Source organism: Pongo abelii, chromosome 16, assembly GCF_028885655.2.
Source record: "Pongo abelii isolate AG06213 chromosome 16, NHGRI_mPonAbe1-v2.0_pri, whole genome shotgun sequence".
In the NCBI taxonomy this organism is placed as follows: Eukaryota; Metazoa; Chordata; class Mammalia; order Primates; family Hominidae; genus Pongo; species Pongo abelii.
The window spans coordinates 63,099,704-63,243,882 of NC_072001.2; the positions used below are offsets into that span (position 1 = coordinate 63,099,704).

The window sequence follows — 144,179 nt, forward strand, 5'->3', positions numbered from 1 at the left end:
CACCATCTGTTTGGTGCTGTTCTCATGATAGAGTTCTCAGGAAATCTGGTTGTTTAAAAGTGTGTGGCACCTGTCCTCTTGCTCTGTCTTCCTTCTGCTCGGGCCATGCAAGATATGCCTGCTTCCCCTTTGTCTTCTGCTATGACTGTATGTTTCCTGAGGCCTCGCCTGAAGCTGAGCAGGAGCTGGCCTGCAGAGCCATGAGCCAATTAAACCTCTTTTCTTTATAAATTACCCAGTCTTAGGTATTTTTTTTATAGCAGTGTGAGAATTGACTAATACAGAGAGATTCTCAGCCTTGATGCTTACTTTCTTTGTGGAACCCACTTTCTTACTTACAAAGAGGAGATACTGATGCCTAGGTATTCTGTGCTCTTAGCAATGGTAAGACTAAGACATGTCTCTGGACATTTTGGGGAAGCATATCAATCAGAGTTAAACTAGAGAAAAAGAAACACTATGAGAGCTATAGAATAAAGCGTTTATTATGGGGATTCGACCTCATGCAATTGTAGGAGCAACTACAGAAGTCTATTTAAGATTGTGACCACTATGTCTGATGTTGGGTCTGAGGTTGACATACTCAGCTAAGTTGGCAATTGGGAAAGAAGTCTTGGTATGAAGTAGAGGAGAAAAGGGCAAATTGGAACCCAGGAAGATGTACTGGAATCTGTATCTGTCTCTCTGGGCCTCCATCCTTCATAATGTGGGTGACTTGCAGGGAAAGCTAGTATATTCTGCCATGGAGCTGCACACATACCTGGCCCAGGACTTGGAAAAACTGAGAGAGGAAATCTGGTGGGAGCCAGAGGAGCTGTGAGCCCAATTACAACCCACATCCATACCCACAAGGTGAGCTAGCAGATCAGTGACAACTTGTGCAAGTCACTATAGTGCATGGCACCCTAAACCAGCCCTCAAAGACTGAAAATTAATGCTGCCTCACTGCTGTCTTCCAAATTTCAGGCAAGTTTCTCTTGTGGCTCATGCAAACCTGGAGCCCCGTAGGGAAAGGAATCATGGGGAAATGAGTTTCGGTTTAGTTACATTTACACAGTGCAATGCCACTGCAGTAAATATTTTCATAGTTTCTTAGAGAAGTGGAAATGGATTTATTACAAAAAGCTCTATGGTTAAATTTCTGTATTTTGTGTGTGTGTGTGAGAGAGGGAGAGAACATGAATATCTGTGATTCTACTAGTTTGTAAATAGCAGCATCTTGGTCATCTTCCTGATGCCCATGTGTATTGTTAGAAAAACAAAAACAGTTTAACAAGCAGGCACCAAATGATATCCTTTCCGGACAAACCAGAGAAGTAAATAATCTGTCAGAAAAGTTCCTAAATCAAACCTATTCCTGTCTGGATATACCATGCATTATTCTACTCATAGAGAGTTCCACATAACCTAGAAACTGGATTCTAGAGCAAATTGTCAACAGCACATGACACTTGTTCAATAAATGTTAGTTGATTCAATAGAAAAAAGGGCAAAGGCTTAATGCTGCCTTCTAGTTATTAGCACATAACCACATCCAAACCTGGAATTTGTTAATTAATGCAACTTATATTTATTTTAGTTTAATATAAAAATGCTCAATGTGAAAATGCAATGTATGAGTTACTCTATCATATGATAATAAGTTATGGAGAATATTATTAGCAATCAAATGGCTTTAATCATGTAGAGAGATGTGCACAGAAACTAATAAAAGTGTATTTCTAAATCTGCTAGTATGCAATCTCCCCTGGCTTGTCAATATTTTATAATGTCACCTTGAAAACTTTTAAACACATTAAAATTTATTTAATTTTGAAAGGGGCAATACATTTTAAAATTAGGTTAAATTATAGTCACGCACAGCATAACGATCTTTTGATCCATGTTGGATCACATAGACAGTGGTCCCATAAGATTATAACGGAGTTGACAAATTCCTTTTGTCTAGTGATGTAGCCATCATAATGTCATAGCACAACACATTACTCATGGGTTTGTAGTGATACTTGTGTAAACACACCAACTATACTATATATGTCAATTAAACATATAATTGACATATATGTGTCAATTAAACATATAATTGACATATATGTGTCAATTAAACATATAATTGACATATATATGTCAATTAAACATATAATTGACATATATATGTCAATTAAACATATAGCACACACAATTATGTACAATGCATAGTACCTTATAGTGCTAATAAATGACTATGTTACAGGTTTATATATTTACTATAGTTTCTATTGTTACTTTAGAGTGCACTCCTTCTACTTATATATTAAAAAGTTTAACTGTAAAACAGCTCAGGCAGGTCCTTTTGGAGGTGTTCCAGAAGAAGGCATTGCTATAATAGGAGAGGGCAGCTCCATGTGTGTTATTGTCCCTGAAGACCTTCTAGTGTGACAAGATGTAGAGGTGGAAGACAGTGATATTGATGATCCTGAACTTGTGTAGGCCTAATGTGTATGTTTGTGTCTTTGTTTTTACCAAAAAAGTTTACAAAGTAAAAATTAAAACATTTTTAAACATAGTAAAAAAGCTTATAGAACAAGCATATAAAAAAAGAAAATACTTTTATACAGCTATCCAAAGTGTTCGTGTTTTAAGCTAAATATTGTTACAAAAGAGTCAGAAAGTTTAAAACAATTAAGTGGTTTGTTTTGTTTTGCTTTTTAGAGATGGGTCTTGCCATGATGTGCAGGCTGGACTCAAACTCCTGGATTCAAGCAATTCTCCTGTGGACTCAGATGATCCTTCTGCCTCAGCTTCCTGAGTAGCTGGGGTAAAGCTTATAAAGTAAAAACTTTTAGTAAGCTAAAATCAATTTATGATTGTAAATGTACAGTGTTTATAGAGTCTGCAGTAGTGTACAGTAATGTCCTAGGCCTTCACGTTCACCCACTATTCACTCATTGACTCACCCAGAGCAACTTCCCCTCTTGAGACAGAGTCTCTGTTGCCCAGGCTGGAGTGCGATGGCATGATCTCAGCTCATGGCCACCTCTGCCTCCCAGGTTCAAGCAATTCTCCTGCCTCAGCCCCACTAGTAGCTGGGACTGCAGGTGTGCACCACCACGCCTGGCTAATTTTTGAATTTTTGGTAGAGGCAGAGTTTCCCCATATTGGCCAGGATAGTCTTGTGGGTGTGATCCGCCCACCTCGACCTCCCAAAGTGCTGGGATTACAGGCGTGAGCCGCCGTGCCTGGCCACAACTTCCACTCTTGCAAGCTTCATTCATGATAAGTGCCCTATCCAGGTATGCCATTTTTTATCTTTTATACCAGTGGTCCCCAACATTTTTGGCATCAGGGACCGATTTCGTGGAAGACAATTTTTCTACGGATGGGGGTGGGAGATGTTTTCATCAGCCATTAGATTCTCATAAGGAGCGCAACCTAGATCCCTGCATGTGCAGTTCACAACAGGGTTCGTGCTCCTATAAAAATTTAAGCCACTGCTGATCCGATAGGAGATGGAGCTCAGGCGGTAATGCTTGCTTGCCTGCCATTCACCTCCTGTTGTGCAGCCCAGTTCCTAAGAGGTCATCGACCGGTAGTGGCTATAGAGGTAACATGCTATATATAGAGGTTTGTAGCCTAGGAGCAGTAGGCTATAGTGTATAGCCTAGGTGTGTAGCACGCTATGCTATCTGGGTTTGTGTAAGTCACTCTATGATGTTTGCACAACCAAATAACCTAGTGACACATTTCTTAGGAGGTATCTTTGTCATTAAGCGATGCATGACTGTATATAAAAGTATACAGTAAAAATTCCCATGCAATTCCCCATCTGCTCATGTTCTTCCTCTCTTCCCAACATAGATAACCACCGTTATTAGTTTTTCCTACATCCTTCCAGATGCTATCATCCATATATGAACCAGTACAAACACAACCGTCTCACCCCCAACCTTATCAACCTTATTATGCAAATAGTAGAAGAGGTTTATTTTTTTTTTTCATTTAACCCATTTTGGGGTTCTTTCCATATCAGTACGTAAAGAATTTCCCCAGACTTTTCTTTAGCTGCCTAGAATTCCATTGTATGTATATTCAGTGATTTATACATTCAAATTTTATCTTTTAGTTTCAACTCTCTGGAGATGGCTTTTGGCGTCTCCCTCCATACCTTCTGGAAATAACTGCCATCCAACAACTGCTAATTCTTTCTCTGTTCAAAGAGCAACAACATAAATAATGCTGACCCTTGGATTTGAGCAGTTCTGGTGTTCTGCCCATTGTGTAGAGCCAAGAGACACACACACACACTCTCATCAGCAAGCTGCCTGTGCTCCCCTCAGCCAGGCTCTGGCTGTCAGTGAGCGTGACAATGCTCCAAGCTTCCATCTAGAGCTGAGCCTTGAGCCTGTGCAATGGGCCACTGTGTTTAGCTGTAAATGAGTGTGCCAGGCCCACTGCCACAGGCACTCCATTTGCCCCGGAGCCTAAGGGTGGGCCCGCCCCAAGCAGCTCCTCTTCCAAGGTAGAGCTCCCTTCCTGGTCATAATGGACTCCTGAGTCCATAAGCTTGATTGAGTTCTTCTTAATTACATCCATTGATGTTGGAAAACACTCAGACCAAGAAAGAGACCAAAGAGACTGTGGGCACTTGTAGCTGCCAAACAGGCAGGTTTTCATACCATGGCCACTGGAGAGCTGCATAAAGGCCAGATGGTAAGTCACAGCATATGTTCCTGCAGAGGACAGCCTGAAGACACTCTGTGTGTAGACAGCCTGGGGCAGAAACGCCACCTGGGAAGCCCTGGGAACACAAAAGGATCAAAGCGGAGCGCACTGGCGCTGAGTCCTGGAGTCACTCCAGGGGAGTGGGCAGCCCCAGGTGGCTGCCTCCAGAGGGCCTGACTGAGCCTTCCTGGGGCCAGGGCCTTTTTCTCCAGTGCTGGTGCTCTTGCTATTTGAGATATACCCTCTACTCACGGGCACACCTGAACACAAGCATGCACTCACCTTCTGTGTGAAATACACGTCATTTCTGAGGAATTCATCAGGGCCAGAAAGGACTGACACTTTCTGCTTTTAAGTAAGTCAATAAAAGTCACATTTGGTTGTTTAAGGATTCATCCCAGGTCTTTCACATAGATCCTCAGTAACAGTAATTTGGTTTCTAAACCGAAATAAATGTGTGTGTGTGTGTTTGTGTGTGTGTGTGTGTGTGTGTGTAGCTTTTGCAGTTTCACATGCCCATGTAAATGGAGAAGACTCCTACAGTCATTTCTGGTGGTTTGGCCATAAAACCCTCTTGTTTAGAAATGCTCTTGTTTAGCATTCTAAGATGTAGTTGCCTTACTCATACTAATTATTATAACAGCTAACACTTACTGATTACTCACTTGGGGCCTATCACTTTGCTAAGCAGCTAACATCCATTATCTCATGTAATCCCCATCAACAACCCTGTGATGCAGGTCCTATTATTATCCAAGTTTGACAGATGAAGAAGATGAGAATCAGAGAGGCTACATGACTTATCCAATGTCACACAGCACATGCAAAGGGGACCTGAGTTGTCTGTCTCAGGAGCCATTATTTTCATCATAAAAAATTGATTCTGGAGCCGAGTTTTTGTCATAGATTGTTTAACAAACTATGGGGCTTCCTGAATTTGCTGAGTGTCAGGGGAAAGAAAAATTTTTCTTTGGGTTTAGCCATCTATCCATTGTAGAATTCTGCCTTTAAATTATATTCTACCTATGCACATCAGCCTTTCTTCTGCTTCTTTGGTCTAAAATAATGAAAACGTCAGTTAAGCCTTTGAATAGATTCCATTTTAAAGGTATATTTGCACTGTACTCAGGAGTCTTCAGGCTCTCTGAGAAATCTTCCCAGTTTCATGGGGAAGAGTCCTGGTTCCCAGCTCTGTGCTTGGCTTTGGCTAGAGAAACACATTCTTTCCCCTGTATTACAGTGGATTGTCTCTGACTCTCTTTTCCCTGTGAGCTATTGGAGAGCAGGAACCATGCAACATCCATCTTTGCATTTTCTACATCTGGCATACAGCCCTGGCTCAGTAAATAACTGAAAGGTATTGATCATACCAGCGTCAGGGTAGAAATGACATAAATCACCTTGCCTCTTCCCCTGGTTGTTACATATGCACAAGGGGTCTCTAAGAGGCCTGGAGAGCCAAGCCAAGTTCTACCAAATCCCTCTTTCTAGGACTTGTTGCTCTGTGCTTGGGAGGCTGGGTTCCTTTGCCTGGCTTGGAACCACCCAGCTGATATCAGGGGATCCTTAATAGCTTCATCATAAGGAAATTTGGTGCCCCAAAGAATTCCATCAATGGCAAAATATGGAATTTGAGACCACCATGGTCTTTACTTTCCCTATTCTTCCTCTATTCTGGCTACAAGGTGAAGGCAGGGATGCCATTTCTGAATGTAATGAAAGGTTATAATAGCTAGGCTTTGCTGATTTAAAAAATGCCATATTTTCTTTATCTTTCTCACCAAATGAAGATCAGTTATATCCTACCTCCAGGTTAGTTGCTTTTGTACAAATTTTAGGTTAAGTTAGGGCTTAGTGAAAATTTTTCAGGAACTTTTGGAAAAACTCTGAAGTTTGGATTTCAGGCATGTCCAATTATTTTCCAGAGTGAACAAATTTTTTTTTAGATTATCTACAATGTGTCACTCCCAATCACCTTGTCAGAAATCAGAATGATTCAAATGCTAGTTTTATTTTATTTTTAATTTTTGTGGGTACATAGTAGGTATATATATTTATGGGGTACATGAGACGTTTTGATACAGGCATGCAATGTGAAATAAGTATATCAGAACATCATGGAGAATGGGTGTTTATCCCCTCAAGCATTTATCCATTGAGTTGCAAACAATCCAGTCACACTCTTTAAGTTATTTAAAAATGTAAAGTTACATTATTATTGAGTATAGTCACCCTGTTGTGCTGTGATATAGTATGTCTTATTCATTCTTTCTAACTTTTTTGTACCCATTCAAACACTATTTCTACATGTCACCAGGAAAGCCCTAGAGTAGCATATCTACTAACAGGATTTCTAAGAGAAAATAATCTTGGGTGGATGGAATCATCTTATGCTATCTTCCTCTTCCCATTACTCAATGGCTGAGTCTTAACCTGAAAAACTCTCACATTCATGCTTCAAAACCTAACTTAAATGCCACCTCCTCTAAGGAATCTTCCCTGACTCCACCAGACACTATTAGATGATCCCACATCTGTGTCTGTAGAAGACTTTGTGTGTTCACCTTTCACAGCACTTGCTATTAATATATTACATTGTAAGTGCTTTTCTCCCTGAGTGAACTATGAACTCCATAGTTATTTTTATTGTTTCAAAGTTTTAAATGATAAAGGATTACATGCTCGTGATAAAAAAAAAAAAAAAAAAAAAGAGGGAAGAGGAAAAGGAGAAGGATGTAGAATAAGTGCTTTTCTCTCCCAACAAAGACCTTTAATATTTCTCAGAAGCAAACCCTCTCAACAGTTTTTTGTGCATCTTCCTGAATTCATCTATGTAAGTACAAATACAAATACAGAAATGCATTCCTTTTTCTTTAAAAAATAACATAAATAGAACAATTCTCAATCACCGTGATATTCTGGCATGGACGCAGGGCTAAAACTACAATAGGTGATCAACTAACATATATTGTCTTGAACTGGGGCCTCTGCTCTCCCAGCTGAACTACCCAAGGGAGTGAAGTTTCCTGGGATCTAGATAGTACCTCAACTGTTTCCTCTCCCCACAACCCCCAGTCAGATACCAGGGAGATAAAACTCAAGGCAGTCAATTTTCCTACCTAGAAGCAGGAGCTTAGTAAAAAGACAAGAGAAGATGTATACTCATGGCTAAAATATGCACTGGTTTCAATCTTCTTTACTGCTGTATCCATTAAGTGTTCCAGATAATAGAGAACTGATTGTATCCTTGAAAATTGGACTTATGGTAAGGATTATTTGCTGTAAACTCAGGAATATACAGATTGCAAAGTGAAGTATGTTCTTTGCTTAGTTTACATATTAATAAGAACATTGTTAATTCCTTTTATTATTTATATTTTAAAGACTGCAGTGTTGTGCTGGTTGATTCTGTCATTTCAGTTTTTCTTTGTCTTTTTCTTTTCCATCTCAGTATCCCCAGCAGAATCATAACTTTTCACAGAGGCATCTAATTTCTTAACCTCAAAGCAGAAGAGAAACATCTTTCAAATTTTCCTATGATAGTCAAGGAGTGGGGGTTGTGGAATGTATATACTTAGATGAATTAAACTCAGACCTTCTCCGGTTGTACGTGTGAGCCACCCAGACAAAGATGAAGGTTAACATAGTTTAAGGATGAAATATAGACCATCCTGTGCAAAACCACTGTGTTGCAGTTTAATTAAAAGAATTCATTAAAGTGGTGCCCCATCCAGGGTAATTAGTATGCGTAATTTATGCATTGCCTAATACACAAGGGCAGCAGCCTGAATAATAAACTCAAGTTAACCTTAAGTGAAAGAGATTGAATGGTCAGATGTTTATTTAGCTCAGGTTTGCTCACGAGTTAAGGTTAAAGAGGTGAAATTCAGTTACAGTTAATTAATTAATTTCTCAGATTTTCTTCATGAAAATCTTGCTGGCTCAATTGGGTAAAAGTTTTGTCAAAGGCAGACAGCACTATTTTTATTCATCAGCTATTTTCTACCCTGTCCTCCAACAAGTTAGTAACCATGTGAAACAACACATTTAAGGGAACTGCAAAGAGAGAGAAAATACGAACACATCAAACCAACCCAAACAAACCCCAAGATAGGAGCAGATCTGTGATCTGTGCTTGCAGACAAAAAACAAAACCAGGACAGATTTAAGGAGGACATCATTATCAAAATGTTGGGACCGACTAGGATAATGTCCAGGTTTTTTTCAATTGTGAACTACATGTTTGAGAATTCATTTAAGTATTTGAGCTGCGTGAGTTTTTGTTGACAGCAATGGAAAGCGTCCATGCCTGGCGTGTGCATAACATGTCACAAATATGCACCAGTGGTTATGCAAGTTCCCTCTATTCTTTTGGTTAGAAATACTTTATCATGCCCCAATTCTGTGATGTAATTTTCGTGGAATTAAACTTGAAGAGTTCAAAATTATGCAATTAATTGTATTCAGCTTCAATTATAACGACTTATTAATCAAGTCCTTTGGCAAGACACCTGGCACCCCACACAGTAGTTGTGATGGGAAGCAGCTAGGCCTGAGGAACTTATTGGTTCATGTGAGCAAGCTAATTAGGTGAATTGTTGATTGATTGATTGCTTTATTGGTGGCTGCATGTAGGTAAGAGTGCTGAGGTGTAGAAGCTGGGATAAGTCAGGAAAGATCTAACTTAATTTGTACTGGAAAGACTGAAGGCTGTAATAAAATGATCTGATATTTATTGAGCACCAATTATGGGCAAGGCAGTGGGTTAGTCTCTGGGCTTCCATATTAAATTGAAGCATAAGACAGAGGTGTCTGGCCGGGCGCAGTGGCTCATGCCTGTAATCCCAGCACTTTGGGAGGCCAAGGCAGGTGGATCACGAGGTCAGGAGATAGAGACCATCCTGACTAACACAGTGAAACCCCGTCTCTACTAAAAATACAAAAAATTAGCCGGGTGTGGTGGCGGGCACCTGTAGTCCCAGCTACTCCTGAGGCTGAGGCAGGAGAATGGCGTGAACCAGGGAGGCGGAGCTTGAAGTGAGCCGAGATGGCGCCACTGCACTCCAGCCTGGGTGACAGACCGAGACTCCGTCTCAAAAAAAAAAAAAAAAAAAAAAAGACAGAGGTGTCCTTCTCTCACTCTCACCTTGACCTCCCAGGATGCTAAGACATAAGCACAAGCAAATACAAACAGCCACACAGAGTTACATGAGCACTAAGTAATGAACTCTATTTACTGAAGAGCATTTCTACTTTATAGAACTGCCTTTCCTCCATTCCATATCATTCCAGTGGGCTGCCAATCACCCTCATCCATCTGCCCACATGGTGGGCACCTGACCCAGGTTAGGTCAATCAGATCTTCTGTAAATTTGGATCTTGAGTGGAAAGAGACAGACAAGGTGGGGGGAGGCAGTTGGCACTGTCACCCAGTGGCCGCCGCCAAGGAGCTGCTGGGATTCCTGGGGCTGCCATGGTTCCTTCCCAAAAAGTGATTTTCAGCTCTTCTCTTTTGTGATCTTAACAGTGTCTTGGAAAAATCCTATTTGCTGTTTGTCAGCCATAGTTAGTTCCTGAGGCATGAAATCGAAGACTCCCGATAAAGGCAAAGAATGCTCCCAAATCTGAGAGATGAAAGCCCTTCCTTATTAATGTAATAATAGTTGGAGTGGTGTTGAGGAATAGTGTAGAGAAATGGCCAGATGCACTGGATTCTGGTCTGGCTTGCTGAATACTGGCTGTCTACAAAGTACCGCAGCGCATTCAGAATATGCAACCTTGCAGATACGCAACAAATATCCCCATTTTATACATGGAGGAATTGAGGCTCAGGAAAGCTCTAAAACTTACCTGAGGCCGCAATGCTAGCAAGTGGCAAAGCTGAGATTTGAACCTAGGAATTTCTGACCTCAAAGCCTGTGGTTCTCTAACTTGTGGCCTTGGGCAAATCATTTAGCCCCTATGGCTGCAGGTTCCTTAGTGGTAAAATTTGGATGAAAACAGCTGCCCTGACTCCCCCACAGAGCTGTTGTGAGGATCAAAGGGGAGAATGTCTGTGAAAGCACTTTAAAGCCTGTCACACTCTCCAAATACTTGTAAAGGCTTCTAATTGTTAGGTGGAACTCCAGCTAGGATGGGCAAGATTTTGAGAGGTGACAAAGGAGAGATGGGTACAGGGTATGATCACAGAAACAGGATGCGAGGAGAAATGGAGACATCTTGGTACACTAAGAGTCACTAGGGAGGTTGGGACCAGCAGGTGGAGGGCAGTAGAATTTGATTTACCCATCCAGAACACTTAATACTAGAGCCTGGGGAGCTCGAAGTTTGAAATAGATGGTTTGAAGACCAACAAAGGAAGTGCTACTTTGCAGATAGTGAGTAAAGGAAAGTTTTCATCTTGAAGAGGTCAAGGTGTTTGCACATAAGTCTGTCATGTCATCAAGTCTTTACCAAAACCTTAGGAAGTTTGTGTCATCCCCATTTCACAGCTGAGATTCTAAAGCTCAGCAGAATGAAGAAACCTGCCTAACATCAGAGTAGAAAATACAGGAGCAGATTTTAAACCCTAGCCTTACTGAGCTTTCCACACAGTCTTTAGCTTCTTCTGATTCTCCCTCCCACCTCCTCTCCTCACCCACAACTCATTAGCTGGAAAGAAAATGTAGACGTCCTAGTCTCACTGAATGAATATTCTGTGTGGCTTTAGATTAATCATGTAAACACTCTGAACTTTAGGTTTCCCCATTTGTACGACAATCTGGTTGAACTCTAAAATATTCTGCAAGCGTTATCTCCCCTGAGGCCTTACTCAGGGAAAAAAAAATTAAAAACAACCTTTCATATGCATAAATCTCTACCCTTGAAGATCCAGCCCCCAGTGCTCCTCAGCTGCATCCTAAACCACAGGTGGTAGAGTTTTATAGAGCTGGTTGCACCACCCAAAGGAAACTTCCTGTAGCTTTTGCAGTAGCCTGAAAATAAACCATAGGTCCAATACGTTGCTTTCACCGATCATAGTTTTACTGATCACATCAGTACCTTAGTATGGGGTGATCTGAATGTGTTTCCCTTGTTAGGAGACAATAAGCCTCCTAATCCGTCTGACGTTCTTCATCTGGGAGGACATTGCCTTTTTTGTTTGTTTGTTTTGTTTTTGTTTTTTTTTGAGACAGAGTTTCACTCTTGTGGCCCAGGCTGGAATGCAGTTGCAACCTCCACCTCCTAGGTTCAAGTGATTCTCCTGCCTCAGCCTCCTAAGTAGCTGGAATTACAGGCACCTACCACCATGCCTGACTAATTTTTGTATTTTTAGTAGAGATGGGGTTTCGCCATGTTGGCCAGGCTGGTCTCGAACTCCTGACCTCAGGCGATCTGCCCACCTTGGCCTCCCAAAATGCTGGGATGACAGATATGAGCCACCATGCCCAGCCTGACATTGCCCTTCTAGTTTTACCATTTGTCCCTTTGCCCTGTTGCCCATTTCTCCTTAGAGACTAGAACATGTTAGCCTCCCATGTATCATAATGGACAAATGGACAGGAATGAAAATAAGTACCCAAAATTGGAGGTGATAACTTCATGTTCAACAGCAAAAGCTCCTACGAAGGACTTATTTGCACGACCACCCTTGGCAGAATTACTGTATGCAGAGATGACTTTATCCCATCCTAAAATCACAAAAAGCACTGTCACCTTAAAAAGCATCACTGTAAGCAAGCTCACAGTGTTTAGTTTTGAGAGAAGTATCTCACCGACAGTGTTTTTATTGTCATTTTCTGTTCCTTTTGCGTAAGATTGTAAACTGCATGAAGGCAGAGGCTCTTGTTTCTTGCTCACTAGAGTAGTGCCTGACCCATAGGAGACAATATATATTTGTTGATTGTTCCAACTTTCACTCATACAAGATTGTTAAAACAACTAGAGATTTATGAATTTCAAAAATGATCCAGGCGTGAAGGAGATAAGGGAAAAGCATCCTGTTTTCCGGTTCAGTTATGTCTATGATTACACCAAAGCAAGGGGCCCCACACCATCACAGCACACACAGCATGGGCTTTGGGTTCAGACTACAGCTGCATTCCAGCTCCTTCACTGATGAACTGTATGGCCTTGGACAAGTCACTAAATCTCACTGAGTCTCGATTTTTCATTTACAATGTGGGTAACAATGGACAGGACTGTTCTGAGGAATAATTGAGATCCTTTCTTTGAGATCCAACTATCTAACAAAATGCCTGGCACTCTAACAATCGGTTCTCACTCTCCTACAGTCCAAGTTGTGGCATCCAGTAAAGTGGCCACTAGACACATGTGGCTATGAGCACTTGAATGAGACTACCGCGGCTGAGGAATTACAATTTTAATTGTATTTAATTTTAATTAAATTTAAACACTGAAGAACTGTAAAATATTTTTCCCTCTTCAATACCATTTTATCTTATTTTGATAAGACATCATTTCACCTTACCCACTGCATTGCATAAGGCATTGTTATGATGTTGTAGTGCATGTATGGGACACCAGCATTGTTTCCAGTATTATTCACAAACGCATCACTGATCCAATCAGTGGACAGATTGACTCCATTCAAATGATTTTCTTCTATGCACTAATGTAACACTATAATGCATTTATTTGGATATTCCATGCAGACAGCTCCAGTTATAGCAATTCCTATGTAAACTGTAATTGGTAATTAAACTGAAATACTTAGTTTAATTATAATATAAATAATGTTTCTAGTTAGAAAAAATAAGTATGGGCCAATTTTCAAATTTAAAATGAAGGCATACTATGGATATGGAATTGAGAGGAGATGCAGAAGCTAGTCCCAAGACCCGAACAGTAAAGAATAAAAGAGACTGGAAGAAGGTGTGTTCCAAATCTCACAACATATGGCAATTGCAGTAGGCTGCCACAGAGCCAAAAAAGCTGTTAAGAAAAAAAAAAAAAAAAGAAAAAAAAGGATAATAACGTGGACAATATTAAAAGCTATTTAAAGCAAACACACATTGAATTTGATAAGAAGTTTCTCTCAATAACTAAAAAAGAATCGAAGAAATTAGTCACTTGCAATCAGTATTAAATGTCCAACAAAAATGTCTTAAGCAATTTTTGACAAGATCTAATCTTGTAACTCTGGTCCGGTATAAAATAGCTTGAATTCTTTCACAAAAATCCAAACTAAACCAAACCCAAACCCACAAGTTTAGATGGAGAGATGGTAAAAGAAATCATTTCAGTTGTGGAAATTTTGTTAGAAAATTATGAGGAAAAGACCAAAAGATATTTTACAAAAGCAAAATTTCAATTGAGCCATCAAACAAGTGACTGTAGAATGTAAGACTAACAATGTCAATGATCAATTGATTCAAAATGTGAAAAATGAGAAGGTCCTTTTTTTAAAGCTTTAGACAAGCCATATAGAATAAGAGACTGTGCCCAGTTAATACTGGACACATTTGGTTACATTTTTGTTTAAAAACACTTTCAAATGTACTTAGAAATGTTGTCTCTGACCTAAAGAAAAAAACCAACTCAATGTGTAGATAGCTTTGAATATTTTAGATATGTCAAAGAAGAGTTTCAACTAGATAAGAAAAAAAAACCAGTTTTATCAACAAGACAGATGATGGTCCTGCTATGTTAGGTCGAAAATCTAGATTTATCAGAATTTTAAAACAAGAGATGGATTTTTCCCTTATTGCTTCACTCCATTGTGTGACACACACTGAAAATATTTGTGCTAAATTTTTTTTAATGAAAAGTATCATGGATACAGCTGTTGAAATCATTCAGTATGTACATGTTGTAAACCATGAGTGTATGGAACTATTGAAAGAAATGGAAAATTATATATTTAATGATTGTGTACTCTTTACTAATGTAGACTGCTTAAGAGTTGTGGAAGAGTTTTATAAAGATTTACAATACTAGTAACTCCAGTTTAAGATTGTCTTGAAACTAAAAGAATAATTAAAGTAAAAAAAAAATGGCAGCATGATTTACGGTTTCTCATCTATATCAGATTGCATACAAATGATCTAAACTTAAGTTCTACAGAAAGCAAAAAGAATTTATATTGAAATATAAATTCTTCATAAAGCAAATTAGTGATGTTTTTCACATTTTTTAAAAGCATGAATTGAGATGCATATTTTAATTGTAATCAACTGTTAGGTAAATTGGCAGCAAAAATTACAAGAAAAACATGAACATCACTATGTTTATATTGATAAACTTAGAATTGCTTTTCAACTTACGCAATACTCTTTTGAAATCAATGTTAATATTACTGAGTTGATATAAGAATTTTTTTAACTTGGACAGATGTAGTTTTAAAACTGATATGGTCTTGCTTCAGAGTCAAATTAATCATTTGAAGCAAAAACATGAACCAGTTTTAGAAATAAAAATGCAAACACTAAGGGAAAAATGTTTTGGTACAAGATTCAGTTATTGGAGAATTTTTAAGTACGTTTGGAACAACTTGAATATGTGAATCCACTTTTTCAATTGTAAATTTTATAAAATCTAAGTATCGTTCAGGTATTTCTGATGAAACTTTAACATTTGAATTGAGATGTATCTAAGTATAAAACAGACAGTGGAGTTCCAAGACTTACTATGAAGAAAATAATGTAAAATATCTCATTAATAATTTTTATTTTTATTTTTATATATATATATATTATACTTTAAGTTCTAGGGTACATGTGCTTATCAGATGTTGAGATGATCATAGTTAGGATATATTGGGTTAAATCAAATACAATATTAAAATTAACTTTATTTCCTTTTTACTTACTTTAATGCTGCTTCCAAAAATTAAATTATGTATGTGACCTGAATTAGATTTAAATTGGACAGTGGGAATCTGTAGGCACGAACACTATGCCACATAGAGGGCTACCTCCCCCACCACCTCAAAGGCTCCAAGATTTCTTCTTCACAGTGTTCAACCTGCATCTGTGATTTCCTGTATGAAAAGGACAAGTCCTGTCCTGCCAATTTAACCTCACTCCATATTTACCCATTTGCTTTTTAAAAATAAGTATACCATAATTCTGTAATAATTTTCAAGTTTTGTTTTTATTTTCTTCAAAATTAGATTTTCACATAATTTATAGAATCAAACAATTCTATGAGACTTATTCCAAAAAAATCATCCTACTATTCAACACTTGACCACCACCTATTCTTTTTCACTAGCAACCACTTTCAATTATTTTAGCTGGTTCTTTGTTATTTACCTCCATATATAAAAATAACAGCCTTGTGTTTCCTACCTTTTGAATTTTCAATTTTAGGTATCATATAGGGAAAATAAGGATTTAGCTCTTATTTATGATCTCCCATTCCTTTATCACAGACCACCACACCACCATTACTACCACCCACATTCACACAAACTGTCTCATGATCCCTTCAATATAATTATATCATACTTCTGTTGAGATTAATACTGTGTTTGCATTAGTATGACAATTTCAATGTTATTCATAGCATTGAACCTGTAGATATGAATGATATAGATATAGTATAATATCTTTACTTTTCCTTTCTTGCACAATTTTGTTCTTCCTAAAGTAATGCTTTTCTCTTTTTTGTTTAGTTTTCTATTTGTTACTAATTCAGCCTCTATTTTCCCCTAATAACCTCAAATCTTTCCTCTCTGTATTCAGACACACCAGGGTGTTCTATCGTTTTCTTTACTTGGATTAATCTCTCCTGGCATCTTCTGACCTGCCCCACTCTAGGCCTGCTTCACACTCTATTCCTGGGAATTCATTTCACCAAAGTTTTGAGAATTTCTTTGACTTCTTTCTTCTTGGATCCAGTGTCCTTATGCTTTTATTTTTGTGCAGCACATTATCTACTAGCTAACTTCCTGGGAAAAGGTACATGAGATGTAATTTTTGTGAGCTCCTGAAAGCCCATATTTTCTTTGGTCTACAGCCTTTCTTTATTGATAGTTTAGTTAGGTATAGAAATCTAATGGGAAAATATATTTGCTCAGGATTTTAAAAGATATTGCTCAATTGTTTTCTAGCATCTGGTGGTGGTGTGAAATCTGATCCTTGATTCTTCATATGTGGCTTGTTTTATTTTTCTGTCTCCTTCTCTCTGAAAGCTTATAGTTTTTTCTTTATCCTATGTTCTGAAATTTTACAATGATATGCCACATTACCGCCATTCTTTTCTGGAATTTATATTATTCAAATGTAGGATCTAATAAGGGGGAAGTAACGTAATTATCTTGTATTTTCTCTCATTTATTTGATCTTCATTTTTAAAGTTTTTTTTTTGCTTTAAGAAAGATTTTCTCAACATTATCTTATGAGCTTTCTATCGAATTTTATTTATATACTATACTTTTAAGTTTCAAAAGGTATGTCATGGTTGGAATGTTTTTGTCCCCTCCAAAACTCATGTTGAAAATTAATTCTCAATGTAACAGTGTTGGGAGATGGGGCCAAATGGTCAGAGCACTCATGAATGGATTAATTACTCTACAAAAAGAGTAAAAAGAGCTTTTGAGAGTGAGTCACCTCTCTTCTGCTCTTCTGCTATTTGAGGAACGGCATTCTTCCCCTCTGGAGGATGAAGACTCCAAGGCACCATCTTGGAATTGGAGACCAGTCTCTCCCAAGACACCAAACCTGTTAGCACCTTGAGCTTGGACTTCCCAGCCACCAGAACTATGACAGAATTTATTTCTATTCTTTAGTAAATTGCTCAGTCTGATTATTCTATCATAGCAGCACAAACAACCAAGACAAGTGTTCCTTGTTCTTTATTTTTTTTTCACAAAACCTCTTATTTCATGAAACTTTTTATATTTCAGAGGCTATTAATAATAGTTTCTTTTTTCTTTCTGAAGTTCTGAAGTTTCATCTTCCTCCTTTGTCTCTGCTTCTTCCAAGTTTTGCTGTTTTCTGTTAGTTGTTTTGATTTCTGTCATTCATGTTATAGGCTTCCTTAGGTGTTTACTAGTTCACAGCTGTTTATTCATATTTAAAAGTGGGATTAAAAAAAAATGATTGGAAAATTTGTCCAAATGGCTGAGACCTGCTGACTGTGGTATTCTGAGTGAGTCATTCATGTGGGAAAACCTTGATGCCAGTATCTTTTTATTTTTTTTTTTTTGAGACAAAGTCTTGTGCTACTCATTCAGGCTGGAGTGCAGTGGTGTGATCTCGGCTCACTGCAACCTCTGTCTCCCGGGTTCAAGCGATTCTCTTGCATTAGCCTCCCAAGTAGCTGGGATTATAGGCATGTGCTACCATGCCTGGCTAATTTTTGTATTTTTAGTAGAGACAGGGTTTTGTGATGTTGTCCAGGCTGGTCTTGAACTCCTGGCCTCAAGTGATCTGCCCACCTCAGCCTCCCAAAGTGCTGGAATTACAGGCATGAGCTACTGCACCAGGCTCAATGCCAGTATCTTTAAGACTTTTTTCTCTTAGATTAGTTGGATTTTTTTTTTTTTTTTGGTCACAACTCATTTTTATTGATAGAAAATAAACACTTATTCCAGTTTCAAAGTTGTTATACTTGAAGTTGCCATTTTAAAAATATGAATTTTAGGGCCGGGCACGGTGGCTCACACCTGTAATCCCAGCACTTTGGGAGGCCAAGGCAGGTGGATCACAGGGTCAGGAGATCGAGACCATCCTGGCCAACACGGTGAAACCCCGTCTCTGATAAAAATACAAAAAAAATTAGCCGGGCGTGATGGTGGGCGCCTGTAGTCCCAGCTACTCGGGAGGCTGAGACAGGAGAATGGCATGAACCTGGGAGGCAGAGCTTTCAGTGAGCTGAGATCGCGCCACTGCACTCCAGCCCGGGTGACAGAGCGAGACTCCGTCTCAAAAAAAAAAAAAAAAAGAATTTTAAATAATCACTTAATAATCCTGCTTTGACTAAGACAGTAAAATGTGGCTTAAAAAAGAAGTATTCAGCACCATTTGCTCATAGATCTTTCAGAATTTGTTCTTAATGTTTCAGGAACTTTCCTGTCTGTAAGGTACAGGAATAAATGAGCTACCTAAGAAAGCCTCTCTGGCACAGGCAATGGGAAGTTAAGCAGTCATCATAAAGGAATCAATGTACATTCTGCATGGTGATTTGGACTACAAAACAGTCTCTTCCCTTCTATGGTAGCTCAAGAGACACATGCTTCTAAGCACTGAGGCATGAGGAGTCTCAGATTGTTATTTGCTATTAGAATTGGTCTTCTCAGCTAGTAATAGTAAATCTCTGGCACAGGTGCTACTGGTCCTTAATGTCCTGTGATTTCAGGAAACTCTGTAAATAGTTTGGATTTAGTTCAATTTATTCAGAAATGAAACATGTTTAATTAAGTTCACTACTGTACTCTGACAGAGTAAGGATATGTTGGTTTAGCATCCTTATAAAATATATGTAATGTGTAGATAAATCATGGTCCTAAATCATACTTTGAACACTACATTATTTAAAGCAATATCTCTTATAACAAAATGTTTATAATTAAAAACAGCTGATGAAACTATATCCAAAGGTATGACAAAGGAAACTCAGCTCTGTGTTGCTTAAAGAACTTTTAAAAAGCCATTCAGGGAGAGGTAAAGAAACCCACTTCTCATTCTCATTGTAGAATTCCTATTGGGGCTGGACCAGAAATTAGCACTTCTAAATACTTCAGAAAAGTCCAAAGTGTTAAAAAGCCTTCTAGGCAAAAGAACGTCTTTCTGCATCAGTGAGTAGCAGTGCTCATCAGAATTTCCTAATAACACAAAAACAAAGGCAAGTCTGTACATTTGATCAGATGTCAAAGAAATGGGAGGTAGACTATTATGTCAGCCTTAAGTCAGAGCTCCTGCTGGCTTCTTCCTACATACTGTTCACCAATTTGAGTAAAGTGTACTTTGTGAGAGAATAGTGTGTGATGGCTAGGATGTCTTTTGGGCATTTCTTCCTAAGTGGAATACACAACATATAAGGGAGTAGGGGAAATAATAGAGGGAAGCTACTCTTTCCAGCTCAGAAGGAGTTGGTGATGCCCATATATGCATTTGAGAAGCCCATGGGATCCTCTAGCTGTGGATAGTGGCTAATGCGGTCATCCAGAATTGACACTGTGGACTGCAGCAGCATTTTCCTGTACAGCTCCAACAACTCTGGATAGGGATTTACAGGATCCAATGGCCCATAGATACAATGAATGGAGATAGTTTCAGAGGCAAGAGCTCCCACCCAGCGCTTTCTAAACTGCTTCCTCTGATTGATGTACTCTAAGAGAGATAGTTTCAGAGGCAAGAGCTCCCACCCAGCGCTTTCTGAACTGCTTCCTCTGATTGATGTACTCTAAGAGACTGTCAGAGATGAATTCCTGTCATTATTGCGGACCCCCTTTCCACAGGTCCCACAGCTCACTTTCAGAGGGCTGAGTATATGGCCCAAAGACTGGCTTGAGTCCTCGAGAGAATACAAAGAAGTTCATCAGCCGCGTGAGGATGGGTGACAGCACACTTCCATGTTTGAGTAGCTTTTGGAGAAGGAGTAGACAGTGAGTCTCAGGAAAGATATCTCCAGTTGACAGACAGATGCCACAAAAGCGCTTCCAGGATGCTGGCCTGCTCAAATATGGAATAGTGATATGGTCTCAGTTTGTTACTGAAGCCAAAGCCTAAGAAATCAAGGACAATCACTCAATGAAATCTCAAGGTCAGACTTTCCCAAATCTTGTACCAATCATAGCTGGATGTTGGAAAGCCACGTAAAAGAACAACTATCTCTGGACTTCCAACCACATCCACACAGTCTTGGTGGAAGATAGGCCATCCCTTATAAGTGAAAAACTTGCCTGAAGACTTCCATGAGTGAAGGGCAAGGGAGAGCTGCTGAGGGGGTGGGATGTGCAGGTACGCGGCAAGCAGGGACACTTTCAACAGCCCCACCTTGACCCACCACCCCCTCATCCTGATTCAGGTTAAGACCTGGGCTGCAGGACTTCATGTTTGGGGAAATCAGTTGTGCATGCTGGCTAGTTGGATTTCTTAGTGTAGAGTCTTCTAATCTCTTGTCTAGAGGATCTAAAGTGACTGCCAGCATTCTAGAAACAAAATAAGTGAAAGCGTTGAAGAGGGAGAGGAGAGGTTTAAAAATTCAGCATGTACATTTTCACTAAATCTCTATCCTCAATTGTCCTAATGTCTCATAGCCCTCAGTCCTCTTACTAGAGAGAACAAACCTCAAAAATTCTGCTAAGGTGATACTAAGGCTATCATTCTAATAAATGGAATTGGTAAGGAGATTCAAAATCTAACGGTTTTTTTAAGTCTTTCTGTTTTTATCCTTTCTTCACCCCACTTCCAGAGGTACCCAATGTCATTAACTTCTGAGCCCTTTGACATTTCCATGCTACAAGTTTCTTCCTGGATTTTTCCACTGCTGGCATAAGATTCAACTTTTTCAAGTCTGCTGAATCAGTTATTGTCTTGTCTGGATTCCTCAAAAGCAGATCCTGAGACAAAGGCTGATGCTCCAAATGTTTATGTGTGGATATGATCCTGAAACTTAGGAATGGGGGTGAGTCAAGAAAGGAGAAAGATAGAAGAATGCATTATATTGTTGGCCACAGCTTTGGGGCACTTGTATGTGAGTTGTCAACAAGTTTCCTCCAGGCATCCCGCCACTTGACATCAAAGAAGCCTAAAAGAGGCATTGTCAGTTTACATTTCTATGAAGGTGTTTGAAGTATGCTGAAAACTGGCCTCTACAGTTATGGCTGGGACAAGAAGTGAGACTTAGAGGATTTGTTGGATTTGTGCTGCATCTACCATCAATCTATAGATTAGGTTAGGGTGAATGAGCATCTAAACAATACTGAGTTGTGCAAAGCATTAACAAGGTGTGGGTGCGTGTATATATATACATCTTTATTATTTAGGTCTTTTTTATTTCTCTTGGTAATATTCAGTGTGTTTTGCACTTCTACAGGTATTGCACTTCTATTGATCCGCTTTTCCTTTGCCGTGTTCAGTTTGCTGTTAAACACATTAAATTCTTCACTTCCAATATCAATTTTTTTATTTGTAAGATTTTCATTTGGTTCTTTTTAATAGTTTTTGGCTGTCTGCTTATGTTCCCTATCTATTCACACATGTTTTACACTAGACACGTTAACATATTTTTTTCTACTTATTTTAAAGTCCATGTCTGATAATTCCAACATTAAAATCATCTCCGGGTTGGCTTCTACTGACCTCTTTTAACATAGCTCACACCTTCTTACTTCTTCACATATCTCTTTAATTTTAATTTTATGCTAGTAATTGTATATTAAAGAACAGTAGCTTAAAAAGTGCTAACATCGGCCAGGTGTGGTAGTTCGCACCTATAATCCTAACACTTTGGGAGGCTGAGGTGGGAGGATCATTTGAGCCCAGGAGTTCAAGACCAGCCTGGGCAACATAGTGAGACTCAATCTCTATGAAAGAAAAAAAAGAAAATTTTAAGTGCTAATATTTACCTCGAGAAAAGGGCACACCTCTTTTGGGTCAGTCCATGAGTGTGGCAGGCTGAGTCAATTTAATCTGTAGTTGGACTTGGTTGCAGCTTTAGCTAGATTCACTCACCCTGGCTGCAAATATATTGAGGAAGGGATTAGGACTTTCCCTCAAACTGGGCTTGGGATATGAGCACTGGAGAGACTCTAAAGATCTCTTTGTGCTTTATTGCCCAGCCCTCATGTTTTAGCTATGGGAGATTTATATCTGCTTTAAGCCAGGCTGCCAACCTTTTGGGTTGCTGGACAGCTCTCTTTGCTCTCCAGTTCAACTTCCAGCATTATGCTTCTCAGAAGACTCCTTTCTGCCTTTCTTTTCTGTCCCCAGGTATTGGAGAGCCTCTGCAGTGCATTGAGAGTACCTCAGATGGATATCATTCAGCTGTCTTGTCCCGCCTAAGGCTGGGAAAATTTGAAATGATGTACGAAAGATATCCGATATATTTACCACTGCCCTTCTGCTTTTAAGCCTTCAAAACTTTGCTACAATCATCTCCTTTCCCATATGCATTGTCCTTGTGGTTTCTTCTTCTTCTTCTTTTTTTTTTTTTTCTTTCAAACAAGGTCTCACTCTGTCATCCAGGCTGGAATGCAGTGGTGCCATCTTGGCTCACCACAACCTCCACCCCCCGGGTTCAGTTGATTCTCCTGCCTCAGCCTCCTGAGTAGCTGGGATCACAGGCGTGTGCCACCACACCTGGCTAATTTTTGTGTTTTTAGTAGAGACAGGGTTTCGCCATGTTGGCCAGGCTGGTTTATTCTTCTTAAATATGTATTTAATATCATAAATTAAACATATATTTAATAATGATTTTTGGAGGCTACACAGTTATATATATGTGTTCAATTTATTTCCATTAATCCAACATCTATTTGCTGAGTCTTTTGTTGTTGTTCTTGTTGTTAAGCCTTTGCATATTTACTTATAATTATGATGTGTATTACTCCAAAAGATCAGCCTCACTTCTATACTCTAATTCTTATCAATTCAAGTCCACAGAAATAAACCCAAGCCTTTAAAGTAATTCAGTCAATATATAACCTTTATAGCTATTTTAAGGGGTTTAGTTACCAAAGTGCTTAACCTTAAAAAAAAAATGCCCTGTTGGATAGAGGAATGCATGCCTTTATTTAAGGTCCCACTCATTTCCTCATGCAACAAATTTATATTTTCCACCTTCATTCTACCCCAGCGTTAAAACAGAAACACAGAAAAACCAGCTATAATTGAGAGGAAACATGCACATTATCAACTATTTTTGCAAAAAAAAAAAAAACCAAACAAACAAAAAATCAGACTCTTTTCCTAAGCAAATGACAAGATCTAAGAGTGTTTTGCCAGAGTTCGGCAGTGCAATCACCAATCCCATATATTACAGCCAGAGACTGCTGGCAAAGCCCATGAGCAGGTTAGGGGCAGTGACACTCAGAGGCTGACTCTGGACTTCTCAGCCTCTAACTGCAATTCCTAAAGTGGAAGACTCCTCTCTAACAATCTCAGTCACTAAAAGTAGCCAATGCTCACAGTTCATTCCACTCCTAGTGACTAGCACATCTCCACTGTCCCCCAAACTTACCAGCCTGTATTTAGACATCAGTCTCCTGATTTACTTATGTCATGTGATCTGTGAAACAGTCTGCTTTTCCTCCGCTAGACACCACCATCCCCACAGTCCCCCACTTCACCCCATTCTAGCTCTGGACACCAAGCCCTTGCACATCTCAAATTACTGATGTGCATTTACCTTAGAAGTGGGAGTGACAGAACAACAGCACCAAGGCTCAATTTGTTAATGGAGACATGCTTCGTTGGCTCATTTTCCAAATGAAATTTGGTTCCACTTTAAAAGTCAAAGCTGTCATAAAAATGTCACAGACAATGAGGATTAATCTTACACTGTAGAAATTTTAGAAACTCTTCTTCAAAATTAGAATTAGGCTGTGTGCAGCTTAAAAAGGAAAAATAGGTCAAGGCACTTGCAAAAGGTTACCTATGAATGCATCCTCCCATGTTAAGTGCCTTTAACTCAATGTCCCTCATTCAATCTAGTCCAAAGCTGAAGTGCCCATGACTCACCATATTAAGTGCAGTGTTTCTGATGTGTCCATCATTTTTGTGTCACTTCAGTGGAAGCCTTCAATTCCAATTTTACACTCTCAGTCCCCTCTGTATGGGAAGGCTGGTTGCAACAGACTACACCACTACCTCTGCTCCCTCAAAATGCACCTCCCAAACCATGCTCCAAAGAAAACCTCCGTTATACTTTCTGAATCTTTCAAGAAATGATTCCACACCAATGTAGCAATAGATATTAAAGGACTCACCAGTCCCCTTTCAAGAGGATGAATATTACCCTCTGGGACTTGCTAGAGATTTGATGCAACGAGCAGTGATAGGCTGGAGTAAAAAGATATGTTTCCTTTTTTTTTTTTCTAGGCAAACCTTTTTGTGACACCCTCACATCTCATGGCCATCTTGTCAACCCAAACAACAGCTGGTCGTTTACATCTTTCATTTTATGCAGATTTATTGCATGCCCACTGAGTGTTGATGTGCTCAGTGCTGGGGATCCTGAGACCAATAAGACATATTATTTGACTGCTGGGACTTACCAACTAGTTGGGAAAGACATGAAGAAATTTAGGATGACACAAGGAATCTACATATTTAGGATAATAGAAAGACAGACTGAAGAGGTGAGTGTGTTGAGAGGCTTCAGCGTTCTGCTGCTAAATCTTTAAGAGCACAAGCTTCAGAAAGAGAGAAAAAGCTCTAATTTGTAGTTGCCAATTTCTGTGGTGTAAATATTCCTATGGGTGCTGATTCCAGTGTTCTAACATGCCATCACTGAACAAGGAGTTGAGAAGAGATGCTAACCCTTAGCTCTTCCAAGCACATATAAACTGGCTTTAGCACTCCACAGAGGTTTTTCTGGAGATGACTCTGACTTCAGTCTTAAAAAATAAAAAGGTAGGCTGGGCACAGTGGCTTATGCCTGTAATCCCAGCACGTTGGGAGGCTGAGGCGGGTGGATCGCCTGAGGTCAGGAGTTCAAGACCAGCCTGGTCAACATGGTGAAACCCCATCTCTACTGAAAATACAAAAATTAGCTGGGCATGGTGGTGGGTGCCTGTAATCCCAGCTACTCGGGAGGCTGAGGCAGGAGAATTGCTTGAATCCAGGAGACAGAGTTTGCAGTGAGCCAAGATCATGCCATTGCACTCCAGCCTGGGTGACAGAGCAAGACTCTGTCTCAAAAATAAATAAATAAATAAATAAGAAAGTATTAATTGTCTGGGGCGGGGTGTACACAGAAGTGTAAAGAGCTGTCAAATTGGGGCAAAAACACTGGACAAAAGCATGCAGATGAGAAAAGTATGATAAGAGTGTAATTTGTGGGGCTAAAAGCAAATGAATATAGTAGGAGCATATGGCCTATAATCTTCCAGGTAGGAAATGTCAGGAGACAAGATTGCAGAGCTGATATGGTAAACTGCATTTATGGCTTCAATTCCTTATGCTTCTCTAAATCTATATCCTTTGCCATGGAATTTGACTAAGTCCTCCTTCTCTGGCTCTGGGCTTGGCTATGGGACTTGCTTTGACCAACAGAATAAGGCAGAAGTGAAACTGTGCCAGATCCAAACCTAGGTCTCCAGAGGATTTGTACACTTCCTTTTTCCCCACTTGTGTTTCTTCCATTGCCAGGTAAAGGACATGCCTGGGCTAGCCCACTACTTCCAGGAGAAGGATGTGAAACATGTGAAGCAGAGTTGCCCCCGCTAAGATGGTCCAGCCGAGCCCAGATTAGAGCCTCCAGCTGACATAGAGACACTTGAGCTATAATAATTAATGGTTGTTGGTTTTAGCTATGATTTTTAAGGTAGTTTGTTAACACAGCAGTAAGTAACCAATACAATTGGGCTGGGGCTAGGATGTGGAAAGCCTTTTATAACTTGCTGTTGAGCTAGGACTTCATCCTATGGGCAAGGAATCCATGAAGCAGCTTCCAGCAGGGTATTGAATTGATACAGCCAAATTTATGTGTGGAAAGACCATTCTTGCAGCAAGATGGAGAATAAATTGATGGTAAGTGGCTTGCAGGAGGCCTGAGCATATGATAAAACACAGTTAAAAGGGTATAACTCTTTGATCCAGCTTTTATAAACTCAGGCAGAGCATAAGAATTCCAGACAGATTAAGAGAAAAAAGCCCTGGGCTGAGAGAGGCAGGAGATCAGGGATCACAAGAGAAGCAAAATTAATAAGATGGATGAATAGATGTATAGATAGATAGATAGATAGATAGATAGATAGATAGACAGACAGATAGATAGATAGACAGACGGATAGATAGATAGACAGACAGATAGATAGAGATTTATTACGGGAATTAGCCCATGTGATGATGAAGGCTGAGAAGGCCCACAACATGCTATCTGCAAGCTGGAGAACCAGGGAAGCTAGTGAGGCAATTCAGTCTGAGTTCTAAGGCCTCACAATTTGGGGGGCCGCCAGTCTAATTTCTGGAGTCTGAAGGCCTGAGAACCTTGAGCCCTGATGTCTGAGGGCAGCAGAAGAGGGATGCTCCAGCTCTAGAAGAGAGAAAGGGAATTCACCCTCCCTCAGCCTTTTTGTTCCATCTGGGCCCTCAACAGATTGGATGGTGCCTACCCACATTGGTGACGGTGACCTTCTTTACACAGTCCACTGATTCAAGTGCTGATCTCTTCCAGAAACACCCGCACGGACACATCCAGAAATAATGTTACCAACTATCTAGCATCCCTTAACCTAGTCAAGTTGACACATAAATTTAACCTTGATTGCAGGAGACTGGGTTACTATTCTGTCTTTGTCACTAACACTTAATGGCTGTAAGTATTGCAACACTGGCTCAAAGGGCTAAGTAAATTTAGTGAGGATTATCAGTGAGGAGGAAGGTGGTGCAGGGGCAAGTGGAAAGAGGACAAATGAGAAAGGCATATAGGGATCCTGGTTAGAGGGAAGGAGTTCCACCGAGAAATGAAACCACCAGACAAACAAATGTGACAGGTCAATTTAAACACCAGAAACTGGTGTGTGCCCTATAATTTGGGATGGCATTAATGCTTCTGAAGAGACACCTGTTTCCTGGGTGTGGGGAGCACTGGACTCTCAGGGGTACAGTGTAGCCACACAGAAATATAAGGATAAGTCCTGCTCCTGATAGAGGCAGGGCCAGAGAAACTAGGGTGATTTCTTGGAGCTTTATAAAGTTATTGGAGATCAAGCTTAAATACCTTTATAAAAACAAAGTGACGTTCTATTATTTACATGATTACTTGGAAATTTCTTTATTGCTTTATTGATCTGGAGATACTGTTAAGTCATATGTGGCTATTTTTGGTTTGCAATAGAAAATTTTGAAATATTTAATCTCTAAAGAAAAACTTCTCTCAACAACAAAACAAGTGAAGCTCAACTGACAATTTATCATGGGAGCATTCCAATCCCCTGTCTATTTTCTCTTTCCTTCGTTTATCCTCACCTTTCCTTGCGTGCCTCCCCTGATCTCACTCCTGAAGTATCTTACTCTCCAATAGCTGTCAGAGTCCTCCATAATATGCACCTCAGATAGAAGCATTTGGCATTAGACAGGTGATGTGACCTTGAGGACCAAAAACCGAAACTGCTTTTGCACAAATTATAACAGCGAGAGAAACCTAACCTGATTGCTTGAGTCAAGATGACACATAAAATGAACCTTCATAGCAGGAGACTGGGTTCTAATTCTGTCTCACAAGCTAACTGCCTTTGTTTACTTTAAAACAAAATAGCAACAGTCCCTTCCCGGAACTACCCCCTCCTTGCTCACGGACCAAGACCACCTTTGCAAGACTAGTGAAAGTCCACGAGGTTAAGATTATGGAAGGGGCCTGAATTTTGTTAACATGTAGGCATAGTTGAATGATAACTATCCATTGTTCTAGAGGTCATAAGATTTGTAACTTTCCTAATTGCTCTTACAGATAACATCATTATTGCCAAAACCTAAGATTGGATGCATGATATTTTTGGACCTTTGCATTCTGATTACCAACTGACTCCACCCGGACCCGTGGCTCATATGAAGGAACTGACTCCCACCCAGAAACTGACTCAGCACATGAAGACAGTTTGGACCCTCCTATGATTTCATCCCCAACCAATCAGCAGCACCCATTTCCTAGCCCCCTGCCTGCCAAATTATCCTTTAAACCCTAGCCTACAAGCTTTCGAGGAGGTGGATTTGAGCAACATCTCCCATTCTTCCACTTGGCTGGTCTGGTGACTATTAAACTGTTTCTCTACTGCAACACTGCTATCTCAGTGAGTTGGCTTTATCTGTGCAGTGGCCAAGAAGAACTCTTTTACGTGATTACAAAACTACCCAAGGCTCAAAGGACTGAAATCTTAATGGTGGAATTTCAGACAGTGGGAGAATTAATTCTAGCACCCTACTACCACTATGTAGGCTCCCTGTTTACCTGCATGGCAAATCAATTTCACTCTCTCTTAATCCAAGAGCAAGACTCCAACTCATTCACGACATATAAAACGTGCATGTATCTATGCAGGCATTTTACTGTTTCCATAGATCTGCTGTTTTTTAGCTGTCTTAACTAGCCAGTCACTATACTTGCTGGGAAGATGGTGGAAAACCTTTGTTAGACTTGCTTTTTCAATTTCAGTGACACAAAACTGTCTTCCTGCCCTTCATCCTCTGGCACATTTGCCAGAAGCTGGCAATTATAGCCATTTTCCCTAATCTCACTACTGCTCACCCATAGTATTTGGAACCTTTGACCAGGATACAAAGTTCTAGACCAGTTTCACCTCTTTCCCCAAAAGGAAGAATATTTTTCAAAATGAAGTATTTTTCCCATATAAACAGTATATATGTTTATTAAAAACATAAAGATAGTATAGGAAAGCATAAAATCTGTAATCTCACTGTACCACTTACATATATGCATTGCTAGTATTTTGAGATATGATTTTCCATGTTTTTTCAAAAATACAATATTTATCTATTGTCATGTAACAACTTACACCAAAACTTAGTGACTCAAACAATAAATATTTATTATTTCACACAGCTTCTGTGTGTCAGGAATTTGGGAGTGGCTTACCTGGGTGGTTCTTACTCAGGGCTTCTCATGCAGTTACAGTCAAGATGTCATTGGAAGGCTTCACTGGGGCTAGAGGATTTGCTTCCAACATAGTGCACTCTAGCTTGGTGCTGGTTGTTGGCAGGAGGCCTCAGTTCCCTGCTACATGTACCTTTCCACATAGTTGCTTGAGTCATGTTTACACGACAGCTGGCTTTCCCCAGAAAGAGTGATTCAAGATAGCAATTCAGAGGCCAAAATGTTATGCATACTTTGCCTCAGAAGTCATACCCCATCATTTCTGCACATGCTGTTGGTTATACTGGTCAAACTATCCAATGGCAGGGGGTGGGGGGACATGGGTAGTTGGGAGAAAAGGAAGTAAGGGTCACAGGAGGCCATCTTAGAGGCTGACCATCACACACATATACATCAAAAATTACATAACATTATGCATACTGTTGGTAACACGTTGTTTTCACTTACTAGTCCATCATTGTTCTGTCAGTCCTGTTTTAAGTCACCATTTTTAATGGCTACATCATATTCTATTATATGGTATACTAAAATTTATTTAGTTCCATAATTTTGAACATTTAATTATTTCTTTAACATTTAATTATTTCTAATCTTTTGTTTATAATGTATAGTACTGTGATGAGCATCCCCATATATTTATTCACACATGGCCTTTAAAATAAATTTAAAGGAAAGAAATACTGATACATAAGATAACTTGTCCCACTTGTAAATCAACCCATAGAAATGATTGCATATTATTCCAAGATACTTGGTCTTTATAATTATCATATTTAAAAAGCTCAAAGTGGATTAAGAAAAACATTAGCTTCTATTAGAGGTTTCAAATTAATTTTAAAATGTTAACAAGAGCTTAAGGCAGACTACCAAAACATGCAAAGGCCCTTGTTTTCTGTTTTATGGTGACAATGAGCAACTTTTTGTTAACTATTTATTTGGAGATGTTGTTAGATTTAGTTTGAACCCCCCCTTTTTTTTTCATTGCAAATGTACCTGTAAGAGGTAGATTTTTCCAATGCTTTGACTATTTGCCATGACATTCTAATTCTTTACATGGTGATTGAGAATATCAACATGTAGAAACGGATCATTAAAAGAAGCACTCTCCCAGGCTGTTTTCAGCTTCTTGTCTCATAGATCAGGTGGTAAAGCACTAAGAACCTTTGATTTAGATAAATTTTGAATTTATTACAAAACTGATGAACTTATTTTTTGTCAATTCAAAAGTGTACAAAAGATCTCAAAACTTTAATCAAGTACATTCTCAAGGAGATTTTTGACGCATAAGCCCAGAAAGGAAAAACTGAAGTCTCTGTCACTCCTCTGCCATACTTATTCATCTAGTTAACATTTTGCCAAGTGGATTTAGGTCGATTTAAGAAACTGTAAATAAATGTTGATACATCATAACAGAAGTTATTACTCATATTCTAAGTAAACCACTGATTCTAATTTACTCACAATTTTGCAGTGGCATCATTCCATGGAGAAAATTAGATTTTTACATATCATAGCAAATCACAAAGCCAAAATGTCAACTTCATCTATCAGGCAATTACTTGTAGTGTTTATTTTGGGGGGAATTTTCTACATGTATTTGCTTAGAAAGCTGCACGGGTCCCCCAAAATAAATAAGAGCTATAATTCTTGCCAAAAAATCCACAGTTCCAGAGAGCTACCCATCAATTTCTAGCAGCATTAATGAGGAAAGGCACCGAGACAGTCATTCATACTGTCTTTATGAAAAGAGTAACCTACAGGGCAAATCAAGATTAAGGACAAGGGCAAGATAAATGGTTTGGAAGACTCTCTCTGTGTTTCTTAATCAATCATTTGAATCTGCATTAACCACCTGAAGTCCCCATGGAGCTCTAGAAGCTTCAGGGAGGAGTGAGAATTGGTACTGAAGACATCACCAAAACATTTTTAAGGTGAGAATAGTCTCTTTGTAGATACAGAAGGATCTCATGTTCCCACACTGAGAGGAAGATTCATTTGGGGTTGGATAATTCTTTGCTGTGGGGGTGTTCCTATGCATTGTGGGATGCCTAGCAGCATACCTGGCACTCTCCTCCCAGTTGTGACAACCAAAAATGTCTCTCTATATTGCCAAATGTCTCCTGGGGAGCAAAATTGCCCCTAGGTGAAGACATCTGCCTTAATAGAAGGATGAACTTCTCTCTTATACACCTCACTTTTAATGGCCTCATGATGTATTATCTTTTTTTTTTTTTTTTTTTTTTTTTGAGATGGAGTCTCACTCTGTCCCCCAGGCTGGATTGCAGCTGCCCGATCTCGGCTCACTGCAAGCTCTGCCTCCCAGGTTCACATCATTCTCCTGCCTCAGCCTCCCGAGTAGCTGGGACTACAATAGCCAGCCACCATGCCCGGCTAATTTTTGTATTTTTAGTAAAGACTGGGTTTCACCGTGTTAGCCAGGTTGGTCTTGATCTCCTGACCTGGTGATCCGCCCGCCTCAGCCTCCCAAAGTGCTGAGATTACAGTCGTGAGCCATTGCGCCCGGCTGTATTATCTTTCAAATGGCATCAAGGCAGGGACCATCCCCCAGGTTGGAAAACATGACAGGGATCTACCTGAGAAGTCTGGAACGCCTTGGTAGGATTTCCCCAGGATGTGTGTTTTTCACTTTGCTGCTACCAGGTTCCACAGGTAGTGGCTGATTTCCAGTCACCAGCTGACAGGACCCTGCCTAGGCAAAGGACAGGGTAGGTGCATTTGGGTAGGTCCATCTCAATTAGCCACATAGCAATCATAAGCCTTTGCTCATTTTTCTTGTGATCTGAGGCTTCATTTCAAAGAGGTAGATTTTAAAATGATAAATTAAAGGGAATAAAATAATCTTAAATAAAAAGTATTTCTGCCTTGCCAGTGTGCAAGAAATGGCTCATAGTTGGAGTCTCCCAAGGTGGCCACTGTATATGACCTTGGGCAAGAGACGTTAAAAAAAATGTTAGCAGGAGCAAAGATCAGTTTTCCTCCTACACAACAGAAAATAATTAAAAAGAAACCAAGGGCTTATTAACTTCTCCTCCTGGCAATATGGATTTCTTTCTCATCTGCTCAAACTGCTCTCCTTCTGTCTTCTACAGGCCAGCACAGAAAAGATTCCTAACAATTCAGAAAAAAAAGGGACTAAGCTATTAAAATGCAGCACTAAGCCTTGAAGTTTCTGTTGACCTAGAAGGTGGACCTAATTGATAACATTTCATAATCTGTTTCCTGTATATTTGATCCAATCGAGAAAAAACTCATTTTAAAAGAGGAATGTAGATTCAACTGGATTTCATTTGGAATTCTTGCATCTCTAGCCTTGATGTCACAGCTTGTTCTTTTCCTTTCCTCACTCTTGGTACCCACCAGCTGACACTGATAGCCCAGAGCCTCCAGAAGCCCCATCTGTGCCACCGTGAGCAGAAAATGCGACACGACCTTCCACAAACCATTCTGCAGAGCAGCAGGCAGCCTAAACCGTTCAGGCTTCCCATCGTCCCAAATGTAGCCCTCCTAACCGCCTGTTGACCGTGCAGGTTGCCTTTGGGAGGCTGACCAGTCACATCAGGGATGGGCAGAATTACCTCTACCTGGTCTAGAAATTTTCCTCTAGGCCCTGGCTCATTCTATCCCTCTGCCAGATTCTCATTCGCCAAAGAAGAAGTAAAAACTTCCTTCCAGACTTCATCTTCTGACCCAGCCAGATGGTAGATAAATAAATAACAGAGCAAAGAGGAAAAACATACTTGCTTTTGCTTAATAAAATACTAATAGTGTATGCTGTTGTCACAGGAAATATTCAGATGGCAACAGCAGACGAACAGGCACAATGTGGTGGAAGAAGGCCTGGAGGGCAGGGCTACCCTTCTTAGCCTCTGATTTTCATTGCACAGAAGACTGGAGGGAGTTAGGAAGGCTTTGGGAGCTCAGGAGAAGTCAAGTAAAATTAAGGCATTAAACCCAAGTAAAAATAGTTCCATCCTCTTGGATGACATTGGTTTGGTATTCTCTAGAGTGACTGCCTGGAAGCGAAATTCAAAATGTGGAAGTTTTGCCTGAATGGAGTCATAGAATCCTAACTCCTGCAGTGCAGATCCGTCTTACAAGAAACACCAAGCCATCCTCTCAGAAATTTCTGCTTGAGTTTGGTACTAGAAAAATATATATGTCTGTTATGAATTTGAATACTTTCTTTGTCAGGAAAAGAAAATCACCTGTGTGAAGAAATGTTTCCTCTTTTGCCTGAGCTGCCAGGAAACACGAAGCCCAAATCAGCACCCAACTGTCAGAACACCATTGTCCCAGGTGTGGGGCAGAGGCAAGACAGGGGAGGGGTAGGAGGGCAGCCACTGGATGTGCCTCCCTTAGATAATCTCTGTTTTGATATTGTTCTTATTTGCATGAGACTTGTAAAAGTCTCAGATAATTTTGGAAGTATCTAGGACTCAAAATCCAACCTAAACAATAAATAACAACTTTGCAAACCCTTTAGGATTTTATTTACATATAAAGAAGCTCCCAGCTAGTCACAAGTCCTTTTCATTGATTCATCCAGGCAAGCCACATAAAGTAATTTTGCTTGACAGTGTTGTGCCACTTTATTAGTCAGGGTTCTTCAGAGAAACACGATAGATAAAGAAATAGATAGATAAAGTAGGTAGGTAGGTAGGTAGGTAGGTAGGCAGGCAGATAGATAGATAGATAGGTAGATAGATAGATAGATAGATAGATAGATAGATAGATGGATAAATTTATTATAAGATATTGGCTCACACATTTAAGGAGGCTAAGTCTCACAATATGTCCACTGTGAGCTGAAGACCCAGAAAAACTGGTAGTATGGTTGGAAGGCCTGAGAGCTGGTAGGCCAATGATGTAGATTCCAGTCCAAGACGGAAGGCATGAAAACCAGGAACTCTGTGTGCAAGAGAAGAGTGATGTCCCAGCTCAAGAGTTTGACAGAGAGAGCAAATCTTCCCTTCCTCCACTGTTTTGTTCTATCCAGAGCTTCAACAGATCGGATGAGGCTCACCCACAATGGGGAGGGCCATCTGCTTTACTCAGTCCACCAATCCAAATGCTAATCTCTTCTGGAAACACCCTCACAGACATACCCAGAGAAAATGCTTAACAAGATGCCTGGGCATCCTGTGATCCAGTCGAGTTGACACATAAAATTGCCTATCACAGCCACTCTAGTTCAAGTTACTGAAAACATTTATATTTTTATTTCTCTTTGTCCTTCTTTTCCCTACTTCCTTCAATAAATATTGTATGTGTCATATGCCTACAAAGTGGCAGGTCTTGTACTACCCATCAGAGAACAGAGGTGAGCAGAATTAGATGGGGACTTAATCTGGGGAGCTTAGAGCAAAGATGGGTAAAGAACGATAATCATATAACCTCCCAAACAAAAGAGGAAAAGCACAATGTTAATACATGCTACAAATAATGAATGTATGGTACCATCAGAGTACATAATAGGGGGCTTTGTCATAGGGTAGACAATCAAGGAAGGCTTCCCTGGGGAAATGATGACTGAGCTAAAGGATGACTCTTCTAAAGGAAGATAAGTTCGCTAATAATGAAAAAAAATTATACAGCATTTACAGACCATAAAATATTCTAAATGCATTATTGTACTTAATCCTCACTCATAATTTAACTTATATTTATTCAGCCTTTATCACATGGCAGAGGAAGGGTGGCATTGAGATCTTCCTTTGAAAGAGAGAGACTGGCAGCATGACAGGGTAAGGGACCTAGCAGAGAATCAGAGTAATTAATAAGGACAGGAATTTTGATATTTCTACAAATGTCTTAGCGGCATTATGGGTAACACTATACTAACGTCACAGAAATATGAAGGAAACAGCCTCTCAGATGTTCATCAATTTCTGCCAGTTCTTTAGGTACTTTGGAGCCACGTTTACTCATATACGTTCCATTATCAGGATCATTGAAGATTAATACTAGAAGAATCCTTTCAATCCCTTTATCTTACACATGGCGAGGAAACCAAATCACTGCATCACTTTTTAATATGCTACAGGCTGGGCACGGTGGCTCACTCCTATAATCCAGCACTCTGGGAGGCCGAGGTAAGAAGATTGCTTGAGGCTGGGAGCTTGAGACCAGCCTGGGCAACATAGTGAGACACTGTCTCAAAAAAAAAAAAAAAAGAAAGAAAGAAATTAAAACAAACAAAAAAATAAGTATACTACCATTCAGACTTGTCACTAAGTCAGCCCTTTTTCCAAGTTTGTCCAAGTTAAGGACTTTTTATTGCACCATGGGTCAAAGTTCAAACATCATCCTCAGCAAATCTTGAAGATCAAATTCTACATATTGGCTTATTAATTGAACAAGTGCAAATTCTGCCCACCAAACCAGCACCTTGGAGGAATTTGAGCATGGCACTTTGGCAACATAAGCAGAAAGCTCAGCAGCAGAGCATTTGGTTCCGTGGCTACTTCCCTGGGATAGAGGGGAACCAGTGCTTTCACGGCAGATAGAGCCAGGCTCTCTTCTAATACAATCCCAACACTTCTCTCACAGCGGAGAAATATGTGTTAGTGTCAAGTAACCCAGAGACAGGATTGATTTTTCTGATTGTAATGAAGGCCTCAATGATCACACTATTTATTGGGCTATACCTGATCCCTGGGTTACGACCTGTCTTCCTGTATTTCTGTACTCACCAATCTGAGTCTGAACTTAAATCAGGCCAAGTCAAGGAGGAATCATTCATATTTGAGGCAGACTTTTTATTTCTGTAAATCTTAAAGGTTATCTTCTTGAGGCTGGGCCCCCAGCTGTCATATAAAAAGATAAAAGATAATGTACCAAAATAATCTGATCTTTGACAAGTGAGATTATCAAAGATTATCAGTCTCAGAACAAGTGCTTGGGTTTATTTTTTCTGTGCCCATGTGTGATCTAAAGTTAAAAATAATACAAGTGGATTCAAATTCATGGCTAATTGTACATCAAAATGAACTTACTACAGAGTCATTTAAAGGATAAAAATATAGAACCGTTAAGAATTCAACTTATTGGCTGGGCGTGGTGGCTCACACCTGTAATCCCAGCACTTTGGGAGGCCGAGGCGGGCAGATCACGAGGTCAGGAGATTGAGACCACCCTGGCTAACACAGTGAAACTCCGTCTCTAATAAAAAATACAAAAAATTAGCCAGGAGTGGTGGTGGGCGCCTGTAGTCCCAGCTACTCGGGAGGCTGAGGCAAGAGAATGGCATGAACCCGGGAGGTGGAGCTTGCAGTGAGCCGAGATCGTGCCACTGCACTCCAGCCTGGGTGGCAGACCGAGACTCAGTCACCAAAAAAAAAAAAAAAAGAGAATTCAACTTATTAATCTAAGAAATAAGGAGAGGGGAAGAGGGGAAAAACAAATAATTATTGAAGTACCTACAACAATCCAATGAAATAGTTATTCTCATTTTCAGTTGAAGAAATAGAGGCTGAGAGAAATTAAGTAATATATTTCCTAGACCGCAAACTTCTTAAAGGCAAGAGCAATAATCTACTTATTTATTTGTCTATCAGCCAGCTCCACATCTTCACACAGCAATTGCTCCATAAATGTTTCATGATGGAGTAAACTGGCAGAACTAGGGCTTGGACATGGATCGATTTGACTCCAAATCCCAGGTTCTTGCTGGTCATGCTGCTTCCACAGCTACAGCAATGAGAAAACACTGTTGAGATTCAGCTAGAGACGCCAGGCATGGTGGCTCACGCCTATAATCCCAGCACTTTGGGAGGCCAAGGCGGGCAGAGCACTTGAGGACAGGAGCTCAAGACCAACCTGGCCACCATGGCGAAACCCCGTCTCTACTAAATATACAAAAATTAGCTGGGCGTGTTGATGGGTGTCTGTAATCCCAGCTACTCAGGAGGCTGAGGCATGAGAATCACTTGAACCTGGGAGCTGGAGGTTGCAGTGAGCAGAGACTGAGCCACTGCATTCCAGCCTGGCTGACAGAGTGAGACTTGGTCTCAAAAAAAAAAAAAAAAAAAAAAACAGAAAGAAATTCAGCTAGACTACAGATAAATCAAAAAACAGCTTTCTGATTTGCTCAATTAGACTTCATAAACATTTATTGAGCATCACTGTGTGCTTAGTGTCGCGCCACACATCATGGGAGGTACACAAAATGTGGAAGGCATGGTGTTTACGTTGGAAGACTTTCCATGCTAGCTGATGAAAAAATTCCTGATGATTTATAGAGGAGTCAGAGAAGCACTTACAGGAAATATACAAGCACATGTAAGGTGGCCAAACTACATAAAGGAATGTTAAGTTAAATAAAAGAGAGAAAGAAACTTTTGTGGGGCTAAGTATGAAACAAGTGGAGTCTTGAACCTGGACCTCTTGGGAAGGGTGGGAAGGAGAGAGGGCACTGCAGCTGGAAGTGTCTGAGTGATGGTGGGTGAGGGGGAGGGGAAAGCTCTGGTCTGCTGAGGTCAGATTCTTACTTCAGGGCAACAATTCTAAATCAGAAAGGGAGAACCCAAGGTTTGTTGCTGGGGGCCTTGAAGCAGCTTGAGGCAGTTGGAATCAACCTGACAAGTTCTCATATATTGTCAAAGGAGCTTGCAGGCATAGTTGCAGAAGATGGCTGTGGCAGCATCACGCCAAATAGAAATCCGGAAAATGGTAGAGGCAAGAAAACACAAAGTTTGGGATGACAGCAAAGGGAAAATTGATCCATGGCAAATTTCTTCAGAGAACTTTGGTGACTGCCACTCATATAGGTTGGTCTTTCATATATATATATTTATATATATGTGTGTGTGTGTGTGTGTGTGTGTGTATGTATTTTTTTTTTTTTTTTTTTTTTTGAGACAGGGTCTCACTCTGTCACCCAGGTTGGAGTGCAGTGGCACAATTCAGCTACCATGGCTCACTGCAGCCTCAACCTCTTGGGTTCAGGTGATCCTCATACCTCAGCCTCCCGAGTAGCTGGGGCTACAGGCATGTGCCACCATCCCTGGCTAACTTTTGTATTTTTTGTAGAGGTGGGGTTTGCCACATTGTCCAGGCTGGTCACAAACTCCTGGGCTCAAGCAATCCACCCACCTCTGCCTCCCAAAGTGCTAGGATAACAGATGTGAGCCACCAACCGCAGCATCTTTTAGATATTTTATATTGACTTACAAATGTTTTGGTAACATAAAGACAGTATCATACCTTGTTATGTCAGAAACATAAGGGAAAACAGCTTTCCAAGCAATTCAGTCCATTTCCTCTGCCTTTTGCAGTTCTTGGGAGTATTACATGCATAGCTAGTTCATATTCTCATAATTATAGAATGTCAGAAATAGGAGAGATCTCAGAAACCATCAGTCCAATCCCCATATTTAGAAAATAAGACAACCTTAACCCAGAAAGGTTTTGTGCTCCTCCAAGATCACACAGTTAGTTAGTAGCCACTACATTTTATTCCCTGGGCCAGGGTAACAATTGCTCAGTATTGTTCCATAATCTGAGTTCAGTTTAGTAAATAACATTGGCCCTTAAACAGACATATGGAACACTGCACCATAACTCTGTTGTCACAAACTTTCTGCCTCTCCTGATGTTTGATCTCCATTTTCCCTTTTTATTAATATTTAGAGGTTGAGGATTACATCTTTTTCATTCCTGCACATCAGCCCTTAGCATCATGTCTGGCACATAGCAGGTATGCAATACGTTTTTGTTGAGTTGACCTGAATTTGAATCACTGATTTTCATTCCCTTGCTCTCAGGGGCTTTGGTGATATACTTCATTTTTTAAAATAAAAGAATTATCAGATCATTGAACTGGAAGGGACCATAGAGATTAACCCTTGCTCTACAAGTGAAGACGACAAAGCCCAAGGAAGGTAAAAAGGTGTATCCCAAAGACAGCACTCATGCTGGGTTCCAGACCCTCTTTTCCAGATTACACGATTTGCTCTTTGGTAGAAAGTATTATATTTTTTCAATATTTCCATGTCGGACAGATTCTAGAATATCAGCTTTTTAACGGGAACAAAAATCTACAGAGTATCTTGTGCTCCTCTATGAAACTTACTGCCAGTAAGTAGGATAATAAACATCTTAGATGGCCAAATGATTCTGTGACAAATGATTTCAGGGAAGAATTTCCCACTGAGCATGGGCTTGAACTCACTTTGAAAACATTCCATTAGTAGGAAAAACTGACTCTCAGAGAGGCAGTGAAATCGAAGCTGGAAAAAGCCAAGACAATTGGGGCCCCAGAGTTAGATGTGGCTCCAATACTGTACAAATCAATTGCTCTAGTCTATCCTTCAGCCAACAATAATAGCCCTACCCTCCTGACCCCCTGCTTACTCCCTGCTAACTTGTGACCTAGGAGAACCAAGTGTGAGCATGAGACCAGCGTAGGCCAACCTATCACTGGAACTGGGAAACAACACTCCCCCATGTCTGGCTGCATGTGGCCAGAGCATCCTCTCCTAACACAAAGGGCTGGCCATTAATCCTTCCCGAGTGGAAGGTCAAACAGAGGCTGCCCTGCAACGCTCTGCTGGTTTCATTCAAGCTCTTCATGGCTGTGGCCCTAAAACTCTCTTCACACTGACAATGTCTGGTGGAGGAGTCATGGGCTGAAGTGGTTCTAGAAGCCACTTGGTCAATGGCAGGGCACCCACAGGAAGTTTGGCTCTTAACTTGGAGGCTATATTAGTCTGCTAGGGCTGTCATAACAAAATAGCACAGACCGTGTGGTTTTAAACTACAGATATTTATTTTCTCACAGTTCTGGTGGCTGGAAGTCCAAGATCAAGGGGTCGGCGGGTTTGATTTCTCCAGAGGCCTCTCTCCTTGGCTTGCAGATGGCCACCTTTTTGGTGTGTCCTCCCATGGCCTTTTCTCTGGGTGTGCACATCCCCGGTGTCTCTTCCTCTTCTCATGAGCACACTAGTCATATTGGTTTAAGGCTCCACCTTTATCATTTCCTTTCACCTCAATTATCTCCTTCAAGGCCCTATCTCCAAATACCATCACATTGAGAGTTAGGGCTTACCTATGAATTTGGGGGTACAGAATCCAGTCCATAACAGAGGGAAACCAGCCTCTCCACTTTGCAATCACTGGTGTGTCTCTTCTTACTACTACTTAATTTTCACTGGTCTTTTCTCAAACAGACATTTGTGATTGATTTAGAAAGCAATGGAAAGAAATCATCTGCTAGTTGAGTTCTTAAGTAAAGCTGTTAAACTGCAATTAAAAGGGAGAAAACATAAAAAAGAAATCACCTTTCCAGAAAGAATAAAAGAGTATTTGTGTTACACTCTGCAAGGTCGGGGGCATAAACACACAAATACGTGAAGGGGAAGAAGCCAGGAAGTTCTCTTAACAGAAGTGACCAACTTTGCTGGCAGGCTGTTGAGAGCAAGCCTTGTCTGTCTGATTTACACAGGTACAGAGAGAATGGTCTGGAGGCTGCGGGCCTGCTCAGCCAAACACCCATGTGTGCATGAAATTAGAATGTCAACATTTGATTCATGCTGCCAAGCTGTGACTGTGAAACAAATTATGTCAGTGGGTGGCAACTGCAATATTAGTCTAAGCAGATAACATTTAACTATAAAAAGGGGCCCAGTCTTCCAGCCTTCTCTCTTTTATTATTTTAAGATAAACATTGTTAGACCTAGATGGGATAAAATTTTGAGACAAAGGAAAATGTTTTACGTGGAGGCATGGGTCCTTTATGCCAGAACACATTGCAATTCAAGAGATGTTTGCACCTAACCATCTTGTTGAAATCTAGCAGTCGGGTAATGGCAATGATGATTTTTACAAACAACCACCACCCACTCAACTGAGTTCAAAGTAGATGACTGTGTCATTTGTGGGATAAACAAACCACAATTAAATAATCTGCTTCTTATAAAGAAAGCCTTTGATTCCTAAGCAGAAGCTAGTAACTTTGTCCTTAAATGCATTTCAGTAAAGGAAGTGGCCGATACCTTGAAAGAGACAGTGAACAAATTCTTCCAACTAATTTCCTGGGTTCCACACAAAGTAATTTCTCCAGAGTGAGGTCTGTACAGATGTTTGTGTTGAAACCTGTTATTTTCTACTCGGTTGATTTAAGCTTGTGCCTGTTGAAAATAAATTTTAAATTAATATGCCGTTAAAATTTGCTGAGGGACTTCATGTAAAAAGTAGGGGTTTGGTCGGTGTGTATTTTTTCTTTAAGACTTTCTTGGTGAAGCTACGGCTGCCTACAACTTAAACTTGACCTACGAGATGACGATTTTCTCACGAAATGAAGCACACATCTATCTCCATTTGAGGCCCACTTCTTTAACCAGAAATATGGCAAAACATCAATTTGAAGTTTTATTCCATTACAAACACCCATGTAGTTAAAGTTAATGCTGTGAAAAATCCAACTTGTAGCAGTGAAATGTTTATAGAAGGAGCATTCGCTTAGCAGTTAAGCCAGGCCAAGATGACACCACAGGATTCATGTGCAGAGAGACTATGGAGAGGTTTTTGGGGGAAGGGGCGCAGCAAGAGATGAGTGTCGCTTAAATAACTGTTGACTAGTTTAAAACAGTTTTACTTCTGAAAATGAAGATATCCTCACATCTCCTCATGGTTAAACATGAATACCCCTTTGGACTCACTGCATAGAATGATGATCTCCATTTTCTTCTGCTATTGTTCTCATATCCCCACTCATAGGTAACTATGTTCAAAACTTTGTAATTGCAATTTTCCTCTTACGAAAGCACAGAGTAAAGGCCCAAGGGTTTCGTCAAAGGGGAAGCATTCATAGAATATGGTACTCTTAAACAGCATTCCTATTTGATGAAGAGGACTGTGGAGAGAGAAAACTTTAAAATTCACCAGTAAATCTTTTGGTGCTATCATTTTTTATTCCAGTTCCCTTATACCAGACAAAAGCAACACCATAGCAAGATCATTAGTAGGTTGATTTTGGAATTGCTTATCTCGTTGAATAGGGCATATTTCTCAAGACATTAATAAGTAGTTCTTCTCTTTAAAGCTGGGTGTAGTAGGCTATAAACTCACAAAGGAGCAAAACAGATTTCTCAAAACTAGACATTGTAGGGCAGCAAGCCCAGAATTTCTATTTTGTCTCCAGTACATGGTTGATGAAGGTGGGCATGTAACCCACCGAACTGGTCTTTGCCTACATGTAAAATCCCTGAGCTGAAATATTCTCATTGTCTGAGGTGTTTGTGAAAAAGCTGCGTCCGTGGAAGCCCTCTGAAACAGATCATTATAAAAGGGAGAGGTGTGAGGTAAAATGCCTGTTTGACCCACCAGTCTGGTCTATTGCTTCAGCCATGGCTATTGATGCAGAAATGAGCTCTACTGCTGCCTCTAAGGCAAGAATTTCCACTTTGAAATTTCATTCATTCTGAAAACACCCCTTGGTTAGGCCATATTTCCTTTTCATTCAGTTGATGTCAGAGCCTGCCAGCCACTTTAAAGCCTTAACCTCTTCACAACCATATAACACATTCTACCGTTTATTTCAAAAACAATTCACAGACCTAAGGGAATATTTTCTCTCTATGGGGCCATTGCAGGCTTGTAACTTCTCCATCCTCTGAAAACCACAGAAGAAAGTTGGCATTATCATCTGCAGTTAACTGTCAAATGCATTTAATGCTGTATCAGGAGAACTAGGAACAAAACTGTTCTCATCACACCATGTCAGGAAAGTAAATTGGGATTCTCCACCATGTAGGAAATTAACTTTATTCCTTCAGTCACAGATGTAAAAATCAGGAGATCAGAGAATGGAATAAACAATATTTTGATGTAAACAGATGATCAACATGAGAGGAATGACCGTCTGGTCACCGGAGAGGGTTATTCAGTTAACACTTCCACCCCTTAAAGACAATGGCGTGCAATCAATGCATATAGGGCCATTCAGGCCCGTTGCTAAGTGATACGCAGTGTCAACAGAAAAATGCCGGATGTACAGAGGACAGCTCCAGGCCCAGGAGAGATCAACACCCTCTGATGATATTTTAAACTTAATTCAGTTCCCGATGAAGATTGTGACAGGTTCCGTGGCCAGAGCAGAAAAGATGTTTGCACTTCAAAATCGGACTTCGTAAAGTTGCTCTGCTGTGTGCAAAGAGTGTTTAATTTGGTAACAAGTGAATCATGGCCCAAACAGTATTCGGTTCAAAGAGGAAAAAGCACCCAGCAGGGGCATCCTGAATATTCATTTCTTGCAAGGCACAGCAGTCATCTTACAGTCTCTGCTTCAGTATCAGAGCTGCTCATTTGTCTCAGATTGTATGTGCATTCTCTCATTTTTTCATTTCTAAAATCTATTTTAGGAACAGCCCCTGAAGCCATTTTCAACAGCTTCTTCAGAAATTCTAAAGAAAGGGAAGAAACTTGAATAGGATCACATCACCCCATACAACCATGAAAACCTGTTTTGTGGGGCATTCTTGAAACCAGCCCAGAAGCTCTTAAGAGTTTTTGTATTTATTTACCCATTTCTTTCTCTCCCTTCTGTATCCCTCAACAGATTTTTATATTCAAATGCAAAAGATTTCCATGTGCACTGAAGATCCATTTATGTATTGGTTTAGAAGATCATGCCATGATGTTGAGAAATGCAACTTTTTCATAAACAGATGTTTACAAATTCAGTCTTTGTACTAAGAAAAGCACACTCACCACAAAGAGTCTGTTTTCCATATTTGAAGGCAAAAATCCTTTTGAAAAAACCCCATATCTCTAAAGTCCAGAAAGCGTTAACATCAGATATATTGCTCCTCAAAGCCACTTCCCAGAGTCATCTTACCAAACCTGTAAAATGTTTTCCTAACAAGGCACTAGCTGATCCTGCATCCCTGGGTTGCTGCTGACAATAAACACTTGGTCACACAGGCTCTGAGAGTCATGTAGGCAGGAGGTGATGAGGAACACGCTCAGTGCAGTCAATCCAGGAAGCGCTGTTCCCCTGGCCAAACACGAGCCTTAAAAGAGCCTGAGTGACATAATTTTCAGCGGGCAGGTTTGTCCTTTTTTCTCCCCAAGAGTTTGGTCTGTTCATTAAACCAGTAAGAGCCCAAGAGCATTTTGTCTAGTGGGCTAAAAACTCCTGAAGCCGGGGTGTGTTCACACAGATTGAGAAGAGGGTGGGGAGAGGGACTGACTTCTTGACATTTTTCTTCCTGTCTCATCCCACAAAGCTAATTTTATTGGGTTGTTCCTGTCATGTTTAAGCTACAGGTAGTAAGGGGGAGACTGAAGCAGATAAGACCACACAAAAGCATTCCCAGGCCTTGTTTCCTTGACTCACAGAGGGTGGTTTTCTCTCACAGAGGCATGAAAGCATTGTGGGGGCAATGAAAAAGCAGCACAGTGAAACAAGCCCACAAGTTATGACGAGGCTTGCACTGAGGCCACCTGCCACCGTCCCCCTGCTGTCTACATCTCTCGCGGACCAGGATCCACAGTCAAATCCATGCAAACTTTTTCATCATTTTCCAAGACAGAAAAATAGGTTTTTCAGCTTGTGTCAGCAAAGTGAATGTGCACATTATGAGAAGGCTAAGCAGAGGCCTTCTATATTTTTGGATTAACAATCAGGCCTGGGTCTTGATTGAGCCTCTTTGTCATCCTCGGAGCAAGAACAACGGAATGCTGGATGATAGGTGAAAGAAATTTCCCTTGTCTGAAATAGTTGTGGGGCCATAAAGACATATTTGTCTATCCAAAGGTGCAAAATATCAATCGAACTGTTAACTGAAAATTAGCACAATTTTTCTTTTCTTTTCTTTTTTTTTTTTGAGACAGAGTCTCGCTCTGTCGCCCAGGGTGGAGTGCAGCGGCGTGATCTCGGCTCACTGCAAGCTCTGCCTCCCGGGTTCACGCCATTCTCCTGCCTCAGCCACCCGAGTAGCTGGGACTACAGGAGCCCGCCACCATGCCTGGCTAATTTTTTGTATTTTTATTAGAGACGGAGTTTCACTGTGTTAGCCAGGATGGTCTCAATTTCCTGACCTCGTAATCTGCCCGCCTCGGCCTCCCAAACTGCAGGGATTACAGGCACGAGCCACCGTGCCCGGCCTAAATTAGCACAATTTTTCTATAGGTATGAAAAAGGCATAACATTTTCCTTAAATTCCAAATAAAATAATTTACAGTTTACTCTTTATAGTTATTGCAATAAGCAAATTGCTTTGCGTATGTCTTCCGAACTTACCCGAATCATCACATGGAAATCCATGAAGATGCTTTCATTGTGTGTAGTTCCAGTGTAATTGATGAGAACTGCAGGCTATTTTAGCAGAAATATTAGGGTTTGGATGATGCTCCAACTCGGGGCATATCCCTGACTTCTCAATTTATTTGTATGTAAAAGTATTTTCTGTACAATCACTTAAGACAAAGATTACACCTTTGTTTATGCGTACAAAGATGATGGCGCTCTCCCATCCTGGGGGGAGAGTGTGCTTTCTACTTTTTTCTAGTGTTTGTGCAAAGCCATTCACGCTGTTTCTCTTTGTCCCTCTTGTGGCCAACAGGCTACACTGATAAACTCAGGCTGTGTAAGTGAAGACGTCTACAGCTATAGAAAGAGAACAAAAGTAACTAGGCCACACTAACAGCAGCCTATGATTTCCAAATCTTTGCTGGCTTGAGTGTTGACCAGAAGACATGTTTGCTTAGGCCAGGCAATTTCAGGAGGTAAAACATTAGAACATGCCATGAAGCAACATAGCTCAAAATAAAATAACCACAGGACAACATAACCCAAAACAGGACTGCTAGATGTTTTTTACCTAGATGTATAGCCACGAGTACATTTTAATTAAACTATGAAGCTAAGCCTGATTGCCTATTTCTAAAATTTCCCACTAATATATTTAACATACATTTGATCGTTGTTGATCTGCTTTCTCTTAGGCAAGATCATTGCTGAGCTTGGGGCTGTCATCGCTGAGCTGAACATTAGAATCACTCAGAAGAGGCCGGGCGCGGTGGCTCATGCCTGTAATCCCAGCACTTTGGGAGGCCGAGGCGGGCGGATCACAAGGTCAGGAGATCGAGACCATACTGGCTAACACAGTGAAACCCCGTCTCTACTAAAAATACAAAAAATTAGCCGGGTGTGGTAGCAGGCGCCTGTAGTCCCAGCTATTCGTGAGGCTGAGGCAGGAGAATGGCGTGAACCCAGGAGGCGGAGCTTGCAGTGAGCCGAGATCACGCCACTGCACTCCAGCCTGGGCTACAGAGCGAGACTCCATCTCAAAAAAAAAGAACCACTCAGAAGAACTTTAAAAATCTAGATGCCCAGGCCCCACATTCAGAATTTCTGTTTTAATTGGCTAGGCGTAGAACCCAAGCAATGGTATTTGTTAATGTTTCCCACATGAGCCATGGTTGAGGGCTGGACTTGTAGATAATGAAGTGGAGGTAGGTCCTGAAAGAGGAGGCAGAATTTATAGGAGGAAAATCTATAATGGAGAAAAACATCCATTAAATTCTATTTTTCTGTAAATAGAGAACTAAATGCCATTATTTAATCTCAGCAGCAAAACATCTTTGTTTAGCTCTAGGGTCAATATATTCCACAGGAAGGTAGTTGAGATCCACTGACTTAGGTGATTGGAAAGAGACTCCCAGAAACTGGAAAGCAGGTATTGGCCATATTCAGAAGTATTCCATGGCAGGTATCAAAATGCTGTAGAAAATGTGGAGGAGGAAGAGGAGAGGTCAGGCATCAGGGAAGACTTCCCAGAAGAGGTGATTCTTGAAATGTGCTTGGAGTGAAAAGATTCCCAGAGAGCAATTGTGGGTGAGGTGAAGGGAGCTAGTCAGATATAATTAGAGAATCCCTTTTCTAAAGTTCAAGGACTTTTTAATGAAAGGGAGAAAAAGTATTTCACTTTTTACCACGCTTTTTCTGCTTCCAGAATAGAAAAAGTAATAAAAGCTAATATTTACTGAGTATTCACTCTGTGCCAGACATTATTCCAAGAACCTTTTTTTAAATCAGGTTTGTTTGTTTGTTTTAGACAGAGTTTCGCTCTTGTTGCCCAGGCTGGAGTATAGTTGTATGATCTCAGCTCACTGCAACCTCCACCTCCTGGGTTCAAGGGATTCTCCTGCCTCAGCCTTCTGAGTAGCTGGGATTACAGGTGCATGCCACCATGCCTGGCTAACTTTTTGTATTTTTAGAAGAGACGAGGTTTCACTATGTTGGCCAGGCTGGTGTTTCAAACTCCTGACCTCCAGCACTATGCCTGCCTCGGCCTCCCAAACTGCTGGGATTACAGGCGTGAGCCACTGCACCTGGCCCCAAGAACTTTTCACTTAAATCCTTTGCACTTAAAACACCTAATTGTCAAAATACCTTTACGAGGTAGATGCTACAATTACCCCCATTTTACAGTGGAGGAAACTGAGTCACAGATGGGTAAAATAACTTGCTGAAGATCACACAGCAACTAAATGGTTAGTGCCTTAACCTCTCTTCTGCCTCTTTTCAGGTATGGTCTTCAGCAGAAGCCACCTCTTCCACCAGCAGCCCACAGCTCACTGGTGATAGATGCTGTTTTCTAGAAGCTGGCCCATCTACCATCTAAACCCAGCAGTTCTCAGGAGCCTAGACCCAACCAACTATGGCCCACGGTCCACCAGAGCTTCAGCAAGAGAAAAGTACCTATGGGTCAGTCATTTTCTCTAGCCACCTAATCTCATCTTACATAAAAATTGTAGAGTGGTCCCCCCTGCTTTTTAAAAATTATTATAGAGGTGTAGATTACACCATTCTTTTTTAAAACTTTCTCTCTAAAGCAGCAAATTACTACAAGTTATGAATCCCGAGTGGCCTGGCCTAAGGAAGCCAGACAAAGGGCATTTAATACATGTTTTTTAGAATGCCCTAGAGAATTGATATGGCATAGACCAAGAAAATCGCTTTTTTTCTTCCTCTCACTCGAATCAGCTAATTCAATTTAACAGATATTTACTGACCACTGGGTATGCCTGGGGTTTCTAATCTGAGAAAAGGGACAACACAGCAACAGAAGTTACTCTAACAGAAGGCAAAGAGGGAGGTATCCCAAGCAAAATATCAAAATGCAGTGGTCATTTGGAGGAGTATGAGAGGGAAGTGGAGATGGGTGGTGGTGGGGCTTCCTGGAGGAGGGCTTAGAATAGTCCCTGAAGTCGAAGAGTTTCAATAGAGAGAGGCTGTGGGAGGGATGAAGGGGCAGTCAATTCTGTTGAGGTGAGGGATCCAAAGTCACCTTTGGTTGCCTGTCCTGGAGTTGAAGGCCAGCAGGCTGTACATGAAGCCCAGGAAGAACAAAGATGTTTGCTGCCAACTTCCAAAATTGCACAGGCCATAGAGTTGGGGGCAGGGAAGCTCTAAGGTCGTTCGTACAAAGTAACCAATTTACAGTTATGGTTACACTTGAGTCAATTAAAATGTTTTATTAGCAGGAATTTGAACCTCTTACCTTCATTAACATTTAACAGTAAATGGGAGAAAAAAGGTAAATAAAATATTATCTGGCTTTTTAAAGGTCATTTCAGACTGAGCGTTATAAAATGTGAGCTGAGAAGGGCAGGATGGCCCTTTGTGTGGATGTAGTACATGGAGCCCGCTCTATGTGTAGATCTATAGAGGTATCCTCCAGTAGGGGCAGGAGGAGACACCTCATGGCAGATGAGGTGCTCAGAAGTGGATTAATTATCTTCAGTACATTTGGAGCACGGCGAGGGAAGAAGGAGATCTGACAAGTGAGAATTTTTTTTTTTTTTTGCTTTAGATAGCAGGTTATAAGTCATTTTGGGGTATGCAGCCCTTAGTAATTACTCCTATGATCAACACCTGCTGCTTAACAACCTTAGGCTAGCAGCCCAAATTGATTAAATTACATACCTAACCATTCCCCTGAAGGAAAGAAGCGTGAAGAGAGCCCTGTACCTGGGTCCTAGAGAGGACACAGAGGGCCTTGGGGAAGCCCCGTCAGAGTCGGGAGAGGCCATTCTCATGCCCCAGGCTGTCCGTGGACATTGTACATCAAGACCTACTATTAGTGAAAGCTAGAAGCAGAAACATAATAATTTGGCAGGAATATAAACAGCCTACTTAAAAAGAAATTCCTCATTTTTCCATTTTTCAAGGTATAGAGCCAGAAGTGATTAAAAAGTCATCCAAAAGCTGCCCAGTGAATATTTCTTCCTAACATGTCACTCCTGTAGATGAGACCTAAAGTGGTGATCTGATCCTGGAAAGGTAGCAGGAAGCCAAGATGTTCCCATTGCAAGGGAAAGGCCTTTCTTGAAATTCTTTCATCAAAATGAGTGGACCAGAAGGAGAAGCCCCACGTCTCCCATGATGGAGTTTCTGAGATTTTGAGGTTCAGTTGGTCACTGTCCTCCTTTCCCTACGTGAAAGATGGAGCAGGGAGAAAGGGTCACTCTAGACCTGGAGATACAAATCCTAGCAAGTGGGAGGTTTCCCTTTTGAAACAGTGACAGAAAACATAGTCTTACTCACATGAGTAAGAGCTATTTAGTTAAACCCCCTTCCTGGGCCTTCTTCATCATGAAGACATTTGACTTTAGCACATCTGAAAATAGGGGGGAAATGAATTCACAGCAAAATAAATATTTCCTAATTTTAAATAAACATTGGTAATCACAGTGATTGTGTCCAAAGCACAATGCAGCTATATAAATACAGAGAACAACACTAGAAGGAAAAAAGAGAGTATTTACCTATATAAATATAAATCCAAAATCTGATTTTAACTTGCTAAAAGCATCTGGTCTAGTTCTCTAAATGTCAAAGGCGTCTACTCACTGTCCCTCTAGCACTACCCCAATTAGCAGCTGAAGACACGGCCTTCCTTTTGTCCAAATCTGAAGATACGTATTACAGCCTTCAACAATCGTAAGGACCTTTTCCTGTTCCATTTAACAACTTTATTTTGCATTTGATCTAGCAAAGGAATGAGGAAAAGGTTTCCAGAAGATGGTAAACTAAAGCTCCAAATAGCTTCCCTCAGGGATCCTCCAACCTGATTCCATTCCCTTTTCTTGTGGCAGAGTATATTCAAGGAACCTCTTACCCACTCTAAGAAGTCGGGGGAGTTCTTTGAGCCTGAAAAATCTTCATCATCGAGGTGTGCTAAGACAGAGTTGGAGGCAGAGAGATGAGATTGTGCCTACTTTCCACATCATACAGAGAAGTCAACATTCTCTATATGATATGTAGGAAACATGATATAACAGATATGATGTGTATATGTTATATATACGTTTGAGTTCTTGACACATAGATATCTGTGCTGTCTGGTGTTTTGCTTGTTTGTTTGTTTTTGAGATGGAGTTTTGCTCTTGTTGCCCAGGCTCGAGTGCAATGGCGCGATCTTGGCTCACTGCAACCTCCGCCTCCCGGGTTCAAGCGATTCTCCTGCCTCAGCCCCCCAAGTAGCTGGGATTACAGGCACGCGCCCCCATGCCCAGCTAATTTTGTATTTTTAGTAGAGACAGGGTTTTACCATGTTGCCCAGGTTGGTCTCGGACCCCTGACCTTAGGTGATCCATCCTCCTCGGCCTCCCAAACTGCTGGGATTACAGGCGTGAGCCACCGCGCCCGGCCTGTACTGTCTGTTATCCAAAAAATTGTCATATTTGGTTCCTGGTAACCACAGAAACAATTATCTTTTAAAAAATATATTGAACACACGGCCAAAGTGAAGGTCTATATTTCTCCCTTAGTGAATGTCATCATGGTTCAGTCCTACAAGAATTGTGTGAGGTGAGGTGGTTTTGTCTTAAATGCAGAGAATGAAGTTGGGCTCCCAAAGAGAATTCAGTCTTCCCTGGTCACTGTTACACCAGACTGTATTTTCTTTAAATGAATCTGCCCTCTCTCTCAAAGATAATCTGGAAGTAACATGAAATGATCATTTATCACTACCAATATGACAGTGCTTTCTCACCCACTGTTTCCTTAGAGATCCAGGCACTCACCCCAAGGGGCATGTGGAATGGGGCGACAGGCTGGTTGTGACAATGACTGAGGTGCTGTTGTTTTGCAGTCCTGGATCTGTCCCATGCAGTGAAGAATTGCATGGCCCCACTGAGAAATGTCAACCTCTGGTGAGGAAACCAAGGCCCATAGTTGAGTTTTAGATTCAAGCTCCCAACTCTCAGTTCATAGATAGTCACATTTCTGTAGTTGAACAATTAGAGAAGCAACATTAAAAAAAAAATAGACAAATATAGATATCTCAATGTTGCCCCTGTTCTCCTGCACAACTGCCTAAGAAGTGGTAGCTCTAAGTAGGTCTATTGTTGTAGCTCTAAGTAGCTCTAAGAAGGTCCATCGTTGTTCCTACATCTCTGCCGCCTTCTTGATGCAAATATAATGAACCCTTAGCAGCAACTCACACCTGGCTTTTTCTGTCCTTCCATGTAAAGGGCTCTTCCCCTGTACCTAAACGTAGCAGGAAATTTCAAACCACTCCACAAAGATGCCCTGATTCGGTCAACACCTACTGAGCACCATGTATATGCTGGGCACTGAGCTTGTTGCCAGACAATATATTATTTCATTTAACCGCGACTCAAACCTATGGTGCAGGTACTAAGTCCATTTTATAGGTAAGAAAACTAAGGCTTTGAGTGGCTTATGTAAATTGCTCAAGGGCTCATGCCTAGTGACTGACCCAGGTGTCTATATTTCCAGTCACATCTGCTGTTACTCAGTTTCCCCACACCCCAGTTTCATTGCATCTTCCCATCAGTTTTCTCTTCCTCAGTGATGGGATAGTCTCAGGAAACACTTTCCAAAGCTTAAGATTCATATGCTCTATCAGGTGGGTGAGGTCTCAGAAGAGATGAATAAAAAGACTCACTGAGACAGAATTTCTAATAATTCCATCCACATTTCCAGGTGAAAATGGTAGACTCGAATGTATACACATGTGATTCACCTGCCGTGAAACAAAAACACATCCAAAGTGAACTGAAACCTCCTGAGAGAGAGTTGGTGCAGAGGAAAAAATCAATGATGAAAGCTCATGGCCATTAACAAGAATGCAGTCTCTCTCTGTCTCTCTCTTTCTCTCTCTCTCTCTCACACACACACAGACACACACACACACACACACACACACACATACACACACGGTCTACAGTAAACACATTGAAATGATTACCTGTGAGGGCATGCAAGGGAAGAGGAGTGAGGAACAAAGGAACAAATAAGATGACAAGTGTCATTAAGTTAGCCGTCTGCTCCTGGGGTCAAAAATTTTAAGCTAAGTCTATGACAGTTTACAAATAAGTAGTCAGCCAGGCATGGTATCGCATGCCTGTAATTCCAACACTTTGAGAGGGTAAGGCAGGAGGATCACTTGAGCTCTAGAGTTCAAGACCAGCCTGTGCAACATAACAAAACCCCATCTCTACAAAAATAAAATAAAATACAAAAATTAGCTGGGCATGGTAGCGCATACCTGTAGTCTCAACTACTCGAGAGGCTGAGGTGGGAGGATCACTTGAACCTGACAGGTGGAGGTTGCAGTAAGCCATGATCATCCCACTGTACTTCAGCCTGGGCCACAGAGCAAGACTCTGCCTTAAAAATAAAAATAAATAAATAAAAATAGTCAATGAAGATGACTCAATAAAAATTATAGAGTCCCTAAGCCTGACAAGTTGTGACTTAGGTAAGGGAATTGGCAAGAGAAGGGAGAGAAGATGAACTCTCCTTTTGCTAAAAGTGGAGGCCTCCTTAGGAATTTCATAATTATATGCTATTGCTGTTCATTAATTGCAAGGAAACCAGCCTCGCTCCGGCCCTCTTGCCTGCTGAGAAGGCATGACAGAATTACTGACTCACATGAAGGATGGGGACTGGCGGACGGCACCCATCAGCATGCATGATAGCCGGTGTGAGACTCCAGGTCAGGGACGGCTGCCCGGATTCAGACTGCATGTAATTAAAAGGTTTACATGGAATAGAAACTGACCCTCACCATCTTAGGCATGTCAGAGGCTGCTCGTTTGAAGCACAATTCTTAATTGTTTTTCCTTTGCTCTTGGTTTTAAAACAATGTATAGAAATCATGTAGCCTGGCAAAATAAAAAATAAATACTCTATCACGCGGCCAGTGTTTAACATGCAAAGGTTTTTCTTTGGCTATGCACCAAGTGCACACATGCACACACACACACACACACACAGAGGCAGAGCAAATACTCTGATGAGTAAAAATGTGAATTTGAGGGCAAATGAGGCATGAAACATATTGGCCAATAAACAACACAAAAGAAGGTCATACTAAATTTTTTATGTAACCAGACTGGGAAGCATTTGAGCTAAGAATACCCAGCAAGAACAGGCTTTCAAGGAAGTTGCATTTCTAACCAATACAGAGGGCCAGTGTTTCTTATTTTGTTATGATGCAGACATAAAGAAGCTTAGGATCTTACTGTCCTATATATTCAAAGGTAAGAATCTGTAAAGATTTAAAATATCTAAAGACACATCCTTGATCTATCATAAGAAAATAAAATATGCTGAAAGTACTTCTGTAATCATAGCTCTTTTGTGAAAATGTCTTGTCCAGGAGGTCCTTACATTCCCAAAGTACTTTTCAGTCCACAAAACTCATTCAAAACCATCTTGTAAAGTGGAAAGGGCAGGTATTATTTGCTCCATTATCCAAATGAGGAAATCAGCTCAGAAAGTTCGGGAGATTTTTTTGAGCTCTTGTGGTCAGGGAGTAGTAGAGTCCGACTAGGATCTGATTCATCCGACTTTTAATCTAGTATTGCCCTGCCAAGCTGTCAGTCCTGCGGTTTAAAAGAACCACTATATTTTCTGTGCATATAATAGATCAGAACCAAAAGAACAATGAGAATGACTATCTCAGAGAATCTTCCACTCCATCCCCAGCCCACCACATGCACACCCAGAAGCATCATGGATGGAAAGAAAACAGATGCTTTCAAGATTCTCAGACCAGTCAGTGCAAAGTGAATAGGTTTCCAGCCCCTGCCACTTCTGAGAATACCTGAGCCTTGCAAGGCTGAGGTCACCTGAAGCTCCTCAGGGGGCTCTCTGTCTGCACTAATTAGAGAAAGCAATATTGTTTCAAAGTGTTCCCTTCATCTGTCTTCCAGCCTCACTTTGCTCCAGGATTTGGGTATTCGGCGGCTCAAGCCCAGTTCACACAGCCTGCCACCCCTTCAAAGGAGAGGAATAAACATGAGCTCGCCAAACGGTGGTGATGAGAGACGTGCCCGGACTGTCTTGGTTGTTCCACTCTCTACCTTCACTTTCATTATCTTCAGCATTTGTCAAGCAAAGGCAGGCTGATGATCCAGGGCTTCCACACCTTCAAAAGGAAATATTGACTGAACAGTGGTGCCGCTGCTACTCTCTTTACCTGCTGGATACCCACAGGGACTCACATCGTCAAAGGAGGAGTCATCGTTAGACTTTTCTCACTGACATCCAGTGGCCCAAGGGAGAACAAGAGAGATGAAGGGCCAATCACAGGAAGGGTTATGAACCACACTGAGGAGCTAGAAGATTCAAAATTAACTTTCAAGGGTAGGAACATACAGATGGGACCAATTCACTCAGAACCCGTAAAAAATATACTCTTTGTGATGATGGATATGTCTAAAATTCCTCAAGAATGTAGCCACTGACCATCAACTGGTTAATAGGACTCAGCCTTTTTGGGGGACTCAGCTTTTCCCTGTATCCACACACCCACAAAAGTCCACTTCCTAGAGTTTAGGAAAAGGATCCCTCATTTGAAACAGGGATAATATAATGGTCTGGTGGTACTGGCATAACAATGGATATAAATGCAGTGACCAGAGACAACCTATCTGTAGGAGAAAAAGAACACAAGTCTGTCCACCTGAAAGCTCAGCAATGCATTTAGTGAACTAGCAAGAAGTTCCTGAATGGAGCAGGGAGGAGAGAAGGAAGGGAGCAGGTTGGGATAGGGAGGGAAAGCATTGTTACTTTTTTCTTCTGTTGGGGATAAGAGCCGACCAGAAATTGGAAGGCAGATGTTCCAGTGTCAGAGGAAACAGAAATTCTGCAGCCCTGGGTGTTCCCAAAGAATGTGCATGGACTTGAACTCATGTCCTGAGGTGAATCACAGGGCAGAAGACTAAGATTTGAGCAGAGGTCACTCTTCCCCTTCTCCCCACTCACTCTTCCTTCTGGTGTTCTCCAACTCTCTTCCAGAAACTTCCTGAAGAATCTCTCACAGGCATTCTCTTAACCATACTAGTCCCATCCTCAAGTCACCTCAGCCTGTGCCCCTTTTGGGGAGACAGAGCTTCCTCTGGTTCCAGCTTCATCTGTTTCTGTCCCCAGATGAGACGTAAGTGAAGGCAGCAGAATATGAGCTTCCCACAGATGTGAAGGAAGGATGTTCCAGCATGGTGACTGTGCCTGGTCAGTTTTATGTAGGGCGTATTTTCTAGAAGCAAAAGCTTTACTTATCTTTAAGGTGATCTTGACAGATGTACTCAGAAAAGGAATTATTTCCCTCTTGAAAATACATTTCCCAGCAACAACTTTTTAATGGAATGCCGGGACTAATCTGTATAATGCCTCCTCTGAAAAATATACAGGGGGAAAACCCTATCTTTTCTCTGCAGTCTTATGTTCAGTAATTGGGGCCTGTAAATTTAACTGACAGAAGACAGATTAACAGAATTTAAAAATCCCAGAGTTTGTTTATATATGCAATGTGCATACATGTGGGAGAACTCAGTGATGTGGGAGATGATTCTCAAAGGAGTAGTTAGAATCGGGGTCTTATATACCATCTTTACAAAAGGTAATACAGTGTGAAGAAGGGACTAGATAAATAAAAATGGCCTGGGGGGTTCTGGGAAGGCTACTAGGAAATGTATGGCAAACAAACATTGTTTAATAAGGTTTGTTAGGCAGCTAACAGTTGTTCTCCACTTCCTGGCACAGGAGACGGGAACATCTTTACAAATGAAATTTATGTCACCTTTACAAAGGGAGATTCATATCCAGCTTTTAGACAGAAAGAAGGAGGGCGGAGAGCTCACTGCTTTCAGCTCAAAACAATCCTTACACTAAAGTGGCATATTTGGTGAGGTTATAACCTGATCCTCAGTAGCATGATTTTGATGCTTAACCAGAACTGGGAAAACCACAGATTTTTTGTTGGGGGTGGTTGTAGGGGGTGGGCTGGGTGTCTCGTGCTTCTCATGGGTCTGTCTCCAGCCTGAAACACATTGTGGATGCTCAGTGTTTGCATGCCTGGAAACACTGGGGTATTTCTATCCAGCTGGGGCTCAGAGCAGGGCCTAGGAAGCAGAAAAGACATGGGCAGAAAGCTTGGCAGAGTTCACATCAGGAGGGCCTCTATGCATTTTTCTTCCTGCAGTGGGGAACATTTAAGATATTTAAGTAGGTAAAACATCAGAATGGTATTCTAATCTGCTGATACTGTGTGGAGGTCCTGGAAAGGGAACAAACTAGAGCTAGAAGGACAGACGAGGCAAACACTGAGCATCTGCAATGTGTTTTGCATTCTGCCACGCACTGAGCCTGTGCTGATGAGTGAAGCCAACACAGTTACTACCCTCTTGGAACTTGCAGTCTAATGGAATATGGGGATGACAGTGGATGGTACTGACGGTCCCAGCTGGATTTATAAAGTGCATGGGAAACGTTTTCTCAAGCTCACATGGTGAGATTGAGATGTCTGTGAAATAGCCAAATGGAAAGCTACAAGGAGCCTAGAGTCATACGCAGTCCCACAAGTTTAAATATAAACATAGAGGCTCTAAAGCTGATTCGATCTGAAGAAAATCTGCTTTCCTAATCATTTTCTGTGAGTTTCTACTCAGAAGAGAACTTTTCCTTTGAAGTTTTTTCTATCTAACTGAAAGGTAAGTAAGTTGCCCAAGTAACAGCGCTATGAAGTGGCAGAGCCCCAGGCTGAAACCTGGGCTTGTGCTGCCAGGATCTGCCCTCTGACCTCTGAGTAAAGAATAAAGGGTTTGGAGCACAAACCCTAGGCCTGAATTCCAGTCCTATGACTCACTGGCTGTAACGCTCCCATTTCTCCAGAGAAGCTGATGGTTATTGCCCAACACTGCACAAGAGTCAGGAAGAGAACTGACATAGAACTGACCAGAAATGAACCCTCACTGGTCCCTCTCTTCTGTGAAGGAAAACTTGACCATCAAGCCAGTTCTTTTGCATTCCTTCTGGAGGTCAAAATCCCCTCCCTTGCAAAAACCAGCTCTATTTTATTCACCTTTCTTTAATGACATTTACATATTTTACCTCACCCTCTCTAATTCAGCAAACCCTCCCTCTCACCCCATTCTGTTCTCAAAGAGTTTTCTAGTCCTTAGCAAAAATAACAGATTTGCTGTTTCAGTTCCCATAATGCACACGTGTTTATTAGGTCCTGCCTTAAAGCAAATTCAAACATTTTCTATGATCATTTTTTCGCAAGTGTCAGAGATCTAGCAAGCCAACTTCAGAATGATTCTTAACATATATCGTCCAGAGCCAGGTACCCATAGGTTGTAATATTTCAGTGCCTTCCAGGTACTCTATGTGACCTGCTAATTATCTGTCAAGATGTAGGCATCAGACACAAATCAAACAGGTGAAAAAAAAATTGATCTAATCTCAGCTTTTTCCAGTTTCTGAGCCTCTGAATACCACATACATCAAGCTTATGTCTTGCTCTGGGACAGCACAGACTTTAATGTATTCCTCAAAGCCCACAGTTCTCTGCAAAGAACTGTTTCTTTTGCTGCTGAGATTAATAAACCAATGCACTTGTCTGAACAGTATGGAGCTGACCTGGCCCCCTCCTTTCCAGAGGGTATATTGTGTTGTCATGATATGAATGTATCTTGAACTTCAGCACAGCACTCTCTACCTACAAGGAGAAAACTCGAGCTTGGAAGGGACTCCTCACAATGCTATCTGATTCAGTTCATCCTCTCCTGTCTGAACAATTATCTAAGAAGAGAAGAGCTACCATGGCATTTAGGTTCCACTTCCCTTCCTGAATTCCAGAAAGAAGACCCAATTTTTGATAAGCAAACCAACTTCAGTTACATTTGACATACCTATTCACCAACCATTCATCCAACCAATATTTGCTAAGCACTTACTGTGGTCCAGGTCCTTTGCTAGATGGAGCATAAAAAAGAAAAAGAAAAAGAAAAATCAGGCCTAATATTACATGGTAATTAACATCAATTCCAGAGGGTTTTATATGACATCAGTGGCCTTAATTTGATTGGAATATGTGTAGACAACTAATGTTACCAGTTTTACAAGGTAGTTCACCATTTTTTTAGAAGTATGCTCTTACACTCTCACAAAGTTCTATGAGGACAGAGACATTTGTCTCATTGGGCTGTATCTCTAGCCCCTTGAACAGAGTCCGGCAGGGGTAGGTGCTCAATAAAAATTTGTTGAATGAATTGATTATGCCCTTTACCCACAGAGAGGGACAAACCTTTAACCAAGTAAGTGCTATAGAAATACCTGACACTTTCTTCTGACCAACAAACTTAAGAGTATGTCTACTTTGCAAATGTTGAAAAAGGTATTGTAGATGAATTCTTAATGACACAAACAAATGTCTGTGATATTTAGCTGTGTGGAAACGCAGTTTACCAAACAATGTGTTCTACTACAAGCACATTTTTTTAGCCAAAATGTAAACAGTAGCTCTTTTTGGTTGATGAACGCTTGGATAGGTTTTACTTTCTTTTTTTGCATTTTCTGTGTTTTCTAAATTCTGTACAATGAGCGTATATTACTTTTCTAACCACATTTTAAAATATTGTTATATAAGAAATATTATCATTGAGGTTTTGACATAATTTTATTTTCAGTTGGCATTTTGATTCGATTCAAGTCCTTTCATTTAGTTGTAGGTAGCATAAACTTATTAACGGAGAGAGGAGAGGAAGACAATTCATAACAGAGGCTGATATTTCATACCAGGTCTGGAGAGAAGAGAGGGGCTTCAAGTATCATCAGCTAATGACCAATCAGTGATTAGTGTCAAAGAGCTAATTGTGCCCGTTGTAACTCTGGGAAGGTCACCTAGACAGGTAGGAAAGTTGCAAGCCCAGGAAAGATGATGAATCTGTAGTGAGAAGGAAACTTCTTGCAACCAAAGAGAATTATGCCACCAAAATCCATATAATGGTAATTAGCCATATTTCAATGGAATCTAAAAACAGAATTCTCCTAAACAAGTTCAGGAATGGGAAGTCAATTTTTTTTTTTAATGCTATTCTCGCTCTCTTTCTCACCTAGGAGAAATGTTTAACTAAGATTTCAAAGCCTAGCCTGGCTGCACTGCTCTGGAGTTTGGCAGCTGTTGGATTTTGGTGTCTGTGCGCCAGTTATTTGCTCTGCCAGCAATGTGTTAGGATAAACACCCACTGAAGGATTTCAACACATTACGTTTCCCCAGAAGCCTTTGTCTAACAAGGTAATTTATGACCTGTTCAGGAATCTGGTCTTTACAAAACAATAAATTCACACTTGTGCTGGACTTCAAAGCTGCCATTATGAGCCTGGTAGCAGAAGGCATCCTGCAGCTGAGAGCCAGATCAACAGATAAGTGAGTTTTTAACGATCTCTTTCAGGCAGGCCAAAAAGGGGCAAAGCCAATAGCCACTGCAACATTTGGCCATTCTGGTTGCAAAATTCAACCCTGGAAGTGAGTCCTTTTCACTCACTCTCTACAGAAATTGGGATCGGTGGAATTTTGGAAGGGTCGGCAAGGAACCAGGTGTTTCCCATGGGAAGGTCAGTTGCTCCTGTTCCTGGTAGAGTCTTGCTCAGATGCCACAGAAGCCCACTCTCCCAGAGAAGCCCACTCCTCCAACCCTGTAACCACCCTAAACCCAAAAGTCTCTCTCTGGAAAGTAGGAGGTTGCGGAGTCAGAATAAGGGCATTGGTATCTCCAACTATTTCACCAAATTCTTGGAGCCAAGGGCATCTTCCACACATATGAATCCCACATAAATCCTAGACCAGGTTTTCCAGAGTGTGGTCTGTAGCCTGCTTGCATAAGAATCACCTCGGATGCTTGTCATAAAAACACACCCGCTTCAAGACCTGCTCTATTAATTCCCAGAAGCTAGACCTAAGAATTAGAATCTTTAACGGACAATACAGGTGATTCTTACACACACCAAAGTTTGAAAAACCACTGGATAGGATGAAAATAGAAAAGCAAAACCAGGACTTGAAGCCTAAGGGCTTTGGGGATGAGCAAGATCCTGAATGAAATCTAGAAGCCCCCATTTACTAGCTGTGTGCCTTGGACAAGTGTCTTAAACTCTCAGAATCTTGGTTTACCCATGCATGAAAAGAAACACCTCCTATTTTTGCAGCAAGGAGTAGCTTCTGGTTCTGAAAATTGACCTGCCTGTCTCTTCAGAGTTCTCGCAGCAATTGTTTCTGTGCCTGGGCCTCCACCCACAGCTTCCATGCTGCCATTTTGAGCAGACACAGTAAGCAATGAAGCTGCTTTCTCCCAGCAGCTCCCTGTGTTCCTGCCCCCATGAAAACATCTCTGTCTTCTGTTTGAAACTCAGGGTGTGTAGTGTAGCTGTACTGCTGTATTGTTTTTTCTGTTCTTTAAACAGCTTAAATCATTTTTCAAATGAAATCTTTCTTAGATCCTGAATATATTAATTAGTTTTTGTTTCTTTGTGGGGAGACAGTCTCCCTCTGTTGCCCAGGCTGGAGTGCAGTGGCACGATCACAGCTCATTGCAGCCTCAACCTCCTAGGCTCAGGTGATCCTCCTACCTCAGCCTCTGGAGTAGTTGGGACTACAGGCATGTGCCACAACACCTGGCTAATTTTCTAATTTTTAGTAGAGATGGGGCCTCACTACATAGCCAGACTGGTCTTGAACCCCTGGGCTCAAGTGATTCTACCACTTCGGCCTCCCAAAGTGCTGGGATTATAGGCATGAGCTACCACACCTGGCCTAGATACTTAAAAACAAACAAACAAAACAGCAGTTCTATGTAAAGGTGGGGGAGGCTCCAACTTTGAATCCACTTATTCCCCTCCACTCTACCCTCTGAAGCCTCCCCAAAGCTTTCAAAGTTCCCTGTGTGGGGCACCATGATCCACAGAATGGACAAAAGAAGTGTCTGTGTCTGGGGATGGGGCAGAGTGGAAAACAGGGAGTAAGGTGGTCACAAGATGACCCCCAAGGTGACAGAGAAGCTGAAGGTGCCACTGTGTGTGCTGGGTGCACAGGAGGAGGAGCAAGTTTGCAGGGAGAAAGGAATGAGTTGAGTTTCTGATGCATTCAGTTTAGGTGCCATAGAGGCAACCAGGTATGGACACCTAGCAGGCTGTTGAAAATTCACACCCAGGATTATAGGCAGAGGTCCAAGCACAGATAGAGATATTCGTGCTTTCTCTTCAGTCAGTGGTTCCCACACATGGCTGCACTTTGGGATTACCTGGGAGTTTTAAAATGTACAGATGCCTGAGTTCTACCTCCAGAGATTCTGATGTAATTGGTTTGGATTGTGGCTGGGCACTGGCATTTTTAATCTCCCCCGGTGATTGCAGAATTCAGCTAAGTCTGGGAACCACTGTTCTTAGTATAGAATAAAAGATTTGTCTCTCATATTGAATCAAGTTTCCTATGTAGATACAACTGTGCAGATGTAGGAAGCTTTACTTGATATCCACACTATTGGAATTACATGAAAAAGGCAGCAATCCACAAGTTAATTGCCATTATTAGTAATTAGTATTTGTTTCCCATGATTGCTATAACAAATTATTACAAACTTGATGGCTTAAAACAACAGAAATTTATTTTCTCACAGTTCTGAAGGCCAGAATGAAATCAATATAACTGGACTGAAATTACAGTGTCAGCAGGGCCATGCTCCTTCTGGAGGCTTTAGAGGTGAATCAGTTCCTTGCCCCTTCCAGCTTCTGGTGGCTGCCAGCATTCTTTGGCTTCCTTGTCATCACATCTTTCCAATCTCTGCTTCTGTGATCACGTTACTGTCCCCTCTTTATCTGTGTGCAAATCCCCCTCTGCCTTTGTCTTATAATATTATATACAATTGCATTTAGGGCCCACCTGGAGGGCTCGGGATAATCTCACCATATCAAGATCTTTAGTTTAAGTGTTTCTGCAATGTCCTTTTCTTTCCTTTTCTTTTGCCACAAAAAGTAACCTTCACAGGTTCCAGGGATGAAGACCTGATGTCTTTGAGGAACTCTTTTCAGTCTACCATAGACATTCCTGAAAGTTCATGTTCATCTCACATGCAAAATAAATTTATCCCCACCTTAACATCTCTCAGAGTCTTAACCCATTAAAGCACCAACTCATGTTCAAAACCTCATCCAAACATTATCAGTTCAAAAGTCCCAAAACTCATCATCTAGGTCATCTAAGTTAAGCACGGTTGGAACTCTGGGTATCATTCATCCTGGGGCAAAATTTCTCTCCATTAAGTTGCCTGATTCTAAAATACAGTGGTGAGATAAGCATAGGATAACAGTTACAGATGTTCCATCTCAAAAAAGAAAAAATGAAAGGTGGCCCAAGTCTCCACCTTCAAGGTCATTCTTTCTTTTTCTTGAAGGGCAGCACATGTTTTCTGCTGAGTAGTTTTATCAGCCTGTTTCCTGCTAGTGGAATTTTGAAAGTCAGATAAGCTTCCCTCATTTCCTCCTGTGTTTTTCAGTCAAACCTGGCAGTGTTTCTGCTGACACAACAGTCTCAAAAACGTTGTGGGTCTCCCATGTATATCATGAGTATTCACGCCATTAGATAAGATGATTCTCCACTGGTCTTTTCTAGATAATTCCATCTCTAGGCCCAGCTTCTCCTAAGATGGTTGTGGGGATCCATGGATGCATAAGTCACACCTTAATCTCTTTAAAGGGTCCTCTCTATAAATAAATATTTTGATATTTTGGTAAGTTCTAAAGCACTAGCAAAAGGTTGTCCAGCTACAACCTTGGCTTTCTCTCCAGAACACAATTTCCTGAACAGTGGATCTCCAAATTTTAGCATCTTTTGCAATCTGGATAGGCTGAGAATTTCCTAAGCCATCTAATTCTGGTTAGTTTTTACTGAACAGTTCTACTCTCAGTTTATCTCTTCCCTTTCTTATTTTACTATATACAGTGAGAAAAGACCAGGCTGTACTTTCAACACTTTTCTTAGAAGTCTCCTCAGCTAAATGTCTAATTTCATCTTTTATAAGTTTCTGCCACTAACAAGGACTCCTTTCCTCCAGTTTCCAATAACATGTTTCTGTTTTCTTCTTAGCCTTCACCAGTAACACTTTTCTTTTTTGAGACAGAGTCTCACTCTCTTCCCCAGGCTAGAGTGTAGTGGCACAATTAGAGCTCATTGCAGCCTTGACTTCCTGGGCTCAAGTGATCTTCCTGCCTCAGCCGCCCAAGTAGCTGGGACTACAGGCATGCACCACCACACTAGGCTAATTTTCCTATTTTTTGTAGAGACAGGGTTTTGCCATGTTGCCTAGGCTGATCTTGAATTCCTGGGGCTGATCAACCCCCCAAAGTGCTGGGATTAAAGGCATAAGCCATTGCACCCAGTACTAGCAATGCATTTAACCATTATATTCCTACCAACATTCTGTTTAAGATGATATATGTATCCTCTAAGACAACACAGACTTTCCCTAACTTGCTCCTCATCTCCTTCTGAGACCTCACCAGCAGTTCCTTAACTGTCCATGTTTCTATCCGCAGCCTAAAGCAACCTGTTTTTTTCTGTCATGTGCCTCAAAATTTCTTCCATCCTGTAGCCATGATCCAACTCCAAAATCACTTCTACATTTTTAAGTATTTATTACATGAGCAACTAACTTCCAGTTACCAAATTTTGCATTAGAACATGGATATCTTTGGCAGGGGGCATTCTCCAGCCCTATATATCCTCATAATTATTATTAACAATAATATTAAATTATTCTGTCTACGAGATATTGTTCTATCCATGACTAAATCAAGTTCTGGTTGTTAGCAAAAACATCATTTATTCATGCAGCAGACATGTGAGTGTCACTGTACACAAAAGTTAGCTTCAGTTTCTGTGAGCGATTCCAGATCATGATGACCAGGGATATTATGTTATTTATACATAATCACATAGCAAGTTTGTGGCATGTGTGATATTGGCTTAGATTACGAACTACCTACTAGGGAAAATTAATTTTCTTTCCTTTTCAAAAACCACTAAAATCTTGGGCCCACATATTTACCTTTTTGGAAAAAAAAAACTGAAGGAAGGTCATAATTTAAGATAGATACATGAAAAATGAAAATGGTTACATACCCTAGCATTCACTCACTCACTTCTAAAGTGTTTGTTGGTGTCTGTGTGGGATACTCTGCTGGACCCTAGGATCCAAAAATGAATAATTCAGGTACAATCTCTGTTCCCATGCCCCAGAGCTAAATATGCTTTCACCACACCACAAAGACCTTCCTCTTGAAGAACTTCCTTCTTCTATATTAAAGCCAAAAATATCTGAGTTCCCCATCATAGCCCACATGTAACCGAGTTAAAAGAAGAGAACAAAAAGGGAGTGCCCAGAAGAACTGATGGAGTTCTTTAACCCCATTTGCCAATGAGGTAATAGACTCAGACAGCTGATGTAGCTTGCCCACGGTCACAATATAATAAGTAGGGGAGCCAAAATTCGGATCCTGAAAGTGCAGCTCCATTTACTTATTTAATGCTCACACAACCCCTCAAAATGGAGACCATGACGTCCATTTTACAAGGGAGGAACCTGGGGCTTACAGAAGGTGGACTGATAACAGAAGGCCCCACAACTACTAAGAGCTAGGCTCTCTCAGGCTCTCAACCTATACTCTTTCCACTGTGCCCCACTGCCTCTGAAGGACAAGGGCTCCTTAGGGCTTATCTTGCTGGCCTCTTGGTTCTCTTGGAGGTAGACTGGACGCCCGTTTCAGACTTGCAGGGCTTGAGTGAGAAGAAGCTGGTCCATGCTGGGTTCTTTCTGTAGCAGAAGCAGCTCCAGCCATCCCTTCCCAAAGAAGTGTGTGCTAGTCATGAAAAAATGTCCCAAGTACAAAAGCAGAGTTTGCACAACTTGGGAGTCCTTGGACAACATGACCCAACCTACTGGTGCTCACAATCAGGTAACTGGTCTTCAGGCGTAATTTTGATGCAAGAACTAGTCACCTACATGAGAGAAAGCTGGCTTACATGAGTCAGATAGCAGAGGGCGGCCGGGCACGGTGGCTCACACCTGTAATCCCAGCACTTTGGGAGGCCGAGGCGGGTGGATCACGAGGTCAGGAGATCGAGACCATCCTGGCTAACACAGTGAAACCCCATCTCTACTAAAAATACAAAAAAAATTTAGCCGGTCAGGGTGGTGGGCGCCTGTAGTCCCAGCTACTCGGGAGGCTGAGGCAGGAGAATGGCGTGACCCCGGGAGGCGGAGCTTTCAGTGAGGCGAGATCGCCACTGCACTCAAGCCTGGGCAACAAAGCGATACTCCATCTCAAAAAAAAACAAACAAATAACAGAAAGCAGAGGGTTAAAATCTATGGGCTGTGGAGTCAGAAACACCTGGGTGTGAGTCCAAGCCCTGTTGTTTACCAACTTGTGACGCTGGGCATCATAGTCAGCCTGGCTGGCCTCAGTTTTCTTCTCTGTAGGACAGGGATAATGATAACATCAATTCCATTAGTTTTTATAAAATTTTTAATAAAATTTAAATGAGACAATATGTGGAAAATGTTTATTTAGCACTGGGCCCATAGTAGGCAAACCAAAAATATTAGCAGTGATGATCAAGACTGGCAGCATGGCTCATGCCTATAATTTCAGCACTTTGGGAGGCAGAGACAGGAAGATCATTTGAGCACAGGAGTTCAAGACCAGCCTGGACAACACAGCAAGACCTCATCTCTAAAAAAAATACAAAAAATTATCTGGGTGTAGCTGGGCGCGGTGGCTCACGCCTGTAATCCCAGCACTCTGGAAGGTGGAGGCAGGCGGATCACCTGAGGTCGGGAGTTCAAGACCAGCCTGACCAACATGGAGAAACCCTGTCTCTACAAAAAATACAAAAAATTAGCTGGGCGTGGCGGCACATGCCTGTAATCCCAGCTACTCGGGAGGCTGAGGCAGGAGAATCGCTTCAACCCAGGAGGCTGAGATTGGGGTGAGCCGAGATCACACCACTGCACTCCAGCCTGAGCAACAAGAGCGAAACTCTGTCTCAAAAAAAAAAAAAAAAAAAAATTATCGGGGTGTACCAGCATGGGCCTGTAGTCCCAGCTACCCAGGAGACTGAGCTGGGAGAATCAACTGATTCCAGGAGGTCAAGGCTGCAGTGAGCCGTGATTGCACCACTGCACTCCAGCTTGGGTAACAGAGTGAGACCATGTCTCAAATAATAATAATAATGGTCAACCTTACAGATGTTATCTCAAGACCTGAGACCCATATCAGGTTATTTGATAAACTGCTAGGTTTGTTACGGTAATACTAACTAAAAAATATACAGCTCCTATTTTGTGTCAGGTGCTGTTCTATGTACTTTACAAATATTAATTCATTTAGTCTTCAAAATAACCCTCCGAGGTATGTACTCTTGTTGTTCCTATTTTACCAATGGAAAAACTGAAGTACAGAGAGAGCTCAATACCTCATCTAAGGCCACACTAAGTGAAGGGAGCTAGGGACTAAACCCAGGCAGACTGGCTCCACTGTCCTTGCTTATTCCTACCACGTGATTCCAGTTTTCACTGCAAAAGGGTCATTTGTGACACACCAATAGACAATTCATGCAAACATGCCAACTCTTTGGGCTCACAGGCAACTTCTACGATTCTGGCTAGCTGATTCCTAAAGTTTATTTCTTCTTCAGCATTTTAAGTGGAAGACAAGGAGAAATTTCTGACTTCCCCATTTATACCCGGACGTGAGAAATTCAGACTTCAGTGTTTCCAGCAGCTGACCTCCTGCAGACTTTGGGCAAAGAAAGACACTTGCATGTCCATGCGGTCAACACTGGCATTAACCACCTGGTTGCCAGATTAGTGAGAGTTTGTGAAGAGAAATCAGGAGAGTCTGGGATTCCCACCAGCCCATCTCTTTGAACAAGCTGCAGCTGCCTCTGAGGTTGTTCTTTAGCCAGGACATGGTTGCAAAGTTCACACTTAAAAGTCCACTTAAGAGGATTTAAAAGAAATAACAACAGAAGCAGGTGGAGTAGAAGTGACCTGGTCACCTTTTGCCCCTTGCGGCTGCTCCAGCAGCTGGGAAGAACAGGGCAAACCAGCAGTACTGAACCATAAACCTCACTGTGACTTCCAGCGGCTACTGCATTGAATAGAATGCCTACCAAGGACTTGCTCCGTAGCAAAGTAACCCACAATTGGAGAGGGAATTGCTGCTGGAACTCAGAGTAAACACTTAAGGGGGCAAGGGTCTTAATTTGAGAAGTTGGAATTCACCAGCAAGAGTGGTTTGGCCACTTTCTTGCCAAATTGAGATCCCTTTAGTGCCTAGTCTAAGCTTGTTGCTTATGGGGTCTCAGGTTTAATGAGGTGCAGCAAGCCTTGCAAAGAGTTAAAGACCAACTGCCTATGATATTGGTTTTCTCGTTCTGTGAACAAAGCAGTTCAAGGACCTGCCCATCTTGGTTACTTTGTTCAGTCTACATCCTGGGGCTAGGCCTCACAAGAAATTGAAGTCATGAAAACAATGGCTGGGGGAGGGAGACTCATGGAGGCAGATAAATACAGTGTTGCCTGATTCAAAATCAGGAATATTTACATTTGAAAAGAAAATGTTATATCATCTATTTTGATATACACCACTAAATTCAAATGACAAATATTTTAGTACCTCTCCCTCACTCAAAAAAAAAAAAAAAAAAAAAAAGCTGCATGTCATTCTTTACAAAAAAAAAAAAAGGTTTGGGGTAATATTCTAAATGCTTTTAAGGAGGCATTGACTACTTTATTTATTTATTTGTTTAGAGACAGGTCTCCCTCTGTTACCCAGGCTAGAGTTCAGCAGCACTATCATAGCTCACTGCATCCTCAGGCTTCTGAGTTCAAACCATCCTCTCACTTCAGCCTCCTGAGTAGCTGGGATAACAGGTGCACACCACCATGCTCGGCTAATTTTTCATATTTTGTAGAGACAGGGTCTCGCTATGTTGCCTAGGCTGGTATCACACTCTGGGATCAAGCAATCCTCCCTCTTCAGCCTCCCATAGTGCTGGGATTACAGGCATGTGCCACCATGTCCAGCCATTGACTACTTTATATCTAGAGTTATGTATAGGGTGACTAGCTATCCCTATTTGGCTGGGACTGAGGGAAACCTATAGTGTTAAAACCAGGATAGTCCCAGGCCAACCAAAAGCAGTCATCTGATTATAAAGAAAGTAAACTCTAGTGATGTAGAAGGAGTGAGATCATAGTGATGTAATAATATATTGACTTTTCTGATTACACTAAAGTCGTTCAACTATAGTTTTTAATATCACAAATAAAGTCAAATTATATCATCCATTTCTGATACCTCCTCTAAATCAATCACTTGTAATAAAATTGCCAGCTTTAGTTTTAGAGAATCTTTTATTAACTCACATCTATTCTCTTATGTCAGGATCATGTCAGTTCATAGAATGGCAACCAAAATATCGTGTTACTAACAAGAGCAAGAAAATTAGGCCATTTATCCCATTGCAAACCAAGAATGTCTTTTCACAGGAATCATAATCTACATCTATTTTTAAAGCTTAAACTTTTGAAAAACACTATTTCTTTTCCTCAAGGTTACTGAATTTCATCTGTCATAAAAAGAACTATTTTGATTTCGTGGGCTTCCATCCCATTACACAGACACACACACATTTATGCAGACTTTTGAAACCTTTTTTGAAGAGAACTTGTTTAAGCAGATTTAACCTGTGATATATTAGAAAGAGCATGGGCTTTGGAGTCAGACTAATTTGACAGAGGAAGTGCTGAATTCTGCCTGGAATTCCTCCTCTAAGGAAAAGAATTCTAATTCTCACCATAACCTAAATTATTTGTGATATGCTCCAAAATGTTTGCTTATAGTGGATGTCAGTGAAAATACTAGAGTTCTCGTTATAAAAATGTTCAAATTTTTGTCTCTTTTTAAAAAATTGTATCCTTGAGTAGCATCTATTGTTTAATTTGACTTTTATCATAGGAATTTAACCTTGTAAAAAGTTCATGAACAAACAGCCCACCCCTTTTTTACTGTGGATTAAAACAGGAACTGATTGCTAAAAATTAAATATTGGTAATAGTTCTCAACTTTATAAATCAAAAGGTTGGAGGCTCTTAAAAGACACTTATTCTCCTCTTGCCCTGCTAGAAAAGCAATGTCTTCTGCAAAGTTGTCCACCCTTGTGAAAAGGATGACATTAGAGATGATGTCACCAAACAAAACTAGTACCAAAGTAAATTAATACAGATTTTTCTCTCTAATCTTAACTATGCAACGTGCTGGGGAGTTGTGAGGAACCATGACAAACTATTTTCTGGATAACTGAAAAATAACTGAATTACATTTTTTATCTTAACTCTTCATATTGACTTTAAAGTCTAACACGCATTTTTATTTTAGTATTCTAATTTGCCCCAAATGTTACCGAGTTGGCCTTTGATTCCATATCTTATATTATCTTTGGCCAACATGTATAATAATTATAAACACTTTTTGTCAAGTAGCATAGTTGTTGGAAGTGGAGCTTTGGCTGAAAGCAGGTGTACTGACTGCAGGTCAGTCCATTGGAGTTTAAGTGGCTCTTTAAAATTTTTCTTAAATAATATTTTTCTTGTGATTTGGAACTTTGAGGGAAAGAAATGTATATTTACTGAGTGATTATATGATTCAAGCACACTGGTAGGTTTTCCACTGGGAGGTATCCTAATCACACAGCATCCTGAGTGACACCAACCATCAATTCCACTCTTTAACGACAAATCTGAGCCAAAAGTAGACATTCCCCCTCTGTCAGATTTGATTCCAAAGTCTATGCTCTTTCTAATGGTCCACAGGACAAACATGTTTCAACTTGTTCGGTCTGTAATAGGTTCCAAAAGTCTATGGGGTTGGGGGGTTGGGGGGGAATGCATGGCTTCTTATATGAAACATCTCTTACAAGAACTGTAGAAGTTTACAATGCTGTTAGCCTCAGTTTTAGTTTTAAGATCTTTTATTGTGTATTCAAAAGGTGAGTACCACAAAGACGTCTAAAACTTAAAGTTCGCAAATCCAAGTTCTCTGTCTCCCCCATTGAATCTATTTTTATTCTTTTAGCCAAGGCTCAATTACAGGTGTGGGAACACATGGACAAACTGAAGTGTTGTCTCTGCTCAGTGACAGACATTTCATACCACACCAACCCCCAAGGGAGGTATTGAAATTTTCATTAGAGATGGAAAAACTAAAGCGAATGATGCCTGATGTCACATCCTAGCTGTCTGATGCCAAAGCTCATCTTTCAAGTACAATGGGTTCCACTATCCAACATACAAGGTAGAAACTTGGAAATCAGTCTAGAATTATTCTTCTTCCTTACTTCTCACATCTACTTGTTCACTAAGTCACATTCATTCTGACTCTCAAACAGCTTGCTCCATCCCCACTGCTATTGCTTTTATTTGAGTCCTCGTGATTTCTCACCTGGTCTTGAGCAAGAGCCTCCTCACTAAACTCTTGAATGTCTCTCATCCCCCCACCCCATCACATACACCCCATAATATACTATACTGCTGCCAGAATGAACTTTCTAAGCTCCAACCAAATTATATCCCTTGTTTAACATCTCTCAGTAGGCTAAAGGAGTGGCTTGTGCCTGTAATCCCAGCACTTTGGGAGGCCAAGGGAGGATCGCTTGAGCCCAGGAGTTCAAGACCAGCCTGGGCAACACAGTGAGACCTTATTTCTACAAAAACTTTTAAAAAAATTAGCTGGTTGTTGTGGTGCGAGCTTGTAGCCCCAGCTACTCCGGAGGCTGATGTGGGAAGACTGCTTGAGCCTAGTATGTTGAGGCTATGGTGAGCTGGATGACAGAGCCAGAGCCTGTCTCAAAAAAATAAAAATAAAATAAAATCTTTCAGTGGTTCACCATTCTTTGCTATTTGAAGTCCAAACTCTTTTTATCAAAAAAGGCTCTTCATTATCTCACCCCTAGAGTCTTTTCACTTTCTCAACTAATCCCTTATGCAACCCCACCAAACCCCTTATAGTTCTTGATTTAACTACACAAATATGTCTTAAACCCCTGCAATATGCCAGGCACTGCACTAGGCGTGAGGATACAGCAAGGAACATGGCAGAGATAGTCCTTGGCTCCATGAGGTTATGAGTCTGAAACACACATTAGTAAGTAATTACCTCTGTGATGAATGCCACAAAATGGTAACTGCAAGGGCACATGGCAAAATGTGTCAGGGAAAGTGTAACATTGAACCTGAGATGTGGAGAATGCCATGAGTTGGTCCAATCCAACAAAGATGAGAGGGAAACCATAAGTAGATAAGCAGTACTTCTTCTGTGCATGCACAATACCTTTGACATACCTTCATGCAAATTCCTATGGTGCATTTGGCTGTTTATCTCTGCCACCCCTACAACACTGAAGACTTCATATGCACAGGGACAGTGCACTGGTCACAGTTTGTAACCTAATCAGCTACTACATCTGGCACATCTGAGTGTTCAAATGTCTGTTGGTGATGATGGTGATGTCACTAGTCACCTTTTATGTGATATTACTATGACATATTGATAAATTTTACAACAATACCCCCAAATAGGTAATATACTTATTTTTTACAGATACAGAAACTGAGGGCTAGAGAGGCTAAACAAGTTTCCAAAATTAAACAACTAGCCAAGTGATATGGAGTCAAATTCAAGTCTGGATCTAGTTAATTTCATAGCCTTTCTATTCCACTGCAGCACATTGTGCTAACACTCACAAGGCACATAGTGATAATAATCAAGCTTTGCTGGATGCTTTTCCTGCTTAAGACCAGGAAAGAAAGAAATTTTGCCTACCATTGTGTTAAAAATTTGGCTCTCCGTGCCACTTGGGAGTTCAGTGAGTGTCATCATATACTCAAGATATATGAGTTCACTCTCACACTGCTATAAAGAAATACCCGAGACTGGGTAACTCATAAAGGAAAGAGGTTTAATTGACTCTCAGTTCTGCATGGCTGCGGAGGCCTCAGAAAACTTACAATCACGGTAGAATGGGAAACAGGCACATCTTACATGGTGGCAGGCAAGAGAGAGGAGTGGAAACCACCACTTATAAAACCATCAGATCTTGTGAGAACTCACTATCATGAGAACAGCATGGGAGAAGACCACCCCCATGATCCAATCACTTCCCTCTAAATCCCTCACTTGACACATGGGAATTACAATTTGAGATGAGATTTGGGTGGGGACACAGAGCCAAACCATATCACAAGGGTATCTTCATCTCTGGATGTATGGGAAAACTCCAGTTTCTTGACCTATAAGACTAGCACAAGATCAAGGTAAGTAAACCAAGTCTTCTCCAAGTAGTAGCTATTCTTTACCAAAAACCCACTTCAATTGTCAACAGCTCCTTTGTCAAACTTTGCCTTGTGTTAAAATGCTACAGAAAACAGTGAAAATAATACAGCTCAAGAAAAGGCCATTGTACTTGGTCCGAGATAATTTGTAAAAGAGCAGTCAGGACAGTGGTGAGGATATGAGTCAAACTGCAAAATGCTAAGAAGTAAGAAGATGGTGGGCAGGTTGAAGAAACGGGGAATGTGTGTGGCAGCAATGGGGATCCTGGCAGGAAACAACAGACAGGCTAAACTATTTTACAGTTTGAGATGCCTGAATGTGTTGAAGACCAGAGAGGAAAGGAGCTAGCAGAGAAGGAGACATACAAGATACAAGAAAGCCAAGTCTCAGAAGAGGTAGGAGGTAAGATCTCAGGAGAGGTGAGTAGGTATGGGCTCAAAAACACAGGGGGAGGAACTAGCCTTGGCATGATGAATGACACACTTACTCATAAATGGGACTAAAGAAGGAAAGGGGAGACTTATCATGGAAAGATTTTGAGATAGAGGAAATTAGAATCCCCAACTTTAAAACAGAATTCCAGTTTTTCTCAATTTCTTTACTAAAGATTGCATGAAAGACTTTAGTAACTGCAAAGTCATAAATCCTAAGAAGTGGGTTTGGGGGTACAATTTTGGGTGAAGAGATAAAGTAGTAAATTCTATGAAGCTGCCAGTGGCCATGACTAGAATGCAAAAACATTCTATGTTACACAGAAAAAAGAACCGGATTTGATATGCTAAGGATCAGGGGCATTTGAAAGGAGAGAGGGGTACATTAGAGGGAGAATGAGTAGAAATACGTAAGTTTTCTGTTTATGTCCATTGGGCCTAGGCTACATAAATATGGAATTTTTCTTCCTTTATCCAGTACATTGAGGTGAGACAACCACAATAAAAGCAGTTTGAAAACTATACAGGACCTTGGGTTGTTATGAAATACATGAGTGAGTAGATACAGGGATGCATGAATAGATGGATAAATGGAAGGGTAGAGAGATGGGTAGAAAGGCAAATACAATACTGAGATAGAGAAGAAAGAATAAAAACATATTTTATTGACATTTTTCAAATTTGACTCCTGATTGAAAGACTATCAGTGCTGCATCATTAAGTAGGTGAGGAAAGTGGAAGGTACTTCGGTCTTTTCTCTGACTTTCTAATTTGGCCAATATCAGGAAAGAGAGTTAGAGAATGGCAAGGGGAGTTTTATCTGAAAGCATTTATTTAGATGAAGCTAAGAGCAGGAGTTACAGTACAAATAGTGAGGGAGAAGAACCAAAGGCTTTTTAAACCCCACAGTTGAATCAAGTAGCCTTGGCCACTACAGACCATAGAAAGGGAATTGGCACAAAAACTGTGAGTAACTTCCATGAGAGACTGTAAAGGCTCCTCTTGAAGTAAAATAGAAAAGCATCATTGGCCAGGCGCAGTGGCTCACGCCTGTAATCCCAGCACTCTGGGAGGCCGAGGCAGGTGGATCACGATGTCAGGAGATCAAGACCATCCTGGCCAACATGGTGAAACCTCATCTTTACTAAAAATTCAAAAAATTAGCTGGATGTGGCAGTGCATGCCTGTAGTCTCAGCTACTCGGGAGGCTGAGGCAGGAGAATTGCTTGAACCCAGGAGGCAGAGGCTGCAGTGAGCCGAGATCACACCACTGCACTCCAGCCTGGGCAACAGAGCGAGACTCCGTCTCAAAAAAAAAAAAAAAGAAAAGCATCATTTAGGTTTAGCAGGACTTGACATTAAGTTGAAATTAGAGAGATGGCACAAAATGAGCCTAAGGTTTAGTGTTTCTAACTTCTTGTTCCAGATGTTATTAAGTTTGTAATGGCTCTGTATATGATTAACAATTACATGTCTGTCTTGCTATGTTTTACTCGTCAAATTTATATTTCTATTTTTATGGGAAATTTTATTTTTTTTAAAAAATCTGCCAGGCATGGTGGCTCATGCCTGTGATCCTAGCACTTTGGGAGGCTGAGGCGGGCAGATCATGAGGTCAGGAGATCGAGACCATCCTGGCTAACATGGTGATACCCCATCTCTACTAAAAATACAAAAAATTAGCCAGGCGTGGTGACGGGCACCCGTAGTCCCAGCTGCTGGGGAGGCTGAGGCAGGAGAATGGCATGAACCCAGGAGGTGGAGCTTGCCGTGAGCTGAGATCGTGCCACTGCACTCCAGCCTGGGTGACAGAGCGAGACTCCGTCTCAAAAAAGAAAAAAAAAAAAATCCTAGTTCAGTGTGAATGTTTGAACTATTTCTTATTAGTCAAAGCAGAAGAATTTTATTTTCAGGAGAGCAAAATCATTCTTATTTAGGATAATTAGAACAAGAGGGAAAACTGTGAAATAAAGTCAGTGACGAAGAAGGAAAGAATATTTTTCATGGTAAAGTCTTACAAAATATCTACATGCTTATAATACCCAAATTAACAATGACAGCCTACCTTGCACCTCAATTTGGACTTAAATATCCAGTTTCCTCATTTGGTTGCCTTACACACTTCTCAAATTTAGTATATCCGATACTGAACTCCCGATCTGCTCTTCCAAACCTGTTCTTTCTGTATCTTCCCCCCTTTCTATAAATAGCACTTCACTCTTAGTTTTTCAGGCCAAAAATTATGGAGCAATCCTGGACCTCATACTTTGCTCTATGTTCCTCATCTGATCCATCAAATCTTGTCCCTTCTCTTTTCAAAACATGTATCTCAGTGGGGCACAGTGACTCACACCTGTAATCCCAGCACTTTGGGGGGCCAAGGTGGGTGGATGACTTGAGCCCAGGAGTCCAAAACCACCTTGGGCAATATGGCAAACCCCATCACTACAAAAAATATAAAAATTAGCCAGGCGTGGTGGCACACAGCTGCAGTTCCAGCTACTTGGGAGGCTGAGGTGGGAGGATCGATTGGGCCCTGGGAGGTCGAGGCTTCAGTGAGCTGTGATTGCACCATTGCATTCCAGCCTGGGTGACAGAGAGAGATCTTGTCTCAAAAAAAAAAAAAAAAATAGGCTAGGTATGGTGGCACATACCTGTAATCCTGGCCTTCTGGGAGGCCAAGGCTGGCAGATCACTTGAGGGCAGGAGTTTGGGACCAGCCTGGCCAATACGGTAAAACCCCATCTACTAAAATACAAAAATTATCAACACAACGGTCAGAGTAAAACTTTTGGAGGATAAGCCATATCATGTCACTTGGCTGCTTATAATCTTCCCTTGGCTTCCCATTTTCCTTAAACTAAAAGCTTTACCATGGCCTACAAGGACTTAGGGCCTCGCATTGGTACTTGTTGTTCTCTTTGCCTGGAACGTTCTTCACCTTGGCCTCCCCAGAGCCTCATGGCTGCTTCCTCATTCTCCTTCAAGTCTTTATTCAAATGTCACCCTCCCAGTGAGATCTTCCTATCTAAATTGCAAACTTCCCTAAATTCCATTTTCTACTCCCTGGCACTCTCTGCCCCCTTTACCTGATTTATGTTTCTCCATAGCACTTACTACCATCTGACATTTATATTTTATTTATTTATCTTGGTTACTGTTTGTCTACTCCCACCAGATTTATAAGCAACCTAAGAGCTGGAATTTTTTTGTTTTGCTCATTGCTGTATTCCTTGAACAATGCCTGAAGAGTAAGCAGCAGGCATTGAATAGGTCTTTGTGGGAGGAAAGAAGGAAGAAACAGAGAAAAGAAGAAAGGGAGAAAAGGCAAGCAGGCAGGCAGGAAGAGCTTATAAATGTATTCCAGTAATATCTCTGGAGTGATAAATATAAGAACAATTGTTGAAAGGTGAACTCAATAATTCCTATACATTAAATTCAGAAAAGCTTACGGCATTAAGAGACGTATGAGACTCAAGCAAAAAGACTGCTTAGTATGCATACCTGTGAATACACACACACACACACACACACACACACAATGAATTTACAAGTCTTCTACTGAAACTGAAAAGGTTTCTGTAGAACAAGAAATGATCACTGGAAACCAATGATACAATTTCACTATTACTAGTTGAAAAATGTAAGACGTCATTGAGATTGCCATTGTTGAAGATGTTGTATCCGTTGTTTTAGTTTAGTGAATACGTGACTATTTAGTGGGCTTTTATAGAGGTGTTTTCTCTCTTGGCTCTCTAGTCATATTTTCCCCCTTAAGTCCCAAGTTTCTTAATTCTTAATTTCAAAATTTTCTTACATTAGCAGTTATCAACAACCAGACTCCTAAACTGTAGTGGGAAAACTGTATTCTGTTCTAAGCCTAAAAATAAATGTCATCTGAATTATCCAATGCTGGCACTTGTGATTCTTCCATTAGTACAACTTCTAATGAGAGTTCATGCTGGGCAGGACTTCATCTCTTCTCAACCCACAAGAGAACAGATGATGCCACTATTATTTCCTTGTAATAGTCCTAAAAATTTAAAATAATAGCAAATCAAATTCAAAGAAAGCAACAGGAAGGAATAAAGATAAGTGACAATTTATGAAATAGAAAAGACATATACAATCTAGAAGATTAACAAAAAACAAGAGTTGTTTGTTTGAAAAGGTTAAAAAAATTGACAGGGCCAGGAGCGGTGCCTCACGCCTGTAATCCCAGCACTTTGTGAGGCCAAGGCGGGGGGACCACCTGAGGTCAGAAATTCAAGACCAGCCTGGTCAACACGGTGAAACCCCATCTCTACTAAATATACAAAAATTAGCCAGGCGTCTTGGCAGGTGCCTGTAGTCCCAGCTACTTGGGAGGCTGAGGCAGGAGAATCGCTTGAACCTGGGAGGCGGAGGTTGCAGTGAGCTCAGATCGTGCCATTGCGCTTCAGCCTGGGCAACAAGAGCAAAACTTCATCTCAAAAAAAAAAAAAAAAAAAAAAAAAAATTGACAAGCCACAGATGAGACTGATCAAGAAAAAGAAAGGCACAAATAAGTAATATGAGGAATGTAAAAAAGGGACATATGGCCAGGTGCGATGGCTTACGCCTGTAATCCCAGCACTTTGGGAGGCTGAGGTGGGTGGATCGCTTGAGGTCAGGAGTTCAAGACCAACCTGGCCAAAATGGCAAAACCTTGTCTCTACTAAAAGTGCAAAAATTAGACAGCCATGGTGGCGGGCACCTGTAAGCCCAGCTATTCAAGAGGCTGAGGCAGGAGAATCACTTGAACCCAGGAGTTAGAGGTTGCAGTGAGCCAAGATTGAGCTACTACACTCCAGCCTGGGAGAAAGATCAAGACTTAAAAAAAAAAAAAAAAAAAAAAAAAAAAAAAAAAAAAAAAAAAAAAGATTAACAGAGAATGAGGATATTATAAACTACTTTCGGTCTATATATTTTAATAATTTACATTCAATGGAGACATTCTTGGAAAAGTTTGACTCAAAAAGAAATACAAAACTTGAATGGTCATAAAATCATAAATTGAATTAATAGTTTAAAAAATCATCCAGTATTGGGAGGCTGAGGCAGGAAAATTGCCTGAACCCAGGAGGTGGAAGTTGCAGTGAGCAGAGAGCACCCCACTGCACTCCAGCCTGGGTGACAGAGCGAGGCTCCACCAGAAAAAAAAAAAAAAAATCATCCAATAAAGAAAACACTAGTATCTGATGGCTTCTGCAGCAAGTTCTAATAAACATAAGATACAGTTATTTTTATTTTTTACACAACCCTCCAGAGAATAGGAAAAGAGAGGACATCCCCAGCTCATAAGAAACTAGTATAACTTAGATTCTAAAACTTCACAAGGACCATAGATAAGAAAGGTAAGTCATACGCCAATTTCACACATGAATATCAATGCAAAAAATCCTTACAAAACTATTTGAGAGCAAAATCCAATAATAATTGAAGAGGATAATAATATATTATAATCAAGTGGGGTTATACCAGTATATGAGCTTAACATTTAATAATTAAAGTAATTTTTAGTAAACCAGAATTAGAAGTGAAATTCCTTAATCTGAAAAAGGAATATATATTAAAATCCTACAGCAAATAACATACTTAATGGTAAAATATTAAAAGCATTCCTTTTAAGATTAAGAACTAGATGAGGATGCTTACGATGACTATTTTCATTCAACTTTGTTCTGGAGGTCTTAGACGATACAGCACAAAAAAAAATGAAAGTTATAAGAATTGAAAAGGAAGAAATGAATCTGTCATTATTCATGTATATCATGGTTGTATAAACAGAAATTTTAAAAATCTACAGATAAATTATTAGAATTAACATGAATTTAGGGTGTTTCTAGATCCAAAATCAAGTATAACAATCAACTGAGAGATATTAATAAAGATTTACATGTTTGGAGGAATATGCCAATTCAATAAATTTCCCCCAAATTTACTTATAGATTTAATGAAATCATAGTTCAAATCTCAATAGTTTGTTTTGGAATAATTCAAGATGATCGTAAACTTCATGTGGAAATGCAAAAAGCTTACAAAACCTGAGACATTCTTGAAAAAGAAATCTTGGGAGGTCTTGCTATACCAGATTCTAAGACATTATAAAGCTATGACAATCAAGACATTGTGGAATTGGTGCAGAGATAAACAAATAGACCACCAGGACAAAACAGAAAGCCCTATAACGGACTCTTATATATATAAACACATGATATTTGACAAAGGTAGCAAAGCAGAGTAGCAGGAAAAGGACACATTTTTCAATTAATGATGCTGGAAAAACTGGGAATCACTTGGGAGAAACTGAAATTAAACCCCTATCTCATAATAATATGCAAATAATAATTGTGGATGGATTTTAAAACTAAATGTAAAAAACAGCTATAAAGATTTTAGAATATAGGAAAATATTTATGAGAAGGATTTCTTAATCAAGACAGTAAAAAAACACTAATCTTAAATTTAAAATTCATAAATTTTACATCTAAAGTATATTTACCAAAGATAGCATTTGAAAAGCAAAAAGAAATTTTTGCCATAGAATGGGTGAAGCCAATAGCCAACACATATAATTCATGAGGGCCTAGTGTTCGGAATATATTTTTTAAAATCTTACACACCAGGAGAAAGATAACTCAAGAAAAAACTTGGCAAAAGACTTGGGCAGGGGCCTCATATAAGGAGAAATCCAAATGATTAATAAACACTTGAAAGTGTAAGCAATCTCAGTTGTCAAGGAAATGCAAATGTATGCCACTGTGACAAACCACTCCCTTCCTATTGGCACAAGTAAACAATTCGGACAATACCAAGTATTGATGAGCACAGAACTCTTATCCCTGCTGGTGAGAATATAAACTGGAAGCAGTACATTTTGGAAGCAGACCACCATCACCTCATAAAGCTGGAGATACGCAGAGTCTTTGATCCAGCAGCTCCACTCCTGAGTTTATACCCTTTAGAATCATGGACTTATGCGCAGCAAGATACATATTCAAGACTTCATAGCAGCATCGTTCTTAATAGCCCACACTGGAACAACTCCGTATTAGTTAAGGTGAAGCTGGCTGATTCATTTGACACGATAAAATCGTTTATTTCCCACTCCTATATTAGGCCAATGTGGATGCTCCCAATCAGGGTGTTCTCCTGGGCAGCTCTCATCCTACTGATGATTGAGGAATCCAGGTTTTTTCTATCTTGTGGCTTTCCAGTCTTCTACACATGGTTTCCAAGGTCACCCAGAGGTCACCTCTAGTCCACACGCAGGGGAGGGGGGTGGGGAAGATAATGGAAAATCATACCTGGGAGGTGTGTGTGGGCAGGCCAGACCCCATGGTCACACCTTACTGAAAGAAAGTTGGCAAAGCCATCCAGATGTGGCCAGGAACAAGAGGTTCCTGGCAGAACACAGGGATGGTGATTCACTATTAATCTCTGGCACAAACCAAAATGCCCAGAAACAAAAGAATTGATACGTTGTGATACATGCGTACAATGGGATGTGATTTGGCAATGGAAGTGAACAAACTACACCTACACCCAACAAGGATGAATGTAACAAAAATAATGTTGAGAAGAAGCTAGACCTGAAAGAAGACTGTGGCTACATTTCTATCTACATGTACATAAACATATGCAACTCAAAAACAGACAAAACTAAGCTATATTGTTTAGAGAAGTATACAGAGATCACAAAAGAATAAGGGAAAGCAAGGGAATTGTTAGAATTAAAGTTGGGATAGTACCTCTGGGGGGACGCCGGATTTGTGGTTGGGAAGGATACACCGGCGGGCTGGCAGTCTCCTAGTTCTTGACCTGATGGTGGCAGCTGTTGGGGTGTTTATGCACTTTTCCTCACACCTATTTTGCATCCACACACACAAATTCAAAATGCCAAATGTGTTTTTGACCTTCATATAAGAAGCCCTGCTACTTGGCACAAAGAAAAGCAGTTTCCCTCTAGCTGGAATACCTTTGCCCCTTGGAAAACCAAGCTTTCCTCTCTTCCCTACTGGAAACTGAGTGCCCTCCAGACCTAATTTTCTCTGATTTACCATGTTGAAGGGGAAGAAAAATCTGTGCTCCCATTTGACATAATTGCCAAACACCCAATTTTGTTCCTGTAGGTCCCTATGTCAATGCTATTATCTGCTGTTGTCTTCCATAATTACTACCTCTTTCCCCAGTTGATGAACGGTTTCTGCCATCATCTAGTTTTGCAGTTAACGAAATGCCATTTTGCTACTGGCGTTACTACTTCTCTCATGATGTCTTTATCTTTGTTTCCTATAGTAACTTGTAAATTCCAGTGACTCATATCTCTCTTGTTCCAGACACTTAACTTTCAAATCTGTATTTTCCACTCTCCAGTGAACAATTTGTTTTACATTCTGTTGCATCTCCCTTTCATCATCCTTGAATTCTACAGCTGGGAAAAGCCTCCATCCTGTTACCCAGCCCTGAACACCTTTGTTTTTCCATTTCACAGACTCAGGAATCCGTTCTTGGGTAGCGACTCAAACACTCAGCTTTTGAAGGTAGATAATTTGAAGTATTACCATGTCCCCTCGCATAAAAGGCATTTGTACTGGTGTCCTTCAGCAGAAACTTCTCTCTGCCTCCTGCTGAGATATCCAAAGGGCTGGTTGGCTTCCAGCCCTGGGTTCCAGAAATGGTGGCATTTCAGTGGCAAGATTCCCACTACCTCTTGATTGTGAAATGGATTGGAATAAAACGTGCAATGTGAACGGGAGTAACATGGGGATAAGCAGCTTCGATTCTCCTTGGCTGCCTCCTGAAAAGGTTGGCTGCATCTTCCAGGTTACCTGTGAGACATTGGAGACCCTAAGTCTCCAAGTTCTACAAGAGCAGAGCTTGGACAGTCTTTTCTCTCTCTCTTTCTTATTACAGGAGCAACTGCTTTTAGTCACCCTCAGGAGGAATACCTACTTGTGACAGTAGCCTGGGAGAGAAACGTTTTCAGGGTATTTTTCTTTTTCTTGTTTCTTTTTTCCTCTCCCTGAGTCAACCTAAGAAGGTCTGAGAGCTAGTTTTCAGGCTGTTTAGGGTTTAACACCTGTTATGTTGGTACAACTTGTAGGCACACCCTCTGATTAAATTACCTCTTTAGAGAAAAAGAAGCCGGCTGTAGAACTAACACTCATAAAACTAATGAGTAAATAAATAAGCAGACCCAAAAGTTGTGAAGCAATCCAGAAATCACCGAATCAAATACAATTTATTATTTGTCAGTTTCCAGTGGTTTGACCTGAGGCTTGGCTATCATTCATTTTATTGAGTCTCTCCTGCAGATTAAAGCTCCCCATTCAGGACAGATGTTTTTAAAGGTTGTTCTGGGGAGGAGACTCAGGTTGCACCTAAGTGGGATTTTATGCAGAGCTTCCCTCACAGCTGCCTTCCTTCCCCTCCCCTTTCTATTGTAAATTACCTTGGACAAGCCTATGGTAAAGAATGTACAGCTATTTTGATTTTTAAATAAAGTCTTTTTTTATATGGCACTTACTACCTTCAAAAACAGATCAGCAAAACTAATGTAGTAGGTTACAAAAACCTAATCAATATAGAATGATTCAGTTTATCACTTCGGGCCTTTCAAAAGATTTAAAATGTCAGGGTTGTAAAAAAAAAAAAAAAAAGCAAGATATTAAAAACTGTGCCAACTAAAAAAAATATTTTGTTGTATTTATATATATATCTCAAGCATTAAAGTGATATGATTTTAATGCTTATCATGACAGCATCCTTATTTACGCATGGGCTAATTGGAAAAACAGCTTATTTTTAGGTAGGCCTATAGAAATGTTTCCCACAGAAAAACATTAAAATTTCCAACTGATAAAATGTATTGATCACATAAAGGCTCATCAATCCTACCAGATACTTGGTATTTTAACAGTGTTCTGAACCGTGAATGATTGCTTGGAGGCAAAGTAATTAGAAAAGAATTGCATACTATTCACAATATCCATATTTTGAATATTTATTTTCCATATTAGAGGCGTTTTTTTTCAAAGAACTTTTCCCTACCTGAACTAGATAATTTTTAAAATGTGTTTTCTTTACAGAAGAGGATAAATAGGATTACTTAAATCATCTTTCATAAATTAGCTACAGTCAGGAAATGATAAATTAAGGCTACTAGCCACCAGGCTCTCAAATTAGGCATGCATGCACACAGGCACACATTAACTGATACGTTAGCAATTTTCACCTTAAATTGTCGGGATTGTCCTGGTTAATTTCACACACTGAATAATAACGTAAAGTGCTTTGGGTTGCAGTCACTTAGTTTGTAATAATGGTTGATGCCTCGTACAAATGCTTTTTAGGAAGCCTCACAATTTAACAGGGAAAAAAGGTTGAAGGAGGAATGTTTCCTTTTCCCCCTATGTTTGATACACCCCCCTCTCCTCAAAGTGTCTCCTCTGATCAAAATTTTAAAGGGTTCTTAAAATACATCATAAAATAAAATTTAATATCAGTAGGGCATTTGTGGACTGGGGAAGGGAATGTGTGGGTGGGGAGGTAGGTGGGGGAGGGGAAGGAGTTTAACAGCAGATCTTCCTTCAAAGAAATAAGGCAGGTTAGTGTCTTTTTCATGCTTACCCAGAGCAGCCAGCTTCTGCTCATCGGCACCCCAGAACACACAGAATCTCTCCTCCCTGATCCCAACACTGGCCAGTGTACTCGTTTCCCCCAGCCGGTGTGTTAGTGCAACCAGCTCGGGGTTGTGCCCTAAATACTGGAAAGTCACAAATCACTGGTTCAAATAGACCCGCTTCTTCAAAGGAAAGAATGAGGAGTGGTGAGGGAAGGAGGAGGAGAGATGCTTAAAGTGATTTACGACCCCCTTGGGTGATGGGTTTGGCACCTGGGCCATTATGCTTGGATAAGGACTATCTGGCAAGTAACAAGAGACACTGAAATGTACGAGGGGCTGATTAGGATGGTTCAATCTTCCCTGGATTAGTCAGGCATTTGATATAAATAAGTAAACACCCAAATCACCTCCACCACAGCCCAAAATGTCTTTCTCTCACTCTCTCGTTTTTTCAAAGAGTGAAAGGGACTAAAGATTAGAAAAAGAGGTCTTGTGTATTCAAAGTGCTAATTCAGAACTTCTTTCTCTCATGCACTCATGAAACATTTTAATTGTCTGACTTTGCATTCAAAAGCCTTGTTTGCAACTCCTAATTGCAGGCTGCTTTGAACAAATAATTGAAATGCATGACTTGTGGGGCCTGCTTAAACAATTATAATGTGCTTTGCCCCTAGGTGCCGGTCCCCCTCCCAGCCCCATTCCTTTTTGCATAATGACAAGCAGCCAGCTTGATATTTGCAGCCAAGTTAAAACCTTGCTAATTTGCTGTACTGCAATCTGGGGCTGTGGCAGTGGCCATACCTGCATTAGTGCTTGCAACAGCAAAAATGACTCTAATAGTTCAACTGAATGTTAAGAAGACCTTTTCATTTTCTGCTGAGAGAATCCCACTGGGGTTTTGTTTTCAAAATACAAATCTTTCATGTGCCTGTTAGTTTTGTATCTACACACGATTTATGAAGCTATTTCCCAGAAAACTCTCCCCAACCTGATTTTAACAGAGTCCTCAACAAACAGGTTCCTTCCTTTCAGGGGGCTCAGGTTTAGAAACGAAACAAAAGTGTCCAGATCCTGGGAATGCCCCATCACTGACCACAGTGGGCGGCTGAGGACCACACACAGGGATGCTGCCTCTGAAAAGGAGTCTCGCTTTTAGAATCTAGAACACGGTGCCAGATGTGCCTTCATTCTAGCCTCCTTGTCAGAACTCAGAGGCTTGAGGAAACTAAGATTGCATGCATTCACGTTTTGAACATTTAAGTTTTTTTTTTAATTGCAGTAAAATACACACAACCTAAAACAGCATTTTAAACAGCTTCAAGTGTATAGTTCAATGGCATTAAGTGCATTCACACAGCTGTGCTGCCATCACCACTGTCCATCCATACATCTCTTTTCATTTTGCAAAACTGAAACTCCATAACCATTAAGCCATTACTCCCTATTCCCCTCTCCTGTCAGCCCCTGGCAACCACCATTCTACTTTATGTCTCTATAAATTTGACTACTTTAGATGGATTGTTTTTTGAAAAGATCAATCTTACATGTTTTAGGATTAAAAGGATAAACATTTTACTCTAAGAATAAATTATGCCTTTACTGGAATCATCTAGTTCAGTAATTCACAATGCTCCCGTTATTTTGCTTATTTCTATTTGGGGTTGGCGGCGGGCATTTAGCAGATTGAAGAGAGTAGATTTTAAAATTCACTGTTTTGAGGTCCCAATTCCACCTGATAAAGACAGCACTAAAGATGACTTCCTTGCCCCCAGGCACCTCCCAGATGCTTTCAGTGGTCCTGGCAGGGTGGCCACAGGAGCGAGCCTCCAGTGGTCTAGGCACTGTGTTTCATATATTATTGGTTCTAAGAGCTCACAATGACCCTTGAGATAGGTATTGTCTCTTTTTTTTACAGATGGGAAGATGAAGCTCAGAAAAGCTGGGTAATTTGCCCAAAGTAACACAGCTCCTCTATGGGGAGATTGGGATTCAAGCTGGGTCAGTGGGACTTCAAAGCTCTTTTCAAGACACTGAGCTGCACAGCAGGAAGGATCCACAGGAAGTGGTACTTCAAAGACACTTGTTGTTTGGCAGGGAGAGTGGGGATTAACACCAGCTTGTCCCAAGACACAGGTGTAACACGTGTGGGGGAGCTGAGGGAGGGAAATTTCTAGTCATTGTTATGAATACCCCGCATCCCACTAGACTAGGTTGCACCCAGCAGGTGGTATTAGAACCCTCATTGAGAACTCTGGCCCAGTGTTTCTTGGTTTTATTAATCTCCAGAGAAGAGCCCAAAGATTCTCTTCATAACCCACTTTTGAGCTAAGAAAGCCACTCATCTCAATAACAATAGCTGGCCTTTATTGAGTGATTGCCATGCACCAAGCTTTGTGTGTGTCACTTACAAATACAGGCAGCCTTGCTCTCAAGTTCACACACTTAACACTACCCTAGAAAAATTCTCTTAACATAAAATGCAAGTCAATCTGCAGAGCTTCATTCAACTCCATGCCTTCAGTAGAGAGCGTGTGTGTGTAACACTGGGCTATACTGCCCCAAGTGAGAGTTCTTCCCTGTGATAGGTAGGCCACATTTGGGTCTTCCAAGTCACAGCATATGACAGAAAGTATCAGCTCCGCTTTTCTAGGCAGGTAGTGCCGTCTCTCCAGGTACTCCTCACTAGAGATGGTGACTATAGCACAGAAACACACACACACACACACACACTCTCACACACACACTATACACACAGACGTGAATAGCCTCTTTCTTGGATGGAAACATTTGTCACAGTCATCTTGTTGCCTAAAACATCACCTCCAATGTTTTTCTGCTCTCTAGAAGTCCAAATTAAAAACTCGAATTTGTGCCATGGAAATCAAATGATGTAGACATCTATTACAGATTTCTCCAGGAAGTATTCATTCATGGCAGAATGGTTAAGGACCACAGTCTTGGAGATAACTCAGGTTCAAATCCCATGTCTGTCATTTATTAGCTGTGCAATTTTGAGCAAGTTACTTATGTTTTCTGCACCTCAGCTGCTTCTGTAAAATGGGAATAACACCACTAGTACCTACCTCAAAGAGATAGTTGAAAGCATTATGGCTTGCAGCATGTTGAGTGTGTAAAAATCCCTGAATAAATTAAGCACTGAATAAGTATTACCTATTCTTATCATTTTAAGTTGAAAGGTAATTAGGTATCCAAAATATTGTCAAAAATATTTCACCAGAATTTAATCAAGCCTTTGCTCTTACTTCCAGATTTCAGAACATACAAGGGGTAGAAGAACAAGATAAATGATACTGCACAGGGCAAACATCAGACAATTCCAGAATTGTCATACATTCTACAGGACAACTAGCCAATATATTCCTACCAATTATTATCCAATAATAGTGAATCTTCCAATTAGTTTAATGCTTCCCCATATGCTATATCACCACTGGCCATCACCACAAGCCTCTGCAGGGCAGGCCTCAGGCCCATTGTGTGGATAAGGTGTTGGTGTTTCGTCCACTGAAGATAGCCAGCTGCCTTGCCTTGGCCAACAGCTAATAAGGACTGAGCGAGGGTCACAACATTCTTTCCCCAACACCTGTTTTTCTCAAGAGCCCTTCACATCCACCCCCTCCCCCCAGCTACTGTGCCTCAAATACTCAGATCATTTTGATTTGGCTTTTGTAACTGCAGTTAGGAGACAGCTGAAACAGAACAAACACAGAAAAACTGAAACCCTCCTAACCTCTCAGTTCTGATTTACCTTTTGTCGATTTGAGTCACTGGCTACCATCTGCTGAACTAGCTACCTGGCTGCACTTGGGAGGCCACAGCTGACTCACTTTGCCACATTTGCCCGGTGAAGAAGGGCACATTCAAAGGTGAACTGGCACAGTCAGCAGCTCGCGCTTGATTATTCACTAAGACTTTCAGGACTTATTTCTTCAGGGTTAACGGAAGAACCCAAGCCTGTGAATGTAGCCCTCTGCACCCAGCATCTAGCCCAGTACCAGACACAGCCAAGTTCTTAGACGTGTTTTCGGCTAAGGATATCTTTCCATCATTTTTCACCTGCAAATATTGACCCAACTTGAAGGGACACCCACACAGTTGGGACAATTTCAGCATCAAAATGAATAATTGATGGTAATGGATTGCAGCACACTAAACGTGTAAAAATCCCTGTGTTTAAATGAGAATCAGTGAAGAGAAAGCAAGCCAGCAAACAAATCCTCATTTGTTATCTTGGAGAAGGCCATTATACCAACTCCTTACTCTGGAAATTGGTAAATAAAAGGTAAGAATTATGTTCTTTCCAGTTAGAACTCTATTTTAGGTTGACCATTAAGCCCCTGTTGATGAGGCAAGTCCTTTTTTATGGTTGAATACTGGTTACTAAATGTAGAAGGAATTGTCAGGGGTCAGAACATGCTACCCCAAAATATGACACCTTGAAAACTGAGAAAACTGCAGAAGCAGAAAGGTCATTCTCTGACTTTCTCTTGTCTTTCTGTGTAAGAGGTAGCCATAACATAATTTTCTGACCTACCTCCCCTGAAAGTAGGTCACAAGATCCCCATGTGACAGGTGTCTTTACCTATGCCAGGAGGAAAGAAATGAAGATACAGAGAGGCCAAGAAGAATCCTAACAAACAGGTCGTGCTAAGCTCCCCCCAGTTCATCACCATTAGGTCATAATGGTACTATGTCCAGCCATACTTCTACATGACTGCCCATTCTTCCTCAACCTAAACATAAAAATATACAGATTTCTCTGGGTCTTTGAGGTCTTCAATTCTGAAGGTTCCCATGTCACATAAAACTTTAGCTAAATAAATTTGTTATGCTTTTCCCTTGTTAATCTGTCTTTTGTTACAGGGGTGTCAGCCATGAACCTTGCAATGGGTAAGGAAAAGATATTACCTTTTCTCCCCTACAGAATAATGAAATTAGAAAATTACCATCTTGCAATCCCTGAAGAACTAAGACATTCAAGCAAGAATCCATGGATAATAGGAAAAAGGTTGATAAATAATTAGATTCAGGCCAGGCGCAGTGTCTCATGCCTGTAATCCCAGCACTTTGGGAGGCTGAGGCAGGAGGATCATTTGAGCCTAGAAGTTCAAGACTAGCTTGGGCAATAAATTGAGACCTTGTCTCTACAAAAAAAAAAAAAAAAATTAAAAATTAGCTGGGCATAGTGGCATGTGCCTGTGGTCCCACCTACTCAGGAGGCTGAGGCAGGAGGATACCTTGAGCCCAGAAGGTCAAGGCTGCAGTGAGCTGTTATTGCACCACTGCATTCCAGCCTGGACAACAGAGCAAGATCCTGTCTCAAAAAATAATAAATAAATAAATAAAATAAAATAAAATAAAATAAAAGGATTTGATTCACATGGTATAAATGTGCTAACTCCGCTGCACGTCCCCCTTCCCAAACAGATTTCTTGCTAGTCACAAGTCACTGCTTCTATAGTGGGGCATCTGGCTGTAATGATCTAAACCCATGATCGGTCTTACCACTTCCAAAGTGGGATAGCCAGACATTCTGTACCTCTTGATGAGATGCAATACAAAGTACACAGTACCACGTATAAAACATTCTCATAAAAAATATTCTAGGCCAGGTGCAGTGGCTCACCCCTGTAATTCTAGCACTCTGGGAGCCCAAGGCAGGTGGATCACCTGAGGTCAGGAGTTTGAGACCAGCCTGGCCAACGTAGTGAAATCTCATCTCTACTAAAAGCACAAAAATCAGCCAGGCGTGGTTGTGCACACCTGTAGTCCCAGCTATTCAGAAGGCTGAGGCAGGAGAATCGCTTGAACCCAGGAGGCAGAGGTTGCAGTAAGTCGAGATTGTGCCACTGCACTCCAGCCTGGGTGACACAGTGAGACTCCGTCTCAAAAAAAACAAACACACAAAAAAACTACCCAAATCTAATCAAATTTTCAGATATTACTTCCAGGTTATAGGAGATGCAGAAGGTAGAAGAACAGGAGAAATGATATCCCAAGAAGAAAAAGTCAGATGATTGAAGAATTATTCAGTTCTTTGGGACAACTGACTTGTATCCTCAATAAATAAATGTCATGGAAATGGAGAGGAAAGAAAGAGATGAATTCTTGCGTGGATAATCCACAAGAGTTGGAATTATGAAATTCTATCAGCTTCTGGAAGCCGAATTTCTTCCTAGAACAGTGCCCAGAGCAAGAACCAGGCCATATTGAACACTCAATACATATCTGGCCTCTCAATACGTATCTGTTAAAAGTAAGAATGGATAAGTAAGTGAATTAAATGTAATTGATGAGACAAAAAGGGTCAGAGTGCTATGTGCTGTGCTCAGTGGGGGCAGCAGGTTGGTGGCAGAGCTTGGACTAATACTTGATTTATCAATCCCTAACCTGGTGCTTGTTCCGTAGTTCCCTGTTTATTTTTGCTTTTTCATATATAATTTAGTTCTAGATTTTAAAAACCTTAAGAGACATAACAACCAGATGTAATGGGTGGTTCCTAGTTGGATCCTGGTTTGAATAAGCCCAGCTGAGAAACTGAACAGGAACTGGCTCTAAGATGACATTAACACATCTCTGAGAATGCTGTCAGGTGAGACATGGGTATTGTGGTTACACAGGAAGCAGTCAGTTATTGTTTTCTGGAAACGTATACTACAATTTTTAGAGGGAAAAGTCATGATATTGGCAATTTTCTTTAAAACATTGCAACGTAAAGAACTTGATGAACCATTTCCAGTAACATGTTAGTAACTATTAAATCTAGGAAATAGAGACATGAGCACTGATTAGGTTTCTCTTTGTTCTATGTGAAATGTTCATAATGAGATGGGTGGGTAGGCAGGTAGATGGATAGATAGACACCCAGCTACCCAGCCAGAAAAATTCTGGAATTCTTTCATGTCTCAATGAAATGATCAATTTTGCCTAAGTAGGATAGGAATGATATTAAAAATTTTTTCTCAAACAGCTATTTTCGAAGAATGTTAACTTTAACATTGACTTAATTCTTATTAAGAGAGACAACTTTATTCTTGAACACCTTCGAGTCACATGCATTTACACAGCACGTGGTGTATTGAATAAAGAGCTTAGAAACGACCAAAGTGCCCCAAAACATTTGGAATGTGTTTCTCAAACAGTGTGCAGGAAATGCTATTCCTCACAATGTTTCATTAACATAAACTAGGGGGAGAGGGTGCCAAGGCCGAGTGAGTTTAGTAAATCCCCTGCTAGAGCAGTCTTTAGCTCTGTGCTGATGAAAAATCTGAGAAGACAGAAATGGGGACGGGTGGACGCGGGGAAGGGAGATGAAGAGAGGTTGGTTGGTAATCCCAGAATTACGGGAGGCCGAGGTGCGCGGATCATTTGAGGTCAGGAGTTCGTGACCAGCCTGACCAACCTGGTGAAACCCTGTCTCTACTAAAAAATACAAAAATTAGCCAGGCGTGGTGGCATGTGCCTGTAGTCCCAGCTACTCAGGGAGCTGAGGTAGGAGAATCGCTTGAACACGGGAGGTGGAGGATGCAGTGAGCTGAGATCACGCCACTGCCCGCCAGCCTGGGTGACAGAGTGAGACTCTGTCTCAAAAAAAAAAAAAAAAAAAAGAGAGACAGAGAGAGGTTGGTTATAGGTACAAAATAGAAGAAATAAGCTTTAATGTTTGATAGCAGACTAGGGTGACTATACTTAGCAACAATATTAGGTACATTTCAAAGTAACTAGATGAGAGGACTTGAAATAATACCAACACAAAAATAATGATAAACACTGAGGATGATGGATACCCCAGATATCCTGGCTTGATCATTACACATTCTATGCAAGTAACAAACACGTGTACCCCACACATATGTAAAATATTCTGTATCGATAAAAGAGAAAACAACACATTCTAAACAATCTAGGAGAAGCTGACAGCCCTCAGTTACAGCATTTTGCATTGCATTTGAGTAGTAATTCTAAGAAGGTGCCACAGAGAGGGCTAGCAGCATGGCTTCTGCTTAACGCTGCACTGACCCAGAAGAATCCAGCTATCGGACTACTCGAGAGGTGGAGAGAGACAGCTCTTCTTGCCTTCCTGCCTAGTCTACCCTGTGCACACCTCCAAGTTTGCTCACAGAAGGGGAAGCATCTGCTGTGTGGTTGCAGCCATCGCACCCCACCTGCTTAGTGCAGGGTACTCCCTAAATTGTGAGATGTGATCACACATTTGAACATGAGAAAGCATCAAGGGGATCATTGGTTTACAGTTGCATGTGCTTAAGGAACTAAGTTGTACATGAAAAACACAAAAATGAAAGCAGGGAGTAGATTGTACAATGAGCCCTGTGTGTGAAATTGGCAGACCTGTCAGTCCAGGTTTGCCTCCAGCTGGCTACCCGTGATTAACACAGGACCTAGCCTTCTAGGGCTGTGTGACCTCATCTATTGAATATCTATCTATCTATCTATCTATCTATCTATCTATCTATCTATCTATCTATCTATGTATCTATGTATCTATCTATCTATCTATCCATCTGTCCGTCTATTCTGTCCATCCATTCATCCATCCGTCCGTCCATCCATCCGTCCATCTGTCCGTCTATCCACCCACCCATCCATCCATCCATCCATCCATCCTCTCATTCCATGAATAGTTTGAATGCCCAGTATGTGCCAGGTACTACACTAGGCAGTAGGCAGGCTTGTCTGCCTCCAGAAAATGACAGATATCCTAAAGCAGTGTACATTACTTCTGGATTATCTTTGTCAGGCTCCACTTTCCCTTTACCCTTTTTTTTTTTTTTTTTTTTTTGCACAAGTAATTGTGAGTAACTATAGGCACTTTTGAGAAGGGTGGCTTTCAGCTAAACCTAAACGAAACTTCCGGGTAAATATAAAAGATCAGCATAAAAACAACATAGTCATTCTCTCGGGATTTTAAAACTGACATGGTAACAACTTGTTGATGGAGGATGGACAGCTTCCAGGGCAGAGAAAGCGAACTGATGGCCCTGGCCAGGCCAGCCCACAGCTGTGCTCAGTTACGCTTGCGTGGTGTACCCACACAGCTGTTTTTCTCCTAATAGAGATTTGTTTCTCTAGGCCACCGACTTTATCAAAAGTGGGAAAATCAGAATAGGATTAAGAACAAGAGATCTTTTCAGAAAAATTGTATTGACCATGCAGTGGGCCCTACCCTTTTTTGTTTTCTGTGTTTGTGTGTGTGTGTATGTGTGCATGTTTGTTTGTTTTTGTATACCCCATCTGACCACAACAGCTGTTGGGTTTGTGGCACTTCACTCTAGACTAAAAGATAAGTTTGTCTGTACCCGGCCTCTCAAAAAGGTCCTTTGGAAAGTTGTTTCCTAATACGAGGGGTTGGGGGAAGGGAGCAGCGGAAGATGAGGAGAGGGTGCCCCCTTTCTGTAACTTCCCAGCTACAGCAGAGACAGACAAATCTCACACTGTAAGCCCCGAGACAGGCTGGGGATTATCTGGCTCACTCATTATTTAATACATGAAGAAATCAAGCCTCAGAGAAGCCCAGAGCTTGCCCTAAGCCAGAAAGCTGAACCAAAACAGGCCCAACCTGCTCTCCTGACTCTGCCCTATGGTTTTTCTCCCTCTCCTTTAAGATGCCTCAACCTCGAGTGAAAGTGAAACTGCAACTTCTATTAAATCATGCTTTTTAATCATCTCTGAGCACCACGACTTTTTACGCGGTTTCCCCTCCTAGGTAATTATCTAAGTGAAATCTTTCATTCTGTCCTGGCATGAGGAGCCCAGAAAAATGAGCCCCCAAGAGTTGGCTCATTGGCAGCATGCTCTGCAGAGCTTCTCTGGTTTGCTAAGAAGCACTTCAGAGCCCCAAGCTCATCTTTCTCATGTCACAACAGAGTGACTCCTTCTGCAGGAATGTCGCAAGTACAAAACAAAGGAACTCGGGATGATCAGTAGAGTTCAATGTTAAGAACATGAACTTGGAGCCAAACTGGAGTTGGGAAAAACTTTTCTTTGGCCCGGTTTCCTCTTCTTTAACACCAAATAAACTACAGTACCTATTTCATACTGTTGTTGTTGAAATTAAGTGAGATAATAAATAAGAAAATGCCCAAGGTAAGTGCCAAAAAGATATCAGTTACTATAGTTATAACTAGGTAAACAAATGTATTATTCACTTGGACTGCTCTTAGTTATTTTTGTTTTGGAAAGACCAAATAATCATAATTCCCTTTCACAAGTTGTTTAGATATTGAAGTCTTAACAGAAATTTTGGACAAAGATTATTAAGAAAGCAGAAAATTTCCCAACACAAATCTTTTCTCTTTTTTAAGATCTTCCAGACAGCTTCAAGTAAAGTTCAGTCCTAGTTAGTCACCTCCGAGGGACTGTTACTCTGCTCTCCTTGTAGCATGTCATACTGGATGTGCTTATCAATGTTGCATTCTTTTTCTGCCTTAATCAGCCAACGTGGGGCACTGTGTGAACAATGTAGCAATCACCTCTGTCCCCAACAGGTATACTAATTGCATCATTTCCATAACAAACTCATCCTTCACCAGCGTGAGTCCTTGGAATTTGTGGATAGTCCCTTCCATAGCCAGCTCTCCTCTCTGAGGGGTCTTTGTCTGGAAGGTTAAAGCCTAACGGTCCCAGAATATTGAGGGTGTGCCCAGGATAGGGGAGGACGGGATGACTTTGGAAGCATTTGGTGGTAGAACCAGGAAGTACAACCACCTAATTTAAGCATGTTTATAGCACAGCAGCGTTGCAAACCACCTTAGAAATATGAACAGGAGAAACACCTGCAGCTCACAGAGGTAAGCCCTATGCTTAATTCCAGCATATAGTTACCTCTGTCACTAAGAGTTGGGATTCATCTTCATTAAACTACAAATGTATTTTTTTGGTAAAATGATTTTTTTCTTGCCTTCCTCCAAAATACTGTGCTTCTACCACCTACAGTTGAAGTCATTTTTCTGCCTGAGGGTATTGCTAGTTTTCTGGTTCCAAAAACCGAAGAGAAAGGAAGGGAAGCCTGAATGTCACTTTTCTGCACACATTTGCAAAACTGCTGCCCAACCCCAGCCATCCCCAAGCCTCCACACGAGCAGCTACTTGCATGGCATTGCAACAAGGACCTATTGTGAAGCCCTGAGGTGAACAAACTGCTGAAAAGGGTTGTGAATTGAGGAGTATTAGCATAAGTAACTTCTCAAATGATTTTTCAGGAGGAGTCTTGGTTTCTTAGAAGGCTTAAGGGTTACTCTAAAAAGTAAATCATTGAAAGTTGAAAGAAGCAACAATTGTAAAAACTAATTACCAACAATGTGAGGTCAATAAAATCACAAGTTAATTTTTAATTAATTAATCTATTTTTTGAGATGGAGTTTTGCTTTTGTCACCCAGGCTGGAATGCAATGGTGCAATCTTGGCTCACTGCAACCTCCGCCTCCTGGGTTCAAGTGATTCTCCTGCCTCAGCCTCCCAAGTAGCTGGGATTACAGGTGTGTGCCACCATGCCCGGCTAATTTTTGTATTTTTCGTAGCGATGAAATTTCACCATGTTAGCCAGGCTGGTCTCGAACTCCTGACCTCATGATCTGCCCACCTCAGCCTCCCAAAGTGCTGGGATTACAGGGGTGAGCCACCACACCTGGCCACGAGTTAATTTTTTAATCCACATCTCTATACAGCTATACCATAAAATGCTTATGGCTGTTAATATTTTCTGTAGAGTGACATAATGGCTAATTTTCATTTAACTTTTATCAATCTGTATTTACTACTTTTGTCTGTAATAAATATATATTTCTTGTTGGAAAACTCAATTAAATAAACAGATGGAAGCCTACTGAGGATCATAAAGTATGGGGCAGGCTGCGCGACTCTGGGCAGAATGCCTTGTTTTCATTGCTGCCTGCCAATGGCCCCTTCTCTTAGCTGCCCTAGCAAGAAAAGCTCCATTAGCACTTGGAGGCCTAATGCGCTGGGTAGTGATCTTTATGTTACACTAAACATGTCTGCTATAATAGATTTCAAAATCTAACCTTCCTACATTTACAAATTACGAATCCATGCCTACCACATTTGTTCTTTTCTTTGGCAAAGAAAACTCCCACAGGAAGTGGAAACACTCACTATTTAACAGCGACTTTTTTATAATTAGGAATGGAGACATGGTCTCAGTAGTGCTTTGCAGTATGTAATTCTCTGGGTTCTGTGATCTTTTCTCAAACCACACTTCAAGTTCCTTTTTTAAGACAGTATCAGCCAATGTGTTCCATCAACTAGTGAGGGAGTAAGAAGAGAAACCTACCAGAACTGCACACTCCAGTTGGTTGTTCAGAAACAGAGTAAGCAGTAGGTAAGAGATAAGCACTTGGTTTCATAAAAATTTGGAAACTGGGTTTTAGTTCCCCCTTTATGAACATAGTTAATTTTTAATGGTGTTTCAGACCTTGGCTTAAATGTCACTTCTGCAAGAATGCCCTCCTTGACTCCTCATATTAGCTGGTCCTCCTATTATACTTCATCTTTGCACTTTGTTTTTTGGAGTTTTATTTTTATTTTTATTTTTGAGACAGAGTCTTGCTCTGTCATCCAGGTTGGAATGTAGTCGCACAATCTCGGCAGGCTGCAGTCTCCGCCTCCCAAGTTCAAGCAATTCTCCTGCCTCGGGCTCCCGAGTAGCTGGGATTACAGGCCACCACACTTGGCTAATTTTTGTATTTTCAGTAGAGATGGAGTTTCATCATGTTTCCCAGGCTGGTCTCAAACTCCTGACCTCAAGTGATCCGGCCACCTCAGTCTCTCAAAGTGCTGGGATTACAGGCATGAGCCACCACACCCGGTCTGCACTTTGTATTTTTATGTTGGCATCTATCACTGCTATAATAAAGTAATTATGCGTGTAATTGTTTGTGTAACTGCCTGTTTCTCCCACTAGACTATGAGAGGAAAGACTATATCTGTCTTTTTGCTGTAATATTTTCAGCATCTAGTTCTGAGACTAGAATATATATAGTTAAGTATTTATTGAATAAACGAAAGAAAGAATGAAAGAAATACTTCTCTAGCCCTTTGCTGTAACCTCTTTCTGCTTTTTGGTATTTGGCTTCGCATTAATTGCCTAGCAATCTCATGATAATATAAATATTTATTGTGCAACTGCTATACAGTTATTATTGGATATAAATGGTTCTTCACACTTTTCATGTGCTTTTCAACGCGGAGGTGATGAGGTGGTGTTGTTGTTACATCCATACTAGAGTTGAGGGACAAGAGGTTCAGCAAATTATTTATCCAATCAAAGTTACAAAGAGCTACAACCACAAACTGCAGACACGTTCTACAGAACATTGACCCTCAGGAACGCAAGGCTCATCTGCTTCCATGAGCAGCAGTCCCCACCCCAAAGTCCTTCTTTGCAGAACTTCTGTTTCTGGGCCTTCTTTATTGTAGAGGTTCAAACGGGTATAATCAATAATGTTTTAATTTCATTCCAGATAAGATTTGTATTTTAACAGAGGTCCTTGAGGTAATTTTAGGTGATACAATAGTCTTTTAAAATATAGTTATAAATTTACTTTGATGTGAATTATTGAAAAATGCAAATAGACACCTAATGGGTAATTTCACAGATGTTATTGCTTTGGATGAGGCTAAGTATAAAGAAAAGTCAATTTTTTAGAAAATGTAAAAAATAGAAGAAAAAGTAGTTCATAGATCTGGTGAATATTGGAAAGGTAGTATGTAAAGAACTGAAGTTTGGGAAACACAGTTTTAACCCTAAGGATTGAAAAACTGGAAACATAGTAAGTCCTCAGTAAGTGTCTATTTATCCATTTATTATAAAAAATGTGTTGAGCTCCTACTATATTTACTAGGAGCTAGAGAAACAATGGTGATCAAGACAGCTAGATAGAATCCTTGCCCTAACCAAGCTACAGCCATTCACATGAAGGAACAGATAAATGAATAAATGAATTATGAGGAAGAATGGAAGGAACGAAGGAAGGGAGGGAGGGAGGGAAGGAAGGGAGGGAGAGAGGGAAGGGAGGGAGGGAGGGAAGAAAGAAGAAAGGAAAAGAGGGAGGAAGAAAGGAAGAGAGGGAGAAGGAAGGGAGGAAGGGAGGGAAAGAGGGAGGGAGGAGAAAAGAAGAAAGGAATAGCGGGAAGAAGGAATAGAGGAAGGAAGAAAGGGAGGGAGGAAGAAAGGGAGGGAAGGAGAAGGAAAGGAGGGAGGGAAGAAGGAAGAGAGGGAGGAGAAGGGAAGGAAAAGGTGGGGAAGGGAAGAGAAGGGAGGGAGAAAGGAAGGAAAGAAGGAAGAAAGAAAAGAAACATCCAAATACAGGAATTGTAATGAATATATAAGAGCAAGGAGAACTAAGTTTAGAGCTAGGTATTCTCTGATGGGTCCTCAAATTACCTGCTTATACTTTCCATGGAGAGCAGCATACAGAATATTTGATTTTGCTCACTTTCCTCTGGAGATTCAACAGAGAGTTTTCTCCATTGGTGTGTTTTCTTCTAGCAATATCAGGGTTCACTTGTTAGACATTTTGACTGCCATGTTATCTGGATGCCTTAGATACACAAACATCCCAGAAAGCCAAAGGTGCCACAGAATGACCATGAATGACACCTATCTAGATTCTAGGCCCTAGAAACTTTGAGGGATGTGGCAAGAGGGGACCCAAGGAAGCTTGGATGCTTTCCCGTCGCACCAAAGGGAGGAAATCCACATAAGCAAGAATACGCTCCAGAACCCTTAAGAGGGTTTCTTATTTATTTATTTATTTTTGAGACAGAATCTTGCTACACTGCCCAGGCTGGAGTGCAGTGGTGCAGTCTTGGCTCACTGCAACCTCTGCCTCCTGGGTTCAAGCAATTCTCCTGTCTCAGCCTCCCTAGTAGCTGGGACACAGACATGCACCACCACACCCAGCTAATTTTTGTACTTTTAGTAATGACAGGGTTTCACCATGTTGGCCAGGTTGGTCTCAAACTCCTAATCTCAGGTGATCCACCCACCACAGCCTCCCAAAGTGCTGGAATTACCCGTGTAATTCCACCTCGCCCAGCCCCTTAGGAAGGTTTCTAACATAGACTTTTGATTGTCTATTAAAAGGAAAACAAGTACCTAGACATGAATATTTGAGAAGAAAGCCCCCACAAAGCGCTCACTTCTGATTATGGATGTCAGCTCAAGTTTTTACGTTTGAATCTCTGCCACTCCACAGAAAATCCATCCTCCCTTATACCGACATTCCTTTGCAGTAAGCATTTTCCCCAGTTTACCATTGCTTCTGGATGAAGATGGATGGATCTGCATCTGGCATTCTAATTAGATTAGAGAATAATGACCAGAAAGATCTTGAGGATGCAAGGGTAATTTATTACTCATATTACTTCCACCCTATCGAAGAAGTGTTCAGAAGTAAAGTGTCTAATTCCCCCAGAATTAACTTATACTTGGAGAACAAAACACAAGTGGGAAGTGAGGATTGCCTCCACACTTTGGCTCTGTTACAGTGGGGTCACGGGGAACACTTAGATATTTCCAACTATTTCTGTAGACTTTCTACTTAGAGGATAATGCTACCTATAGGAAAAGAGGACGGTGGTAGTAGCTATCATGTATTGCAAGCTGTCATGTGCAGGCATATTTAATTCTCCAAATAAACCTTGTGAGGTAGATGGAATTAATTTTATTACACAGAAGGAGCAAATAGAAAAACCAGAAAATGCCAGGCACGGTGGCTCATGCCTATAATACCAGCACTTTGGGAGGCCAAAGCTGGTGGATCACCTGAGGTCAGGAGTTCGAGACCAACCTGACCAACATGGAGAAACTCCATCTCTACTAAAAATACAAAATTAGTCGGGCGTGGTGGTGCATGCCTGTAATCCCAGCTACTGGAAGGCTGAGGCAGGAGAATCACTTGAACCCGAGAGGTGGAGGTTGCAGTGAGCCGAGATTGTGCCATTCCACTCCGGCCTGGGCAACAAGAGTGAAACTCCATCAAAAGAAAGAAAGAAAGAAAAGAAAAAAGGAAAGAAAAGAAAAGAAAAAAGAAAATCCAGAAAATAACTTGCCCAAAGTCACAGCTGATACATAATGGACTAGGAGTTTGAACTGTAGTCTGACTCTAAATCCACGTTCTTTACTGCTCTGCTGCCGCCCAAATGAACACTTGCTGTGTATGCTAATTAACTCACCTGACATCCAGCAACCACAGCCCACGCATCAGAGTGCCCAGTGCCAATTTGCTAGAGTTCCTTGGCATGCAATAATGGTGCCACGTAAATACAATCACTTGCATGCTATTTTATTCATTTCAGAGCCAAAGCCTGAATTAACAGGTAGAGAAACTATGGTGCTCTGAAGGCAGGGGCTGGGGCCCTAACATAAGGTTGGCGAATCCTCTTCTGCCCACAGTTGCTCCTCTCCTCAGTACAGGCCCTCTAGCTCCAGCAGGTGGCACTGCCCCTGGGATTGAAACAGATCCCCTCTGCCATCCCGAGAGCTCAATTGGCCAGTAGATTCATTTCTTTCCACTTCGTCTACCTGCTGTTTGGTGTTCCAGGCAGAGGAAAGAGGTACCTTTGATGGGATGGAAAGACCATTTGATCATCCAGTGGCTGGACCATTTTCTAGGAGGGGAATTTTGAGCAAATCACTTAGCAGCAATGTCCTAAGTTTCCTCATCTGCAAAATAGGATTGAGGCTGATACCTACCCCATGTGTGGGATTAAGTGCGAATGTGTATGAGATGCACAATACAGGATGGACTGACATGGAGAACAGAATGGGAAGAAGAAAATTCACACTTAATTAACATCTATATCCTGTGTATATAAATATGCATGACACTTTGTACACATTGCTTCATTTATTTCTCACAACAGTTTGTCCAGATGGATATTGTCACCCCCTTTTCAGATGAGGAAACAGGACACAGCAAGATTAATTGACCCAGCCAAGGTCCATAGCCAGTTTGCCACAGATGTGGATTTGAATTAAGGTGAGTTTCATTTGATTGGCACAGTCCCACACTGCCACTCCATAGAAGAAGTGGAGGTGCTGCTTTGTAAACTTGTGAGGAGGAGCAGAAAGGAGGCTAGTGCGGCCAGAAGATGTGGAGCACAGGGGAAGAGGAGGCATATGAGGAGCTGGGAGAGGCAGGCAGTAACTGGACCACATGGGGCCTGCAGGCCTCGGTAAGAAGTCTGAATTTTGGCTGGACGTGGTGACTCACACCTGTAATCCCAGCACTTCGGGAGGCCGAAGTGGGTAGATCACCTGAGGTCAGGAGTTCAGGAGCAGCCTGGCCAACATGGTGAAACGCCATGTCTGCTAAAAATACAAAAATCAGCCAGGTACGGTGGCATACACCTGTAATTCCAGCTACTCAAGAGGCTGAAGCAGGAGAATTGCTTGAACTCGGAGGCGGAGGTTGCAGTGAGCCAAGACTGCACCACTGCACTCTAGTTTGGGTGACAGAGTGAGACTCTGTCTCAAAAAAAAAAAAAAAAAGTCTGAATTTTATTGTTGTTTTCCTGGGAATGTCTCAAAAGAATCTAAATGGAGACTCTTGCCTGTGCTATCCATACCAGATGATTCATACAAGCTCCCTGCATGTTGACATTTGCATTTTTTCAGTAGAATTAAGGAATTGCAGCACTATTAATTACCTAGGTCTTCATGGATAGTGACTCTATTTGCCATACTGTGTGTCTACCCATTTCCATTTGAGCAAGAATGTGAATTCTCCCTGGCAGGCACTAGCCATCATCACTGAGAAACCACTGGGCCAAAGGCCAGAAGGTTCCTTGTTTATCACAGGCTCAGATGGTTTTGCACAAAAGGCCACTGATCCCAGGCTGTCCCCTCCACTCGGCAGAGGTTGGCACCCACAGGTACCCAAGCCCATGACAACACCCTGTGAGTTCTGATTTATACACAAGCATTTCCTCACCTCCTCCAAAACTTTCGCCCTCAGCAATGGGGAAGGGTGGGCTTCCGAAGCTTGCAGTTGTGATATAAACTGAATTTGGACTTAGATGGATGGATAATTTAGAATCCTACACTTTGCATCAAGGGAATAAACCTGTTTGAGCTCAGTTTCCTTATCTACTGATGGTGGTAGAGAAAACAAATCTCACAGGATTGTTGTAGAATAAAAATGTGATGGCATATATGAAAGTGCTCTGCACGGCGCTTGTCATGTATTAAGTGCTCAAAAATGTGTATTTTAAAAAATTGGAATAGCTAAACCTTGCCACATAAACCTAGGGTCAAATAAGAAACTCCACCTGGGAATTTCATAAGCCATATGCATCCTATAGATCTCTGGAACAAGAGAAGAAAATGACAAGAACACATCCAAATCCAGAAGATTTCTTTGAAATACAAACATCTCCAGTATCTAAAAAATATAAAATTTAAATATTAGAATCAGCTAAACTTGGGAGATAGAAAAATGAATAATAAATGCAGGTGAAAATTTAGAGTTTTGTTTAATTCATAAAAGGGGAATAATTAACAAATCTCAAAACATGTAAACAAGGGCATAGGAGCATTTTCAAAACACTACATCCAATTTCAGTTACATATGTGGAATTTGCTGCATTATAATAATTAGGGTTTTTTTTTTTACAAAAGATTTATTTATTTTGAATAGAAGTATTAAATATTATACTAATTACTGGTTATTTTACTTTGTACCCAGGGAAAAGAAATGAATATTCATTAGCTTCTTAAGCTACTGATCCTCCACTGACTAGACAGATCCCAACGTCACCACGAAGCTGCGGGTGGGTAGAAAATGCTCTCTGCAAAACTGGCCCCATGCTACAAATCACAGCCCAATCTATTCTGCTAATGTGCACATGCTATAACCCCCAAGTGAGTTCCGTCAACATTGTACCGACCAGAGCCCTCGGCTGAGCAGCCAATAAGTGAGAATAACTGTTAAATTGATCACAATAGTATTTTTCTGTCTACACAATCCAATAATCTTGAACAAGACAACTCTTAAAATTTTAAACATAATTTTATAAGATAAAACTAAAATCTCCATCCATCTAAAACATGGCCTGTTCATTACAAAAGAATACTTTAACATATTTCAATCATTTTCTGACTTGGCTTTTGATCCTACTGTAAGGGAAATATCCAGAACCAGGCTTAATAACTTTAACTTACAAGATATTTTCACCATAGCTCAAAAGGCAAACACTGTGTTTTGTTTTTGTTTTTTTTCTCCAGGGAAAGGGAAAATTAATTAGGCAACGCATTTTTCAAGACACGAGTTCAGTTAACTTTTAATCCTTGTTCGGTTTAGGACACTTCTATGTTGGAGTCCAAGAGCTGCTTGAATTTTTTTGTTGTTGTTGTTAAATTTTGTGAACCAATTTAGTGCTTGAGCAAGTCACTAGCCCAGAGTGGGAAAGGAGCTGATGGCTCTGAGGAGAATGTGGTCTTGCAGGAGAGGTCACCATTTCCCCTCCATGGCTTGTCCTGTGGTGCTGGTTTGCAGCCCCAGTGGGACATCTCTGCTGGGCAGAAGCTGTTAAATCTGCCAGATTGTGCTGGGAAAGAGTGAGCAGAGCAGGGTGCACACACTGATGTTTTCTGCATGGAAAAACAGCCATGGGCTCTGCCTCTATGTGGTAGATTATCGGGAGGGGTGGAAATATGCAAAATACAATCACTTGCTAGAGTTTGCTTTTCGGAAAGCTAGAAAGTTTTTTGGGGTTTTTTTTGTGTGTGTTTTTTTGTTGTTGTTGTTGTTTGTTTTGTTTTGTTTTTTAATTTCCAAGAAAGTAAAAATTCCTGACAGTCTCACCCAGAGAAGAACAAAAAAGAAGGATGTGACTTCACGAGAGGTTTCAAATTCCTGGGGAATGGGACAGAAGAGGACTCATTCAACAGATATTTATTAAGTACAAAGCATGTGCTGTACACTCTTGCCACTTGATGTGATTCCTGACCCAGCCACATCCACATAATCTGGGAACTTCTTAGAAATGCAGCTTCAAGGGTCTACCCCTGACCTACTGAATAGCATCCAGAGGTGATACTTCCATTAAAGTTTGAGAAGACCTGCTAAACACTGTTAGGTGCTCATCATGTGTTACAAAAATAAAAATCCAGGACACATATTTACCAAAACTTATTTACGATTTAACTTAAGATATAACTCTAACTGATTGCAAGGGACATGGCCTAGGCATGCACGGTGACAGGAGGTCATCAGGAGCCATTTGCATAGAGGCCTTGTGCACCAAGCCAAGGAAGAACCTGGCTTCAAGGCAGACAAGCATACTTGATCTACCTGATGCAATTAAACCAACAGCTATCCTGTTTCTAAATTCAGGTCGGAAGGGCTTCCTATGCAACAACTCTAGACGCTAGAGAAACCTAGGAAATATAGGCTGCTGTCATCTGGTATCCAGCAGGCAATGAGAGAAGGATAGAAGGAAAATTATCCAATTCATTTAGCTAGCTTATTTAGGTCCTTCACTAGTCCATGGCCCTTGCATAGGAGAAGTCATGAGAGACAGATAAACACTGGGGATGTGTCCACTGATTTCATCGGACAGTTGTGTTACATTTTATCTTCATTTTCTGCTCTGGTAGATGCCGGTAATATTCCTTGACAGATTTGTGGAGCCACAGATTTTCCAAAACCAGATGGAAGTGATTTTAAAAACACTTTAGAAATTAACGACCTGTGAGGATTTTCTAGGGACTTATACCTGTTCTCTCTGGAGCTTCCTCCAGGACAATCTTTATCAACTTGTCTATTTCCCAGAAACTTAATTCTACATTAAAAAAATTTAATTACGAAAGCAATGAATAAATTTGCGTCTTAGAAAAAATTCACAAACAATACAAAAATGTGTAGAGTAAAAAAGTGAAAAATTGACTAGGTGTGGTGGCTCATGCCTGTAATCTCAGCAATTTGGGAGACTGAGGTGGGAGGATCACTTGAGACCAGGAGTTCAAGACCAGTTAGGCAATATAGTGAGATCCTGTCTCTACAAAATAAAAAATAAATAAATAAATTAGCTGGGCGTGGTGTCACATGCTCATAGTCCTAGCTACTCAAGGGGCTGAGGTAGGAAGATCACTTGAGCCCGGGGGTTCAAGGTTGCAGTGAGCTGTGATCACCACTGTATTCCAGCAGCCTGGGTGACAGGGCAAAACCATGTCTCAAAAAAAAGAAGTGAAAACTCCCCTTTATTCTCCTCTCCAAAGGTAATCACTGTTAACATTGGATTGCATTTCTTCAGGTTTTATCCTGTGAATTTACATTGTATATGCATACATCAACCTGTAGTCGTTTTATATACTTGAATTATACTATACTATTCTGCAACTTATTTTTTTAATTTTACTTCCATTTTCCCACTTAATCTATGTAATTTTAAAATAGCTGCATAATGTTCTATATAGTAGGTTTACCCTGATTCACTTAATCATTCTCAGTTGATGGCTATTTAGATTATGTCCAGTCTATTTTTAAGGAATTATAATAAGAGTTCCAAGATAGCCAGATATGAGAGCGACATATGAAAACCAAGAGGTTCCCTATGCATCATCAATAATTAATTTATATAGAAGATGTCATTTTCAAAAAGCTCATTCACAGTAACAAAAGAAGAAATGTACGAGAACAATATGGAGAAAAAAATCTAATTTTATTGATTGACATGAAAGAAGACCAAATTGTTTAGATATATCCCTTGTTCCTAGATGAGACTATTTAATATTGTAAACATATTAGTTATCTCAATTATCTTTATACAAATCAAAGCAATTCCAGAGACATGCCAGTGGGATAGTTTATGCAACTTGAAAATCAGTATAGAATTCTTCTAGAATAGTGTGAGGAATAGCCAAGTAAATTTGGGGAGGAGAAGGAAAACACAGCCAAGATACCATAAGTTTTGGTGAGTGGATTTGATTTATCTCCAATATCAACACAAGTTAGGAGCCCAGAGCCACCCGTATAAGTCATGTTTTTGGAATGGACACCTGGGATTGGCAGGGGGCAGTGGGGGAGGACTTAGGGAGAAAGAATTCAATTTAAGATAAATTTGCAAACCAAAAAATATTACCACTAAGAAAATCAATCAGTCAAGTCAACATATGGTCAGTTATGTAATAGTAAACTTTCAAGGGCTATTTGAAAGAAATGTGGATTCCCTCTTTGTTGGCTATTAGACATATAGATTCATAACCAAGCTTGTTGAGTTCACACATACACACCAAAAATAAATCACTTTTTTTGCTTGGTTTGCTTGATGTGTTGACTTCTGATGGATGTGAGCACCTGAGCTTTTCTTCAGTTTAGGAAAAATTTTCTTTTACTATAGCTTTGATTATTTCCCCCTATTTGTTCATTTGTTTCTTTCTTTCTCCTTCTCTCTCTCTCTCTCCTTTTCTCCCTCCTCCCTGTCCTATTTTGTCCTCCTACTCCTTCTCTTTCTCTCCCTCTTTTTCCTCTATTGTCCTATAGAAGATCCAATATTGGGGCTATGTCTGTTTACTTCCTTGTAGTGTCAATTGCCTGTTCATTCATCCCTCATATTTCCTCCATATCGAAGTTAGTTTTAAGGTTTGTTTAGATTCTGGTTTAACTCCTTGACAATAATACTCTATAGATTTTAGCCAGTACTTTGTAACTGTATCATGTCAGGAGGCACAGTCTGATTCTAAGATTGATCAGTGGGTTTGAGAGATAATATTCTGATTCCTCCTTCGTAAAGTTTCCCATTGAAATTTCATCTAATGGTATTATCATTAATGATTACCTAATCTTATTAGAGATTGAAAATGGTGACTTTCTAATTGCACTATTCCTTACACACTTATATGAAATTTTTACATAATGAAAAACTTTCATGCATCACCTGAGCTATTTGATAACCCCAATGCATATTTCATACAGGAAATACAAGTAAATGGTTAATCTTTCCCTATAATCGACAGCTGTTAGAGTAAAGAGCTATTGTCCTACTTCATTCCAATGGTGTCTAATAAGGTGTTTCTGTTTGTTGGCTTTTGGGGCTTTTTTCATTTTTTGCATATCACAGAATCATGGGTTTTTATATATTTAATGCACTTCAATAAACAGAATTCACTAGTATTTTTGGTGCTAAAACTTTCCCATCTCTAGCCAAGGAGGTTCCTTCATGTTGGCTCTTGTGTCCCTTTGATCATGACTCATTAGTTTTTCATAGCTCCCTTGTTTTCAGGCACGAAACATCCCAGAATTGTAGATTTCTTGTCCCAGACCTGGAATAAGTTACTTCTCCAAGGAGTCTTGATTTCTTTTGATATTTAGAAACCACAATTGGGGTGCTAGACAGGCTTGTTGTCATTGGACTTCCTGGACTTTTCATATTTTCAGTGGACAAAACTAGGAAAATGTGTATTGTTAAAAAAGAAAAAATAATGAGTTTATGCTAACATTTCTAATTCAAATCTAACATCACAATATTGTAATGTAATTTTTGAGGTTCTGTAACTATTTCTTATCTCCGACACTCAAAATCTTGATTCTTAACAACGTTGATATACTTAAGTACTTTATCCTCTTCCCTGTATAAGTGCATATATGTATTGAAATAAAAACACATATTACCACTAGCAATATAACAGAGTAAAATTTACAGTTTCTTTACAGCACTTTTTGTCTTCAGACTATATTCCACTAAGAATGTACACTGAAAACACTATATTACTTGAAATAACTATGTTCTCCATGTGATTATATCACCAAATTGATATGTTAGTTTCATTAATGTCCATTGGTTTTGAATTTCTTAATCTTTTTTCTTTTGTATTTGATTTTTTAATATTTAAAACATTATATGATGCTATAATTGAAAGTTATTTATAATAAGGTGCATACAGAGAAATCTTCTTGCTTCTATTCCTATTTCCTTTACCTGTTAATGTCCCTTCCCCATAGATTAGTCAAAAACTAATAAAAATAGTTATTTTTCAGTGGGTTTTTTTTTGCAAATATATTAGTTTCATATTTTCTACATACATAATCATGTCATTTACAAATAATGACTTTTTTATTTCTTCTTTTCCAGCCCCGTATTTATTTTTCTTTGTTTTATTGCCCTGGCTAGAACACCCAGTATAATGTTGAATAGAAGTGGCGATAGAGGTATTCAGGTATTCTGTGCGCTGGCTAGAACACCCAGTATAATGTTGAATAGAAGTGGTGATACAGGTATCCAGGTATTCTGTGCACTGGCTAGAACACCCAGTATAATGTTAAATAGAAGTGGTGACAGAGGTATTCTGTGGTATTCTTTCTGCTGAGTGAAAGCTTTTAATGTTTCATGGTAATGTTTGCTGCAGGTGTTTCGTAATAGTCTTTATCAAATTAAGGACATCTCCTTCCATTTCTAGTTTGCTAAGGGTTTTTAATAAATGAACGAACGTTTATCAAGTGTTTTTGCTGCATCTGTTAAGATGATCATGAGATCTTTCTCCTTAAGGTAATATAATGAATTATATTAATTTTTCAATGCCTAAACCAACCTTACATTCTTGGAACAACCAAATTTAGTGTGTAAGGATGGGGTTAAGTTGCAAGTAGTCAATGGTAGGTAGTCTTAGCTCTAGGTTCTAGTCTTAGCTCTAGGGAATACAAGAAATCTGCCACCGACCCTTAACCAAGATGTAGATGAAATGCACTAGCTTGTAATGTGTTGCTTAAACTCCAAAATTTCCCAGAGGCAACTTCTACCAACTTGCCTATATTGTTTATTGAAAGTGTACATATTGATGCTTTACAACTGGTTTACTTCGTTACGCAGGCTGATTTTAACTATGTGACTTGTAGGATATAAAAGCCCATCAAGTCAATTTGCGTCTTGGAATTCCTGAGACCAAAGCATGCCACATGTATTGGTTGTTGATAAATCAAAGAGGTTGCAGATTCTGTAAGACTGAAAAAGGAAACTGGAAGCTATGTCTAGAAATCTGAGCTTTCTCTCATGTTTTGTTCATGCATTCTTTTTCCTGCTGTATTGTATCCTTCACCTTCATTAAAGCTTTATGTGTTGTGTACGTTCCTTTGGAATCTCAGAAGTTTTTCAATTAGCCAACACTTTGTAATTGCTGCACTTGGTCATAATGTATCATACTTGTTATTTATCCTTGGATTTGGCTTGCTAATATTTTGGTTAGGATTTTTCAATCTTTACTTATGGGAAAGATTTGGCTGTCATTTTCCTTTCTTATGTTTTTATCATGCCAGGTTTTGGTATCAGATCCTTCTGGCTTTATAAAAATAGTTGGAATGTTCCTTTTTTTATTCTTTGAAATATTTTGTGTAAGACTGGTTTTACTTCTTCCTTAAATATTAAGTAGAACCCACTATTGAAGACAGCTGGGCCTGGAGTTTTGTAGGTAGAAAGTTTTTCATTATAAATTTAATTTATTTAAATGTTTGGTATTATACAGGTTTTTCTATTTCTTCCTGTATACATTTTGGAAAGTTGTGTTTTTCTAGGAATTTTTCTACTTCATCTAAATTTTCTAACTTCTTAGCATAAAGTTGGTGGTAATATTCCACTATAATCTTTTTAATGGTGAAAAGATTTTTTTGTAACTTACCTATTTGTATTCTTCATATTGGTTATTTAAGCAATCTTTATTTTTTCCTTGACCAGACTCACCATGGATTTATCCATTTTCATAGGTTTTCTTAAAAGAAACTTTGGGCTGTGTTGATTTCCTCATGCATTTTGTTCTTATTAATTTTTGCTCTTATGAATAACTTCCTTCCTTTTACACTACCTAGTTTTAGTTTCTGACTCTTTCTTACTTCTTGAGACAGGTGCTTAGATCACTGGCTTTCATCCTTCCTTCCTTTTTAACATCTGTTTTTAGGACTATACTTTCTAAGAAGGCTGTAGCTGCCTCTCCCAAGTTTTGATATGTAGTATTTTCATTATCATTCAGTTCAGAACATTCTCTAATTTCCTGTGTGATTTCTTAATTCTTATCATATTTAGATATGTATTGCTTAATTTCCAAATATATGATGATTAGCTCATTTTCTTTGTGGTTATCTCTTCCTAGCTTAGTACTACTATGGTCGGAGAACATACTTTATATCATTTTAATACATTGAAATGTATTCATCTTTGCTTTATGGCCAAAAGTCGTCAATTTTGGGAAACTCTCACTTGCAATTAAAAAGAATGTCTAGTCTTCAGCATTGAGTTTTGTATACTATCTCTCAGTTCAGTCAAGCTTGTTAATCATGTTGCTCTAAACATCTACATTCTTAATGATTTTTGGTCTGCTTGTTCTTTCTGTTACTGAGAGATGTGTTGAGGTCAGCCACCATGATGGTGGATTTATTGGTTTCTTAGACCTGCCAGTGTTCTGACAGAGTTCATATTGTTATGTTTTCCAGGCGAGTTGAAGCTTTTATCATCATAAAATGCTCCTCTTCAGTTTAGGTTGGCATGCTATATTTTTTTCTCAGACTTTTCACTTTTAACTTTTTCATATCCTTATATTTGAGATACGCCTTGTTTTAGCAGCATGCAGTTGGGTTTGGTCTTTGTACTGAGTCTGAAAATTTTTGTATTTTAATTGGGATATTTGTTTCATTTTTCTATAGTGCAATTCTGATATATTTGGGATTAAATACACCACCTTTCTATTTCTTTCTATTCGCACCTGTTCATCTCTCTTTTTCCCTTTCTTCTTGCCTTCCATTGGATTGATTTTGTTATGATTATTCCATTTTCTCCTCCTTTAGCTTGGGAAAGTTATACATTCTATTACTATTCTTTGTAGTTATAAATTATTTTTATAAATTCTTTTACTATTCTCTTAGTGGTTCCCCTGAGAGTATAAAATGCATTCTTAATTTATCAAAGTCTAATATAAATCAGTATTTTTACCACTTCCTTGAATAGGCAAGGTTTTAGAACTTGTATGGTATGGCTATTATGTATTTTACTTCTCTCTATAAATAAATTTCATCCAATAGTAGTATTGTTATAATTGTTTTATACTATCAATATCTATTTAGATTTAGTTACATGTTTACCATTTCTGTTCTTCATTCTTTGTCCATTTGCAATCTCCTATTTGGTGTCATTCCTTCCTGCATGAAGAACATCTTTTATTATTTCCTTTAGTATAGGCCTAAATTACCAGTTTATTTCCTGGCTGAAAATATTTTTGTTTCACCTTCTTTTTGGAGGGTCTTTTTACTGGGTATAAACGTCTAGGCACTTTCATAATAATATTCATTTATCTTCCAGGTTCTATTTTTTTTTTTCTTTTTTTGAGACAGAGTCTTGCTCTATTGCCCAGGCTGGAGTGAAGTGGTACAGCTTTGGCTCACTGCAACCTCTGTCTCGCAGGTTCAAGCAATTCTTGTGCTTCAGCCTCCATGTAGCTGGGACTACAGGCGCATGACACCACGCCCTGCTAATTTTTACATTTTTTGTAGAGACAGGGTTTTGCCATGTTGGCCAGGCTGGTTTCGAACTCCTGACCTCAGGTGATCCGCCCGCCTCAGCCTCCTAAACTGTTGGGATTACAGGCATGAGCCACCGCACCTGGCCTGATTTTGTTCTGTTGAGTCTGTCAGTGTTTTTGAAGATTATCTTTTCTTTTGCTCTTAAGTCTTTGTCTTCGATTTTATTTATTTATTTGTTTTACGGAGTCTCACTCTGTCACCCAGGCTGGAGTGCAATGGTGCAATCTCAACTCACTGCAACCTCCACCTCCCAGGTTCAAGCGATTCTCCTGCCTCAGCCTCCCTAGTAGCTGGGACTACAGGTGCCCATCACAATGCCTGGCTAATTTTTGTATTTTCAGTAGAGATGGGGTTTCACCATGTTGGCCAGGCTGGTCTCAAACTCCTGACCTCAAATGATCCACCCACCTCAGCCTCCCAAAGTGCTGGGATTACAAGTGCGCACCAAGCCCTGCTAATTTTTGTATTTTTAGTAGAGGCAGGGTTTTGCCATATTGGCCAGACTGGTCTTGAATTCCTGACCCTCAGGTGATCCACCTGCCTTGACCTCCCAAAGTGGTGGGATTACAGGCATGACCCACCATCCCCGGCCCTTTCCAGATTTTTTTAATCTTGCTTTTTAATTTCCTTGAATATTCCGAGCACAGTTATTTTAAAGTCCTTGTTTTATATTCTGTTGTCTAGAGCCTCCGTTACTATTTTCTGTTATTTCTCTTGGTTTCAGTCTTGTTATCTTGCCTCCGTATGTGTCTGGTTACTTTTCAATCAAGTATCAGATATTGTATGTTAAAAATTATAGTGGTAACCTGAGATATGTGGAGACATTATCGTCCTCCAGAGAGTATTTTCATTTGCTTCTGGAAGGCATTTAGGCTAAGGGCACTTGCATTTCCAGATCACATTAGTTGGAGACTGAGATGCTTCAAAGCAGGGCTTCCATTCTTGTCTGGTCTATTTTTATGTTATAGTCCATTATGATCCTAACTACATGCTTGGAGGTTTTAAAAGTCTGGCCTCTCTTTGTCAAATCCTAAAATCTAGTTCTTGTCCTGTGGACCCTTAAACCTCTCAAGACTCTGCTCAGTTTCCCCCTTGTCACTTGTCTCCTGTAGGCAGAACCAAAGCCTTTTAAAGGAAAGCAGGCCCCAAATTACAGGCCCCATAATTCTTCAGTGCCTTTGTGGCTTCCTGATTTTTGTCATTTTTATGTGACTTAAGGATGCAAAAGAATTTAGCTTCCTGTAATATGTTTAGTCGACTCTCCAGAATCAGAAGCCAGTTCTAATTTATTCCTACCTAAAACAATATTTCAGAAATGTAAACAAATTTATGACTTTGGACACATGATTATTTTCCATTAAACATATATATGTTATATGTAGTCTGTGTATATACACATTTCCTTTTTACAAGCATGTGTAAATAGAGAGGGACTGGGATGTGTGAAGTAAGTTTTATAAGTTGGTATTCTCTAAAAAGTTTCCTGGTGGTCTTCTGTAGCTACTGTGGGACTGATTCCTTATTTAAAAGTAGTAAGAGAAGAAAATCGAGTAAAGGGAATTAAGAGATCTCTCCACTCCTGCTAAGACTAGCTGTGCTGCAGGTGAGCTGGTACTGCCGTTTTAAGTTCAGGAGAAAGTAGAGGCTAGAGACTTAGTGTCAAGAACTGACATTATGCTTCAAGACCAAGACTTTAGTTCAGGTCTTGAATGCTTCCTTGACCTTCCAGTGACCATGGTTGAAACAGCGAACAGCTTTGTTTAGAATTTCAAAGACGTTTTCGGCCTTGGTGTTCCAAATACATTCTAATATTTTACAGCCTTTTCTTTTTCCTTCAGTGACTCTCTTCCTATAACTTTGTGTAAAGAGCAGAATACCAACTGTCTAAGAGAATATCTATTCCAGATTCTCAAAATTGGGTATTATTTTGTGTGAAATGGGACAATTCCAAAAGAATGAGATAAACTCAAATCGTAGTTGACAAAATCTACATGTGAATTTGCCATATTTAAAATGCAATACTTCCTCAAATCTGAAAAAGGACAATCCAAATCGTTTAGTGTTTATTCATTCAACAAATGTTTTATTGAGCTCCTACTCTGTGCTAGGTACTCAGCATACAATGTTAAATAAGACATACTTTTGCCCCCAAGGAGTTCTATCTAGTAAAGTAGAAGGATGTGAGAACACTAACTATAACAAAATATGATAATAAATACATGATGAAGATGAGTATATATTATTCTAGGGAAAGAGATAAAGGAAGATTAAATCCACCCTGGGGGAGCTAGGAAATACTTCCTTAAGCTAGTCTTATTCAAATGTAACTTCCTGTTTCTTACTTTCCTTGATGTTTTCAGACTGCATTAATTACTTTTTTATCTGTGTTTTCACTTTATATATTCATCAAAATTCATCAACCGTTTCAGTTATCACACTTTCGTATAGTTATTTATCATTTTCTCCATCAAGCTGTAAGTTTCTTGAGAATATGATACAGCTCTTATTCATCTTTGTATTTCCAGTATCCAAGAACACAATATAAGCTCACTGAATATTTTTTGATACATAAATGTATACATATATGGATGAATGAGGTAAGGCATACATTAAGATTAGTGTATTAATAAAGCTGTATTATTTATTAACAGAATAATTCATATGATTAGTTATAAGTATGAAAAAAGAGTCTTAATTGAACACACAAATGAACATCAAGGTATTAAGATTCATCCTTACTTTAACACATTTTAGATACTCACTTTTCTGTACATCTTATAGACACATTTGCCCCTATTCAATCAAGTATTTTCATTATTTCTAATAACATTTGAAAATGTTGTTTTATACTGAAATTCGTATATAATTCCTTTTGTCTCCTGCCTGAAGTTGGAGGATCGCTTGGTTATCTTTGAGGTAACACAGTCAGTCAAGGTGGCCATTATACCCCAGGAAGATGAGTTCAGATATGTTTAGAATGACTGCTTTTAGGAACTGTCACCGAGTTGTGCTTAACTGTAAATTGAAGGGAAACTGAGCAAAGGCTCAAGGGTAAAACACCAAACTCTGATATTTTAATATTATACTATATAAAACATGTCTCTAAGTATCTTAGTTGCAGCTGTAAGACCTTATTCATAAAACACATCATTTCTATGCTTCTCTTTGGAAATGAAATTGACATTCTTATACTAGTGGAAATGGTAAATGGTAAGTTCTTAAATTGTTAATAGCTTCCCCAGGCTTCTGCTCTCTTGCCATGCAATTGCTTTGGCTCCAAAATATAAAAATACTGTGATATGTGCTCATCAGCCTGCAATCCTAGGCTCTTCCTATCCCTGTAAACAACTTTTAGACTGGGGAATAAATGACAGGGGTCCACTTCTGGGAAGGAAGTATTTTAACATGGGAATCCATTGCACATTTTGTATCCATTTTCTTGGATATTGACAGATAATGCATCCAGATTGTGGCTGTATAAAACTTATTTTGCTAAACACAATGTCATACTTAACATATAGTAAATTCTGCCAATTGTCCTGCGTTTAATGCTTGTGGGGGTGGGGGTGGGGCTGGGAGGGAGGGGAAAAAGGCTGTGGCATGTGGCACCTGCTGGTAACTAGTAAACATCTTGAAGAGGCATTGAATGGAGGAGATAAAGATGGAGCTCAAAAAATAGCAAAAAAGGATCTTGTAACAAGAATGTAAAGGTAACAAGCTTCAAGAAATTAAATGATGAAATGCATGCAAAGCAAAAATAAGCTAAGGGACTATTTTAATGAAATAAACAAAATGTCCTTGCAAGATTCTACAATTAATGAAGGTAGGTGACAAATTGGAGTCCACATTCCCAACCACCACTGCACAGAGAAGTATGCCATTTGTATGTCCCATAGTGTCCATGAGAAAAATGAATTAGATGCTCAATATAAGATCCAATAAAAGTTTCTCACATCTTCATCAAGAGCACACTGTGTGTGAAAGGAGATGCACTGTGTGATTCTCATGTAAACCTTTGAAAACCTTCAAAGCAATATTACATGTTGTTTGTGAACACTTGGGCATGCACTAATAGTATACAAAATGTGGACAGGAAAGATAACATCAACTCTGGAATAGTGGTTGCCTCTAGGGAGTGGGAATTGATTGGGGAGGGGCATTAAACTACATAACATCTCCTTTCCTTTTCAAAATAAGGCAGATATAGCAAAAAGTAAACTTTTCACAACTACTTGGGATCTGTTATTTTTTCTTTTTTTTTTTTTTCAATGGATTCTCGCTCTGTCACCCAGGCTAGAATGCAGTGGTGCAATCTCAGCTCACTGCAATGTCTACCTCCTGGGTTCAAGCAATTCTCGTGCCTCAGCCTCCCCAGTAGCTAGAACTACAGGCATGTGCCACCACACCCAGCAAATTTTTGTATTTTTTGTAGAGATGGGGTTTCAACATGTTGCTCAGGGTGGTCTTGAACTCCTGAGCTCAAATGATCTGCCTGCCTCAGCCTCCCAAAGTGCTGGAATTACAAGGTGTGAGCCACTGCACCCAGTCATAGTTTATTATTTTCTGTATGTTTGAAATTTTTCATAAAGAAAAATATTTAAACATTTACATATTGAACGTAATGAGCAATGGATTTCAACATGCTTAAAGTAAATACGAGGACTTTCAGCCCTCTTTCATTTAAACATTGCTCAGTGAAAGCCAATGGTGAATTCTGGCTGAAAGAAACACAATTCAGTGTAAGCAATTCAGCAAGACAGGGAGGTTGTCAAAATGACACCAAAGGGGTACCTGGCTCTTCTGTGGTCTGTCCAGCTCCTGGGATGGATTGGACCATGTTGGATGAGGGGATGAAAATCCTTTGCTTCAGAAAACCCTCCACAGATATGTGTCTTTCCAGTTGAGCATTTGATAAGCAGCAGCACTAGGTTCAAAGTTCTATTCCCTGCCAAGTACTTATGTCTTCTGTTAAGTTCAGCAGCTTGAATATTCAACCAAGCAGACTTAGAACAGATGCCCTCAAGGGGTGTGGAACTTGACAAATACAAGTGCCTGAATATAAGGCACCCCCAGCAAGCAACGCTGAGGGTCCCAGTGGGCAGATCTTGCCTGAACTCCAGGCAGGTGGGTGGCAAAGCACCAGATTTCAATGCAGAGTCAGATCACTACTCTTTCATTTTTATTTCAAATGAACAATTCATTCAGTCATAATTGTTTGATTAGTATTTTGTGTATGAAGTTTAATAAATGCATAAAATAAGGGAGCAGTTTGGGCAACTATATTAAATATTAAATAGCAGAGCCTAATAGTGCTAAGTCCTTACTGTATTCTTTATTGCTGGGTTTTTTCATCACAGCCCATCAGCAAGTAAGTAAACAAGTTCTGGGTTTTGGGGTTTTTTTGTTGTTGTTGTGGTTGTTGTTTTTTTTTTTTTTTTTTTTGAGACAGAGTCTCTGTTGTCCAAGCTGGAGTATAGTGGCATGAATATGACTCACTGCAGCCTCGACCTCCCCAGGCTCAGGTGATTCTCCCACCTCAGCCTCCCGAGTAGTTCGGACTACAGGCGTGCGCCCTTACGCTCGGCTAGTTTTTATATTTTTTTGTAGAGACAGAGTTTCACCATGTTGCCCAGGCTGGTCTCAAACTCCTGGCCTCCAGTGATCTACCCACCTCAGCCTCCCAAAGGGCTGAGATTACAGGCGTGAGCCACTGGGCTCGGCAGTCTGGGCATTTTTAAGCAGATGTGACCAAACTGCCACCTTGGTCATTAAAGTATACTAATGTTCCTAAAAATTCCAGGAAAGCAGCTATAGTTCTGGAGATCTAAATGCATACAATGCTCCCAGAGGCCATACCCCCACCTCACAATCAAGAAGGCAAAGGGTTGACGCTCCCCCCACAACCATCTTCTCCTCCCAATTCATTTCCAGGTATAATCACTTTAGCTGGTTGCACATGTATATTACATGTGCGGGGAATACTGTCCATGGGGATTTTCCTGTCTCCTCATTCCCACCCACAATCCCCGGGAATGGCCTTCACTGAATAAACTGGTGTTTCTAGAGAAGTCTTTTATAAGCATTCAAACAAGTGGCTTCACTTGGCCACATTGTGGATCCTAGAGGAGTCTTGAGGAAGGAGCCTACTCAGGAGCCCTAGGGTTTCTTTGTTTACCAAGTCAGATAACTACCAACCCTCTTTCATAGGTGAAGAATCCTGAGGTGAACGGTGTGCCTGCACCATCAAGATCGTGTGCCTTTGGTCTAGACCATCAGTTCTCAAAATGCGGCCTCCAGGTTATCAGCATCAGCCTGAGAACCTGTTAGGAGTGCCAATTCTCAGCTTCACTCCAGGCCTACTAAATCAAAAGCTCTGGGGCTAGGTCCAGCAGTCTGTGGTCTATCAAGCCTACCAGGTGACTGTGATGCTTGCTAAGGTTTGAAAAGTATAGATTATTCTCAATTCTGGTCCTTCCAGAGGTGGTAGAGAACAGCGTAGAGTGTGGATCCTGCAGCCAGGCTTTCTAACTTCTCATCCTAGGTTTCCCACTAATGGGATGATGTTCCACAAGTTACTTCACCCTTCTGTGCCTCAGTTTACTTATCTGTAAATGAAGTTCATGGTGGTGTACCTACCCATTGGATGGTTGTGAGAATTAAATGGATTGTTTTTTGTTAGCTATTTTTATTGGGTTAAACTACTTGTTGAGGTGACTTCTCCTAAGGGAAGGAAGACCTGATCTGAGTTCTGCCTTGGGCAAACACCTTTACCCCTCTGAGCCTCAACAACTCCATCTGTAAAATGGGAGGATTACATCTGAGCTACTTGCATCACTGAGCTGGCATGAAGACAAAGTGAGAAAATGCAGCAGTGCCTTGTAAACCGAAAGAGCTATTCAAGGCAAAGTAGTAAATATATGCCACACCCACCAACCTGGCTACATGACTTTCTCCCTCAACAGCTACAGTGTGAATCCAGTGAGCTATCTTTCTCAGTTTCTTTCCACCAGCTGATCACCCTACTCTCTTTTTAGGGCAATTCATATTGAGAACAGCTGCCACAGTCTGCAAGTTCTTTTTCTACTGTCTCGTGTAGTGTTTTAGACATCAGACATTCTGCCCCCTTTTCAATGACATTATTAACTCCATCTGAGTTGAAAATATGCCATAGGTAGGCCGGGTGTGGTGGCTCACACCTGTAATCCCAGCACTTTGGGAGGCCGAGGTGGGCGGATCATGAGGTCAGGAGATCGAGATCATCCTGGCCAACATGGTGAAAACCCATCTCTACTAAAAATACAAAATTTAGCCGGGCGTGGTGGCACACACCTGTAGTCCCAGATACTCAGGAGCCTGAGGCAGAAGAATTGCTTGAATCCGGGAGGCGGAGGTTGCAGTGAGCTGAGATCACGCCACTGCACTCCAGCCTGACAATAGAGCAAGACTCCGTCTCAAAAAAAAAAAAAGAAAGAAAGAAAGAAAATATGCCATAGGTAGCAGAATGACTTACTTGTTGATATCTTCCCAAGCTACAGAACAACTATGGCGAAGATGCATTACTAATACATCCTCATGATTGAATAACTATTAGGAACAAGGTACTGTACCAAGGCTCCACATACCTCATTTCACTTAGTTATCAGAACAATCAAGAAAGCAAGAACTCCAAATATTTCTGTTTTACAAGTAAGAAAACGAAGTCTGAGAGGTTAAGTAACTTGACCAATGTTTTCCAGCTACGAAGGTCTCTTGGATTCCAAGAGTTCTTTCCACGGATCCATGCTGTAGAATAAAATCATCTTTTTCTGGGATGCTTTTGGCACTTTGAAAATTCAGCGTGCTAAGATGGGAACAAAGACAAATGAACCAGCTCATATCACATGCCTCTCGATAAGAAAACCTGCATTTGGGTAGAGTTCAAGTGGCATTTCAGAAATGAATGCTCAATAAGTATTTCATCCTTCTCCAGGCACTACCATTTGTCACCATGAAAATCAAGGCTGTGCTTTGGACGGCACCAAACATTCCCTAAGCAAGCCAAAATCAAATTACTGCTCGAATCACATTTTACAATTATTAAACTTAACATGTAGGTTTACCTGTTTGCCTCCTCCTAGGGTACATCGTTTTTTAGCCAACAATGAAAATGACACCCGACAATATCTTTTATTGACTTTATTTTTTATATACTTTTCATCAAAGAGGCCAATATGTAGAGAGTCGCTTAGAAAAGCCCAAATATCTATAAAATCTAAAGTTTATTTAAAAATGTGAGCTACGTAACAGGATCCTGTTTACCCATAATATTATATTAGGATTTGAGATAAAAATGTTCAAAGATCACCAAATGGGTATATAAAAACCTAGGACTGCAGAAACTTAAATAGAGCCAGACCTTTCAATCAACTTCTTTACTTGAGATGTGATGTCTGACAGCTTCAGTAGACTCACCCATGCTTCTGCAACTAGTGGAATCAAGGCTCAAAACCTAGGTTTTTAATGGGGTTTTAAGCCTGGCATTGTTATAATGCCTTGAAAAAAAAAAAAAATCTATGTAGTCTCCCAAGCATACAGACCTGAGAATTGCCCTCCAGATATATTTGAATAAATTAATTTGCTAACTCAATTGCAAATGAAATGTAATTCAATGGATCTTTTCATCTCATACATGAGTTCTGCTGCAGTTCAGAGTGCATTTGCTTCAACTTTTGAAGTAGATTTCGTAAAGTTCCTTAGCTGTTACCCATGGATGGTGAGAATTTATGGAGTGCTAGCCTGGGTGAAAACAGCATTATAACATAAAATGCATCATTAATACTTTAAAACCCAGTATGATTTATATTTATATAAATAACATAAAGGAGGCCAATTAAACGAAAGTCACTGGAGTGTAAATAACATAAAAACTTATTGTTCTGTAAGTTACAGAAAATAAACTAATAATGAAAGTATTTATCATATGTCTAAAAACCATGCAGGTAGGAGTGGGTTAAGCTGACTGCAAGGGGAAAACGTTTTTGTTTTCTCAACATCTTCTAATGCAGGCCCAACACTTTATCCAGTTCAGATCCATTTAAAACATGACATTATATCTGCAAGTTACCTTTTGTCTATATCTGCAAGTTACCTTTTGTCTATATCTGCAAGTTACCTTTTGTCCATTCAAGTAATTAATAATTTAAGTTAACAAGGATGTCTTGATTCAAACACTGTAATCTGACTAGGAGGATATTTAAAATTCATTACAGTACATTAAACTGGCAGTGAACAGTTAGCTTCATTGCAAAATAAATAAATAGCCAATTTGCTTTGATCAGCAAAAATTCTGATAAAATCAGCAAAACACCAATTAAAATGTGAAAAATGTCACCTACCATAGTTAGTCTAATGGAACATGCACTTACAGGAAGGAACTGATTCAATGTTTATTTTCATACCAGCTGTGGCTTCCAAATGTAAATCATTTCACTTCTTGCTACTGTATGTCGATCCTCCGTGGCCCCTGCATTGATCCTATGGTTGAATAATTTGCATGTAGTATTACATAACAAGGAAGCTCTACTGCGGCTGCAGTTGAATTCCCTTAATTGTCTGGCAAATCATCGTTTTCTTTACGTGCTTTACTAGTATTCTCATTTTGGGGATTACTGTTAACTGATGGAGGGCAAAAGTCATCACCAAATAGCCACAGTTCTTCCTGGCACATGTGACAACTGTCCTAGGTTGAGACAATCTCTTTTGAAAGAATTCTGACACTTTGATCTTTCTTGTCACATCAGTCACTTGAGTCTGTTAGTACAACGCTATGTATCCACATAATTCAGACTTCTCTCGCAGCACAAGTTCGAGTTCAGTATGGGTTTGCTCATTTCTAGGATTTAACTCAGTACCAGGAGCCTGGCAATGCTAGTAAATGAGTTCTGGATGGACTGAGGAGCCTCTCTTGAATCTCAGAATCCAGGAATGAGTTTTCAGGTCCTCAAGTGCCTTCGAAGTGAAAGAATAATTAAGGTAAAAGCAGAAAAGTCTACTTAACACTTCTCTGCATGCCCCATTTATGGAATTTTTGTTAAAGAACAAAAATAGAATTGCTTCAAACTGCAAGATGGATTTTCTTTCCTCATCTGCCTTTTCTTCTATGTAGGCAGTTTCTTCTTGACAGAAACCATGAATTCATTTCTAACAAGCACTGTGGAATCTCTGTCAGTTCGGCCACTTCAGAAATTAGTAACAGGAAAGGAATGTGCAAAAATGAAAACAGTTGTGCTGTGTCGTGGGCGCTGTTTTCTTCTTTTGAATTTTCTCAAAATGTTGCTTCATCATCTTTTCAATAATTAGATGCAATAGATATCAAGGAAGAAATGTTTATGATGAGACCCTCATTGTGGCCCATTTGCAGATACACTTGCTCATTATCTAGGAAGGAGATGGAGCCTGAGTTTAAGCAAATCCGTAATTCAAGAACTCCAAAGTTAGATTTTAAAACCTTAGGGCAATCCATAATGAGTTTACAATGAAATGAAATAGCAGTTTTATGGAGTTTAAAACAACTAATTGTTTGGGAGCTGCTTTCATTCATTTGAAGTTTGGTCCAATTATTGCCATTGCATTTCACTCCTTGAATTTATATTTTTCCCAGAGTTAGGGGGTTCTTTTGAATAGTAAGAGGATGTGCCAGCCCATTTGCCAATAAGGTGAACCCTACCTGTTTGCCTTAACCTATACTGTAGCTGCAAAACTCAACCTTGAAACTACCCGTATGAATTTGAGACTGTATTGTGTCCTTTAAAAAAAGTAGAGACACCCATGATCCTACCCGTAACTGGTCATTTCCATGTGATTAGAAAAGCATAATGGTGATACCTAATGTAAATGATGAGTTAACAGGTGAAGCACACCAACATGGCACATGTATACATATGTAACAAACCTGCACGTTGTGCACATGTACCCCAGAACTTAAAGTATAATAATAATAAAGAAAGAAAGAAAGAAAAGCATAATGGTGTAGGGGTGAAATCAGAATGGTTTTTATACAGACCCCAGCCACCACCATGTTTGTGTGATCTTAGGCAAACACCTTAACCTCTCCAAGCCTCGTTTTCCAGTATTTCTACAATGGGATAACAATACGCTTAATTGACTGGATTGTTGTGAAGATTGGATGATCATAAATGTTAAGTATGTAGGATAATTCAACAAGGCATTCTGTACCTTATCTGGCAACTCAGTGCTTAAGTTCTGGTACTTACAGACCTTAAAATTTCATGCTTTTCTCCAGTTATTTGGGAATCAAGCAAAGAGAAGGTTAGAAGTAAAATATTTAGATGATTGCTGTAATTCTTCACTTTACGCACAGAGGCAGAAAGTTTCCACTGTCACTCTGGATGTCCTTGGGACACCATGACATGCAATCAACATCAGCTGTGCTGGCTGATAATTCAGAGGCTATGATACCCTTGTTTATGGCACCTTCAGTTCCAAAGACATTTTTACTTGACTAATTCACTGTTTCATACCAAGCAGGGGATGAAGAAGAAATCATTCAAACTAAATGCTACTTTGAAGTTCAGTTACTTGGCTGGAAAACAGCAGATAAATTGATAATTGCAAATGGTCTGAAATTTGAATAATTTCTTTTCCACTTCAACTAAATCTATTGAGCACACCCAAATAATTTAAAAGTGCTGAAAATAAGCAGTATTGGGGATTAATGAAGGCAATATATTCACTGTTGCATTTATTATTTCTAAATTATAGCACTACCACTTGAAGGAATGCAATGAAGTTGAAATGAAGCAATTTTGTTGTTAAATATTGTCATTTAGAATAAAACGCATGTGACTGTAGAACTGAAATCACACAGGCTGTTGCTGTTTACTTTTTATACTTAGTTATTTTCAAGTGAATTTTTAGAAAAATAACAAGAAAGTCCTGTGGTTCAATGACACCACAAAGGATTAACCAGACTTTGCTTAGAATGGGAGGCCAGGCCAGGCGCAGTGGCTCACACCTGTAATCCCAGCACTTTGGGAGGCCGAGGTGGGCAGACCACAAGGTCAGGAGATCAAGACCATCCTGGCCAACATGGTGAAACCCCGTCTCTACTAAAATACAAAAAATTAGCCGGGCATGGTGGTGCACACCTGTAGTCACAGCTACTCAGGAGGCTGAGGCAGGGGAAACATTTGAAACCGGGAGGCGGAGATTGCAGTGAGCCAAGATCACGCCACTGCACTCCAGCCTGGCAACAGAGCAAAGCTCTATCTCCAAAAAAAAAAAAAAACCCCAAAAAACAATGGGAGGCCCAAGGAGGTAGAGATAGGTACTCAGACCCTGGCAGCTCCTTTGGGGGTTCAGCTAGAAGTGGCTCTTCTTGCTTTTAGATTGGCTCTAACATAGTACCTCAAAGAACATAGTGGGGTCATGGGAAACTTTGGTTTTGAAGTCAGAGGGACTCAGGCATCAGGAGGTTCTTTAGGGGCACAGACCTATCCTCATACAGCTTTTCTATTGGGGGAGATTAAAAATGAAAATATTTTACATCAGATGATGACGGGTATTATGGGAGGAAAATGGGCTTTTTGGCTGTGTGGCTTTGGGCAAATTACTTATCCTCTCTGAGCTTCAAGGTTCTTGTAAGAACTACAGATAACTTATGCAAGGGCACACAGTTCCTGAGGAGCAGAAGTGGTAACTGCAATTGTTTTTATTACTCTTATTTTCACTATTATTTTTCCTCCATTTTGTTAGAAATGAAAACCAACAAAATTAGGGTTGCCAGATAAAACACAGGATGCCCAGTTAAATTTAAATTTCAGAAAAACAATGAATAATTTCTTAGCATACATATGTCCCATACAATATGTGGAATATACTTAAACTAAAAAAAATCATTTGTTATTTATCTGAAATTCAAATTTAACCAGGCATTCTGTATCCTCTCGCCTCCCCAAAATATGGCAACCCTAAGGGAAAAAGCCCCCTCCAGGAAATCTGTTGAAATTAAGATCCTTCTGAGTCAAGTTCTCCTTCCCTGCTAATTTCTCCACATCTTTGATGTTTTCTTTATCTTTTAAAACAAATGATGTGTGGCTAGTTGCAGTGGCTTACGCCTGTAATCCCAGCACTTTGGAAGGCCGAGGTAGGTGGATCACTTGAGACCAATAGTTTGAGACCAGCCTGGCCAACATGGTGAAACACTGTCTCTACTACAAAAAAAATAAGTAAATAAATACAAAAATTAGCCAGGTGTGGTGGTGTGCACCTGTAATCCCAGCTACTGGGGAAGCTGAGACATGAGAATCGCTTGAACGCAGGAGGCGGAGGTTGCATTGTGCCAGGATCATGCCACTGCACTCCAGCCTGGGTGATGGAGTGAGACTCTGTCTCAAAGGAAAAGAAAAAGAAAAGAAAAAAAGAAAACAAAAAACAAATTGTGTGTAATAACAAATTCTTTATTAAAGAGAAAAGTGCATAGTGCTAGTATCTTCAGGGCAGCTCTGTATTCCTTAGAGCAGAGTTCTGTGCATGTGGGGCCACCAGGAATACAACTTCATCTGTGAAACGGGATGCAAAGTAACAACAGTGACCTACCTGTAGGGCATCATGGATGGCATGTGCTCAAGTGCGTGGAAACTCAGGGTGGAGCTTGGCTCAAGGAAAGTACACAAAATAGCAAAATAATTGTTATTATTCACTCATCCATTCCACAAACATTGACTGAGTTCCTACTGTATGATGGGTACCATTTGAGGCACAGTGAACAACTTCCATTGTCGGGAGGTTCCACACAGCACAGACCCTACCGTCATAGAACTTACTTTCTAATGGCAGAGACAAATAAAAATGTTTTATATCAGATGATGTTAAGTGCTATGGAAGGAAAAAAGGGAAGGTGGGGATAGAGAGTGACAGGGAGTTATTCTCAGTAGGGTGGTTGGAGAAGAAAGGCAGCACTGATGAATGACATTCGAGCAGAATCGTCAATGAAGGTAGACAGCAAGCCACACAGATATCTGGGAGACGAACATTCAAGGAGGCAACAGCAAGGGCAAAAGCCCTAATACAGGTAAGTGTTGATATATTGGAGGGAAATCATTATTGATGAGATGGATTAGGAAATCCGTCTCAACAAGCCAGTTTACCTGGAAAGACTAGTCTTATACAGACCTCAGGCTCTCATCTTCAGCCTGCTTGCAAAGCTTGATGAATCCGTGGTATGTGTCTGAAACAGTGCCACACTTTTGAAGCCTATGCTTACGGGGAGCAAACACTGTCCCAGCTGCTGCCACTGGGTATCTACACAGTAGGCAATATTCCCACAGCCACCTGGAAGTGGTACTACACGTAGAACCTTGCAATGTGAAGACAGCTTCCAGCTCATGACACCCACTTCCATTTTTGCTTTCTATTCAGCTATTTTTCTTTTCTTAGCTTTCTAAGCCTTGTTATATTGAATAATCACCACAAAATTCTGTCCCTTCAAGTGGCCAGTATAGAAGCCGACCTCTGGCACCTCTTTTTCCTAGTCGTCATGCAGTGTATGTAAGTTGGTGAGATCACCTTCAGGAGAAGTCTAGGTTATTTAAAATCTTTGAAAAATGCAGCTTGAGTAGTTTTTCAGTACCTTCAAATTGTCCTATCTTTAGAGTTCTTGAAAGTGCTTCCAAGAACAGAGCAGAATTATTTAAAATAATCAGATTCCTTTTAACATGCCAGTCCTATATTAAAGTGGTTCTTGGATTTAGTAATTGTTTCTCACTCTTAAGTAGAATAAACATTTCTTTCATTTACATTTCTTTCTACTTTTCCTCTATATAAAATATAAAGATACCCAGTAAATTAATGTGATAGGATCTATACATTCAACATTGTAAAGAACTTCTTATTTGTAAAGTTCTTTTTACTCCTCTCAGTAAATATTTTATCACTGTGGTAGTGGGTAGAATAGATACTAGGACATTGTTCCTGCTGCTGCTCCTACCAGAATGAACCCTTATATGTCCAGGATACTAAGGCATAAAAAATTGCCTCTGACAGAGCTTCTGAAAATTTGGTAGGTGCAGTTGAAGACCTCGGAACAATGGTTCCTTGAACTTCTACACAGGATATGTTTATTCCTTTTTGACTTTTTTTGAGACAAAATCTCACTTGATGCCCAGGCTGGGTGTAGTGCAGTGGAGCAATCACAGCTCAATGCAACCTCAACCTCCCGGGCTCAGGTGATCCTCCCACCTCAGCCTCCTAACTGGGACTACAGGCGCACACTGGCATGACCAGCTAATTTTTCGTATTTTTTGTAGGGATGAGGTTTCGTTATATTGTCCAGCCTGGCCTTTTTGACATTTATCAAAATGTGTGAGCAATTTCCAGTGCTACTGACAACACAGGAGCCCATAAAGGGGAAAAAGCCATTCAGGCTAGAAGTTCACTACATTGAATCCTTTAACCTATTAAGAAGTATGTATTGTAAGACAAAGAGTGTACCGTAAGTTATGGTAACTAGCTAAGTCATCCTTTAGGAAGGTGAAACCATTTGCTAAGATCCCTACCCCACGTGCTGACCAAGGATTTCCATTTCCATGACAAATGGCCACCCTCTCTTATCTCCTTGGATGAAGATCCCTGGCTATAGCTTCTATCACCCTTGGATCTGCTTATAACCCTCAAAACGAAAGTCTTTAAAAAAAGGAAAAGATTCTCAGCCTGATCACACTGGTTTTGTCTGAGAGATTTGGCTTACAAAAATAGTGATATATACTGACTGCATGCCCACTTTATAGAAGTGACTATTGTTAATTAAGCACCAACTTCTCATTGTAATTATCTACCTCAAAAAGAATTCTGCCTAAAGGGGAAGTGCTCCTGAACATTTTATTTTGTAACATTGAAGATAAATCCCAACCTCCCAGAAGTTCTTTCCTTCCCACAACAAAAAACAGGATGTAGAGCATCAAAATGACAATAATAACAATCCCCTTCCACTCCCCAAAAGAGCCTGGAGAGGAAAACAGTTGCTTCCTATAAACAAACACCATGAAAACTTAATGTATTTATTAGTAAAGAAAAATAAACTTTCCTCTCCATGCTGTTCAGTTATCCTGTTCATTTCTTAATAGTCCTATATTCATAAAAGGCCAAAGGACTCTGCCCTTGACAAGCTAACTGAGCAGGAAAAGGCAATCATGTGTACAAGGCTGTCACCCACCCCACAAATTATGATAAAATATACCTCAGGATTGCAAAAAAGAGTTGCATATCTCCAGTGACATCCACAGTAGTACGTTTAAGGATTTGAATAGAACAGCAATTTATTTTGCACTAACATGTTTTATGGTTATCATCAAGCATTATGTCTTCAGAGACTGAAAGGTGATGTTTTTATGGACTCTGGCTCCTTGTTGCATTATCTTCACAGCTCAGAAATGATCTCTTGCTCTTTTTTAAATTTCTCCTTCTCACCCACTATCTTTGCCCCTCATTTAACAAAGCAGCAGTTTTTGCAAAGAAAAGGGGAGAAAACAAAATGAATCTGCATTAGACAAAGGGCACAAATGAACAGATTTCCAACCCTGAATAGTTTCAGAATGAATGATTATCTGGCTAATTAGTGAAATAAATAATAATAATTGCCTGTCCCTCCTCATTAGAGCCCTTAATAGCAAATGGAACCCCAGTGCAGAGTGCCAGCAAGGTGGTTTCACAGCTCAGTTCTGAGTAGAGAAAAATAGACAGTCTGTATTGCAGATGTTCATATGCCAACCCTAAAACCAGAAAAGCCAGAAAAACTGGGGACTTCAGGATCTGTAAGGGAGCATAGAGGGAATATTTCTGACTTCCTTCCACGCTTAAGAATTATGCTATGTTCTGGGCACCCAAGAAATGAGCTAAGACCTATGAACAAAGACCATGGACGCCAGAACACAGAAGAAATTATTCTTATTGTTCAAAGCTTATCCAGTAGCAGCTGAGTTCTTAAAGTCTGATCCAATCCATCTGCAGCATTATTTATCTTGCTGCTTGTTAAACCTATGGGTTCTGGTCTCCCTCCCAGACCGCCAACTCAGAAGCTCTGGGACTGGGCCCAGAGTCTGCATGCTCATCAAGATTACCAAGTGCTTCTTATGCACCTGAAATTAGAGAACCTCTACAAGTCAACTGCGGGTGAAACTGGGCAATGCTGTGAAATAAAGCATGTTTCGCCTGATGGAGAAGATGCTATAGCAGGAAATCTCATGAGATCTGACCATCCTCTTGCAGAGATTTTTACCCTGGGGTTGAGCCACAACATCCTTATTGCCAGGGCAACTCTCAGTACCAACCTTGCCACAACATCTGAAATTAACATAAGACCTCCTTGCTGTTTTGCTCGCTGGAGCCAGCCCAGCCAAACATATTACTCAACACTGAAGGCATTTGATTGGCTTCTAATGAGGCAGCAGATCAGCTTTTAGGGGTCTGTTCTCAGTGTGATGTATGAGTTAAGCTCCTGGTAATGTTAATCAGTTGGGAGTTCCCACTGCTCAGGCAACTGTCTTGTAAAGCTCTTACTACTTGACCGTCAACTTATCTCAGCCTATTCTTTCTGTTTTGAAGTCCACCAGTGTTCCGATGCCAGCAAGAATGTGAATAAAAAGACTGCCTTTAAACTTCTCCCATATTCTGAATAAACCTTCTTTCAAGATGTCCTGAGGCTCCATCCACACTGCTCCCTGCACCACGATACATTTACCCAGCTAAAGTGAGTAACTAGTAATTGATTCAACTATAATGCACTTAGCACTGAGGAGACACGGGTGTTTCTTGAATTTGAAGAACTCAGAGTCCAGCCTGGGAGGCAATTATAACACCCCCAGACCCACAGAACAGATTGGGTGGAGTCTCAAAGAAGAGGAGGCACTCAAGAGGCAGAGGAATGATGCTGAGAGAAGATGTTTGGGAGAAGAGCACTTCAGCAAGGGAAGGATAGGCTTACACCTGGAGCCAACTTACCCGACAGGCTGCAACTTGCCTGAGCCTCCACCAGTAAGTGCCATGCCCAGAGGCCATGATTCTCTTAGAAGACCACAAAAATATTGTAGTTCTGATTTAAAGTCAGAAAAAAATGAACATATAATAATGAATCTAGACTCATCTTTATACCAACACAGTCATAAAATAAAATGTATACTCCTTTTTTAATAGATGAAGAGATCCATGAAGGCAAAAATGCCTAGGGCTCTCAACAATCATAATGCATCTGCACTCCCATGCTTACTGCAGCACTATTCACAACAGCCAAGATTTGGAAGAAACCTAAGTGTCCATCAACAGATGAATGAATAAAGAAAATGTGGTACACATACACAATGGAGTACTATTCAGCCATAAAAAAGAATGAGATTCTGTTATTTGCAACAACATGGATAGAACTGGAGGACATTATGTTAAGTGAAATAAGCCAGACACAGAAAGATAAACTTCACATGTTCTCACTCATTTGTGGGAACTAAAAATTAAAGCAATTAAACTCACGGAAATCGTAGAATGATGATTACCAGAGGCTGGGAAGGATAGTTGGGGGAAGGGAGAAGGTGAGGATGGTTAATGGATACAAAAACATAGTTAGATAGAAGGAATAAGATCTAGCATTTGATCTGTTGTGTAATCACCCTGTTGTGTAAGCACAACAGGGTGATTACAGTCAACAATAATTTATTGTACATGTTAAAATAACCAAAAGTATAATTAGAATGTTTATAACACAATAAATGATAAATGCTTGAGGTGACAGATACCCCACTTACCCTGATGTGATTATGCATTGTATGCCTGTAACAAAATATCTCACATACCCCATAAATACATACGCCTACTATGTACACATAAAAATAAAAAACAAAGTAAAAAATGTAATTCCCAATATAAGCTGAAAAAACATATCTTACATGTCTTTTGCTGTCATGGATAAAAGTCCATTTTCCTCCTACAATTAAACATTTGTATTTTAAAAAATCATAGTGCAGCCCCAGTGTATGCAAAGATACAAGTGAGTGTCTTAAAGTGCAAGTGACAATACTGAAAACATATGGAGCCTCACTCCATAAGAGGTAGTTTTCTATAAGTCCTGCAGGTATTAACCTCTTGACTCCTCACAACCCAGTGCAGTAGGTACAATTACCACCACCCCAACTTTGCAGATAAATGAAGGCAGAAGAGGATAAAGCTCCCCAAAGCCATTCAGTCCTACAGATAAGCAGGCCACATATCTGAGTACTATGGCTCTAAAATCTGCACACTTACACTCCATGTGGGTGTTCCCCAAATTGTCTAATTATTTGTGATGAGGACCCATTTTATTTCCTATCAAGCACAGACCAATATCTTTGTAAAATAAATAAATAAATAATAAATTGCCAGAAAAAGGAAATGCAAAAAAAGTACAAAAAAGGCAAGCCCAATTTTAAAAAATCAATTCAACAGACATAAAATTACATTCCAATAATTGCGCTTGACAGCTGCAGCCATGTCAAATTTTTATAAAATGTTCTCAGGGCTTATTCTCGACGTCTATTTTTACCTCATATCAGACGGGTAACAGCCTGCAGACCAGCCGGGGTCCTGGCCTACATGCTAGGCACACTGCTCTGGGCCAAAGGAGCTGCAGTTGGTTTTTGCAGTAGTGGAAGTAAGGAAGGGGCAACAGGAAGAAAAATGCCGCTTTGCCAAAATGTCAGTGAGAAGAGCAAAGAAGGAGAGGATGAGAACTGAGTAAATTAGGATGTGTGCCTTTTCAACCAACTTGAGGTTGTGCTTTTGTGCCAAGCACCTGCCTATCACAGGCAGAGCTGGGGACCGTGGTGTCAGGGCCTCTATCCATGAAAGCCTGAAATTTTAGACTTTTTAAGTGATACATATGAGCACTGAGGCAGACTCACGGGATCCAAAGTAGAATGTTCAACAACAAATGTAAAACTGTGACCCATGAACTGTCCACACTCCCTACGGTACTCTATAAACTAATATTTTTAATTGAATCCTTCATTTGTCTTATAATTCATATAATGGCTAAATTACAAAATTTTGTATCAAAAATTATGTATTGAATGTAAACATAACATATACCACAATTTTGCATTTTCTTTCTGTACTTTTCTTTATATCATAAGTATATTCCTGAACATGTAGGGGAAAGTAGGATTTTGGTAAGCACAATCATATTTTAGACATCCCAGGAGACACACTGTATTAGATTGAAAAAAAACAGACTTTACGGTGAATTCTATTTCCTTGTCTGTAAAAGGAGAGTGATAACCTATAATAACCTGTAAAAGACTCTGAAAACCTTACAGTGATGTTTTTAAACCAGCGGTTGTTAGTAGTATTCTCTTTTGTTAATCCAAGCTTTCACGCCAAGGTTTGTGAAAGATGCACCTCTATTTCTTGGTATAGCGTTATAGTAACCATCTTAGGCCATGCGCTGTCTTCCATGAACATCTCAATCGGGAGATTGTAGGCTGGTAATTGTCCTAATATGAAAAGTAATCACTTCAAAGGCCTAAGGAAAGGAGTTTTGGGGTATTATTTAATTCAATCCTCTGCCTAGAAAATCTTAATATTTGGCTGAGCGCGGCGGCTGAAGCCTGTAATCCCAGCACTTTGGGAGGCTGAGGCGGGTGGATCACGAGGTCAGGAGATCGAGACCATCCTGGCTAACACGGTGAAACCCCATCTCTAACTAAAAATACAAAAAATTAGCCGGGCGTGGTGGCGGGCACCTGTAGTCCCAGCTACTCGGGAGGCTGAGGCAGGAGAATGGCATGAACTTGCAATGAGCCAATGAGCCAAGATGGCGCCAATGCACTCCAGCCTGGGTGACACAGCGAGACTCCGTCTCAAAAAACAAAACAAAACAAAACAAAAAACAAAAACAGAAAATCTTAATATCTGATCTTAATTCTACCACGTTTTCATTCTCTCACTTACTTTCCATCAGAAATTTCCCCATTTGGTAATGGGGAAAGGAAATGAGTCTTGCTCTTTTCCCACTGAAGGAGATGTGACCCCCTGAGATATAGAGGTTTAGAATTTCTTGTTAATGGCAAAATCTTGAACAGTGTTGTAACTCAGGCAGCTAGTCCACGATAGTCACTGTCCTGAGAGAAGAACAGCCTACTCATAGAGAAGATAGAGCACACGAGCATCCTCCCAGAAATGGACCAACACAACCATTTTGATAATACCAATATGGTGCCCCTAAAAAAGGAGTGGACCCCGCCCCTGGGAAGAACAGTAGCACCTCCTAAGAAGACAGAAATGCGTGTGTTCTCATCCTATCGCCATGGAACCTGTGGAGCTTCCCAGGAGACTTAGAGACCTGTTATGCTGAGATAATAACTTAACAGTGCTCTTCTAAGAGCTTTGCAGGTAACTACCTTATTTGATTCTCACAGCAACCCTGAAATAGGTACTGTTGGTTGACAGAGAAACTGACGCGTTGTATTGGTGAGTAACTTTCTTGGAGTCACACAGCCAGTTATTTGTGCTGCTGTGGTTTCAATCTGGCTGCACAAATAAGTGTTGAATACAATGTATCATATTGATTTGACCCATATTCTTCCATGTAGAGGCTTTATTCAGCCCATTGGGGGCTCTCTTTTTCAAGACTATCATCAGAAATTGAAATATAAGAGACAGGCAAGCCAGTACTAGCAGTACTAAAAAAAATAGTTATAGAAAGCATGTACACAGTAAGAAACTTTCGCTATTTTATTTACTTCTCTAACTGCAGTATTTTATTATACCTAAAGATGAGCAAAGGATCGCTCTGAGAGATTATATAGTTATTATAGTCACACAATTGATTTGGACTTGATTGGAGATCTTAACCCGCCACTTAAAAAGCAACATTGATGCTATTTCTAAGTCTCTGTTTCCTAACCACCATTCTTGTGGGTTGTCAGGGCAAACTATTTCTATCTGGTGCACACACTCTCTATTCCACCCCTTCATGAATAAACACAGTTTCTGTAGGTTTTTTTAATCCATCTCTTCTTTGTAACGCCTGAGGTCTAACATGCAAAATATTTATACAGTTTAAAGCTTAGTTGTGGCTCGGCGTGGTGGTTCATGCCTGTAATCCCAGCACTTTGGGAGGCGGAGGCCGGCGGATCACTTGAGGTCAGGAGACCAGCCTGGCCAGCATGGTGAAACCCCATTTCTACTAAAAATACAAAAAAAAAATTAGCCAGGCATGGTGCTGAGCACCTGTAATCCCAGCTATTTGGGGGGCTGAGGCAGAAGAATTGCTTGAACTCGGGAGGTGGAGGTTGCAGTGAGCCAAGATGACGTTATTGTACTCTAGCCTGGGCAACAAGACCGAGACTCCTTCTCAAAAAACAAACAAACAAACAAAAAAAACCTTAGTTGGACATTTTAGGGTTGGGAAATACTCCCCTATCCTATGCAGCTCATTTCTCTGTGAATCAGGTAGTGAGAGGAGCTTCCCAAAAGGCACAGATGATTTCTATATGCTAAGCTTAAACCGAGGAACCCAACTCCTAGCACTAATAATTATTGCAATTTGTTGAGAATAACAATAGCTTGGTAAAGCCCAGTGTTTCCCTAAAGGGCAAGTATAATAGGCCTATAACTTCAAACGTGTAAGAATAATTTGTTATTCATGTTAATCCCCTCGCCATTGCCAGCCACATCAATCTTTTTCAAAAGGGGAGCACTGGAAAAACCATTGAAGTTTGAAGCAAAAAAAAAAGACATGTAAGGTGAACAGGAGCAGACAGTTAAGCAACTCTGTGATTCTGCTGGTTGCTGCCAGGGACTCGTAATGTTTCATTAACGTTCACCCACCACCCCATGCCCATTTGGCTCCAACTCTCATTAAGGCAGGTATGTGAGCCAGGAGAAAAATACCACCGTCAAGTCATTGCTGGCTATTCCTACGAGGATACTATTTTTCAAAATTTTTTGCCACCTGAGACCTAGGCAAAATTACTGGCCCTTGTTTAAATCACTGCATTCTTTACTCATGTACAGGTCAGTTTCAACTCAGAAACAGTGCCTACTTTAAAAAATGTACACACACCCAAACAGCCACACTTGTTTCCGGGACTTAGATTTCAAAGCTACAGACGTATTTCAAGTAAAAAGGATGCTTAGGAATAAGCAGTAGCTGACAATAAAAGAAAAGAAGATGCAACATGGATGGAGGTGACTGAAAACCAGGAATTCAAAGGAACTGAAGGTACAGCCTGTGGGCCAACATCCTCCTGGAATAGAAATAAACAGCATCGGTAGTTTCAATTGCATCCCCTCCCCACTTTCACTTAAATCATGAATCTAGATTTACAGAAGATTTATCCACTTTCGACCACAACTGGGCCTCCATATACCTTCATTTTCTTGTGCCATGCACATGAAAGAGAAGGGAAAGAAAGATTTTTTTCCCCTTTGGTTTGCCTTGACATGGCACGAGGAAACAGGAGCATTAGTGATGTCTAGCTTTCTCAGCTCTTGGCCTTTGAGGCAAACAAGGCTCCTTTCCAGGTAGACACTGACCAAAGGCCTTAAAGCATGAGTGTCTCAGTTTGTTTTGGCTGCTATGACAAAATACCTTAAACTGGCTAATTTACAAATGATAGAAATTAATTGTCACAGTTCTGGAGGCTGGAAAGTCCAAGATCAGCATGCTGGCAGATTCAATGTCTGATGAGTCCTCCTCCTTTGCTCCATAGATGGCACCATGTCGCTCCATCCTCACATGGCAGAAAGCATGAACAGCTCCCTGGCACCTCTTTTATAAGGTCACTAATCCCATTTAAGTGGGCTCTGACCTCATGACTTAATCAACCCCTAAAGATCCACCCCTTAATACTATCACACTGGCAAGTAAATTTCAACATACGAATTTTGGGGTCACACTCAGACCACAGCAATGGGAAAATTAATATTTGTTTTCATAAAACAGGGCATTTGATTCTCCTCTCTGCCATTAGCATGCAACAAGCCATGTAACCTTCCAGGTTTACAGGAGGCAAACCTCAACCACTGACTCCTCCTGGGTGCTTTTTGATCCAGTAGCCTGTATGGCCTACAGGTAGACCGCTTCCTTCAATCACTGCTTGAGAAATCACTGGAGGAGGAGCCTTGTTGGGATGAGAGATTGTGTGGGTGCCATGTTGTCAGGGGCAGGCCCAAGAGACAGAGAGTTGCAGGATGGGCATATAGAAGTAGGGCAGGTGCCAATAATTGTCTTAATAAGTTATTCTGGATTTGCCAGGCCTGTACCTCAGCAGTTGCAAGCCACTTTTACTTCTGGGGTATATTTTTTCTTTTAAATTATTTTTATAGTTTCTTAAATTAAAAAATTATAAGCTCATTATAAAATAGCAACTGAAGCACACAAATTAAAAGTAAGAATTTTTTTGATTTTTGAGGCAGGGTCTCAGTCTTTCACCCAAGATGGAGTGTGCAGTAGCACATTCACAGCTCACTGCAGCCTTGACCTCCCAGGCTCAAGCAACCCTCCCACCTCAGTCTCCTGCATAGCTGGGACTAAAGGCATGTGCCACCATGCCTGGCTAATTTTGTTTTTTGGAGAGACAGGGTCTCCCTATGTTGTCCAGGCTGGTCTTGAACTGGGCTTAAGCAATCCTCTGGCCTCAGCCTCCCAAAGTGCTGGGATTATAGCATGAGCCACCATGCCCAGCCTAAAAGTAAGAACGTCTAAGTTTCTTTCCCCAATCATCCCATTCCTTCACAGTTAATACTTTTGCTCCCAGCATTCTTTACAAATTCTGCTTCTGAAACCTGTGTTACTCTGAATTTGTCCATTGTCTTTTACTGCCCTGGCCTCTAACTTTGTATACACCCTTAACTTGATGTCTGCTGCAGGACCTTGAGTTAGGTTCTGATTCACAGCAGCTTGGCCTTGACAGCTTCAGTTCAGCCACTTGCCATGTTTAAGCTGGGTTTTCTCCAATTTAAATACTTTAATTTTTGAAGAGCTACCTGGTCTTCCTCTCATCAGCTATAGAAGAGATTTGGTGGTGGTGTTTTTACAAGCTAAAATGCAATCAAGAAGTTGTGAATAAGACATTCTAGCCTAGAAGGAATGAATGGTATTTCCTAAACTCCAATAAAATATTGATTACAATATTTAATCATGGAGGGTATGGAAGAAAATAACAAAATACTATATTAAGCATATTTATGAACTGTAACATGATTTTATGAACTATAAAACATTAACATCATTTTCTTAATGTATACTTTTGAGTCAAGAAGATATACTTTCACTCATTCACTTTTCACATTGTGAGCTGAGATCCCTACATACCTCTCCCCCCTTCTTTTGACATCGTCTGCCCTAATAAATTATCTTAGATAACTGTGATGTTAAAAGATAAATAGCCTCAAATACTGGATGTCTAATGTGAACCTGAGTTGGGACATGAATTAGTCTAAATCATCTTGACATTTTGCACTGGCACACCCGCCTTTGCTAACAAAATGTTGTCTGGAATGATTTTTCCATTAGGAATCCTGCCCATGGCCCTTTACAAATAAATCACACCTGTAGACGATCCTTCTTTTCATGGTTATGGCAGAAAGCATGGGTCTTAGTTGCAAGTCTAGAATTTGATGACATGGATAGAATCTAGAAATACCAAGGTTGGGGAAAGAACATAAAACTGAGAGTGATCTCTTGTTTCAGGATGAGATTCCCAAATGAGGTTATGTGATGAGATAACCGCTCATATAGCAACAGGCATCACACAGACCACTTCTTAACATCTCTTCACCGGTCAACTGCCAATTCCTCCAACAGAGTTGTAAGGGCCAATCTATATGAGATGGTCAAGCAACAAGGCCGGCCTGATGAATGAGTGCAATTTGAGACCTTCCAGATATCATGAACCCACCCACTCCATTATGACATCTAAAATTCTCCCACTATAATTTATCTGCATTTACGAGTCCCCGTTGAGTCACTAGGAAAAGCAGTAACTTAAGCTGTTGTCATTTAACTAAAGCATGCTTTGAAAGCTACCAGTACCCAAGGTTGAGGAATATAAAGGAAATACGAAGTAGGTGAAAATGGACATTTAAAGGGAAGTTAAGGTGTCAAAACCAAATTGCAGTCTCTTCTTTATTTTGCTTATGGTTTGCCCTCTTTTGGAAAATTTTCTTCCAAGTAGCGGAAAACCCTCAGAACGAAAAATGATGCACTCTAAGGAACCTGAAAGAGGATTAATTCTAAGCAGATACTTACATACTTTTGAACCAAAAGGAGAAGTATTTATGGATTCTAACCGTCCTGACCCTCTTTTCAACATAGCTGTGAATATCAATGACAGTGTTTAATACATATACATAAAGAAGGTCTATGCAGGGAAACAAGACTTTGCATGGAATTCAACCAAAAGACACCCCCACTTGGTTTCAGGACCCTCCCTTCTAAGGAGGCAATTTCCAATAGAAAACAACCAAACTTTAAAAAAAAATCATAGAGTAACGCATTAAATATTTCACAGAACCTCATTAAAACATTTTACTATTTGCACTGATTATCATGTGGCTGCTTATACAGATGCCCATAAATCTGACTGCATTAGGTTCTCAGGCCTTTATTTCAGTTAATTTCTTCTCCCTATGTGGACTTGCCCAGGAAATGAGATTTAATGAGTCACCATCCTCCCTGATAATCACAGGAGAGCTCATTAGCTTTTTGTCAGATTTGTACCAACTATCTGCCCCCAATATGCCTATGACTTCTTTTGAGTTAAATATGATATTACCAAAAGGGAGAACTCAAAAGAGCATTTCTGTACTGAATGCTGCAGACTTGAAACACTATATAAATATTTTTACATATGTTAAAAGGCATCTGAGAGCAAAAGGTAAGAAAATAACAAAAATACAACATTCCCTATTGATGGCATCACTATTTAGATGACACACATCATTAAAAAGAAATAAAGTTTGACATTTACATGTTTGCAAGTCTTTCTAAATCTGTTTAAATGCCTAAGCTGAGTCAAGGCAAGTGCAAATTCAAAGAATAGAAGAAAACAGTCTAATGGTTCTTAAAATTCGTGAAGTTTGAGGAGTTCTCGATCATGTATGTTAGGATACTTCACCAAGGTCTCCCAATCTCCCGACCTTCCGTTTTCACTGGAAATAACAAAAGGCTCTCATGTCACTTCATGGGAAAGGGGACATTTTTACACTTCCCCCAAAGAAAAGCTTGAAGTAAATCTTCCATACTTCCATGGACCATCTTAGTGATAAAGTTGACTTGGCTGGCGCTAAAATTGCCCATAAAGGAAGATATGACAGTGATGGTTTACCGTCAGAGTGATTTTCTGAATTCTCATTTGAGTCCCTCAAGAGGTTACCATTTCCCTTCTAGGTACAGACAGAGTTACCTGGGCAAAGGTGTTGCTCCTGTATGGCTGAGTGACCACCACGGACCAGGGCCCAGCTCTTCATCAATGTTTATTGAACTTTTGCAGTATACTTATCTGACAAAGGGCTAATATCCAGAATCTACAATGAACTCAAACAAATTTACAAGAAAAAAAACAACCCCATCAAAAAGTGGGTGAAGGATATGAACAGACACTTCTCAAAAGAAGACATTTATGCAGCCAACAGACACATGAAAAAATGTTCATCATCACTGGTCATCACAGAAATGCAAATCAAAACCACATTGAGATACCACCTCATACCAGTTAGAATGGCGATCATTAAAAAGTCAGGAAACAACAGATGCTGGAGAGGATGTGGAGAAATAGGAACACTTTTACACTGTTGGTGAGACTGTAAACTAGTTCAACCATTGTGGAAGACAGTGTGGTGATTCCTCAAGGATCTAGAACTAGAAATACCATTTGACCCAGCCATCCCATTACTGGGTATATACCCAAAGGATTATAAATCATGCTGCTCTAAAGACACATGTGCACATATGTTTATTGTGGCACTATTCACAATAGCAAAGACTTGGAACCAACCCAAATGTCTATCAATGATAGACTGGATTCAGAAAATGTGGCACATATACACCATGGAATACTATGCAGCCATAAAAAATGATGAGTTCATGTCCTTTGTAGGGACATGGATGAAGCTGGAAACCATCATTCTCAGCAAACTATAGCAAGGACAAAAAACCAAACACCATGTGTTCTCACTCATAGGTGAGAACTGAACAACGAGAACACTTGGACACAGGAAGGGGAACATCACACACTGGGGCCTGCTGTGGGGTAGGGGGAGGGGGGAGGGACAGCAATAGGAGAAATACCTAATGTAAATGATGAGTTAATGGGTGCAGCACACCAACATGGCACATGTATACATATGTAACAAACCTGCACATTGTGCACGTGTACCCTAGAACTTAAAGTTTAATAAATAATAATAATAATAATAAATATTTATTTAACTAACCAGGGGCCATAGGGCCTATTTGGAATGCATAAGATTATGCAGCTCTATAGTCCTTAGATTGAAACAAAGTCCTAGATTCAAACAACAGTGCTTCTGAACACTTTTTGGGTGGCATATCTTTTTCAGAATCTCATGATATAAATGGACTTTTCCTCAAGAAAAATGCACCACTCCACTACAAATGCACATACACACAAAATTTGGGGGACAGTTCTCAAACACTCCAATCTTATTTCTAGCCTTGCTTGGGGTTCCTGGAGCTAAGATTAATCCTCTTATACAGGTGATAATATCAAGGAATGTAATTAAAACTACTACTCATTGAGAACTTACTACATATCAGGCAATATTATCTCATTACACTCCCACAACATCCCTAAGAGGTACATCTGTTCTTATCCACATTTTACGTATGAGGAAACTAGGCAAAGATTTAAATTATAACAGCTTGTCAGAGGCAGAGCTGGAGCATCAAACTCAGTGTGCCTCTGGAGTCTGTGCTCTGAGCCTCTAGAGTCTGCTGCCTGTCCTATAAAACATATTTTTATTCTAAAGCATGTTCACTTCTGCTTTCTCATTTAATCTTTGTAACTACCCTCTAGTTACAAAGATTAGATTGTAATCTGATCTACCTAAGCAAATTCTAGGAGTTAGATTAAGTAGATATCTCAACTTTAGTAGGTGTTGAGAGCATTTCCAAAGTAGAGCAAGAGATTTGCTACCCACAGTCTTTTCAGAAAACGAAGTCACAGTTGATGAAATTAAAAATTAAAAACCGAAATTCTGACTTGAGCCTTCTTTCTCCATTCACTACAGGTTTAAACACTCTAGGAACACCATCCAATTCCTTTATTCACAGCCATCCACTGCCTTGAGGACTAAGTCAGCGTGGTAAGGTTTTGAAGCCATGTAGTGATTCCTACAAAAACCTGGCTTCCTGTGGTTCACAGAGCACAGTTTTGTTTCTACAAAGGCAAAGGCATAGGGAGGAACAGAAAGAGGAGAAAAGTTGTCAGTCTGCAGAATATAAAAATGTTTAATGTGCATATGATGATGCTGGACATTAGATGCATAGCCTTGTCTTTATATAGAACCCGAAATCTAGTTGAAATGTTAAAATATTTTTAAAACATTTAACCCTTTCCTTACCTGAACTCTACCTAGCATTCTTCAGCGCTCAGCTGTTCCCATTCCTCAGTGAATTTCTCCCTCCTGAAAACCTCTATCAGCTTGTACTGCCCATTCTGCACAAACATTCAATGTCAGTCATTGGTCTTGGCTTTCTGCTCCAGTGAAATGGCAGACTGCACAAACACAGCTTCAATCTACTTCTAAAAGTGCAGAGAAATACAGGGGGAAATGTAGCAAAAAGTTTCTGAAACAGAACCAAACTTGTAAGAAAAAATGAGAAAGAGAGAGTAAAATAGAAATTTCCAGGTGCAAGAAATGAAGAGGAACAATAGCCAGAGCTGCTGTGGTGTCATTTGTGAACTCACGCTCTGGGGACTCAGCAAGGTGTGGGTCTAGATTTGGGCCATAAAGACCAGGGGCTGGGGTCGAAACACCCATTCAGCAACAGGAGAGGTGGAGAAGACCTACGCAAGATGGGGAGTTAGAACTGACAACCGGCTATGAAATCAAGATCCTAGAAGGCACAGTAAAAAGGGAAGCGAAAGGAATTTTGTCTTTTCTCAGATCCAAGTGGTAAAGAAAGTCAGTTATGGGAAATCAAACCCCCAAGTCTGTTTGACCATGCTGGTGTACAGTCTAAACTCACATTATCCACCTGTAAGGAAATCTCAGTGAAGAAATTAAAGTAAAAACTGGCTGCATACCAATAAAACCACTGAGATGCCCATCATGAGAAATGTAAAACTACTCTGTAGAAATATTTTCACAACCCCAGGAGCATGGAACATCCCCAAGATGGAGAAAACTCCTGCTAAGCTAATACTTAAAAGAAAAAAAATTACAAATCACAAAAGAGAATAATTCTTTATAAGAGAGAGTAAGCAGATATAACAAACAGGAAGGTAATATGCTAATAACTTAAGATAACAGAACAATCTGAAACCAGCAATAAAAATAAGTATATTTAAAATAACTAGGCCAGGCATGGTGGCTCACACCCGTAATCCCAGCACTCTGGGAGGCCAAGGTGGGAGGATCACTTGAGTCTAGGAGTTTGAGACCAGCGTGGTCAGCATAGTGAGACCCTGTCTCTAGAAAACAATTTTAAAAATTAGTCCGGTGTGGTGACACATGCCTGTAGTCCCAGCTACTTGGGAGGATGAGGTGGGAGGATCACTTGAGCCTGGGAGGTTGAGGCTGCAGTGGGCTGCGACTGAATCACTACACTCCAGCCTGGGTGAAAGACCAAGGTCCGACCTCCAAAAAATTAAAAATAAAATAACTAAAGATATTAAAGAAAGATTTGAAGCCACGATACAAGAACAAGACACCCTATAATAAAAAGAAATACATTTGGAAACAAATCATGTCATACTTTTGGAACTTAATAAAACACAGTGAATTTAAAACTAAATAAATAATGTATTAGTTTCTTAGGGCTGCCATGACAAAGTGCCACAAACTGGGTGGCTTAGAACAACAGAAATGTATTGCCAGAAATGTACTTTTAGATGCTTTTTAAACCCAAAATCAAGCTGTTAGCAGGGCCATGCTCCCTCCCTCTGAAACCTGAAAGGGGAAGTTCCTTGCTTGTCTCTTGCGGCTTCTTCTAGCCCCAGGTGTTCCTTGGCTTGTTGCAGGAAATCTCCAATCTTCACATGGCATTCTCCCTATGCCTCTTCACATAGTCCTCCCTCTGGGCATGCTTCTGTGTCCAAATTACCCCTTTTTATAAGGACACAAGTCATAGTAGATTAGGGCCACCTTAACGACCTCATTTTAACTTGATTACCTCTGCAACAACCCTATCTCCAAATAAGGCCACATTCTGAGATACTAAGATTAGGACTTAAATGTAACTTTTTTGGAAGACACAATTCAATCCATAACATAACAGATACAACAGAAGAGAATCGATGAAAGGAAAGATAAATCAGGGAATTAACCAGAATGCAGCATAGAAAAATTGATAGGAAATATAAAAGCTAAAAGTTATGCAGGATAGAATAAAAAGATTCAGTATACATTTCTTAGGAGTTCCAAAAGGAAGGAGCAAAAAAGGATGAAAGAGAAGCAATATTCAGTGAGATCATGGGTGAGATTTTCCAGAATTTATGAAAACAGATCCTTAGATTTAGGAAACACAGAAAGTAAAGAGGGCAAAGAAAAATCCACAGCTATATACATCCTAATGAAACTGCAGATCTTCACAAATAAAATCTTAAAAGAAACAAAGACAGATTAACTATAAAGATTAGGTTGGTGGCAGATTTTTCTTTTTTTCTTTTTTGAGACGGAGTCTCACTTTTGTTGCTCCGGTTAAAGTGCAATGGCGCAATCTCGGCTCACTGCAACCTCTGCCTCCCAGGTTCAAGCAATTTTCCTGCCTCAGTCTCTCAAATAGCTGGGATTACAGGTGCCCGCCACCACACCCAGCTAATTTTGTGTTTTTAGTAGAGACGAGATTTCACCATGTTGGTCAGGCTGGTCTTGAACTCCCGACCTCAGGTAATCTGCCTGCCTCAGCCTCCCAAAGTACTGGGATTACAGGTGTGAGCCACCGTGCCTGGCTGGCAGATTTTTCATCACCAAAATTAGAAACTAAAACAAGAGTAATTGGTGCTGGTAGAAGTCTGGATAGTGATTAACTGCTGGGGGACTAGTGGCTGGCAGGGGCCATGAGCGAGATTCTAGGGTGCTGGCCATGTTTAGTTTCTTGGCCTAGTTCTGATTACATTTGCATATTGATTACATGTGCTCATTACGTGTATCCATGATGGGTGTGCTA

The 144,179-nt window shown here is 40.3% G+C and overlaps 1 long non-coding RNA gene and 1 pseudogene across 1 annotated transcript; both read right to left on the reverse strand.

Moving 5' to 3' along the window:
• Positions 1 to 19,586: 19,586 nt before the first annotated feature.
• LOC100446643 (mesoderm-specific transcript homolog protein-like) lies at positions 19,587 to 21,507 on the reverse strand (annotated as a pseudogene).
• Positions 21,508 to 40,043: 18,536 nt separating this feature from the next.
• On the reverse strand, positions 40,044 to 84,440 carry LOC129050129 (uncharacterized). The gene is made up of 3 exons (XR_008513612.2): positions 84,248 to 84,440; positions 41,442 to 41,576; positions 40,044 to 40,689 (listed from the first exon to the last, which is right to left on the reverse strand). It is a non-coding gene; the product is annotated as an uncharacterized LOC129050129 (long non-coding RNA).
• Between the last annotated feature and the right edge of the window lie 59,739 nt (positions 84,441 to 144,179).